Below are 144,179 nucleotides of genomic sequence, written 5' to 3' on the forward strand. Positions count from 1 at the left end.
TCCATACCTGCCTAGAAAATTTGTCTAAATACACCAACACCTTCTTATTCACCCTCTTTATTGACTGCATATGCCCATTAAATTCCTGGACAGTCATGCTCTAACACACTTCCAAAGAAAGATCTTCAAGTGTGTGTCCTTCCATTATTTCTGGAAGTTTTGTCACTAGTGCCATGAACAGAAGCGGTGATGTGCACTTAGCATAACCTCACACAATACTGGGATCAGACACTACAAGGTAACAAAATAGTCATTCAATATATGTTACATTCACTGATAACATCCTTAGCTCCTTCAACAAGACAGGTTGCTATTTCCAAAATCAAACACCTAAGCAAATAAAGAATTCTTGACTTTTACCAGTTATATAATAATAAATTGAAAAACAGAAGCCAATTTGAAGTGCTCTTAAATATTCCTAAATTCTACGATTGAAATAACAATAGTTCAATATTTCGTAATTAAACATTTTTAGAAAATGTAGCAACTCAATGACATTCTCATCAGAAAGCATATCAGGATCAGAACACAACTCCTGTTCATTTAATCCAGTTGATAGCATAAATCTTGCTACAAACTACAAAGGACAGATAACGAATGGAGTTCTGGGATCAGTATTCCCAATCCAACAAGTTTCTAATCAAGTTTCTATACTATACAAATCCAGCAAGGCTACTCACCAATATATATATATAGCAAGGCTAGTCTATAAGAACTAATCTAAGTTAACAAGGGACACCCCGAACTTAATATATCAAATGAAGTACTCCAGAACTTAATATATCAAGTGATAGTAAATATGAGTTCACCCGAAACATAGCAGACATTCAGGCAAATAGCCTTTTTAAACCTTCAAATCAGCAAAATGCTAATGATATTAATTTTGTAAGGGTGTGTTTTGAACAAAATATAGAATTGATTTGATTTTATTTGAAATAAATTGAATTTAAAATGAATTATTGTGTTTGGAATCAATTATGTAAAATAGGAATTCATTTGATTTACAAATAGATATAAAGATTTGATTTTACCTTTTTATCCTTTATTTACCACACAATCATCACAAGTAATTAAGAATAGTCCTTCAATTTTTGGTTATTAACATAAATTAATCTTTCAAATTGTGTTCATTAATTCAAAATGGTCCTTAAAATTATATATCATGCTTCTAATTGAACCATATAGGTTACCTTCTGCATGTTAGAGATGAAGCACCAATCATGCTCTGTCTGGTCTCCGATATCTTCATGCAAGAGCTCCAAAAACCACTTCCAGTCGTCTTTGTTCTCAACATGAACAATGGCCCATGCAATTGGGTACACATGATTATTCGCGTCCTGACCCATGGCACACAACAACCAACCTCCATAATAGGTCTTCAAAAATGTCCCATCTAATCCTACCAAGGCTCTACAGCATTCACAAAACCTTTCTTGCATCCATCCAAACAGACATAAAACTTTTCAAATACACTGTCTCCATTAAGCATCGAACTAACACCTAACTTGGTAGTTGAACTCGGATTAGATCTCAACAGCTCCTTTCAATAATTTTTGAGCTTAGCATATTTTACAGCTTCATCACCCCTCACTATCTTCCTTGCATCACCCAAAGCTCTTGTAATTGTAGTCCTAGACAATTGTATTCCAGTTTTTGCCTTAAAATAATTAAAAATCTCACAGTGTCTAAATGTAGGGAGCTTCCTAACCTTCTTAACAAGTATATCAGTTATCCAAGACCTAGTTGCACATCTATTCTCGAAAGTTCTCTCACATGTATGATCATCATTAAAGTCTTAATTTGTCAACATCCATTCCATTTGTTATAAGAACAAAACACCATCCAGGAACAATCTTCATTCTTGCATACCACCCTACATCTAGTAGTATCATTTTTCTTGTACATAACACCCCTACCCTCTTGCAACATATAATTTTTAACCCCTTTTTTAAAAGCATCTCTAGTGGTAAACTCCATACCTAGCTCTAACCTCACATGTCCAAACTTGGCAGCATCATTAAAGATGAGATTTATAGCTGAGTCTGCATTATCTTCATCATCTGGTGGAGTCTTTAGTTCATCAGATTTTCAACTATCATTAGAAAAAGATACTGCCATACAGATTCATGCATTACATCACCGGCAAAAAAAGAATAAAATCAGTAATTATACTTAAATAGAGTTAATTATAATAAAAAATATAATTTATATACATTGCAAGTTTTCTTCTTCCTCGTCATCATCTACCTCCTTCTCATAATCGGATGCATCCATTGAAGGGGGACGGAGAATATCTTCATTACCAGTAGTCTTTTTCTTGCCTTTACCATTGTCATTGCTAGCCTTCCTTTTTCTCCTATTGTTGGAAGGACCAATATCATCATCGTTGTCACTGCTTGAGTTCACACACTCAAGTGGCATATGTGGCTTGTATAAACTGTCCTCTGCAGACTCATATGAATCAGATGAGCTATCAACATTCAAGGGAACTGGCTCCTTGTTTACTTGTTTCTTCCAGCCTTGTGATCTTATGATATACCTTCTAGGCATTTTTGTAGATGTGTTGAATTTAAAGTTGATATGCTTGGCTTGTTTCTTTGATGCACTAGATCTTTTGGTTTGTGCATTGTTGGTTGAGGGGTTGGGTTGAGATAAGACATTGTGAGATATAAGTTTGAAAGTAGTGGGGTTTGGTTGGAATAGAGATTTAAGGGACTTGGCATGTGAGCAATGTTTGGGGATATTTATCTTGAGGGTAGTGGATTTTGGAGGAGTGGGCTTGGAGGCAGTAGGCTGGGGGACAATAGACTAGGTGGCAGTGGGCTTGGGAGCAGTGGGCTGGGGGCAGTGGGCTGGTGTAGTGGATTTCAGTTCAACTGGGATAAAGGTAATTGATTCTTCAAGTTGACTTAATATTGTGTTGGTTTTCTTCATAGCTTCAACACCTTCTACTCTAACTTCTTCCATGCCTTCCATTCCAACCTTCTGACCTATAGCATGATCATCATCATCTTCAGTCTCGGACAACTCTGTTACATCAATTATATCAGGAACCGAATGTCCATGCTCAAAATAGATGTAGATGACGTTGTTATTCTCATGGCAGTGCCTTGTCATATTAACAAGATCCTGGTCCATTTGCAATCTCCTAAGACCAAACTCCAACCCATCTTTAGGGTCCAAAAACCAACATGCTTCAACCTTGTTATACCCCAATTTCCTATAATAACTTGTTACAGCAAACACGTCAAGATAGTCTTCATCGACTCCAACCCATTCATCATACAAGTTAGATGTGTAGATAACACTTCCACCAGGATCTGTCTCAAACTTTTCACCATGGTGAAAAATAAGTTTCAATCGATCAGGCATCTGAAGTTTACAGCACAATACAAAATCAAAGAGCATTAGTCATTTTATAGCAAAACAACCATATTGCATAGAACAAGAAATCAACACTATATTTGTAATAAGAATGCATATATTTACTTCCTAATGACTATAACTTAAACCAAATTATGATCATAGTGGGTACAATGTTCATATCAGAAATCCTAAAGCATAACTTTTATGCCACTAACAATCACAGCATTCTAAACTGCTCATTTATGTATACAACGACTCATTCACACATAAGTACCAATAACGATCAACGGAATACAAAAAATAGAAGAAAAGAATCAACATGAACCATTACCTCTCACTGTTGACAGTGTGCGAAAGTGATGATTCGTCGATAAATCCTTCACTGACCGGAGAGAATAGATTCTAAGGATGATCGCCGGCAAGAAAATATGAGTTGGAAGTATGGGAGAACGAACGGACAGAGAAGAAGAGAATGTTTTTTTGAGGTCCTGGTAGGAAACATTGAAAATTGGGCGGGGGGGGGGGGGGCAGTGAGAATTGTATATTCCAAGGTCGAGAAGATGTTGAACGACGTCGTTTCACACACTTTTGGGAATTTACTCTTTCATTTCCCTTTTGGAAAGTTTGTGTCCTGTCCTAGTTCATCTCCCCCTGAACTATTTCGTCTCATCGATTTAAAGCTCTTCAGCTCCTTTAAGTGGAAGAAGTTTAATTCGGATTGTCAAAAGTAAAGAGGTGAGTATTTATAAAAGTTATTCTGACACTCAAATCAATAAATAAATTATCTACGATATTCTTTTTGGTAGTGAACCTGTACTTCTTTCCTTTCTCATAAATCCCTTTTACACATAGATGTATAAGGATTCACTCTTTATTCAAATATTTTGTTACCATTGTATTATTGATTACAATAATTAGGCAGATCATTGTTTGTTGAAATCGACTTATAACATTATATAAAATTAAGGGTAGAACACATGCATAAACCAAACACATACCAATATTACATGAAAGTTCCAAAATAAATAACATTACATACATGTCTTCATTCACAATTCTATACAAATCAAATTCATTGGGTTCAAATTAGCCATTATAGTCCTAAATCGAAGAAAAAAAATTAGAATTAATAGGCTTCAATGTAAATCGAATTTATTAGTGTCGATTTACATAGGCTTGAAATTCGAATTGAGCACCTATGATTTAGACCCCTGGTAAATCGATACAAGGTGTTTCGATTTAAGCCCATTGTTTTACACCCCTAGTAAATCGGAGGGAGTGAATTCGATTTAACAAATCCTAGTAAATCGAATTGATTAAATTCGATTTATGAGTAATGGCCAGTAGTGGTAAATCGAAGCCACCAAGTTTGATTTACCTTAGATATAGAATTCAAATTCACTTGTTTCAAATTACATTTCACCATACCCCAACCCCTAGAATGCCAAAACTAAAGAAAGTGAAGAAAGAAAACCACAAGATTCATACTACAAAAATGGAAGACGACGAGAACCGTATTTATCTGTTGGACGGAGTCGCCCATATTGCTAGTAGCATCCATGAAGATGTTAGTGAATGATTTTTTTTCAAGATAAATTAGTAACCTTAGTAGCATTAAGCTGCTTATAGTAGTTGTTATAAAGGTTGCTTAGAAATTAGAATTTTTAAACTAGAAATGATGGTTAGAGTAGTCATTTAGTAAGAATAATGATTAAAAATAATTGTTAGTTAAAGTAGTGACTAAAGACTCTATCAGAATTTGTAAGTTACAAATATTAGATTGAATAGTGATGATTTGTTTAGTTAGAATTTAATTTAACTCCATAGTATCAGTGATAATAGTGGTAGATGGATTGTGATATGTTTTACATTAAAGTTACTTTTTTATTAGAGTTTTCTGTGTTAGGTCCATTTAGATGAACTCAGATTTTATTGTTTGTTTGAACATGTAAGATTATTTGTTTGTATTTAGTGCATTTTTTGGATTAGGAAATCCATTATTTAATATTCCTTTAGTGAACTCTTTTGTTATGGTTCTTATAAATAATTTCTTATCTTTATACAGGCCACCAATGTATCACTAACATGAGAAGGCAGCATGGTATTTTCTTAGATGATATGATCGTACTGCACTTGTACATGGCCGGTTTATACCATCTTGCAAGGCTGAACGAGACATGGTTTAGGTTGGATGAGCCATTAGTGAGTGCATTTGTGGAACGATAGCGTTTGGAGATGCATACTTTCCATATGCCATTTGAGAAGTGCACGATTACGCTACAGGATGTAACCTACCAGTTAGGACTCCCGATCGATGGTCAGTACGTTAGCAAATACCTCACAGACTTTGAGAGATACATCGACAGTGGCATCCAGCATGGGCTTGGTTCAAGGAGTTATTAGATGTTTTTACCTCCTGCGAACTACATCAACAAATTCATTATGAAGTGCAATTGGATGCAGGAGATATTCAGTGAGCTTCCTCAGAGCGCAGACGATGCTACAGTTAGGAGGTGTGCCTGAGCGTATATCATGATGCTCTTAACGACTTAGCTTTTTGTTGATAAGTCTGGTACAAAACACATATCGACTCAGCTATTCACGTATGCAACATACCCGAAAACCAATTGATGAAATTAAATTAACTGTTAAGCGGAAAAACAAAACACAATAAACCTTACAACGGACACATCATTAAATTAAATCAACGAAGACACACCCAACAAAACTCAACACTAAATAAACACAAGCCTACATATTACTAGCGGAAGTAGAACCTATGTTGGAACCTCCTTGTGGAAACCTCCTATGTGTGTGGTCAGGCTGTTTGCAAATCCCACATGTTTTGGGTTTGTTTGGGTTAGTCTCGTCCATTGTAGTCTGGATCCTAGTGGTCCTGGAATGCTCTTCAAACACATGTCTCTTGGTGGAATCGGGTATGATTGTTGGACCATAATACGGTGGCCAAAACCCCTCAGGGATTGGAGGTGTGAATCTCATTCAATAGACATTGAACACCGAGCTAAGACGATACATCTCATGGATATAGGTGACCCAACTTAGACGTGAGTATGCACAGCATGCTAAGGCATGACGTCTTGGATAATGAAATGCCTGGAAATATCCACAATCACATATCTGGTCCCTAATGGACATTGTGTAAAAGCCAAGGGAGAAGCTACCAGTCAGAGTGGTCTCGACCATAGTAAACTCAAAATTATCCCTATCGTGCAAAGTCACCATGAAACATCTTGAAGCCTTCAGATTATCCTTTATTGCCTTCATAAGATACTGACTAAACTGCTGCCCGATTCCTAACTGTGTCTCTGTCTCTCTTCCTTTCCGAACAAATAGCTCGGCCAATCTCCCATAGGTGAACTTCACCAACGAACAAACTGGAAGGTTCCTTACACCCTTTAATATCGATTTTACACACTCAGAGATATTAGTAGCCATATGCCTGAATCCCCGACCTTCATCCCGATGCTGAGTCTACTGCACATACTCAATCCTGTTAGCCCAGTCACACATTGCAGGATCTTCGGATCAGAGAATGTCAAACTAGTATTCAAACTCGTCCTCAGTCTTGGCATAAGCAGCATTCACTAGAAATCTCTGCATATCTTTGCCCTTAAAAAGCAATGCGAATTTTCTGCCACGTGTCGGATACAAAATGCCTAGTATGTATTAGATGGAAGCCAACCACCATTAGGAGCCACCAATGCAACTTTGATCCCGTTGTGCCTATCTGATATGACTAAAATACCCGGTTAAGGCATTACATGCTGCTGAAGATGAGATAAAAAGAATGACCATGACTCTGCATTCTCACCCTCCACAAGTGCGAATGCAACAGGAATAATGCTGGAATTGTCGTCTTGAGCAATTGCAATAAGCAGTGTACTCCGTATTTGCTGTACAAGTGAGTTCCATCAACATTAACCAACTACTTACAATGTCGGAAGGCCTAGATACTCGGTGAAAATTTTCAGAAAAGCTGATGAAAATAGGATGATGGCTTATCGACTTGCCTACCAATTCGCACAAGACTCGTCCTCAACACTGCAACACTACCTGACATTGCGATCTGCACACCCAGTACCCAACGCGGCAACTCATTATATGATTCTTTTCAATCCCCGTAAATCTGGGCAACTGCCTTTTGCATAGCCAGTCAAAGTCATTCCAAAACTGAAATGTGCCTCTGTTGCATTCTGAAGTACCTTGATCGACTGGTGCACGAAATTGTGATCACTACTTTTCACAACTCAAATAATCCCTAGTAATGGCCCCAAAGACTTGGTGCTCAATACCATGGCATAAACACAACTTCGCACAACTAACCAGCAAGTGCACTGGGTCATCCAAGTAATAAACCTTACGCGAGTAAGGGTCGATCCCACGGAGATTGTTGGTATGAAGCAAGCTATGGTCATCTTGTAAATCTCAGTCAGGCAGACTCAAATGGTTATGGATGATATATGAATAAAACATAAAGATAAAGATAGAGATACTTATGCAATTCATTGGTGAGAACTTTAGATAAGCGTATGAAGATGCTTTGTCTCTTCCGTCTCTCTGCTTTCCTACTGTCTTCATCCAATCCTTCTTACTCCTTTCCATGGCAAGCTGTATGTTGGGCATCACCATTGTCAATGGCTACAGTCCCGTCCTCTCAGTGAAAATGTTCAACGCACCCTGTCACGGCACGGCTATTCAGCTGTCGGTTCTCGATCATGTCGGAATAGAATCCAGTGATTCTTTTGTGTCTGTCACTAACGCCCCACAATCGCGAGTTTGAAGCTCGTCACAGTCATTCAATCATTGAATCCTACTCAGAATACCACAGATAAGGTTTAGACCTTCCGGATTCTCTTGAATGCCGCCATCAATTCTAGCTTATACCACGAAGATTCCGGTTAAAGAACCCAAGAGATATCCACCCAATCTAAGGTAGAACGGAGGTGGTTGTCAGGCACACGTTCATAGGTGAGAATGATGATGAGTGTCACGGATTATCACATTCATCAAGTTGAAGAACAAGTGATATCTTGGAACAAGAACAAGGTGAATTGAATAGAAGAACAATAGTAATTGCATTAATACTCGAGGTACAGCAGAGCTCCACACCTTAATCTATGGTGTGTAGAAACTCCACCGTTGAAAATACATAAGAACAAGGTCTAGGCATGGCCGAATGGCCAGCCTCCCAATGATCTAAGAACTAGACGTCCAAAGATGATCTAGAGATCTAAAGTGATCAAAAGATTTAAAATGATCAAAAATACAATAGTAAAAGGTCCTACTTATAGGGAACTAGTAGCTTAAGAATTACAAAGATGAGTAAATGACATAAAAAATCCACTTCCGGGCCCACTTGGTGTGTGCTTGGGCTGAGCATTGAAGCATTTTCGTGTAGAGACTCTTCTTGGAGTTAAACGCCAGCTTTTGTGCCAGTTTGGGTGTTTAACTCCCATTCTTGTGCCAGTTCCGGCGTTTAACGCCGGGCATTCTTGAGCTGATTTGGAACGCCGGTTTGGGCCATCAAATCTTGGGCAAAGTATAGACTATTATACATTGCTGGAAAGCCCAGGATGTCTACTTTCCAACGCCGTTGAGAGCACGCCAATTGAGCTTCTGTAGCTCCAGAAAATCCACTTCGAGTGCAGGGAGGTCAGAATCCAACAGCATCTGCAGTCCTTTTCAGTCTCTGAATCAGATTTTTGCTCAGGTCCCTCAATTTCAGCCAGAAAATACCTGAAATCATAGAAAAACACACAAAGTCATAGTAAAGTCCAGAAAAGTGATTTTTAACTAAAAACTAATAAAAAATATACTAAAAACTAACTAAATCTACTAAAAACATACTAAAAACAATGCCAAAAAGCGTACAAATTATCCGCTCATCATCGACACGATAGTATCAGCTTTAATCATAGGCAATATGAAAGCCGATATAACATGATAATCAAGCATCCTGTGATCACTAGATATTGAGGTGGTCAGACAAGTATGAAGTCGTACCGTTTTACCTCCCAAATACCCGTGCGCTGGCGAAGACCAATCCGAATTAACTATGTGCACCCATTGTGAAAATACTTACACTTCCTATGGTACTTGTGATGATTGGATTCTAATACTTTATACTCAACCTCACGACGGATGCTATAAATAATCAATCTTCACGCTTAAGACGGCCTCCTCTTTATCCTGAAACTACTGACCAACTTGGAACTCAGCTAGAGCTCTTGTATCCTATGTATCTCTGGCCCCAAATCTAAAAGGTACTCCCGGTAACCCCTGCTGTGTCATTGCATTCAAGTCCAAAATTGAAAAGTACAAAGGTACTGTTGAGTTTTTGAACTAGATGGTCCACCATCCCCAGCTGGAATACTCCTCGATATGTCATCATCACTATCATCAGCAATCGTGGCGGGCTCCATATCATCATCATCATCATCCCGAAGTACATCCTGGTTGCCATCCGGTGGTTTACCCTCCCCGAAAATCAGGACCATAACAGAAGTACCGGCCATCGCAATAGCAAGCTCACCAAAGGGTCGATTATCACCTATTTCTCCGTCACAATTGCAGTTTAGATCAGCTGCGAATGATAGAGATGCAACCAAAGCTACCTCAGTTGTAATCACAGGCACAAATGATGAGGCACCAAGAGGCATTGAACTAGATGCAGCTGATTGCTGAAGATTGAGGATTCCAGTTCGAACCTCCTGAACTACAGTCTATAGGCCATATTTACAAGCTTGGCCAATAGCTCAAGGGTCCTCACCTTGAAAAACTGCCAACAACAATAGAACAAAACTTGCAAATCTTTGTCATTGCCTATGACGAAAGAATCGTACTTCACACCGTTAGGCAACACGAAAATTGGAATTTTATAGAATCACTTCTCTACCGTTTCATGTCAGGCAGCCCCAGTTTTTCAATTATAGTATTCTAAAACTCGATGAAACTCGTAGAAGATTTGAGGAAAACACTCAGCGGATTTTTATCAGTAAATTTTATTTCAGATCACTTTTTTTCTTAATCAACTCTTTATAGTGCACCAAAACTAAAAAACTATCATCACTAGCCATTGTGAGTCCTATTATGATGAGCCATTCACGTTTAATTCCTATTTATATATGTTAGTAAAAGAGTAAATCAAATTAATTCAGCTTGATTTATATATATAGGTAACTACGTACTAAATCGAACCTAGTAGATTCGATTTACTACTAGCGACCATTGTTTATAAATCAAATTTATTACATTCGATTTATTAGGTGTTGTAAATCGAATTGATTTTATTCGATTTCGTACCATGTAAATCGATACATATTGATTCGATTTAATATTAATGGCTAATTCGAATTTAAGAAATTTGATTTATATAGAATTATGAATAAAGACATGAAAGTAACATTATTTATTTTGGAACTTTTATGTTAATACTGATATGTTTTTTATTTATGCATTTGTTTTACCCTAAAATTAATTTAGAATCCAATATTATCGTCGGTTACCGCCAAGTTATAAGTTTATAACGTACGTATCAGTTTGTGTTCTAAATTTTTGCACTTGCTAGTTTCAATCTAATATTTTAGAAACAAATTGAAGATTGGAGCATATTGAAAACATTGAAACCCACATTATCCTTCATACACAAATTTGACTTTTTTACACCCTACCGAATAGGAGTCGCTTAACACATATCTCTGAAAATTTAAGCATATACATTTTAATTAATAAATCAAGTGAATGTATGACACTATGACTTCTAAACTGGAACATATCTAATATTAAATAATAAATAGAAATGTGTTTTTGACAATTTTGACTTTTGTGTAGTGCAAATCTCTTAAAAAAATGAAATTCCAATATTTGGTTGATCCATTGAGTAGTTTTTTTTCCTTTTTTTTGAATAAGGGAGCTCAACACAATACAGTTGAGAGACAAAAAACCAGCAAAACAAAAAGAACATGAAAAGAAAAATAAACAGAAAACTATCCCTCGTGTCATCTCCGTTATTGCCATCAACAACAAAAGAGATCCAACCAACTCCACTCTCTATAACTGGTTAAAGATTTCTAGAACACCTCCTTTGCACCCCATTCCTTGTTATTGAAAGTCCGCCCATTCCTCTCTAGCCAAACATTCCAAATAACCCAAAAAAAAAGTATTTGAGCCATTTGTTGCGCTTTCTCTTCCTGTTAGAAACACATGTCTAGCTCTCAAAGTGCTCTTTTAGTGAACGCGGAACAGACCACAATCTTGCAAAGTCAGATAGTCATTAACACTACACCTGCCAAGCAAACTCATAGCCTAGAAACAAGTGGTGAATATGTTCAACGTTTTTTTACACAATACGCATATGTTATCACCATGACTAATAATTCCTAGTCTATGCAGTCTTTCTTTAGTATTCACTCTTTCTATCAATGTAAACCAAATAAATAACTTCACTCGTGGTGGAACCAAACCTTTCCAAATGGTTATGGTGAAATTGTAGCTGGTTATTTCCTCTGGGAGGGTTTCTGACTGCATCACCTACACAAAAGAGTTAGTTGAAGATATACCTTCCTTGTCAAACTTCTAAACAACTCTGTCTTGCTTATTATATGCTAGCTTAACAGGCCTTAAAGTCTCATGCAAATGATCCACTAATTCCAATTCCCATTGGTATAACTCTCGCCTCCACTTGAAGTTCCAGATCCACTCTAACCTGTCCCAAAACCCATAATCCCCTATGACAGATCCTATTTGATTTGAAACAAAGAAAAGCCTCGAAAAACTCATCTCTAACAAACCACTTTGTAGCCAGACATCTTCCTAGAATCGAGTCCTAATTCCGTCACCCACCACCATAGATAACCCCGCAATCATCTTATCTCTCACATTACTATCCTTGACCTGCAGCTGACAGATATCCTTCTATAGACCCCCTCTAGTAGGTAATGTCTGAGCCGATAGCATCACATTGGGGTCCAAGTCATAGCAAGAGCACACAACCTTTTTCCATAATGGACACTCCTTTTTAAAAAAATGCCACCACCACTTGAAAAGTAGTGCAGTATTTCTAACCACGGCATCACCTACCCCCAATCCACCTACCTTTTTAGGGGCTTAAACCACCTCCCACTTAACTAGCGCCAAACCATTTCTACCTTCCTCCTTACTCTACAGGAATCTCCTCTGCAATGATATCAACTTTTCTGCCACTTCCTTCGGCATCTTATACAGGCTCAAGTAGTACACCAGCAAGCTATTTAACACAGATTTAATAAGGACTAGCTTACCCGCTTTATTAAGTACTTTTGCCTTTCACAAGTTGAGCTTCTCCTTAACCTTGTCAATTATGGGTTTCCAATTTCTGACCAGTCTTGGGTTCGTTCCTCAAGAAATGCCAAGATATTTGACTGGAAGGCTGACCTCTTTACATCCCAATAAGTTGCATATGTTGTAAGTCCACTGATGTTCGCAATTGATTGGGATTAAACTTGATTTATCAAAGTTAATAGTTAACCCCGACATCATCTCAAAGCACCTTAGCAACCTGACATAGTTTCTGATGGTCTCCTTCTCTGGTGGACAGAACAATATAGTGTCATCTGCAAACTGGAGATGTGACAACACTATATTGTCCATACCAACCAGCAGCGGCAAAATACGTTTGTTCCTGACTGCCTCTCCTACCATCCTATGCAGAACATCAACAACCAGAACAAACAAAAATGGAGATAGTGGATCACCTTGTCTCAAGCCCCTATCTATCTTAAAAGGTTTAAATGGTGAGCCATTTATCAAGATTGACATAGACGTTGTACCAACACACTCCTTCACCCATTCCCTCCATCTCCAACCAAAGCCCATCTTCTGTAGCACAATATCCACAAAACTCCATTTTACCCGATCATAAGCCTTCTGAAAGTCTAATTTAGTGATTGCTGCTTTCTTCTTTCTCGTTTTCAACCTGTGCACTGTTTCACATGCAATAAGTGCCCCCATCATGTATTTTCCGACCCTTCACAAATGCAATCTGAGTCTCTCCTACTAGACTTGGCATGACTGATCTCATCCTCCTAACCATCACTTTGGAAATTATTTTGTATACGCAACCTACCATGCTGATCGGCCTAAGGTCCTTGATCTCCTTGGCTCCGGTGAACTTAGGTGCAAGGGTCACCCAAGTAATATTGGAATCAGAAGGCAACATTAACGATCAAAAGAAATCCAGTATAATTGTCATGAACTCTGCACCAATCTCATCCCAGAACTTCTTAATGAAATTCATGTTATACCCATCACTTCCTAGAGCCTTAGATGATTCGCAATCCCAAACTGCCTCTCTAATCTCCTCCATTGTCGGTATTCTCTCTAGAGCTACCGAATCTTCTTCATCAATCTGATTAACATGTTCGTCCCTAAAACCCACAACCGGTGATCTCTCTTGGTGATGCAAATATTTATAAAACTCTCCGTTAGCAATCTTGATTCGAGCTTGATTTCTTATTAACCTTCCGTTAATTACCAGAGCATCAATTCTATTGTTCCTTTGTCTTGCCGATGCCAAGTTATGGAAGTACCTAGTGTTCTTATCCATATCCTTCACATGCCTGGAGTGCAACATCTAGTTCCAGTGTAGTTCTTTTCTAACATACCACTGCTTGTAGCAGCTTACTAAAGCCTTCCTTCTAGCCTCCACTGTACCATCATAAACTCCATTTCTTGCCAACTTATCTATCTTCCTGATCTCCTCCTTAAAGCGCTGAATTTTCTTATCCATGTCACCAAATTTGTTCTTATGCCATCTTCCCAAAAGCACCGTTAAAGCCTTCCGATCCTACATATTTCCACCCCACAGCATCGCTCTCCCAAATACGCACTACATCAATCTTGGTCACAACTTGCATTTTAGACTCAATCAAACCTAACATATTCAGTTTCTGTTTCTTTTTGAGTTTTTTTAGCATACTCGACTTTCCAACCCCCCTAACCCCCTAACATTCCAAGAGCTAAAAATCATTTTAAAACTTTGTTACACACCTTTTTTAGCTTTTTCAGTCTGCATCTTCGTGCCTCTTCTTTCTGCTTTGCCAACCTCCTCTTTTGGGCTATCGCTTCATTCTGTTCTTGTAGAATCGCCATTATGCCGTCATCTTCATTGTAATGCACTGCTTCGGATTCTACTGCCAGATCCCATGCCCTTTTATTTTTTATCATCTTCTCTTCTCTTTCTAGAGCCTTTCCACCACTGATCCCCTATTGTCCAGTGCCAATATCCACGTCCGCCCCACTATCGCCAATGCCCTCATCAAGCCTTGCAACAACCAGAGTCATACCGTCCTCTAGTGCATCTTCACCGTCTTCAAGGATCCCATCCCGGCCGCCTACAACATCCTTTCCTGGCACTGAACCAGTTTCCTTAGTATCTCCTGCGAGCCCATCTTCCCTGGAGGGACCGAATGCTGTCATTGCCGACAATGAGTTTACTAAAGGCATAGGGAGGCGGCCCATTGGTTCCATTTTAGCCGCGTGCTTCCTGCCACAAAACCCGCAGCGCCGCGCTCAACCCAACAGCGTTTCTGCTCGCCGTCTTGGAGGTCGCCCTTGCTTTGTGGACCGCGCTACCAATATCCATATTCTCCTCTTCGATATGGACATCAGCAACGGCGCAACACCCAGGATTTGGAGTGCACCCATTCGAATGGTGCCCAACCCGACCCGAACAGAAGATCAAGCCTTCCGTTTCCTCATCAGCGTGATATGGGCCTGAGGTTGATGAGGAGCATCCCATTCTCCCTCCTTCAGCACTTGTGCCCACCGCTTGCTTATTGGGCCAACATTTAAGCCTTTTTTGGTCATGTTTTTTCCTCCAACAGCAACCTTTATTCATACCATCAGTACCATAATCCCAGCTAACCATTTTTTCTGATTCAGTATCAATGACCAAATCATAATCTCCCTTGCAATTAGCAATTCCTTCTATAACAACATCATCTGTTACCCTTGGAGTTTTAATGTCAATTAATTTACAATAACTCCATTCATTCAAAATATTTTCAGGAATTACCAATCTATCTTTATCATCTTCTTCCTCCCTTGGCACCGTCATCACCCTGTCAACCACCGGATCTTTGCTTATCACTGGCACTATCGAAATGAAACTGCTTGCACCTAAAATCTCGCATGCTTTTGGGGGGCCAAGTTTACCAACGTCCTCAAGCTTACATTGCGATCCATAACTCTCGTGTCCAACCTCTTTAACTAAGACGTCAAATCCACTAGTACCAATTGTGATGTGAATCTACTCGTTGATTATGTCCATAATACAGGTGTCAATTTGTACCCATCCCACACTGAAAGAGAGGCATGATTTCGTGGCTTCGTCACACCCAACAACTTCTCCCCATTGACTTTTTATCAGCTTGAACGTCTCCATTAACCATGTATACAAAGGAACACCAAAACACTCTAGCCATACCCTTCGAGTTTCACTACGCTCCTCCTCATCCCATCTCCATATGCTATGGAAAAACTTCAAGATATTGTTCATTCTGAACGTGTAGACTTCTTCAGCATTTAATTTACTATCAAAAGTCAGGAGTGCTTTGTACGCTCCTAATTCTCATACTTCCACGACTTGCGGTAAATTCTTGCCAATCATGGCCTTCAGAGACTTATAGTCAATAGCCTTAGTCGTATCGCCTATTAGACTTCTCTGTAACCAGACCAGGTTCTCTTTTGCTACAAGCACTTCCATCTTCTTCGTCCACCCATTGGCTATCCTCATGTTGAGGATGAACCTTAACAGTATTCTGGACATCATATGCCTCATGATGTCTCTTAATATTCGTCGCTTCATTCGTACGTCGATACCGAGTTTCTCCTATTGAAACAACCTTGCCTCATAACCTCATTCTATTCATTTCCACAATAGCCTTCATAGCTCCACCCTTTGTTGTATACCGGATGAACACAAAAATGTATATTTTTCCATATTTTTGTTTTCGTGATAAGAAAATATCATTTATGTGTCCAGTCCAGTTCAACAAATGATATAGCTCCTTCTTCGATATATCTTCAGGAAGATGTTCTACAAAGATAGAAAACGACTCGTTTTTCAAATGGTAGTACTCTTCTCGATTCCAAACCCTAGGATCTCTACTCAAATGCCTAGTTTTATCCCTATCGGTGTTTCTCACCCCCTATCTTTCTCTAGCTCTCATAGATCAACTTTTTTTTGGAGTTGAGTAAATGTTCCTAAGGCCTTTTTTGTTCATGAAAATTTTGACTAACGGTTAGTTATTTACCTATGGTATTTGCCTTTTCTTTATTTTCCTTTTTAGGAGGATGCTGATTTTTTTATTGTTGCTATATTTTTTTTTCTTTTATTGATAATTACGTTCATCACGGTGGTAGTTAAAAAGAGAGGATGTTGACTATGGTAATCAATATTCATTATGAAGTGGAAAAGAGATGGGAAAGACGACGACACTGTAGTGGTAGCAGCCTTATTATTGGTGAATGGTGATAGTAGATTGGTAATGTTTTTATTTATGTCAAAATTATCCTTGAATTTTAATTCTATCTTAATTCTTAAGGATAAAATTGAAAATGTTTAGAAATAGTTTTGATACAAATAAATAGCGTTAGAGACAAAATTAAATAAAATTAATCATTAGGGATATTTTAAAAAAAAATTAAGAACAAAAAATATACTTTACTCTCTAGTTATATTTTGTTATTATAAATTTTGATTAATTTTCAAATTATCTAACTAATAAATTAAAATATTAAAATAATAAGTTTTTATTGTCAATACAGATAATTTAATAGTAAAATAAGTTTGATAAGATAATTTTATTTAATTTGAGAATAATTTAACACAATAATTTTATATATTAATAAAATAAAATCTAATAAATAACTTTTATAATAATTTAATGCAGTGGGGTCAAATTTAATATTTTAGTGGAGATAAATAAATATTATCGTTATATGCTACTAAAAAAATTTTTAAATTATAGTGATGACACTTGTTTCCACATTCTTCTAAATAGATCCATCCCTACTTTCTTCTATAGCTAAACATAAATCACCTACAACACAAATCTTATATTAACTCTACACGGACATCAAAATCATGACAATCATAAAATATGTGTTGTTGAATTTAGAAAATATCTGATAACGTTGACGATGACAAATATTTGATTGAGATATAATTAATTGAGTGCTTAATTCTATATTTCAAGTGTTGCAAAAAAAGTCTTGATAGGATCTTATTTTCAACTAATAAACATCAAGAAAATAAATATTCATTGTGATATATTCTTACAAAAACAAGAAGGTAACAAAAAAAATATTTCATGAGATCAAATTTGACATTGAAAAAAGAAAGATTCACTCTTGAAAATTGGCTTTCATTATATAGTTGGCAATCATCCAATGATAAATTCAAAGAAATAGAAACAATCAAAGATCTCCATTAGCAATCCATGATTTAAGCATAACAGCACATGATTGACATGTATACTAGCAAGATCAGATCATATATTCATGAAAAGCTATTGCATATTGCAGTCAAGCCAAATAAGGAAGTTATTCATATTCAAAGTCAATGACTATTTCCTTGATGAGTGCAACGGCTAATACATCAAATAAGGAAATGATTCCTGTAAACACCCAACCACACAAAACTTTACGCTTAGGACATCAATTAGAGGTGGCGAGGTGTTACGACCTCTAAAAGAAAATACATATATAGATATATAGGAACGAAAAGAGAATTAACTAAGAGTCTTGAAGAAAAGTTATTAAACGAAAAACAAACAGAACAGCGCAACACTCACGATCAGATAAAAGTAGAAAGGGTAGATGAGATTGAGTGGAAAAGATAATATGTACATGAGATCAGAATTCTAAAATGCAATTAACAAACTCTAGGCTCAGCCTGCGAAGCAAATACTGACCAGAGTATGCATATACATATATATACAACTTCGAAGTAACCCAAAACAGAAAAGAACCGACAACCTGATTCTCCAAGTCAACCTCTAAGAGGAACAAACATAAAATACAACCCTGAGTCCCAAGAGTTCTTCGCTTCCTCAAAGTCTCCATAATACACAGTGCGGTACTTCTCAACTAGCATCTGAAAAACAACAACACGTATGGGATGAGAACCGGAGGTTCTCAGTATGGTAAAGGTGCTCACATACATAATATATAAGATCCCAGGAAAGCCAGAGGCAATCCTAGAACTCCAACACTCAGATTATAAAACTTAAAGATTTAAAACAGTAGCCATAAGTGGGGTAGTTCTCTAATGTTCTTAATCTTAACTAAACTCTAAATTGAACCCTCAACTATTCACTTTTTCTCCACAATCCTCTAAAACACCGATAAAACCATACAGACAAACAAAATAGACAAAGTAAACACAAGTATAATACAGATACCGCAGGTGGCAAATATAGCAGGTAAACATAATAATAACATTGGCAAATCCAAGTAATGCACAATCAAGTAATACAAACAATGCATATGATGCATGCCTTTCCTACTGGCCATGAGCTCACGTGTTGGTTATATCGCCAGAACCTGACACATCTGGCAGCTAACCTGGATATTGTCTCTCTAACATGTCTCCACACTCTTGGGATATAGTGCATGTTACACTCTCGAGATATAGTGTCTGCCACACTCATGGGATATAGTGTCCGTTGCATTTCCTAGGATAAAGTGTTTCCACACTATTGGGATATAGTGCTCGCCACGCTCTTGGGATATAGTACTAGCCACACTCATGGGATATAGTGCCCGACTCACTTCTTAGGGTAAAGCGCTCCCACACTCTTGGGATATAGCGCCCACCACACTCTTGGGATATAGCGTCCGACACACTCATGGGATATAGTGCCCGACACACTTTACAAACAGAAAGAAAACATACACATTCTCATCATCAATCATTCCTCAATCATGTCTCATAATCACATTCATTCATTCATATCTGTCTCAACATTCTGCACTTCCTCAATTAATCAATCATAGCCATAGTCACTGTTTATTAGGGATATAGTACCCGGCACACTCTTCAATCACACCCACTATATATCATTACCACCCTTATACCCTCTCTCATATACTCACATTTCATCAATTCACATCTCACTTCAAAACCTCTCTTCACTTCCAAGTCACCACCCTCTCTAGGCTCACCCCTCTGACTATGATAAAAATTAAGTTTTAGAGTCTTTGAGAGTAAAAATAGAGGTTTAGAGATTCAAAGTCATGTTAAAATCATAAAAATACAATTCTGCTGAAAACAATGTCCCGCGTACGCATGCCATATTGCGCGTACACGGGGGTGTAAATTTCCTCACTCACGTACGAAAGCTCCCTTGGCCCGAATTTATTGCTTGCATCACGTGCGTGCTCGCGTACGTGAGTTCTGCAGGTCAGGTAAAAATTTATTAAGTGTTGCAAAATTCATTTTACACACTAAACTTTCGACGTGCATAACTTCTTCGTTAAAAATTATTTTTAGCCCATTCTTTGAACGGCATAAACTTCACGAACCTAATTTTCGTATAAAATAAGTTTTAAAAGGTATGGGGGCTCAGAAGCTGAGTTATGGCTCGCTGAAGTTTGGTCAAAATCAAGTTTTCATCAAACCCTTTATTTTCACAAGTTTTCACTTCAAAAACCAAAGTCTCAAGTTCCAACTCAAACCAACCATATTTAAAATAAATTTAAACACTTCTCATTCATTCCATAACATTCATATCACAACATACTAACTTCCAAAACCCCTAACTTCCAAAACTCACCACTATATGCCACAATTTCTATATATGTTTTCTATAATACCTGAACCAAATCAACACCACTCATATTCACATACATCATATCCATGCCTCAACATACAACATCCAAATCATGCCAATCTTAATTTATTATACTTACCAGGACTTACCGGTCACGACCTTGGGCCCAAATCTCATCAATATTCATTATCACAATCGTCATACATCACACCCGTGCCACTAACAATCATCATTATACCCAATCATACAACACACATTCATATACAATCAACAAACAATCCAACCACTCAACTCAAAAATACAAACAACAAGTCAATAATCCTTAATCTTCCATATCATACAACTTATCCTATGGTCATCTAGCCTAAGTTTTCACAAGACATTATATATTACATACGAGAAACCAAAATCATACCTTGGTCGATTCCTCGTAAAAACTGGAACATCACAATTTGTCACCCTTCTACAAAACCTAAGCTTTCAAAATGCACACCAAACAGAGGACTCATCTACCACAGCCCGAATTTTAGCATTTCGACACCTCTAATTCCATCAACAAGCCTCAAATAACCCACAACTCAATCTAATTCCAATAAACATCACTAACTCAATATAGATTTTATCATATCACAGATTTTACGAGGGTTCGGGGGATCCTTACCTTTCTCAAGCATCAATGGAGAAAAACCCAATAATTTTCTCAAGTTAGTTCAAGCCTATAGCATTAAAGAATAAAAAATCTCAACACCCACACATTAAATTTTTGAAATTTGGGGAGGAAAATTCGAAACTGAAAATGTAACTTCCTTATGGAATTGATTACTGGGTTTTGTAAAAAATTTTGAGACGAAAGCGTGGCCGCTAACGGCTAGTCAATCAGAGCTCCGAATCAAAAGTTATTGAGGAATTGAAATTGGAGCCAAGGGTTTGTAATTTGGAATTATTCTTCCCCTTTTTTCTTCCAAGTTCAACGTGTTTCTTTGGCTTGGAGAGGAAAAAGAGCTGAAGCTCTTTTGTTTCATCAAGTTGGGTTGGGCCTTGGGCCCGTTTTGAACCTGATTCAATTGATTGGGTCCATTTGGCCCAATTGTTAGCCAAAACTTATAAAATTAGTGTCAAAATTAGTATTTTAATTAGTTCTTCTATTCTAAACTATAAAATTTAATTTTTTATTTTTAAATAATAATTAATTTATTGACTAATTATTTACTACTTGCCCAAGATTTACAATTCCTACATTGAAGAAGAGAATAAACTGCCTATATATGAAGGAATCATCCAAAGAAAAAGACAACCAATTGAAACACACTAAGAGATACATTCTTTGTTGATTTTGTTCTTCCTTGTTATTGAGTGTATTCCAATTTTTTTATTGTCTAGAATTAAGTTCATATTATGAGATACAAAAGCCAGAGAGAGTTAGTTCACACAAAAACCACTTTATACTTTTGTTTAAGTGATTGATTTCGAAAGTGTACTGAATTAGAATGCACTTGGTTCTCTTAATCTAAGTTGGGTTAGCACTTAGAAGTTACTAAACTTGGGTTAGTTTAGGTATGTTTTCTTGGAATTGGTGATTGTAATCATTTTTTGTTATAGTAACAATTCGGATAATTCACATTAATAAACCAACCTTCATGTAATATTATGTAAATTACCCAAAATGAAAAATGTAACGTGAATCACCCTAATCACATCTATATATAAATCAAAACGGATAGTCCAGATTTACATCTCTGCATAAATCGAAACAAGTAGGTTCGAATAATGCATTTTTGCATGCTCCCCTAGTAAATCTTAACAACCTATTTCGATTTATAGCTGCATGAATGGAATACTAGTAAATCTAAAGATGTTGTTTTGATTTAGCATGCACGTGAAATCCTATTAATTTGAAACACACTGTTTCGATTTACAGCCATGATATTATCCTCATATAATTCGAATGGGACTGATTAGATTTACTATGAGGGCAACCTATATAAATATGATATGAACGTCAATTCTATATGAGAGTATAACACAATGGCTAGTGAGGATAGCTTTCTAGTATTAGTGCACTATAGAAGGTCGATTAAGAAAAAAACACGTTCTGGAATTAAGTTTACTGATAAGGATCCCCTTAGTATTTTTTTGAAATCTTCAATGAGTTTCACTGAGTTTGTGAATTCTATAATCCAAAAATTGGGGTTGCAAGGCGTGAAACAGGTTGAGAAATTATTCTATAGAATTTCTATTTCAGTTTTACGGGATGACGTGAAGTACGATTCATTTGTAATAAGGAGTGACAAAGATTTGGAAGTTCTATTCTATTGTCGCCGGCAAATTCCCGAGCTGAAGACCCCTAACCTATTAGCCAAGCTTGTAGATGTGGTCTCCAGCTTAGGTGGTTCAACCGGAATCCCCAAGCTCCTGCAACGGCAGCCTGTTCTAGTTTGAGGCCAAGTGGTGCCTCCTCATTAGTACCTGTGATTGTGCCAGAGGCAATGTTGGTTGCCTCCCCATCCTTCGCAGCTGATCTAAATCGCAGTGGTAACAGAGAAGTAGGCATTACTGATGCGGCACCGATTTAATTATAGGGTAGAGCACCGGATGGTATGGACGATGTACTACGGGATGATGATGATGAGGATGACGATGTGAGGCCAGACATAATTGCCGATGACATTGGTGATGACATAGCAGGGAGTAATCCAGTTGGGATGGTGGAGGGTCTAATTCAAGGACTCAGCAGTACCCCTGCACTTTTTAAATTTGGACTTGGATGCCATGAGACAGCAGAGAGTTTTTGGAGAACCTGTTGGATTTGGTGCTAGAGGCACATAGGATGCTGGAGGACTAATGGAATTTCAGGTTGGGCAGCAGTTTCAGGACAAAGAGAAAGCCGTGTTAAGCGTGAAGACCTATAGCATCCGACGCGGGGTTCAGTACAAAGTGGTGGAGTCTGATTATCGCAAGTACTATGGGAAGTGTAAGGAATTTGGCAAGGGGTGCGCATGGTTGATTCGGATCAGTCTCTGCCAGCGCAAAGGTATTTAGGAGGTAAAATGGTACAATAGACTCATACTTGCCTAGCCACGTCGATATCGAGTGATCACAGGAGTCTTGATTATCATGTGATCTCGGAATTCATACTGTCGATGGTTAGAGTTGATACAGTGATGCACTATTCCAAATAAAATATTAAACACCGAAGCAACAATTCAGTGATGCAGTTTCAAAGCAACAACGACCTACAACTCATAACTTAAACAGAAATAAAATACAAGACACAGACAATACTTAGTAATGCAAAGTCAAATCTACTCCGGATCAAGATCTCATACACAACACACAAATACCCATGACTCGTCCGATCTACCTGGTGCCACTCTATGACAGCAAAATATATCAACGCTGTCACACTTCTCCACAACACCGTATGGTGAGGCTCAATTATCTCTGGGTGCACCACCTGCACTACGTCGTGTATACGCCATCCAAGTGAGCTGTGCAAAGAAATAGTTTTGAAACGTCATTATTAGATATACAGTGTTTCCAAGCTGACATTAGATATTAACTTTTTAAATTTGACAAAATACTCACATCCCAGCCTGAAGGAGATCTATCCTGAGCCTCCAATGAGCAACTTGAGGTCCCTTCTCGTTCTTAGTCGGGTTGTGACCTGACCACCTGCAACCCCAAATACACGTTATCACTAAATGAAAATAACTCTAAAAAAAAGAGAAAAATAGCACTTAAATATAACATCACCTCAAGGCCAAAGGCCAGCGAAAGGTATTATATCTAGCGGGCCTGAAACCAGGAAACCGCCAGAAGATCCATGATTGAAGCAGCTGCAATGGACCGGCTAACTTAACAGCGTTCCTGTTCGCCATGCAGCACATGCACCGGTATAACCATGACAGAGTAGCTGATCCCCAACTATACCCACCCATGTTCTCAAGCCTGGCTACGTATGGCAGCCATCGAATGTGCAGGTGGGTACCGGACTTGTCGTCAAATAGCTGAGTCCCTAAAAGTATCGTGATATAGGCCCGGGCATACCTCCTAACAGTGGCGTCGTCGGCGCCATCAAGAATATTCCAGAATCTATCCTACATACAACTTTCACCATAAACTTGTCGATGCAGCTCGCAGGAGGTAATACACCCAACAGCTCCTGGAACCACACCTAAGCTGGGCGACTGCCCTCGATGTATCACTCAAACTCTGTCAGGCATCCGTTGACGTACTGTCCATCGATCAGCAGCCTTAACTAGTATGCTACGTCCTGCAGTGTAATTGTGCAACTCCCCGAATAGCATATGAAACGTGTGCATTTCCAGACGCCATCTCTCCACGAATGTACTCATCAATGGCTCATCCAACCTAAATCAAGTCTCGTTCAGCCTCGCAAGATGGTATAAACCAGCCATCTATAAGTATGGAACAATTGTCTCATCCAGGCGCATACCCTACTGTTGTCTTATGCTACCGATACATCAGTGAGGCTACATAAGCAACATAACAAATTGTCTCTTAGGTGCACATTCCAACATATTTACAAAACAATATCAACTAATGCATCTCTTAATCCAAATAATGCCATTAAATGCAACCAAATAATGTAACGGGTTCAAACACAAAATAAATTTTGTATTCATCAAACTGGACCTAATAAAAATAAGTTTAATACTAATAACACATTTTTACTAACAACCCAAACTCACAACATTGATTCCATTTACTAGTCTTACTCTAACCAAGTTTCACTATATATTATCTTCACCATTCCCCATCCTTCTACTTATTTGTAACCACTATCTAAATTAGAACTTGCTCGGTCAAACCTCTATAGACTATTAAACTACTAATCTAACCACTCTATCTAGTTCAACAGTTGTAATAACGACCATCATTAAAAGAGATAAAAAAAATATTACCGTAAAATATTTAATACTATTTTTTATGACACTAACCTCTTCATTGATGACACCAGCAATATGGGCAACTCTATCCAAGCGATAAAGACAGTCCGGGTTATCCCCCATCACGTTATTTCTCAAAATTGGCGTGTTTGTGCTATAGATTTTGGTAGGGCAGCGTTTGGCTTAGTGGTTCAAATGAGTCCAATTCAAACTCTATTTATAGAGGGATTCCTAGTAAATCTAATTAGACTCATTAGAATTACCATGGGCACGAAACCATGGGTAAATCGAAATAAGGAGAGCTGAATTATTATAGGCTTTCCATGGCTGTAAATCAAAACAGTATGATTCAAATTAATAGGGTTTCACGTGCATGCTAAATCGAAACAGCATGTTAGATCTACTAGGATTCCATTCATGCAGCTATAAATCGAAACAGGTTATTAAGATTTATTAGGGGAGCATGCAAAAAATGCATAATTCAAACTTACCTGTTTCGATTTATACAGAGATGTAAATCTGAACTATTCATTTCGATTTATATATAGATGTGATTGGGGTGATTCACGTTACGTTTTTCATTTTGGGTGATTTACGTAATATTAGATAAAAGTTAGTTTATTAATGTGAATTACCCTAAAAATTTCACCATAAATAATGTAGGTCTCATTGCACTTGAAGACTCAACCACAATATATTATTGTGTCATCTATTTTTCTTATCTTTGTTATTGCATATTTAAAAGGAGACAAAAACCAAAGTCATCTTGTAATTTATCAATTTTGCTGCATAAATTAAAAAAAGTGATTATTACTTGTAATTTTTTTATTCAATTCCCTTCTAAAATTACTAAAAAACTTTCATGTATTAACTTCAATGTTATCTCTAACATTTCTATCCATAATAAATTATTTTGCCATTTTTTTCATAACTTGTAAGGATTTGCTAATGACATCGCTTGTTTCTGATAATAAATTATGAAAAAAAAATCTCATTCCCACTTAATTAGATGTGCCAAATGTTTAATCATTTCAACATTATTACTACTATAAAGAACATCTAACCTATTCGGCTGGTCTTTAATGTTAACCCGATAAAGTAAGCAAACTGTGCATATAATTCAATCCTTGAAAACACTAACTCCTTCCATATGCTTTTAGCTTGCAACATTTGCACAAAAAATACAGCCAAAAATAAAGATTTTCTTTTTTTTTTTATCAAACTTCAAGACCACTTTATCCTTGTTATTTTTTACCAATCTAAAGAATTGTAACACCTTACAAAATTGATTTGATAGCAACAATATTATAAAAATCGAATCGATGAAGTAAAAGTTTAAAGAATTAAATGCTCAATCAAAATTAACTGAAATTGAATCAGATATAATAAAATAATATATTTATATAAATATATATCTTTTAAAAAAATATTTTTCTATTTTATTCTTTTAAATCAATTAACTGTTTAAAAATTAACTGACTCGAACGATTTATAAATTTTTAGAATGATTTTTTAATTTCTGACTAGTTCATTCACAACTAATTTTTACTTTAAACTGAACTGATCTAATAACAAATTTCTGATTGAATCCAATTCTCAAAACCATGTTTAGTAGATTCATGCTCCATTGGCAAAACTTTCTCAGCCATTAAAAATTCTAAATCCAGTGATGCCCCATCCCAACATAGAATTTTATATTAAAGTAGTGATCCATAAAAGAACAAGAGAGGGTGATGGATTGTACTAAAATTTGAAGGTGATGAGATGAATTCAATCATGATCGGAGCTTGGGTCCTCTGTGCCACAACTTAACAGTCCTATGTCCTCCAATTTTCGTTATCTTGTCTCGAGTCTGTCACATGTGGTTAGATACTCTTGGTGTGATCAATAAATGGTACATACAAGCACACATTGAAATGACATAAACATTTTTTATTTTTATTTTTTTTTATAAGAGAGAAAACTCTTCTCAGCAGTCAGTAAAAAGGTTTCATATTTATGTTGATGTACATGTAATTGTAATTAAGATTAGGAATAAATCACTATTTTAACCTCTAAAAATTGAAATTTCATTATTGTCCTTTAGGTAGTTTTTGGTAGAGAGACAAAGACGGAAATACTGAGACTGAAAGACAGAGATTGAAATAAATTTCAGTATTCTATTTGGTGCAAAGTGGGAGACAGAAACTAAAACAAGAATAAAACTCTAATTTAATTTGTACAAAGAGTAAAATTATAATTAATTAATTGAAATGAGGGTATTTTAGGTATAAAATGTTATTAAAGTTTCAGTTTCCATCTCTAAAAATTTTAGTCTCATGTGTCCCTACTTTTTGGAGATATTGAAATTTTAGAGATAGAGACAGAAATGTTAATACCAGTCTCTAAATCAACAAACATAATACTGAGTCACAGTCTCCCAGTTTCTGTCTCACTACCTCAAAACAAACACTACCTTAAAGATTTCATTTCAATTATTTGAAGTTATTTTGTTAAAAAGATTAATCTTTTTACATACTAAAATAATAATTTACTTGTAGAATATACAAGGAGATTATTAATTATCATAATCGTACATTTTTATTGTATATATTTTGTGAGTAAAAAATCAAAATAATAATATATTTTAGTAAGACAACAATTTTGTGACTTGTAAGAGAAATGAAAAATAAAATGTCCAAAAAATAGTTAGCAAAATACAGAAGTTTTGAAAATCAAAATGGTAAAATTAGTGGTTAGTGATTTAAAGATTTAACAGAAGTTCAATCAAATATAATAAAATATATAATTTTTAAAAAAAAATTGTTTTTATAAATTATTATTTTAAATCAGTTAACAATTAAAAAATGTATCCATTCAATCGATTAATTAATTTGTTATTAATTTTTAATTAATTCATTGCCAAATAATTTTTATCTTAAATTGAACCGGTCTAATAACAAATTTTCGATTAACCGGCCGGTTCATTTCAATTTCCGGAATCATGCAAAATACAAACACTCTGATCTTCTTTATATACATGTATAGATGTCATGAAACAGTAATTAAGTGCTAACTGGAACACTACCATTTGCATAATTGGATCCTTAATTAGCTACATGATAGTTGCATTAACTATTTGATGGCAATGCTTCATCTACCTCAATCAATTGTTCTCAAATGTAGTAAACAATTAGACACACAAGTTTTATTCTAACAATTAGTTTGGACAATTATCATTAGCTACTATTTTCTAAAGATAAAAACTCAGGTGAAGTGAAGTCGACTTCACGTGAAGTTGATATCTAAGTTTTTAACTTCACATAAAGTCGATTACACCTGAGTTTTCACCAGTATTTTACATAAAGGAGAGTCAAAATAATGTAATAGACGACAATTTGTAGCCATTGGACTTGATCCGCTCTGTCCTATCCTATTTCAAAACCTAATTGATTTATAATTTTTCTCTTTAAAAAATCTATAGCATAGAGATAAACGAATTGAATTGAATTAATAAAATACACGTGGGTAATAACACAGAAAATATGGCAATCCGCGAGTATTCAGAATAGATATCAATCACACAATTAGAACTATTTTTGGCATAAGCATCCATTAAATTAAATTTTTTTGTCTAATTTTTCTTTTTTAGATAATGTCAACATAGTATTTTTTTAGATGGTTGAAAAGAAACTCCATCATAGTATAACAATACTCCCTTCGACATTGTCATCAAGAATAGTCCAAGAGTATTTAATACAATTCAACATCAAACACAAACTAAAAAAATCATACAAAGCATGATGTTTATACTTATACTCTTAGCACAATCATGTTCTATGGTTGGCCAATACTGCCTCGTTTCCTTTGCCAAGCTTTCCCAAACCTTGATTTCTTTGAATGTGTTGCTACTTGCTACCCATAAATTTTATTCCCACTTTGTTCCATTTGCTTAGCCACATAAGTCTTATTTTTCAAGTTTGAATGTAAACAATAGTAGTTGAAACTAGTTAAAAGAATAACATTTATTTTTTAGATATAGAACAAGGACATGATGATGATGATGATGATGATGATGATGAAGCAGGGACAATAATTCATTCATTCATATAATAGTGCATGCTCTGCAATGATCGTTTCTACTATTTCTTTTTCTTTCCTCAATTATAAGGGGGATAGGTATGGTCATGGTAGTACAATTTTGAATGCTTACTACTCTGCACTCTGTCATGTGCAAACACAACCCTTTGACCATCAAATGTGGTTCTCATTTTTGTACAAATTCAACTACTCCTTATTCTAGTTAGAGCACAACCTAGTTACTTCAAACTATAATTTTAGGGAGTTTTCTTTTTATTTTTTATCTATCAAGAGACGAGTAAGCTGACCAATTAACTAAGGATGTGGTTGGCAGTTACGTTGGAGAGGATAAAAGTGTGTTCGTTCTTTAATGGTTGGTAACTTTTCTTCTCTAAACACAGAAGTGATTTTACATCCCAAAAGTCCGTTCACTTGAAGCAAAAAATTATAGCTTCTGCGTTCACTCAACTTACGTTTAGGTTTGTTGCTGGTCATTGTTGGTTTTTTTCATAATTTTTTTTATTACTTTTAATTTTTTTTATTTTTTTATTGAATTTTTTATTGTAATTTTATTATAATATAAATTATTGATTTTATTAAAAAAGATAAAATAAATAAAACATTAATCATATATAACAATAGAGTCATAAATAATCAAATTTTATCATTTAAAATAATACTAAATAAAAGAATACTGAAAGTATTAAAATAATTATTCTAATTTTTGTACACTATTTATTATTCTAATTTTTTATAATATATATTATTGTTCATATTAAAAATGATAAATTAAATAAAAAATTAATAATAAATAATAATAAAAATATAACTAATAAAAAATTAAAACCTAAAATAATAATAAAAATAAAATTATTAAGAGTACTTAAAAAAATACTAAAATGTGTTATTTTATATGTTATTTTTAATTTAATAAAAAAATATTAATTTTTATTATAAAAAAATACTTAAAAAGTTGACAATTTTTTGTACACTATTTATTATTCTAATTTTTTATAATATGTATTATTGTTCATATTAGAAATGATAAATTAAATAAAAAATTAATAAAAAATAAATAATAAAAATATAACTAAAAAAAATAGAACCTAAAATAATAATAAAAATAAGATTATTAAGAGTACTTAAAAAAATACTAAAATATGTTATTTTATATGTTATTTTTAATTTAATAAATAAATATTAATTTTTATTATAAAAAAATACTTAAAAAGTTGTCAATTTTTATATGTTATTTTTAATTTTATAAATAAATATTAATTTTTATTATAATAGTAAAAAATTATAATATACTAAAATAGAGTACTATAAAAAATACTATATAAAAAAATATTAAAAGAAGTATAAAAAAATTAAATATACTTAAAAAGATAACATTATAATTTAATATTGTATTTTTTTAGTAATTAATTAATTATTTATCTAGAAGTGATTTTAACTAATATTATCCAAACAATATTTATTTTATCAAAATCAATTTTAGTATAAAATTATCAAAAATAAATCATATTAACATAAACTCACTTTTACCCAAAATCAATTTTACAAAATTACTTTTATTCAAATTCCAAGTTTACCAACGTCAATTCAAACACACACCAAGTCAAGTTAGTTGGCTTTCTTTCTATTTACTTAAATGACTATTTCACCAAATTTGCAAAATATTGGAGGAGGGAATCAAATTTTGGCCCACTTATTTTCCATCTACCACATGTGAAATTAAGAGAGAGATTTTTTGGGCCAATGTTGAATTCCCAGATTTGAGTGTTGTTTTGTTGTTTGTACTAAGTTGGACAATGGTAGTAGAGTTGTTAATGACTTAATGGAGAGGGAGACAAAGTTTAAGGTACGTGATTTAGAAGACGACTTGTTTCTGCTTAGTGTTGTATTTGGTTTCATTTTAATTTGGAATTGAGTCTCTTTGCTGCCCGTTTAATAGTACTATCCCAGCATGTGCATATCTTATCCTTAATTATGTACGTTGTATTATTGGCCCTATTACTATCTTATTAAGTTTTGAAAAAATAAGTTAGCTTTTTTATATAATTTAAATAAGTTTTTTATCTTTATAAAATATTTTTTTTGTTTTGGTTTGATAAAATTAAAAAATGATGTTAATTAAATATTGAAGCAACAAGTTAAATAACGACATGTCACATTTTATGACATTAGTATTTTTTTACCATATTACTTCTTAATGAAACAAACTAAGGAGAGAACTAAAATTTTGTACCAAAGAACTAAGGAGAGAACTTTTAAATTGTATTGAAAAAAAAATAATAGAAAAAATTATAGAAAGTAATTAAAACATAAAATGAATATTTTGTACCAAAGAAACTTATTTAAGCTTACTTGTTTTAACTTCATTTTGATATTGGTGTTAAATTTTTTTTTCCACATTTAATTATATATTATCAGAAAAACATGCTATAACAATACACCATAAGGACACTTATAATAAAATAATAATTTCTTTTTTAAAAAAAATTAACACTAAATCAATACTAATCCTATATATGGTATGCGGGCCTTTACCTTACCGTTTTTATTCATTAATCATTATTTTTCTTTTATCTATACTTAGTAATCTTTGGCCCATATATTTCTCCACTAATCTCTCCCCCCAACTCTCCTTAGTCATATCCGAATCGTAGACCCAAAATCGGAAAAAAGTCATGGCCAAATCCAAGCTAAGGATTAAGGTTCTATCTCTTTACATCCATTCATTCTTATATAAAGGTTTACCTTTGTTGTCCCGAATAATAATAATTTTCACCTTTTATTCATTCAATTGATGTCCCAAATATATGTAAAAAATTAATTATTAAATTAAATATTTATATAAAATATATATTAAAAATAAATAAAATAACATAATACACAAATATATAATAGTTGATTTAATAATTATTTTTTTATGTGTATATAATATTTTTAAAAAAAAATAATATTGATAAAATAATATTTAAACAGTAAAAGGAAATAATTTTAAATATTTTTATTAACAATTATACTATGTGTATATTAAAATCAGTCACTAAAATATATATTAAAATATCAATATACATTAAAAATAAATTAAATTAAATTATATATATATATATATATATATATATATATATATATATTGTTGATTAATTTTAATCGTGTACGGATAGCATTTTTGTTTTATGAATTATATATATTTTAGAAGTGAATTGAAAGAAACCATACTTATAAAGAAGGTAAAGATGTGAGTTCTGTTGTTACCCAAAAAAGGGGCACAAAACTTTGGACGAAGCATGTGTGAAAGGATAGTGAAGTGGCAGATTCCAGAAGCAACACATGAGAGTGCTCCAATGAATGAAGAAACACAATTTAAAAACGTTGGAAGTGGCCTTTCCTTGTTTGTCCTCGTTGGTTGTCATGGCCATTACCTACTACTGTTGTCTCTTCAGACTCTGTCTCCCCTGCTTTTGTGGGGGTCCTTCTGCCATATCTCATAAACTAATTAATAACTTTATCAAATTGAAAGGAGTTAGTGTTGTCTAACAAAAATAAATGTTAAAAATTATTTTATATATTTTTAAATTTAGGAATCTAAAAGGTCCAATAATAAAAATTTCAACAACTGATTAGAAATTACTAATTTTTTATTAAACAATTTAGTAATAAGACACCACACCACACTCGCGAATTTTTGGTATTGACAATTTATTATAAAGGGTTTCTTTTCAAAGAAATTTAAAATCACCAAACTAGAGTATTTTGTTATTTTCAAATTTTTTTTTATAAAATTCAAAAAAACTAAAAATAAAAAAAATAAAAATACAAACTAAATGCATTTTAAATTTTTTATTTATGATTTTTTTTAAAAATGAATGATATGGTTTTTATTTATATCTGTAGTGTCAATTGTGTAAATTTTGCCCTTTTATTTATGAAGAAGAGCCTTAAACTCTAGACCTCTATACGAAGAGGGAAGACAAATATTGTTTGAGTTATGATTTATTGGCGATTTTTCTTTTTTTTATATTTGGCTATATTAGAAGAGATTTGAACCTAAAACCTCTATAAAATAGGGATAAATGTCATATGAGAATTTCTCAACTTAATAGGTTAAAATGAATCTATTGTAACTAATTAATAGATTGTTTCATGCATAAGATAATATTCAAACTCCCAATACTTATTTAAACGGACTAATGAGTTTACTACTAGACTAATGCAAGTTAGTTTATTTCTTTGTTTTTTTTTTTTAGAAATTTCTTTGTTCTTTAAGTATTAAAAAGTTTAGGTAGTGTTACAGCAATGGCCCAAAGTCATCAACCAATAATTGCATTCGGCCAACACAGTCTTTACATAGAGAAATTTGACGTTGGTCCAATTAAAGGAGCCCAATTTATCGGGCTTTTAGTTGACTAAATGGGTCAAGTAGTGACTCATAATTCAAACCCATTTGGGACACAAATATGCAATTAGTTCACTTTGCACGAGACTCCCTGCTTAGTGCTTACGATAAACTGTTTTTTTAGTTTCTAACTAGTTTTATTTTCCGTACAAATAAATTATCATTTGTATCCACAAAGGATATAAACACTAACAAATATAGGCTCATTTTTAAAAAAATGGAAAAGTTTATGGTGTAACATCATGAAACAAAGGCATAGCAAAATATTGTACTGCTATGAATCAAAGACAAAACGTAACTTACGTTTTATATTTGTTTATTTTTTTTAAATTTTAAAATACATCAAACGTAGCTTACGTTTTGGGTTTTTTTTTTCGGTTTAATACTAAACGCAAGTTGCGTTTTACTAAGTTAGAAAAAAAATTTTTGAAGCCCACAAAACGCAGGTTGCGTTTTGTTAGTGTTAGAAATTTTTTCTTGAAAGCCCCAAAACGCAGGTTGCGTTTTGTACACAAAATAATATATTTAAATCCACAAGCCACAAGTTTGCCTATAAATATGAAGTCCGGTGATGTTTATCTTCATCTTCACTTCTCCTCTTGTTCTTTCTTGCATAAAGTCCTTAGTGGGGTATTTTTTTGGCAGATAACTGTGTCAAAAAAATAGAGTTAGTTAAGGCTGAAGTTATGGAAGGTGTTGCAAACTTGCGAGTATATTATAACGGTAAGGTTATAACAAACACATATAAAGGAGTGACTTTTATTTGTGAATGTCCGTTATCATTTGTCATTCCATGTACCATGGGTTTTGTTGAGTTGCAAAATGATCTTTGTAATAACATTCAAAGCCACATTTTGAAAAGGGTGAGCAATCTTTTATACAGAAGTCCTGTGCAAGTATTTGGTGGGTTAATACAGTTTCAAATAATGCCCATCACTGACGATGCCAGTATGCAACAGATGTTGTATATTTATCAACAAACCCGATCTCACGTGCCGATGATAGAGCTGTACGTTGAGTTTGAACAGCAGTCAGGGATGAGTATGGTCGGCGACGATATCAATGTTGATGAGCTCAAAGATATAGATTGGGAAGAAGATAATAATGACAGTGAAGACGAATTCGAAGCTAACTATGAAGTCGATGACGAAAACGATGACGGAGACTTGGTAGGTAATCCGACGGTGCAAGATGAAGCAAATGCGATTGTAAGCCAGCACCCGTTTGGTGCTCCGTCCTTTATGCGGACTCTAGATCTCGAAGCCATGCATGCTCCAGAATTTTCTGAGTATGCGAATACAGGTATGTCATAATTATTAACTGAAGTTTTCTATAATGCTTATTTTATTTGCCTTGTCTGACTGATGGCGGTGCGCATGTCGTAGGTGAAGGCAACATTGCGGCGGAAGATGGCGAGTTTAGTGTCGAAATGAAATTTGGTTCGAGAGAGTCAGTGATATCTGCAATCAAAAGCTACACCATCTCTAGAGGAGTTGATTACACTGTGTATGAGTCTGAGCCGCAGACATTCTATGCGAAATGCAAGGGGTATGGTGCAGGGTGCGACTGCCTTATCCGAGCTAGCTTGATTCGAAAAAAGCTTGTTGGGAGATCAGGAGATACAATGGCAAGCACACGTGCACTATGGGCACGATTTCACCAGATCATGCCAAGTTGGACTCAGACACAATTGCAGATGCCATCAGGCCGTTGGTCGAAGCAGACCCCTCGATAAAGGTGAAATCTGTTATTGTAGAAGTTCAAGGCAAGTTCAACTATACTGTGAGTTACCGCAAGGCTTGGTTGGCAAAGTAGAAAGCTGTCGCAAAAATTTTTGGTGATTGGAAAGTTTCTTACCAGACTCTGCCAGTATGGTTGAAAGCAATGACAGTGAAGATGTCAAGGTCTCGTGTTCAAATTAAAACGCTCCCCATTTACCGTGAGAGTGAGGAGGTTCAAGGTGTAAGAGTTCTGCACCGCGTTTTTTGGAGCTTCTATCCGTGTATTGTAGCATTCAAACATTGCAAGCCACTGGTGCAGGTTGATGGTACGCATCTGTACGGAAAATATAAAGGAGCACTTCTGGTAGCGGTTGCACAAGATGGGAAACAAAACATTGTGCATATTGCATTTGCGATTGTCGAGGGCGAGACAACAGACGCGTGGGAGTTTTTCCTAACTAATTTGTGGAGATATGTTGTTACTATTAATGGTGTGGGTATTATTTCTGACCGCCATACCTCCATCGACGCTGCAATAGCTCGCAGTAACAGTGCATGGTCACCACCAAGGACGTGGCACATGTATTGCATCAGGCACATCGGGTCCAACTTCTTAAGGAAGTTCAAGACTCCATATTTGCATAAACTTGTGGTGAATACAGGTATTTCAAATTGCTGTTATGGTTCTATTCATAGTAAGTTTGTGGCATCTGCTTATGATTAAATGGTTTGTTCAATAGGATATTATAGGGCGGAGCAGGAGTACAACAAAAACTACCAACGGCTTAAAGAGCGGGGTGAGGCATATACTCAATGGTGCGATGAGATCGGTGTTGAGAGATGGGTGTTGGCATTCGATGGTGGTCATCGTTGGGGACATATAACGACAAACTTGGTAGAGTGCATAAATTCTGTCTTGAAAGGTGCACGCAACCTTCCTGTAACTGCCCTTGTCCGGTCAACTTTTTATCGACTGAATGAGTTGTTCACTCGAAAGAGTACCGAGGCTCATGAGCGTCGCCGCAACGGATTCACGTATTCAGAATTTGCAACGAAAAGAGTTGAGGAAAGCTTCCGATGTGCAAGAAACATTGTGGTCAACCGGTTCGACAGACGCAACGAGATGTTTGAGGTTCGCGAAATGCAAGATGGTACCATTTACACTGTTAACCTTACGCAACGACACTGCGACTGTGGCCATTTCCAGGTCGAGCGACTTCCATGTCGCCACGTGCTTGCATGTTGCGCCAACCAACGTCTTGATTGGCAAGTGTACGTGCACGATGTGTATAAGATGTCTGAAATTTGCAAGGTGTATAGAGGCAAGTTCGTTCCGATGGGTGACCCCTCCACGTGGGATAGATACGAAGGAGCGAAAGTGATCGCCAACTGGACATTGAGGCATGCGACGAAAGGAAGACCGAAGTCAACCCGCTACTTGAATGAGATGGATTCGTGTGATATGCGTGGTCCTCGTCGGTGCACTACATGTGGACGCGAGGGACATAGCCGCAGTCGATATCCTCAGCGCGCAGGTCCAAGCTCCGCTAGAGGTCATTAGTGGTTAAGCTTTTCAATGTAATTTTGTTTTGACCTATTTTACAATATCGATGTGATAAAACACAACTACTATTCATATAATACGCATAATAATAATAATAATAATAATAATAATAATAATAATAATAATAATAATAATAATAATAATAATAATAATAATATTATTATTATTATTATTATTATTATTATTATTATTATTATCTTAAAAAATAATCATAAATTATTAATAAATAATAAACAATTATTAAACATTATTTACTTTCCATTAAAAAACAATTACAATTTATTACTATTATTACACAGTATTATTTATTTATTATTAGAAAATATTAATAATATATTTACACAACCGTATCATAATAATTAATAATAAATTATTTAAAAATAATAACAAACTTTAATTTATTTTTTTAATTTATTAGACAATACGACTAGTTGTATGATAAAAAAATATAAATAATTAATTAAAAAATAATAACAAATTTATTAAAGATAATAAAAAATTTATTACACAGTATTTTTTATTACTAAAAAATAATTATATTAATAATAATAATAACAATAACAATAACAACATTAATAATAATAGCAACAACAGTTACAGTAATCACAATAATAATAATAACAATAATAATAATATTAAAATTAACAATAACACTATCAAAATAAAAAAAAAATATTTACCCATTGAGGATGATCAAGATATTCAATAATGTGTTTCTCCAGTTTGGTAAAATTACGAACCATTATTTAATCCTTTACCGTAAACTTATTCTTCTCCCCCACTTCTCCCACACTTCTTCACTTTCACTTCTTCACTTTTACTTCTTCAACTTTTTCCTTTTACTCTCGTTTCACTCCCGTTACCCCTATTTGCGTTTAGTTTTTGTTTTTATAAATAAATTTACCATCCTCCATGACGCGTGTCACACATGCAGCTAAGGTGGCTGCCAAATGTAACTTCCGATTTGTTTTGGTAGGCTGACAAACGTAACTTGCGTTTTGCCTTCTCCAAAATTGGTCAAAAATGAAGCTGTTTTCATGCAGGGGACACAGAGCCATGTTTCGTTCTTTGATTACCTGGGCCTGCCAAACGTAGGCTGCGTTTTGCAGCGTGCTTTTCTTCCTTGTTTTTCGTCCCTGCCAAAACGTTACATGGGTTTTGTGCTCTCTCACAAATGCAAGCTCCACATTCATGCATAACACACTATACATCCATTTTTTACCAATTCACCATTTTCTAATCCATTTACAAATTATTTTCTGACAAATATATTCATATAAAAATAAAACAACAATTGTACTTACAGAAGATAACTTTCGTATGCCAAAAATACCTTAACAGACCAATTGTGTAACCAATATTCGGGTACTCTTGGCACACGGAAGCCATCTTCCGTGGTTATAATTGTCGTTTTATTCTTATATGGGTACATTTGTCATATCTTTTATGGGTACAAATGATAATTTATTCTTTCCATGTCAAGCACGAAAATTTAAATTATAATTTTAAATAAATATTATTCAATAAGAATATAAATTAATTATTTTAAAATAGTTGATAATATATATATATATATATATATATATATATATATATAATTTATTAATAGTTAATTTATTTTTTATTTTTTTTAAATATAGTATAAAAAATAATTTTATTTTTTTAGTTAAAGAATTATTTGTATTTTTTTATTATGTAATTAATTTAATTAATAAATTTTTATTATTACTTTCCTACTCAAAAAAAAATATCAGCTTATATTGTTCTTATATTTAAATTGAGGTCAATTATTTTAATTTTAATTTTTATTTTAAACTTTAGGTGAACTCTAAATTTGATATGATTAAGGTAATCACAGTAAATATTAATCATATAATAATTTTTTATTTTTTTATGAGATTCATCACTTATATTTTATAAATATTATAAATATTGGTGCACTCTAAAAAGATGCTAATTTAAATATTGAGGTCAATTAACCTATTAGTTATGTTCATTTTATATGAGTAAACAATCAATCAGATAACCACTCTTTTATTTTTTTTTATATGCGATTTATAATATATATTCTATATATATCATGAATATTGGTACACTCTAAAAAAATGCTAATTTAAAGATTGAGATCAATTAACCTAACATTTATATTCATTATAAACTCTATGTCTCAATTGGTGAACCCTAAAATCTATATGAGTAAGTTAACTATCATAAATACTAATTATATAGTAATTTTTTTTTATTTTTTATACGTAATTCATCACCTAAATTTTATAGATACTATGAATATTGGTGAAGTATAAAGAAATACAAATTTAAATGTTAAGTTCAAATATGATAGTGGCTTAATGTTATTTGAATTATTAAATCTACATATATCCTAATTGATTAAATTATTTTTCTTAATTAATTATCAAATGTGAACATTTTACTGAATCAAAAATTTAAAATATTAAATATTAGAGATAAATGCTAAATTATCCAAAAATAACTTTAAAAGATAAATTTACAATAAAGATAATAAAACTTGTGAATACCATGTGGAGCTTAAGGGAAAAAAATACTTAAAAATAAAACTACCATGCGTCTCAATTGATAAATTTTAAAATTTACAATCACCATAAATACTAATCACATGACGACTCTTTTATTTCTTTATATTATAATTCATCACATGTCTTCTATATATATAATAAATATTACTACACTCTAAAAAAATGTTGATTTAAACATTGAGATCAATTAACACAATATTTATGTTCATTATAAACTCTACGTCTCAATTGGCAAACTCTAAAATTTACATGAGTAAGTTAACCACTACAAATATTTTTCATATGGTGACTCTTTTATTTCTTTATATGCAATTCATCACCTATAATTTATAGATTCTATGAATATTATTAAATTATAGAAGATACTAATTTAAACATTGGGTCAAATGGAGTGACTTAATATTGTTTAAATTATTAAATTTACATATATCATAATTAATTAAATTTTTTTAACCAATTATCTAATGTGAATATTAAATCCTTCAGTTGAATACTAAATTATTCAAAGATAATTTTAAAAGATAAATTTATAATACAAATAATAAAACTTATAAATGTCATGTTAAGAAAAAAAATTGCTTAAAAACAAAACTGAAGAACACAAGAAAAAAATTAATACTGATAATGTCTAACAAAATAAAGCTTTAAAATAAAAAATAAAAAATTATTAACAAATATTTTTGTATTATTTAAAATATATTAAATTATAATATAGAATTAAATACTTTGTAACTTAAATTAATAGATACAACTCTAAAAATAAGAGTAAAAATTTAAAATTTCTTAGTTTGAATTTAGATCAATTCGAATAATTTTAAAAAAAATTAAGATCATATTTAAAATTATAAATTAAAAAAATATTTTATTTAAATTTGTCAAAATTTAATAATCAAAATGATTAATGTAACAACATTTAAAATGCAAGATATAATAATATTTTATTTTAAATACTAAATCTTAATTTAAAAATTTAATACAATTTTAATTCTCTTTTTTTTTTGGACTTGGTGCCAACAAAGCTAACCCGAAACGAAAAAATCAGAACACGCATCAAAATCCAATCCACTCGAAATTTAAGCTACCTTGAAATCCGCTCCACCCGTGATTCTGCATCTTAAGTTCTTAACTAAACTTCATTGCTGGGACCTGTGAGAGATGCAACAAACCTAGATCCAGGCGACTCAGCAGTCTTGATCGTCGAGTCTCTCCATTTCGAGCATCGCTACCTTCTTCTAGACAGTGTTGTCGCCGACCCGCCATCCTATTCTCAGAGTCACCCTTATGAATGACTATGTTATGTTCTATGTCATTAGATTTATGTTTTTATTGAGACTTATGTTATTGTTGATGGATGGAATTGTTATGTATGCTGGAATGCTAGATTGTTGATAGGATTGTTATAAATTTATGTTTTCCTTCTTGAACTGCAGTATTGAAACACTTTGTTTGCATGTGCTTTTAAATTTATGTTTTCAATCTAATGGTTCTTACTTCAACAGATTCAATAACGTTATTTTACATATTACATTCCTCTTTGCTCTCCCATGTTGTGTTATGTTGAGCTCATTGCTTAAAAAAACATATTACATTCTCTTCTACTGCGTTGTGATGTACTTACTGTCATTTAGAGAGTGCTTATTCTTTATTTTTTTGTTTCTTTTTCTTTCTTTTTATTTTCAGATACCAAAGAGTATATTACAAATTACATATTTAGATTAATTTAGGTTCCATACTTTGGATATTGTAGTTAAATTTTTGGTAAATTATTTTTGTTAAAATTTCTGACATAATTCTTGAAGATAGGTAGTTTCTTATCATTCATGATTTTTGAAAAAAAAACAAATAAATAATAGAACAAAGAAATGTGCTGCATTATTATTTTGGACTATTGCAGTGACTTTGTTCTATTTTAATCATGCTTGTTTGGCCCAAGTAAAAAAATAAATAAATATCAAGGGACATGTGATATTTTGTTTTTTGTTTAAATCACACATATTTACTAATAATTTGGGGAGAGAGAATTCGATAATGAGAACGAATGAAACTTTAGTCAGAGGAGGAGGGAGAAGGAGAGAGGAATGACAACTCCATGATTCATTCATGTAGAACTTTTGATGACACACTAATTTCGAAAGACGGCAATCATATGTTCAAAATCAGAAATAATCTTTTATGTATAATCAATATATATTGTGACGGTCTAAATGATAATGAAGTAATTGTGTGTGATAATGGTAATGTTTGGACAAATGAAAAATTTGTGATGCATAAAAAATAGGTAATAAGAAAGGAGGGATAAGATGAATTGGGTTCTTTTACTCAAAAAGATTTTGTCCTTCTGATGAATGAATCATTTTTTTTTATAGGTAAAATTGACCTCAATGATGCATGTGATAAAGTATATATTTTCAAAACAGATTGGCCAAATTTCAAACGAACACACTTGTTTGATGCTTTGAATTTACATTTATTAATTTTTTGAATTAATAGGTACTTTAATTAGGTGTTGAAACTTCCATCCATGACTGGCACGTGGTAAGACTTTAAGAACTTTTATCTTTCATAGTTTCATTACATTTGATGACTTTTCAACACCAATAGAAGAAAGCAAACAAAATCTTCATGAAGAAGGATATTGTGACACGTGGAACTACAAAATTGGATTTTAAGATATTAACTAAGGACTAGTGTATGCTTTTCTATTCTGTACGGAATAATACATAAAATTATATAAAAAATTTTATTAAAAAATTAAATAAAATATATGCAATAATTATTATTATAAATATTTTACAAAGTTATAATTAAAATTAAATTCTTATCATTTTTAATATTAAAATATTAAAAATAATTAGTATTTGTCTTAATTAATTTGAGTTTGTTGAGTGACTCATTCGTCCACTTAAACAACTATTAGGAGTTAGAATCTCGCTTTCTGTGTGTAGCAATCAATTGGCTAGCAGTAAATCCTTAATAAATTGAGCATCAATATGTGATTAGACTTGGTAGGAATACTCGAATATGCGGGTACTCGACTCGTCCATACCTGGTTGGGAAGGGTAATAACTTGACTCGAGTCGGGACAGATTTTACTTATGATAGGGTATTGTCGGGTTTAAGATGTACTCGCCCCGGATATATACATAAAAAAATACTTTTTAGAAATTAGGATTTGCCTCACATCACAGATTCAGTGATTCATAGCTTCAGTCCATACTTTATAGCCATGTAAGAGAAACTCATTCATCCTCACCCAGAGTTTTCTTCTTCTCGACTTCTTCATGAAAAACCTCATAACTCCCGTCATCATCATTACTGAGCCCATCACCGCTTACCCCTTCACAGCTCTCATCTTCCTTCATAGCACATGTCGCCATCGTTGCTTATCCCGTTACCGTCGTTGTTGAGCCCGTCGCCACCTTTTTCCTTGAGTCTGTTAAATTCTTCTCTTCTTCTCCCATAGACTCATCACTTAGTCGTCGTCGCTATGATCCCGAGCATTGCCGTTGCAGTTTCATCTGAGTCTGTCACAGAATAAAATAGAATTTTTATTCAAGTTAGACCAATTGGAAATAGACATGCATGAGATAATTTTCGCATGTAATTTCTAAATTTTCTCATCCAAACTTGATCTATGTGGTTGAGTATTTTAATATGGCGATCATCGTGATTTTGTTGCGACACTAAAGGGATAAAAGCTGCGGTAATTTCATAACTAATATATGAGACAGACCAGATTATTAAAGTAATCAGGAAAATAACATTCAGATGTGCACATAAAATTTATAAGATGTGATTATCTTAAGAAAATATATATGTATAGCCCAAGTAAAAAATTGTTAGAAAATTATTATTTCTTAATATATTTATAGGCAATACATATATTAGTTATAATCGCAAATTAAGTAGTTTCACATTAAATGACTTATATAATGGTGATCTCATTTATTGTCATAAATGTTGAATTAAATAAGTCATTATTACTTTTGATTTGGATAAATGAGATTAAAATCATAGATATTATTTTATTTAAATTTTAGGGTTTAATGAATATCACACTTAAATATAAATAATGATTTCAGGATTTTGATCTCCAACACATCAAACTCGCCTCCGTAGTTCTTTTTCCACAGTAAAATTGTGATTTAGCCCTATCAGAGATACAGAAGATTTTGGTTGACCAAGATTAAAGAACCACAAGAGCCAAGCTCTCTGATCTCAATCATACTCTCAAATGAAGGGACGCTTCTGCGCTCTCAGTTATATTTCTTAATAATTTAATATGGATGATCTTGAGGTTGAGAAATTCTAAAATTTTATGATAAAATAGAATTTTTATTCAATCAAATGATGATAAATGATTTTATGGAATTAAATTATATTAATGTGATCAGTGAATGATAAAGAATACTAAAAAAATAAATAAATAATATTTTAAAATTATAGAAATATTAAATTGTCATTTCAATTTACCTTTTTAATCAACGACAATAAATATCTTCAATTAATTAAATTTTTACAAAAAATTATATACCTAAAATTATGTCATTTCTTTAAAAATCTTTTGAACATACAATGGTTCAATGAGAGGTTAACTATTGAAAATTGAATATAATATTTTAAAATTCGTTAAATAAAAAGTTGTACTTAGTTCTATCCATCCTAAATAGTTCTATATTCACTATTACTTATCCATCTAAATAATTCTAACATTGATAAAATATTATTTTTAGATGCAAAAAATTTAAAATATATTTATTCTATTTCAAAAATTAATATTCATATTTAACTTAGGATTTCAATAAATATGGCAAAAAAATTACATTTTTTAGTTTAAAAAGTAAAATATCTATAAATATATTTTTGTGCTTTAGCTTTAGATTTTTCAAAAAAAAATGAGCAAGTTAATGAAATCAAATCATATTTCTATTACATATATAAGAATATATATTACACATAAATAAAAAATGTATGTTAGGTGTAATATAGAACAAATACATAAATTAAAGTAAAATTTAAAAAAAATAAAAACTAATAAAATATTAAAAAAAGAAATATAAATAGAAGAAAAATAAAATTATTAGACAGAAGAGAAATAATTTAATAAATTTTATGTGTATATAAAAGAGGAATAAAAAAAAACATACAGTATCTTGTTTAATTTAGTAAGATGTATGGAAATAAATACATAGAATAAGAGAATAAAAAAGAATAAAAAAACTAAATATTTGAATTAATATAAAAAATAAAAAATAATAAAATAATGATAATCCATCATAATCTTAATATTTTAATATAATTAAGTAATAACAATATAATTAGTCTATCATAATCTTAATCTAATCTTTTAATATAATTAATTCTAATTAAATAATTAAATAATTAAATAAATTGAATATAAATATTTTTAATCTAACCGTACAAAGAAATAATAAATTTTCTATCATTAGACATATATATATATATATATATATATATATATATATATTGGGAATAAAATATCATTATAAAATGAGATTAGTATTATTAATGACATATAAATATTAAAATTATATTAATACATTAATTATAATATATTATTAGAATAAAAAGTTACAAGAATTAAAATAACTGAAATTTATTAATTTTAATTAGTTAAATTAGCATAAAATAAAAAAGAAATTATTAATCAGATTAAATAAATTAAAAAATATTACCGAGTAAAGCAAATGTCACAATAATTATATTACTAATTGAAAAAAAATCAATTCAATCAATTTAAATTTTTATTTAAAATAGACAATTAAAGATCACCAATAAATAAAAATAAATAGGATATAATAAAAAAAATAATTTTACTAGTATAAATAATTAAATTAAATTATTATATACAATTTTTATTTTTTACTTTATTATAACTTAAGTTACCATTAATGGTAAAAAAACTATTTTTAAATAGCACCAATTTGTATTTTACAACATAATTAAAGCACGATTTATAATTTTTTATTTTGTGATTAATCAATATTTTTTAATTTTTTTGTTAAGTCTTCTGCATTTTATGATTGATAAATTTTTTCTACAAAATACAAATTTGTGATGAATTATTACAACCATAATTAATAAAGAAAATTAAGAAAAAATTATAAAAAAATCAAATAAAAGATAAAAAATAGAGTAAAAATTAATTTTGAAACTAAAAATATGTCAATTGCGCTAGAAATTCTAAAATTTGCATTTTATTATATAATCAATTTTGTTACTCACTTCAACTTCATTATCCATTTGTATCCAAAAAAGTATATAATGTCACACTTATTTAAAAAAAAGATGAAACTCTTCAAATACACAGTATAATGTATAATTTAAGAATAATATGATAAAAAATATCTAAAATTTTATAATAGTATTTAAAATTTTTAATGACGATAATACAAAGAGTTTAAATGTACTAAATGAATTCTAGATCTCAATTCAATAGTTACCCCTTGCACATCTTATTTAAATTTGAATTTTAAATTTAATTTGTATCTTCTTTTTTTCTCCTAATATAAATTATTTTTGATAAAAAATAAGAAAAAAATCTATTAGACCAAAAAAAATATTCTATCAAAGAATTATTATAAAAAAATTTATAATTAGAGAAGAAAATAATAAAAGTATTAATAATAATAAAGAAAAAGAAATAAAGCTCATATTAAAGAATATTAAAAAAGAAATAATAAAGTCCATATTAATAATAATAATGCTGAGAAATTATATTACCGCTTTAGGCTTCTAGGATTTGTCTTTGGCCATCATTTTTTCTTTTCTTTACTTTTTTATTTAAATTAACAAGTCATAAAAAAATAAAAAACAATTGAAGAAAATGAAAACAGTAAGATCAATAGTAACTATACAAATCAAAACACATAGGAGAAAAACAAACTATTATATGATAGAATTAACATGAGTATATTTCATCATTAAATAAACAAAGTTAACGCAAAACAAAAATTACACGTAAAGAGAAAAAAAGAGTTAAAATATCCAAAGTGATAAAAAAATTATTTTTACAATTTTATTCTGTCATGTTTATATATATATATATATATATATATATATATATATATATATATATATAAAAGAATAAACTTTTAACTAAATTAAATTGTATTTATTATTATTATTAGAAAGGGTAAGAGAGAGCAATAGAGACAATGTTTGTGTATATTCAAGTTGTGTATAATGATATAATATAGAAGGGTATTTATAGGTGCTAAGAGAATCAAAAAAATAAAGACGTAATATCCTATAATAAATATTCAGATATGTTAAATACTAATTGATCTAATTGATCCTAATTATACTCTAACATCTCTCCATCAAACTCAAGTGACAACTTGGGTTTAAAACTTATTTGAAACAAGTAAATAAAAAAAATGCATAAACTGATAGAACAGGTGCAAACGGAACTACCTGAAGAAAGCGCAACAGAACTGTCGGAATGAAACGCAGACGGAACTGCCGGAAAGAAGCGCATATGAAACTGTCGAAAAGGAACGCAGACGGAACAGGCGGAAGAGAACGCAAACGGAACTATGATGCGTGAGCATCTTTTCTATCTTTTTCTGGTGAATTTGCATCTAATTTGTTGAGTTTAATAAAGAATTAATTATCTTTTAGCCAATATGGATACTACTTTGAGTATTTTATAATTTTGTTTATTTTAGGTAACATTCAGCTGGATTTGATGGAGTTTCTGCAGCACAAGAATCAAATGAGATGGTAGCGAGGAGTCACGCGTACGCGTGATTTGGAGCTTTCCACGGCGACGTGTACGCGTGACTGACGCATACCCGTGATTTGAAGAATTACATAGCGACACATGCGCATGACCGACGCGTCCGCGTGACTCGAAAAAAAGACCATCGACGCGTACGCGTGACTGACGCGTACGCGTGACATGCGTCACGTGCAGAAAATGCAGAAAATGCTGGGGGGTGATTTCTGGCCCCATTTTAGCATCCAAGTTAGGCGCGGATCCAGTGAAGTCAAGTGGTCCCCACGTTACAAGACGCAAAATAGTTAGTTAATTCTGATTTAAATTCAAATTTGATTTTAAAATAGGAAAAGATATTATCTTAATTTTAGATATTAGATTTTAAATTAATTAGGATTAGTTATAAAAAGGAGAGACTTCTCTTCGATTGATTGAGGTTCCATTGAAGGGGATTTCATTAGGGAATTCTATACAAATTTACATTTCGCATTCCATGAGCACTTAAACCTCCATTGTTAAGGTTAGGAGCTCTGTCTATTTGTATGGATTGATTTTATTGCTTTTTCTATTTTAATTTATGTATGAATTTATAATTTAAGAATGATTTTCGCTCTTTATTTTATGAATTTGGGTGGAACGGAAGTATGACCTTCTTTCTATTTGAGTTCTTGTAAAACTTGAAAAAGCTCTTTACTTGAACAACAGCTTGAAAATAATTTCTCCTAAATTTTAATTATTTGGATTTAATAGGATACGTGACATATAATCATCTTATTTTTGGGTAATTAGAATTTTTGTGGCATATAAACTGGAATTTGAACTTCACCATCTAATTGGAATTAATTGACCAAAGAATTGGCCGTTAATGAATTTTAGAGGAGATTAGAAAGGTCTAAGGAATTAGGATCTAGTCACATATAGTTTGTCATAAATTAAATCCTACATAATTAAAATAGTTAGTAAGAAAAGTTAATCCGGAAAAATAGATAACTCTGAAGCCTTAACTGTTTTCTCCATATTTTATCCCAACTTATTTATTTGTCCATTTTTTTGATATTCTGAGTTCGAACTTAAACCTTTTGAACATCCAAACACTCTTTTCTACTTGCCTAACTAAGCTAATCAATCAATCATTGTTGCTTGATCCATCAATTCTCGTGGGATCGACCCTTACTCACGTAAGGTATTACTTAGTATGACCCGGTGCACTTGCCGGTTAGTTTGTGGGTTGTAACACCGCACCAAACTACTGCAAGAGTGGCTAACTGTTGAAAAGATGGCAAACTGCCGAAAAACTGTTGAAAAGTCACAAAGTGCGAAGAGATGACAAACTTTCGGAAGGTGATAAAAAAACATATAGTTTCTTCATGAGAATAAGTAAGTAGTAGATGAGCTAATCAGTAAGGTAAGAAAAGCATCAAAGTATTGACAAAAGAGAAGAAAAAAATGGCATGGAAGAAAAGTATGAAAAGTACGGTGATTTTACCAGAAGAAAATCAACTTATCCTATTCAAGGAAGATACAATGGCTCTGATACCATGTTAGAAAGGGGAGAGGGAGCAATAGGAAAAAGATTTGTAATTATTCAAGTTGTGTAGAATGATACAATATCGAAACGTATTTATAGGTGATAAGAGAATCGAAATAATAAAGACGTAATATCCTATAATAAATATTAAGATATGTTGAATAATGCTAATTGATCTAATTGATCCTAATTATACTCTAACAATTATATTCAATTAATTGATATACATAATATTAAATTGTGTGATACTTAAATATCTAATCAAATCAATTAATTGATATAATTAATCCATTGTAATGAATTGTATTTAATGAATTAAAAGAAATAAATCAGAAAACACTCTCAGAAGCATGTCACGCCAACTTTATCATTAAGTGAAAAAATCCGAAATTTTTATAATAGAATAGATATTTGGCCAATTTTTTTTATTTTATTTTTATTTCAAATGTTTTATTACATTTTATTTTAGTTATTTAGTTAAAATTAATTTTTTTAAAAAAAATATTTTTATTCCATTATATCTTTATCTAAATAATAGCATAATTATAGTGGTTGTAATCAAAGTAGATAAATCGCGCTTTTACTCGTAGAAACAGACGATTTTATGCTTTTGTTCTATTTTTCCGTTGCATTTTTACTATCTGTGTTGGTGGAGTGGCAATCGCATAGAAATGCCGGAAAAAAGCATAGACTCACTGGAAGCGCAAATTTTCCAATGACCCATGTTTCATGAAGAAAGCTGGTCCATAACTTTAGTTTTGTGCAGCCCAGTAAAACCCAACTCGAACCCGAACCCAAGCCCAAGTCCAAATCTGTGTTTAAGAAAGATTGAAACCCTAGGTTCTCCCTCTTCCTCTCTTCCCTTCTGCATTTGAAGCCTTTCTCTTAATCTGAATTCAAAATTGAAGTATGGATGCTAGTTGTGGTGGGTGGTGTGGCAACTATTTACGTCTCTCATTCTATTCCTTCGACCTTCTCTTCTCCTCTTGTCATTACTAGAGTAGCATAGGTGTAGTTTGGTCACACTGCTGTCCTCTCATTATCACTCAAGCACCATGGGTGGTTTGGTCATGCTGTTGTAGCTTTCTTCTTCTCTCCTGAATTGCTAGATGTCGCTGACTACTTCATCGTAATTCCTTTTGTTTTATTTGTGTTGATTTTATTGTGTTTGTGTTGGCTTTGTTGTGTTTAAATGAGTTTTATTAATTTTTTTTATTTTCTTTTCTAGTTATTAAACTGGTTTGCTAGCCTATGGCCATTAGCATATAATATACATGATTATGCCCTGTAATTTTTTTAATTTGTTCTATTATGTTCTGTTTTATTTTGTTCTAAAATGCTCGAATAATTAATTCTTTTTTTGGTTGTGATTTTTTGGATATGTCATCTAATATGTTGGTAGGGTATAAATTTTCATTGGAATCACACAACAAAAAAAATATTGAATACCATCGAATTTACCATTATTCTGGAGTTGACGGTATAAACGTCGTCAAAAAACTGCTTATCAGCGAATTTTTTCGTCCGAGGTTAATTACCAGCAATTTTCCATTAGCATTTTCAATGGATTTGTTGAGACTAAGTTGATAATTACCGTACGTAACTTTGGCGCCATTTCATGTGTTTAGGCGCCAAGTTACCGTAGAATAAATTCTATGATAATGTTTTTTTTATTTTTTTATTTTTTTGGCACAGTTAAACTCTTCTTAACAAAATTGTTAGCAAAAATAAAAAATTATTAGAAATTAACAAATTATTTTATTAAAAATAAATTGTCTAAATACAATAAAATGTCACAGAAATAGAATACAATGAAGTAAACAAACAAAAAAATAATACCCTAACTCCTACTAGGGGTGGCAATGGGTAGGGTAGGGTTTAAAGCCAATCCTAATCCTATTCGCGAGTTAAGATTTTTATATAAACTCAATCTTACCCGCGGGTTGAGAATATCCCAACCTTAACCCTACCCGTTCTTAACCAGTAGGTACCCGACCCTACACGCGGGTTACAAAAAAGATGCAACATCAATATATTTATTGATGATAATTTAAAATAGAACTGAGTTTTATGTAAAAAAAATTATTAAATTATCAATTAATTATCTTTTTTTAGTGGTTAGGGATCCTTTGCATTTAGTGAGAGGTCTTTACTTCAACATCCACTTGAAACATATTTTTATGTAAGTATATAACATATACATATATAGGATGCAGGTTGGTCGGGCAGGTCGAGGCTTAACCCGTACCCGACCCGAATGAGAACCCTACCCAACCCGCTGCGGATCGGGTTGGCAACCCTACCCGACCGGGTAGGGTCGGGTTGGGTACCTGCGAGTAGGGTGCATGTTGCCACCCCTAAACCCTACAGATCCTGATAATCGTCGTTGTTATTGTTATTGTGGTCCCTCGGCTGAGGTGGGAAAGTAGGTGCTGATGTTGGTGCCCCACTAGCAGTGTTGCTGTTGGAACCAGCAGTGCCGCTGCCTCCAACGCCCCTAGCTCCAGCGTGCATCTGCTGGTTGTACACCTCCATATGCTCTTGCAACCGATCTAACTGCTCCAGCTTCTTCGTCAGGTTTGAGCTGAAGGCAACGGCTCCTCCCACGTGTGCAAGAAGGTCGTTGTACCTCTACTCAGACTGTTCCGCTTGCTGGTGAAACTCTTGTGTCAGCTTCTGCACCTCCTCTCTCAAGTCAACAACTTTCTGGGGATCGGCAAGGCTAGTGACAGAGACAGAGGTAGAGGAAGCCGCCAACGCGGAGGAGCAGAGCCACTGGCGAAGAACAACCCCAACCCGAAGTGGCAATTCTTTTAGGGTTTAGAGGCGGTCTCACGCCAAACCCGATCAAGATCTACCACTGAGGTCTCGAAGCTGGCTTCATTGTTCTTACTAGGCGGCTGAAATTGCTGGGTCGCGGCCTCCAACCTCTGTGTGTAATCCTCTTGTGTCACACACGTCGTGATTAGGATAACAGTTAATTGACTTTAAACAAAAAAAAATTAAAAATTATAATTGATTTAAACTTACATAATGGGCCGCAAACTGCTTGTCATCAAATCTCTCCTTGTTGCCCTTCAAAGTATGGGTATACTTGTAGGTCTTTGCTAGTGTCGCCTCACGATCCAACGACTTAGACTACAAATTAATATATCAACCAATAAAATAAATGAACAAATTAACCAACTGATTCAGGTAACTACTAAAAAAATCAAACAATGACAAAATTCTTACCAGTATGTTCTTCGTCTTCATCAAGGTCGCCGACCCACCCGTATACTTCGACGACTTGGGCGAAGCCCTGTTAGTGACATTCATTAGACGGTAATGCTTGAACCCCTCATCATTGTTAAAATAGGCCTCCAGTTCCTTCTTGATGGATGGACGGATCCACGATATTATGTGGTTGCGCCCCTTATAAACGTCACTCATCATTTGCTGAAGTTGTTTATCGGCCCGGTGGTCATAGATCTTCCTGATAATGAGATTATGCTATGCATCCCATATTAATTTCAACTGCACAAAGTGATTTAACAACATTAGTTAGTCGAAATAAAATACAGTTCAAATACAGTTAATTAATTCAACATTATTGGGTTCTTACCGCCCACTTCTAAAACCATTGATCTCTAGTCTCAGCTGGGATCTACGTGTAGGTTGGCCATGGGTGGTCGTACATCGACTTAATGACCTCAGAGATCTCTTGTGTGCAAGCATTACTATCAGAGAAAAAACCGAACATTAACAAACACATGGAAATGCATAAACTTAAGATTAACAAACTTAAGATTAAAAAATTGTATGTACTCACGCCTGCATGCCATCAGGCCAAATTCTCACCCGGGTGACGGGCGGTAGGGGATGGGCATCTTGCTGGGGTACTAGAGGAATCACCCACCTCGGGCTTTGTCGTTGGATCTGTAGGGGGCATAGCAGAAGGAGACACGTAGTTCGGGTTTAGGATCATGATGAACTTTTGGTTTGCTAGACCCGCCTGTGACATCACAGGGGTCGACAGGGCAGCCGAGGTAAAAGGCGAGGACTGAACAGTCGCAGGAGATTCAGTGGAAACTCTCTCTCTATCACGACCACGAGACCCACTCGATTTACCTCTACTACCTATCGTCATGTCTGAAAAATGAATGTATTATTAACACTAATCAGTACATGTTAACTATATGAATTATTCAATAAAACTCTCCAAAAAAAAAATTGGACATAACTTCTCCTAAAATTGGACATATAATCATCTTTACGGTTTCCACAAATTCAACCAATCTCAACCCACAACATCAGCCAAAATACAATTAAATTCACCACATTTCCAACAGAACATATTAACTTGTTTTCGTACTAGAATTCATACTATATATAATGTTGTAGATATAATATTACAATGTCAAATACAACAATTTATTTAATTCAATTAAAGTTAATAACTAATGACATGATGCCACCAAATATGCACCCATTAAGTAATGTTCACCATTACAAGAATCTAGACTTAATTCTGTCTATGAATATTAAGCACTGAGTACATATATATTATGCCTATTATTATTAAAGTTATTTAATAAACTTTGATACATAAACATTGAATTTAGTTTGGACGGTGAATCTGATTTTTTTGTTTAATTTTTCTGTTTTTTGGATTATGAATTTTTTATTACTGAATATTTGATTAGAAAACTTTGTTAAAAATTTCAACGTTCTAAAAATCGGTTTGAATCGGCCTGTCGAACCGTAAACCATTGAAAAAAGCGATTTCGGCAAAAAGGATAACTACTTGTTTCAAAAATCATTATTGGACTGCTGAACTGGCCAGAAACTGCCCGGTTGAATCAAACTTGGACCTGATTAGTTTTCAAATTTTAGACAAACGTTACAAAATAACACCGTTTCGTTCATTAATTAAGAAAAAAAGGAAAATGGTATCGAACGCAAGCAGCAGAATCTTAATCTCGAATCTTAATCCCCTTCCTTAGTTCCTTGAGCACTATCAGGCAGCAGAATCTCAATCTTAATCTTGAACGTAGGCTCGCAGTAGAGAAGGAGTCTCCATCTCATTGAAGAACGTCCAACCACCACCGCCATCACGATCTCCACTGCCACTGTCCGCATTGCGCTATCGTCGTCGCAACGCGTCTGCTTGCCACGTTTTCTCGTCTGTTTTGAGCTTCCGCCGCCTCTGTATCGTCGTGCTTTCGCCGCTGTGCTTCCTCTCCGTCGCTTGTTCGAGCTTTAGACCTCCAGCCTATTGTTATCACCACGCTTTGGCCTCTGTTTTGGCCGAGCTTCTAACCCTCATCTGAGCTCCCTCTCCGTCGCGTGTTCGAGGCTTCGAGCTCCAGCATCATCTGTTCGAGTTTCAAAATGTGTGAACTTTGAAGCAATGTTCTAAAAATCGGATGGACTGACTGGTTCGACCGGGTTAATTGAGAACCGATTCTTTAGACGACCCGGTTAATATCTAAAACCGTCTTGCAAAAAATTGGTAGAAAACCAACCAAGCCGATAGTTAACCAGTGAACCAACTGAACCGGTTCGGTTTTTTAGGTTCCCGGTTTTGTGTTTTAAAAAAGTAAAAAACAAATAAGAAAGACACCCAAAACCCCCCCCATCCCTCTCTCTCTCTCTCTCAAACCCAACCCTAAACCTTCTTGGAACGCAGCCACCATCCCTCTTCAAAGTCATCGCCGAACTCTTCTCCTCCGGTAGAGGGTGCTGTCGCCGCCGGCGGGGACAGACCGTCTTCGAGCGCTCTCTCTCTCTCTCTCTCGCTCAACGTCCCTCTTCGAGCTCTCTCTCGCCGTCGCTGCTTCTTCGCTCCTCGCCGTGGGTCGTCGACGGTAAGTTCCTCGTCCTCGCCTCTGGTCTCTGTTCGTCCTTGTCCTCGTCCCTAACCCTCTGGCCTCGTCCTCGCCTTTGGCCTCTGGCCTTTGTTTGTCCCCAACTCCAACCTCTCTGAGTCCCTGTTCTTTTAATTTGGTTCAATTTCAATCACATTAATAACTTGTTTTTTTGAAAAAAATAAGTTAATTAGTATCTGTAAGAGTATTATCATTGTTTTGATCATTGTTATAAATGTTTGGAAAAACTGGAAAAAGCATTGTTTTGATCAACAATATAGTTAAGAACTTAAGATCATGGTTAAGCATTATTTGGGAAAACTGGAAAAGCCAAAAAGCATTGTTTTGATTTGTATACATAGGATTACTTACTGTTTGCGTGTTAATTACAACATAGCAGCTGATGAGAAAAGAAAAATCTGTTTAAGTTTGTCATTTTGGAAAATAGCTACACTCTTGGTTCTACTGTAGCAGGTTATGCTCGTAAATAATAACTTTTCATTCTTCAATAAAACTATGTACAATAATAACTTTTCATTCTTCACCAATTTGATATGATCTTTTAAGTATACAATTTATCTAGTTCCCTCTAAAAATTGGTATAAGCATGATAAATTGTATTGAAGCCGAATGCAAATAATGATCAACAATCACAATTCAGTGTTGGCCAACAATCACAATTTTTATGTTGAATTGTGAAATTTTGAATTTTATAGAAAATTTATATTGTATTTTTAATAATTTTATTTTATATTTAATTAAACTGGTTCGACCACGGTTAGATCTTTGAACCATTGAACCAGTCACTCGACCAGTTCACTGACAGGTTCGGTTCTCGCAACTTTGGTGTGAAGTGATTTCTTTTCCTTGTTCTTGTTCTTTCTTGTATTTGGGTTGCTGCCAGTTCTTTGTTGCTGTTGTTTCTTGGTTTTGTGGTGCTGATCTCATATCTGAGTTCATGTTATTATTATTGTTAACTTGGTAATTTGTAAAATTGTTGTTAAGGTGCTGTTCTTTGACTCTATCTTTGTTAGGTTTTTGTAACTTTGCCCAATTGTTAATTTGAATAATTATTTTGATCTTAGTTTATGTTTTTGATCTTGTTAATTTGATAATTTGTTAAATTGTTATTGAGGTGCTATTCTTTGACCCTATGATTGTTAGGTTGTTGTATTTTTGCTAATTATTAATTTGAATAATTATTCTGATCTGAGTTTATGTTTTTGATTTTGTTAATTTGATAATTGTTGTTGTGGTGCTGTTTTTGATTTTGTAATTGTTAATTTGTATAATTGTTGTGATTTGCTTTTCATTATTCTTGTCATTGGACTACTGTTTTTGCGGATTTTTATAATTGATGACAAACTTTGATGTTGGTATTTTATATTTAGTTTTTTTTTTTGTTATTTGACTTTTGAATTTATATTTGGATAAGATTATAACATTGTGATTGATATAGTATTTTTAATTTGAATGACATTTTAAGGTTTATATTAGACTATAATTATGTTTTAGTGTGTTTATTTATATTTTATTATAAAATGGTTATTTTGGTTGAACCACGAACAATCGGTTGAACCAATAAACCAGTGAACCAGTAGTTAGAACGGTTCAATGACCGGTTCGGTTTTCAGAACCTTGGAAATTTTTTGTGATTCTGAATCCTTTGTCACTGATGGCATGTTAGGATATAAAAGACGACGATAGACGGTGTCAGTGGTGCCGCCGCCGCTGCCATGGGTGCTCTTGCCACTCTCTCATCTTGGACTTCCGAGGACAACCTTCTCCTCAAGAACGCCGTTGAGGTTCTCTCTCTCTCTCTCCAATTCACTCTTAGCTTTTGATTTCAACCTCTATTCCTAATCTTTTGTTGCCTTTGCATCTGCGTATTTGTTTAATTTACTGTCTATCTAATGTGCTTTAGCGCCTTTTCTGATGAATAGTAGTTGTACTGCTAGGTAAAGTTGGTGCCTACGGTAAAATCCACGAACGTGTGCCTTAGAGGGTTCTTAGGTTGGGATCAATGAGTTATATTCATTGCATATTCATACTATTTATCATATTAAATGTGTATTATTTGAGGTCTTGGGGATAGTAGACACTCATATCATGGGGAAAATGTTTTAGTCCTTACATATTGAAGAGTGGATCTGTTTGTGGATGATTCTGAATGTCGTGGTTTATGTATGTCAAGGGGCAATTGCTCTGAATTGGATAGATGTTTGTTCTTGCCGTCTGGTTTGAGTTTTGAAGGGGGACTCCATGTTTAGTCTTTGACTTGTATATTTGCAGGCTGGTGCTTCTTTAGAGTCACTAGCAAAAGGTGTGGTGCAGTTTTCTCGAAGATATAGTTTCAAAGAAATACGCGATAGATGGTATTCTATCCTCTATGATCCTATTATTTCTGCGGAAGCATCTGCAAGCATGACAGACTTCGAGATTTCTACTTCACCTCTCCCGTCAAAGTTCATCAAGTTTGGAAATTCAAGAGAACGCAAAATTGATTCTGCAAAGAGAAAAGCTGAAAGTGTACGGACTTCCTATTATGCTATGCGGAAAAGAATCCGCAGTGACATGTTTAATTCCATGGACTTAGGTTTCCTTGTTGATCCTGAAAATGACAATTATGGTGCAAATGGAAATGAGAGTTTACCTGAAAACTGTGTGGCCGAAGGTGAAATGTCCAATCATTTTGGTTTCCATGGTTTACATACTGATCCTGCTCAGTATTCTTTTCCTGAAAATATGATGAATGGTGGTGCTACATCGAATGGAGTTATTGCCCATGCATATTACACCGGAGCTAAGGATCCAGTTCAAGACGATATCCCTGCTGAGCAACAAGATGTACTTAGAGAAGAACCTCAATTTCTTCGAGATGATGTTTCCAATGGAGCTGCAGAACCTCAATTTCTTCGAGATGATGTTTCCAATGGAGTTGCAGAGGAGATGGGTGTTCCAGAAGAACTAGCCATTGATAGCTTCATTGGTGACGATAATTTAGAGACCCCATTTGATCAGATCAACAGTGATCCTGGAAACCTGTGTTCTGAGTTTGATGGAAATGATGTATTTGATTCATCTGAAATAGAATGTGGTACATCATTTAATAGCTTACATTTGTCTCCACTCCCGGAAATGCCAGTGTGGAAAACACATGCGAGCATTCAAGAGCCTGAAATGCCATGTGATGATTTTAAGGATTCTATTCCTTGTGGGGAGGCTTACCTGACAGAACTGTCCAATTCTCTCTTGAACTTCACTAATGAGGAAGAACTCTATCTGATGGATGTTGATGGAAAAGATGGGATTGATAAGTCTTATTATGAGGGTCTGAGTTCACTTCTACTGAGTTCTCCTAATGATGTTAGCCAAGATCAGATGCCTGAAAAGGCTGAGGCAGAGTCTTCAGTGGCATCACAACCAAAAGTTTCAAATCTGTCAGTTTCATGTCAAGCAAAAGTAGATGATAACAATAGATCACAGTCTAGCAATGCTCAAACAGTTCAGAAATCAGATAACCAAGTATCATCTTCTGTCTCTGTTAAAGATCCTCGTTTTCCTGAACTAACTAATGGAGTTGTATTCTGTGCACTAAACACTGAAGAACCAGAAGTTCCATGCAATGTTGATGTTTTCCTACTACCCTTGGATGTGCCTCCTTCAACATCTCCCTATTCATCTGAATGGATGTATACAGAATCCAATAAGCCAATGTCATCATGTGTTCAGGATTATGGATTTAGTAACCATAAAGCTCTTGAAACAAGTAGAATGACAAAGGTAGAACAGAAAAAACCTGCAGAGTTTCGTGGATCTTCTCAGGTGATGGGATCTCCTCCCCTTCCAGGACCTGTTGGTAACTCTAAGGTAAAGTGTGAATTTCCGAATGCTCATGCATCACATACAGCATCCAGGAGTGCTATGTCTGTTTCTGGTGGGTTAGGTGGAAATAAAGCTAGCACAACCAATGCTATCATGCATGCAAATCCAAAGGACACACCTATCAATGTAGGCTTGACACATTGTCTAAATAGTCGTGCGACAAACTCTTTTAGTGAGAAACCAACCCTTGGGTCTAATGGCTTCAGAAATCATCCTTATTCTGATGGCTCAGGCATGAAACAGGGAAAAAACTTAGCCTTGCCAAAAGATCGTCATTTGCAACATGCTGAAGCGGGGTCTTCAGATGTTCCCAAGTCTCAGCTGGTGGCAATTCCTCCAACTTTAGATGAAGAGCAATATATGGAGAGTGATGATGACGTTCCTTGTTATTCTGATATAGAGGCAATGGTAAGGCGTGTAGTGCAGACCTTTCAATCAACAGTAACCTTAACCTTGTTTCATAATTGTAGCTATTTTCTGAGTTATTCCTTCATTTCCTTCTACAGATACTTGATATGGATCTGGATCCAGATGATCAGGATTTGTTTTATAATGAGGAAGGTATTACAAAGAAATTACTTTTGTCATTGCTTCTTGCATGATGCTATTTGACATCTTTTATATTTTGTTTATTTGGAGTACAGATAATTAACCAATGTCCCAACTAAATAACATTTTATGTTTTGTGGTGCTTGCCTTATTCTGCCTCGTGCCGCAGAAGCATGGCTCAGTTATTTGGGATAGTCTCATAAACACTCATTTTGCATCCTTATGGTTGCCTATTTTTTATTTAACTAATGTCTAGTACAGTGATAAATGTGATGGACCCTTGGACAGGTGATACTTTTTAGTAGTATTTTTTCCTTTTGAAGAAGCTGTAAAATTTGATGCTTCCCCCTAATGAGTTCCAGTTCACTAGTGACATTTTAGAAACATGCTAGTAGTTATGCGTCATATGGGTGAGCTCTTGTGCATTATGGACCAGACTTCATGTGATGATGTTTGATGCATGACCACGAGTTCTGCGCTTCTGCTACTAGTTTACATAATTTATGGAACTTGTGCCAATATGTGTGCCTTTGTATGAATATGTTTTCGTTGATCAGCAGATATTCAGTAAATATTCTGTTTTTAAACTCTCCAAGTAGTAGTTTGTTTACATTATTTATCCTATACATCTAAGATAAATAGTTGGATATTATTCCGTTTTTGTTGATTTCATTGTCTATTTTCTTTTATGATAGCTTAACAATATTATATTCTGATTGCAATATAGTATCAACATATCAACATGAGGAAACTAAGCGGACTATCATAAGGTTGGAACAGGGTGCTCATTCCTCTATGCAGAGAGCCATTGCTTTACATGAAGCAATTGCCATTTTATATGGTCGCTATTCAAAGCATTATATTAAGAAAGCTGAGGTATTTTATTGCCTAGACTCTTCACTTGACTTGCCGTCTGAGTGTGTTTTTTAGTTTTGGGTATATCCATGTGTTGAATTTATTTCCAGTATAAGAACTGAGACACACAACATATATGTCTATGAACAGATATTTACTTGCTTTATTCTGATTTTGTTTCTGGTTTGATACAGTGATTTGATTGTAAATTATGGAGTGAACTGTGGTGAAGGTATAATAATTAAAGAATAGTTGGACAGATCTGTTCTGTGCCCTTCAGTGAAATCTATTTCTATGTTTGTGTGCGTTTTAATCTTTGAGCCTTTAAATGTCTAAGCTGTGATGGTTTTTTTTGGAAGTAACACCCACCAAATGATGCGAGGAAAGTAACTAAATTGCTATTCTCTAGGATTTATCTTTCCATAGAACAACAATCAAATTAAAGTGCCAACAGATAATGCTTTTAGTGATATCTCAATTTCTCCTGCAGGTTTTACTTGGACGGGCAACAGAAGGTGTTCCTGTAGATATTGACTTGGGCAAAGGAGGTTATGCAAATAAAATATCTCGACGCCAGGTTAGTCATATTTACCAAATTTGACTTGGTTCATGATGCAACAATGATTTCGGTGCTTTCATATATTTTGTTACTCCCCCCCAAACAAAACAAAGTTTGACCCATCGACATATAAATGATGTTTCTTCCTTTGCTAACTTTCAGGCAGTTATAAAGCTGCACAATGATGGATCTTTCTACATTAAAAACTTTGGCAAGACTTCAATATTGGTGAATAACAAAGAAGTGCAGACTGGTCAGTCTCAAAGACTACACTCCAATTGTTTGATTGAGGTATGATTATATAGCCCGTATTTCAGAACCTCATATCCTCTTTGAAAAAGTTTTCCTGCATGCATGTACACATGCTCTTAGTATTTGTGCATATGGATAAAAGTTTTTAACTAGTTCTCAACCATGTGTTGTTGACAATCAAAATGAGTCTCAGAATTTGATTGCGGAGTTCATAGGTGCTGGATGGTCTGCAAATTCCCCTTTTTTTTTTGTTTCTAGTTGTTGGTGGAATTAAGTGTCAGAGAATCTTTGTGCTACCAATATCCCTTAGTAGGAATATAAGAACACAGTTTTTGTTATGAGAATGAGCATGTTACTGTTTGCTCATTTCAATTCCATCCCTGCTTTCTTCGAGTTTACAAAATAATCAAATATACGTAACTCACTACCACTATTTTCTAAGTTGAGGGAGGTGGAGGCGGTTGGAATTATAAGATGCCCTTTGGGTTAGTTATGTAAATAGGAATCAAGTCTTAGTTAAATTGCTACAGTTGTCTCGAAATGTGTGAAATAAAATACAATTGGTTTTATTTTGCAGTTGAGGGGGATGCCATTCATATTTGAGACAAATCCTAGTCGTGTGAAGCAGTATCTGGATCAGCATATTACAGACAATTCACAAACCTTGTAGTGTCAAATGTAAATGTTAGTAAGAGATCCACGAGAACAGAAAGTGCTTATTTTTATTGCACTTTCTGAATTTTGGTAAGGAAACGTTGATGCTGTATGTCAATGGTTTTGATGCTATAATGGTGTTTCCATGGGAATGGGAATGGGCTTCTGTAGTTCAGTGCTCTCCTTCCCCCATGTTTCTCTGCTGACGTAAGTAGATAGTTATTTTAGGAACATTTTTGTATTATGTCAAATTTAACCCCCCTAACCTGAGAATGCTTGCTCACTCGCTAATGCTGAATCTGAAGCTCATTACTCCCTTGCGTATTGCTTGAAACAGCATTCTTAATCTATTTTTTAAATTAGAGATAATTAGGAGGATGAGTTAAAATTTTAATTATTTGTCTTTTATTTTTATTATCTATTTTTCTTACGGATTGCTTCCACTCAATTTATTATTGTGGGTTAAAATCTTCTCAAAATACATGAGTCCATGTTATAAAACTAGGCTTTTGAATTATGTGTTCACAAAAATTCGTATGAGTGATATTTAAATAAAAAAAGCCAATTTGTCAAAGTATCAGACAGTTTGTGGCCTGGTCAAAGGACGCTGTGCTGTATTCTTCCGTCCACCTCGCTGGGCTGTAAGTCAATTGCCATTTTATATGGTCGCCATTCAAAGCATTATATTAAGAAAGCTGAGGTATTTTATTGCCTAAACTCTTCACTTGACTTGCCGTCTGAGTGTGTTTTTTAGTTTTGGGTATTGAATTTATTCCAGTATAAGAACTGAGACACACAACATATATTTAGTTGCTTTATTCTGATTTTGTTTCTGGTTTGAGACTGATTTGATTGTAAATTATGGAGTGAACTGTCGTGAAGGTATAATAATTAAAGAATAGTTGGACAGATCTGCTCTGTGCCCTTCAGTGAAATCCATTTCTATGTTTGTGTGCGTTTTAATCTCTTATCAAAAGACGCGCACCGTACTCTTTTTTTAGGGCAGAAAGATGCTAACTCAGTTTCGGGCTAATGGAAGGACAATTACCATAAGCCTCCAGAAAGAAGTCTGGGAGGGGATCGCTTATGAATTTCATTCTTTCAAACTACGCGCTACGCTAAGAATCCCTCTGTTTTGTCTCTTTTATTAGCAAGGTAAATTATTAAATTAATCCTCTACGTTTAATCCTGTTTTGGTTTTTATGGTTTAAAATATCTTATTTAAATTCAAAAAAGTTTCATTTAACTTCAATGTAATTTTACCGTAAGGTCAAAGTTAAATAATTAATAGAATGTCTTATATAACAACAGTACAAGAATAAAATTGATAATCTGAAGAACAAGTACAAGTTTTAAAAATGTAAAATCAATTGTGGATGCATTAATACACAATTTTTCTTCTTTTTCCAAAAGTGTTAATAGTTGAATACAATGGATAACCATTTTACCCAATTCATAAGGGTTTTTAAAAATTTTAAAAACACTAAATTTGTAATTTTTTATTTATGTTTTTTTAAATGCTCTAGTTTTTTGTCGGACTTCTGAAAATGGTTTAGTGGAGATCGGATTTTTAATAAATTAATTGATCTTAATTCAACAAAACTGTGAACTGGTTACAATTAAAAGGACATGGCATACTATCAAAGTGGGTTGGTTAAATGATCAGCTCACTTTTCTGTTTAAATAAGTGTTGAAGATTTGAATCCTACTTTGTATAAGTGGACGATCCTCTCAAGTAAGTAAGCTCCATTCTCATCTTTCAGTGAGTATTGAACCCGGAAGAGATGGTTAAGGGACACAGACCCTCATCCATCTGTATCAACTTGGGTTGGTTACATATTTCTCTATTCTTTAAGCATTAAAAACAGTTTAGGAAGTATTGCAGCAATGGCCAAAGTTTCCAGCCCAACACGGTTAGAGACATTTGATGTTTGTCCATTTAAAGGAGCCCAATTCATCAGGCTTTCACGTGACAAAATGGGTAAGTGACTCAAAATTCAAACCGATTTGGGGCACAAGTATGCCAACTAGTTCAACATGCACATGACTCTACTAGGGTAAAGGCTTTTTAAATTTTTAATAGTTTTTTTTTGTGACTAAAAAAAAAAAAAAAAAAAAGAAAAGACACTAAAGGGAAGTATGAATATCCTATGACATAATCTCCATTAATTCCCGGTTAGGAAGCAACCACTCCGTATAGGTTTGGTCTTTCGCACTGCAAGCTTAGTTATGTAGTCAGCGGCAACATTTGCAGTCCTTTGGATAAGCGCCAGGCTCACTGTCCATTTTCTGTTTCGAAGTTCTTGAATTCTTTTAATGAAATCTGTATTATTACTAGCAGCATCATGAATAATAGCACAATAAACATTAGGGTAGTCCACTTCACAAATGATTTCATTGAAACTGCAGTCCCAAGCTAAATACAGCCCACTCAAAATATCCAGGAGCTCACATCGCACTATGGTGTCCGTTGGAGTAGCATCTGAACACCACTTGATTCAAGTCCTCGTGTTATCTTGAAGAATGCAGTCGAAGCCAGCTCGGTGCTAAGCAAGCAAAATACAAACATCACAATTCAATTTGATCACAAAGACCGAAGGGGGATTTCAAGAAAAAAAAAATGTAGAGATCGGATTTAAAGTTCTTCCAAATAAAAAAATGACACTTAGCTACTTGTTTAATTAAAAACGTTACTTTTATAGTGTTTCACGAGTCATTTCCATTGAAAATATCGTTATTACGATCTCGCCAAATCCACCACAACCCTGCCGAGAAGAGACATTCATGAGAAGAAGAATAGCATCTAATCCACTTAAAAAAGTCTATGTCCAGATCACTTGACGTTCTACCAATCCCCAACAAGTACTACACCGCGCTTTAATGCAATTCCTAAAGCAATGAGGATATCTTCCTCTCCCATATTACAACGATGACACATTGCGGATCTTGCTAAGCTCCTACGATGCCAAAATCGGTTAGATGACAAAGCATTATGAATTCCCAACCACATAAGAATCTTAATCTTCTCTGGGATACGAAGATGCCAAAGCCAAAGAAAGTTTGCTTGTGGATCCTAAGAAATCTTCCTCTGAAGGAGCCACTCATATCCGTGTCTGGCCGAGTAAACTTTAGTGGCCGAGTGCCTCCAAAACCAACCAACATTAATATTGTCATGCCTAGAGGGATGAATATACTCCAAACTAACTTTAAAGTTATCATCAATAAGAGTAGTCAAAACACTCCAATCCTAGTGATCTTGCTTCCATATGTCCTCTACCCGCAACGCTGTATCTGTGATATGGGTATAAGGGACATGTGCCGCTAATGTCCCCTCTGGATTCCACGAGTCAAATCAAAAGAATTGAGAGGGAGGGCCAATGTTCCAAATAAACTCTTGCAGCTTGGCCTTAACTTTCATAATATTGCGCCAAACACGCGAGTCGTTGCCATTATCCTCGGCATCCACAATCAAATCACCAGTCACATATTTAGCCTTCAAGATACAAACCCAAATCTTGTGAGGACAATGAAGAAGCTGTCAAAGAAGCTTTCCAATTAAAAATAGATTCACACCGTGCATATCTCTAACCCCCAAGCCACCATACTTATGAGTAGTAATCACCATATCCCACTTGACCAAATTAAGACACCGATCATCGACTCTGCCTTTCTAAAAGTAAGATCTCATAGCAGCATCCATCTTCTTGCAAACAGAGATGGTGAAGAGCGAAACATGTATCAGATAAATGGGTAAAGCAGAAGCAACTGATTTAATTAAGCAAAGTCTACCAACCCTGTTTAAGAGTCTCTCCTTTCAATTTGTCAATCTAGATTTGATTTGAGTCAGGGTGTTAGCAAAGGAAGTTCTAGACGCTTGGAGATGCCCAATGTTCACACCAAGGTATTTTTCCAAATCATTAGCAAGACAAATCTGGGAGACCCCTGTCAGAACATCTCTTCGGTCATTTGAAACGTTCTTAGAGCATAACCCCCTAGATTTTTCAAGATTCACCTTTAAACCTAGGTTTGCAAAAGAGCTCTAAAGTTTTCATAACATTCTGGACTTGAGTTTTGCTTGCTTTGCAAAATAATAGGAGATCATCAGCAAATATGAGATGAGATAAACGCAAATCACCCCGAGAGATAGCTATCGCATCCCAACTACCAGATCTAACTTGTGAATCAATAAAAGTAGCTAACCGCTCCACACAAATAACAAAAAGATAGGGCGACATGGATCTCTTAGTCTAAAACCCCGACGGGGCTGAAAACTATCCAATTTAGACCCATTCCACATGGTTGACAAATTTGAAGCACAAAAATAATTTATAATTAGCTTTATTGTAGCTTGGGGGAAGCCAAAAGCAACCAGAGAGTCTGATAGAAAAGCCCAATCAACCCTATCATATGCCTTTTCCAAGTCAATTTTAAAGGCAATGACTCCTTTCTTCGATTTCGTCTTTTTAAGAAAATGCAACATTTCTTGGGCCACAATAATGTTATCATGAGTCCCCCTAAATAAAATCCCATTGGGTTGGACTAATAATCTCATCTAGGTATGAACGCAATCTGTTTATGAGAACCTTAGTGATTATCTTGTTAATGACATTACGGAGACTAATCGGCCAAAAATCCTTAAAGGCACAAGGAGAGTCGCATTTGCGAATAAGCACAATAAGGGTTTTCACCAAAGAAAAGCTGAGAGAATTCCAAAAAAGGCACCTTGAATAGTCTTCCAAACCTCATGGTCCACCACATCCCAATAATTTTTATAGAAGAACACTTAAAAACCGTTTGGACCTGGAGCTTTCAAGGGCCCATGTTGTCAATGACTTGTTCGACTTCCAAGAAAGACACTAGCTGAGTGAGGCAATCACAGGCTTTTTGACTGAGATTAGGAGTGGGAACCACACCCATACACTTAATGTCAACTTGCTTCGTGGAACAAAAAGGGCTTTATAAAATTTTAAAGCTTCGCTCTACAAAATTTCAGGATTCGTAACCCAAGTTCCATCGCTAACCAAGAGACCATGAATCTTGTTAGTCTTCCTCTGAATGATAGTTTGCAAATTAAAAATTTTTTTATTGCGATCACCAAACTTCATCCACTGCTCTCTAGATTTTTGAAACCAAAATAACTCTTTTTGTGCTAATATAGTGTTAAGAGCTGATCTAATATCCTCTTCTTTCCTCCTTAGCTCATCATCATCGCAACTTTCTAACCTTTTCTGAACCACTTCCAATTGACCCTTCAGTTTACGCTTATTGATAAAGATGTTACCAAAAATTTTGGAATTGAACTCTAACAAAACCTGCTGAATCCGAAGAGGATACAACCCTCCTCTCAAAAAGGCTCTCACGCTCTCCTAACAAGTGGGTTATGCCCAAGTTACTTGAAATCTGAAGGGCTTGATACCCTTTTTTGCTGGGGCTTCCAAACACCTGACCAAGATAGAACAATGGTTCGAATGAAGGCGGCCTAAGACCTCAGCATATGCTTCTGAAAAAAGCATTTTCCAACCCCCATTACTACACACTTTGTCCAGCCTTTTCGCTATGTCTTTAAAGTTTTGAATTCTTCAAAACCATGTAGATTTTCTTCCGGTCACAACTAAATCAAACAGGTTGTAGAAATCCAGGGTATCATACAAAGAAGAATTACGAGCAGGATAAAAATTGTCCCCTATAATTTCATCAAAGCAAACAATCTCATTAAAATTCTCTAGTGCCAACCAGGGCTCTAAACAAGTGAGAGATATGTCCCTCAGATGGTGCCAAAGAAAATTTTTTGTAGAAAATTAAGGACTATCATAAATAACACTACAAACCCAAAAAATTTTTTCTTTGTCAATTTTAACAGTGACACATTGATCATTAATAAAGAGGACAGAAAAAGAATAACTAACATCAGATGCAAAACCAAATACCCCTTTATAACCAATAACTTCGAAGATACCCATAGGAAAGAAACCCAAATTATGCCAAAAATTCTTCATACTAGCAAAAGGAATATGCGTTTCAATAAGAATAAAAAGGATTGGCTTGAATTTTCAGTGAACTCGAGATATCCTATTGGAAGCTTCCCTAATATTCCAACTTATAATATTTAGCTGATCCATAAAACACTGGTAGATAAGTTGGAACACCACAAAAAGACTTTACACCTCGGAACCTCGATCATCAAGCTTGCAAACATCCCCCACCATCGCGGCAGTGTTTACTTGTTCACCCACTTCATTTTTGCAACGGAGAGCTTCAACGGGTGATCCTTGTAACAACGCTGGGCGTTGGCACTTGTGGGTATTAGTTTTGGCACGAATACGATGAGAAGAAGAAGACTCACTCGATATGCCCTTTGATTCACCCGAGTTAGACCCTAAAGCGGTCTTCATAAGAGTAGAAGAGAGTTTATTGCCAAGCCCAAATTGTCTAGGCCCTAATTTTTTTTCACTCTTTTTTCAGGGATGGGTTTCACCAAAGATGGGTTAGCTTTAGAAGAATGAATAAGCTTATCCTTTACTTTCCTAGTGACTAGACCCACCCTTCCTCCTTTGCATTAGTTTTACTAACGTTGCTAGAATCATGCAACGTATCATGCATGAGATCTGGGGTCTCATTAATCAACGAATCCTTTTCCAAAATAAAACTAAATTCAAAATTTAGACTCTTGGCCATAACCAAATTGAGATTGTGAACATATGGTGGCTCTTCTGATCGAACATGTGGGTTGGTGCTAGCTCCATCGGCTTTTCTGCTAGAACTTGCTCCCACCTTCCGCTGACCGCAGTCGTGTGTGGCATGTCTATAGCAATTACATGAAGAGCATATTAAATGGAGGTTTTCATACTCTACCTTATACACTTCATCATCACCGCCAATTCTTTTAATCATTGGTTGTCTCAGATTGATCTGAATACACGCTCGAGCATGAGCATATTTGCCTCTTTTCGCATATTTGGCAGCCAAATCCACCCAAATAGGAGTCCCTATAGAGGAGGTGATACAACGCATCACCTTTTCATCATAATACCATATATTAAGCCGTGAGATCCTGACCTACACCAGTGTTGACCCAAACGATGATTCAGAAGGTCTAAAAAAAGTGTCCCATATCTTGACCGCGACATAGTTGTCTGCAATCATCCAAGGTCCTCCTAAAAGAACCTGATCTCTATCATCCATAAGATCGAACTTCACTAAAAAATAGCCAAAACTCACGTCCAAAACCTCATAACCGCCTTTGATTTTTTACACATCTCTAAACTTGTGAATAATGGCCGTGTAACTAAATCGTTTTCCTAAAACCTTGATGATGATAGCGTCCTTGTATGGTTCCGCTAGGGCTGCTCATGCTTTAGGCATAAAACGAATCCAAGGAATGTCCGACTCTCCTTGATCCAGTGTAATAATAGCCATCTTGTCTTCGACCAAGGCTCCGACGGTCTTCATGGCTCTTGAGACCATGGAACCAACTATCTTATCCCTGAAAGTATTTAGAGAAATACCTTTGGATATCCATGCTCCTCCCTTTTCATCCCCTTTGCCCCCTTTATATCATCGGCTGTAGCCCCCTCCTACACTCTCCCCCTAATCACTTCCTCCGGTGAAATTTCACTGTATTTTTCACTCTCAAGAACGCCTCTACCCCCCACTCTCTCCGATCTCTCCGTTCTCCCCCATTTTTTGACTTCTCTTTTTAATAGGTTTAATTACTTTGTCGATCCATATAATTTTATCAAATTTGTAATTAGGTCTCTATTTTTTCAATTAGGTCATTACACTATTTTTAATTTTGTAATTAAATTCTGTTCATGTCAAAAATATTAAAATTAATATAGTATTTTTTTCAAAAAATATGTGGTCAAAGATCTAATATTAGATTCTTAATTATAGATATCTTCAATTTGCAGAAAAATATTCAGTTAACTCTAATATCTTTTACACTAGGAGGAATCTCATTACAAAATTAAAAGCAGTAAAATTCAATTAAAAAAAAAAATATAAAGATCTAATTAAAAATTTAGTGAAATTATAAGAATCAAGACCCATAAAGTAATTAAATCTTTTTAATATTTAGATTAAATTTTAATTTTATTTTTAGTATTTAAAATATTTTATTTTCTTTATGTTTTATTTTAGTTATTTGTTAAAATTATTTTTTTTTAAATATTTATATTCTCATTATCATCTTCTTTTAGATAGTGACCGTGATAGTTATAGTGATTTGAGACCGAAAACGATAGGATCGTCAAAATGGGTTAAATCTATCAGGTCAGACCGTTTACCTGTTTAATTAGACGAATTTTGCCTCTAAAATTAAGTCTATTTAAAATTTGGGTTAGACGGACTTAATCCAATTAACCCGAAAAAATGACGGATTAATCGGATTAGCACGCGGACTAAACGGGTGATCCATTTATTTTTTTCATGTTTTTTCTTAAAAAATAGCGCTTTTAGCCAATATTTATTTCGATCCGATCTGGAAAATTCGACCCGCCAACTAAAAAAAAAAATACTATTTATTTAAGATTTTTTACTTAAAAGTAATATTTTTTGTCAAAATATTTTTTTTTAAATAAAAGGATAAACGAATTAGCCCTTTTAACTTATCGGATTTATCATAAACGATTCGAACTGAAAAATTATAGTTCATAAATAAAGCGAATTTAAATAGACTAATTCTATTTAACTCACAAATTTAAATGAAACGGATCTAAATTGAGTGGACTGACCCATATGAAAACGATAAAAAAAAATAAGAAAAAAAAATAAAAACTCTCTCATTTTTACCAGCTAAACTAATCACAAAGACTAAGAAAAAATCTTCTGATAAAAAAATCATTCAAAAATATAATAAGTGGACTTCATAGTCCATAGTAATTGTTCATTTATTTGTCCGTGGCATATGGTTACTTGTGGTATTTTTTTATTTTTCAGAATTATTATTTCCATATACCTGCTGCATTAACTGAGGCAATTCATTCCATGGTTTTGCTTTGTCTTGCCTGCATGATATATGAACAAATATTAGATGCTCTCTCTTTTTTGAAATCATTGTTATTTTAGCTTTTCTTATACATTAAAAAATTAATGTACTTAGATGTGAAATAGGTTTAGATAAATGAATTTTCTTAATATATAAAATAATCAAAACAATAATTATTTTAAAATGGAAGAAATATAATTTTTCCCCTTCTTGATCATGTTATGAAATTATGCGTTATGTATTTTGTGTACATTAATCTGCAACATTTCTTTTTGTTCACAATTAAATCACTATAATCACAATCTTATTACTAGATTTTTAATTAATCTAACCCAATGCAATAAAGAAACTAAATTACCTACTATCTTATCAGTTACACATTTTTTATTGTCAGAAATGTTCATGAGTAAAAGGTAATTAAGTCTATTTTTAACTCAATTTAAAAGTAACTCGAAAATAAATTAAGTTAACCCGACATAAAATTAATATATATAAATTTATAAATTTTATATACTAAAGTAATAAAATTATTTTTAAAAATTAAATTTAATAAATATTATATCATATTCATATTAAAATAAATTATTTTAAAACAAAAATAATACTATATGATATAAAAAATATTAATTAAAGTATAAAAGTATAATATGACATTACTAGTTTTATTATAAAATATATATTTTTATTATAAAAAATAATTCCAGACCAACTGAATGACTTGAAATATAATTCGAACTCAATCTTAAAAAAACAATGAATAAAAATAATCAACCCAAATCTAACAAAATATATCTTAAAATCGGGCCAAATCTTAAATACTAACCTTATCACAATAAATTATATCAGATGTTGATATGCAATATTATATCTATAATGAGTCAAATAATATGTAGGATGAAATTTGATTTGTCAAATTTTTTTCTGTTTTAAAATAAGAATTTTGTTTATATCTTAGAATATATATTAAAGTTATTAGCTGAGAATATTTTTATAAAAATTACAAAAAATTTAAAATTTTAATATATTTTTTATGTATTTATTAAAAAATTAAAAAATTTTATTAATAGTAATTTTAACATATGTTCTAACTTAGAACACATGTTTTAGTTTTTTTTTTAGTACATTAAAAAAAATTAATATACTTAGACATTAAATAGATTTAGATACATCAAATTTTTAATGTATAAAAAAGTAAAAAAGAAAATTATTTTAAAACAATATATATGAGATGTAAATGAAATGAATGCATTCATGTAAAGAATCTTATAATAAAATAATTACATAGTCTATAACAAGGTTGCTTGAATGCTGGGTCATCAGTTGATGGTGGGGGTTCTTGGCCAAATATCATCTCACAACTCATGTCATCAAAATCTGCAAATCATCAAAAGAAAATATATAATCAAACTATCCATATTCTTGGCCAAATACTTTCTGCACATTTGATTTAGGTAATTAGTTAACTTAATGAGAAATTAAATCACCTATTACATAATTTAGGGTAGGAGACTTTTCGGTCTGATCCATTTGTTAATTAACGTATTTTTATTCTTTCATCAATCCAACTTTTCTTTAATTATTCTGCTAGTCCTTAAAATTTTATTAAATTTTTAATTAGATTTTTATAATTTTTTTAATCAAATTTTTACATTATTTTTAAATTTGTAATTAAGTCCTTCCTAATATAAAAATATTAAAAAATTAAATATTTTTTTCGTAAATTGAAGATATCAATAATTAAGAACTTAATTAAATATTTAATCACATATTTTTTAAAAAAATATTCTATTAATTTTAATATAAAAAGATTTAATTATAAAATTAAAAATAATATAAAAATTTAATTAAAAAATATAAAAATTTAATTAAAAATTTAATAAAATTATAAAATTAATAAAATAATTGAAACTCTTTTTTTTTGTTCTGTTAATCATAATTATTTTTGGTGCGTGTATGTATGACCAACTAAAAAAAAAATTGAACCATTTAAAGTTGGGTTGTGTTAAGTTAAACCCGTTGTGCAATGTAGTTTGAAAATAAACCTTTTTAATTAAAGTTGTTTAAAAAAGCTTCTTAATAAATACAATAATGATTTTATAGTTCTTAAAATATATAAATCTAAAAGTACATATGGTTTTATTTTTTAGCGTATTTACCGTTAAATGCAATTACTGGTTTCCTTGTATATCATAGGATGGTTCATTACAGGGGTAAAGTAACACCGGATATAAATAAATATAAAAGAGCATACTAGAACTAATGAGATGAACAGAATGAATTATATGGGTTAAAAAATCCCAAACCTTCTTCCACACATTCTATCTTGTTGCCTGTTGGTTAATAAAATCTTTAACACAACTTAAACGATATCTAGAATTTATACACCCAAAATTATAGTATTTATTTAATAATTAACCTTATTATGATTACTTTAGTCATAAACTTACTTATTTTTTTCTGGATTTGAATCCTCTAAATTTTGAATTTGTACTTTAGAAGGTAAAGTGTCATCTTTTATCTTTGAATGGTTTTTCTCTCATATTTATTTTTAATCCCACTTATAAAATAAATTGTAAAAAATTACATTTTATTCTCTAAAATAAAATTCAAAATTTAGAAGATTCAAATTCTTTTCTAAACAAATTAGATCCTAACAAAAAGTATAGGTACTTAAGATTGGGTATGGCCCAACCCAATCTAGATCCTAAATATATTTTGTCGAATTTAAATTTAGAGTAAAGTATTAAATTGGTCCTCTTTGAACGTAATTCTATTTTAGTCCTTAAGGTTTAAAGTATTTTATTTGAGTTTAAAAAGGTTTCATTTAGTTTCAATATAGTTCCACCGTGAAGTCAAAGTTAAATAATTAACGGAATGTCCTAGTAATACAACAACAAGATTGATAATCTGAAAAATAAATACAAACTCGAAAGGCACAAAATCAAACGTGTGACTATATTGAAGTTAAATGAAACTTTTTTAAATTCAAATAGAATATTTTAAACTTTAAAAACTAAAACAGAATTACATCCAAATATAAAGGACTAATTTAATACTTTATCTTTAAATTTATTATTTTGATCCAATGTTATTTTTAGATTGGATTCAGATCATAAGATATTTTCGACTTAACCCAAATTATTTTATATATATATAGAGAGAGAGGGGATGAAATTAATAATAAAATATTATATTATTATACCTCAATTATTATTTTTATATTACATATTATTATTTTTGTTTTAAAATAAATTTTTTGGTATAAATATGATATAATATTTATTAAATTTATTTTTAAAAAATTTATTAAATAAAACTTACAAACGCTAATTTTTTATCGGACCCAGTTAGTTTTCGGATCAATTTAGAGTCGGGTTAAATTCTTTAAAATAAACCCGTAAAAATATTATGATTGGAGCTAGTTCTGATTAAATTTTGCTTGGTCCAATCGATATGCATCCCTAACAAAAAAGCCTGATATACTGGTTCTTTTTTTTAAAAAAAAATTAGATAACTACGTTCTTAATAAAATAAAATTGGTCCCTTATCTTTCAAGATTTTAGACAACTTAATTAATCCCTTAAATATATTAACTTTTAAGAAAAATTAGGAGTATTTGTAATTTTTAAAAATCAATTTTGTTATGTGTATACAAAAAATTAATACTTTATATAAAATATATGTTGAAATATAAAATATATATTAAAAATAAATTAAATAATATATATATTTATACACAAATAAATAATAGCTGATTTAATTGCTGAATTTTTATTTACACATAGTATTTTTGTTTAAAAATATGAAGAGCTATTTTTTTTAACTTTATTATGTCAAAATTTAATTTGTCAACTTTTTTTATTAGATACTAATTGTTTCTAAACAAAAATAATTAAGACACCAATCTAAAATTTACTCTAAGAAAATATATAAAATAAAAATAAAATTAAATGTACAAATGACATTAGTCTATATTTTTCACAAATTAACTCGATTCAAAATCTATCCATATCTTTGTAAGTTAGAGCCACCCAATTGACACCCTAGTCATCAATATGTATAATTTCAATGCCTTTGGGTCCAACCAAAAAAGAAAAAGAGAAATTAAAAACCTTCCTTTGTGAAATTCCTAGTCAATTTTGTGGGGGATGCACAGGACATTAATATTTAATAAGGTGTCATTTCTGGTGAAGTTTAACTGTTTAAGTGTTTAACGTGCGGCTATTATTCAGGTGTCAAATTCCATATGAAATTGAAATGCAATGTGTAAAGCATTGATCTTATTTTAAGCCTCAACGGGTGGAATTGCATTTTGGTACCCTAAGTGGTATCTACATGGGACCCTCCACTAATTAGTATTTTGATAATGTAAGTAAGGACTAAGGAGCATCGATTTCTAGTTTTGACACACATTTTGTCCCTTGCTAATTTGAGAAATGTAGACATAATTGTTAAGATGATGATGTTCTTTTGAAACTACACAAAATATGCATGTAAATAGTTACATATGCACAATAAAAATATTATGCTAACAACTCAAACAAAAAAAATCATTTAAATCAATTCCTAATATTTCAACAAAGTTTTATTTTGCCTCTAATGTTTAAAATGTTTTATTTTTATTACAACATATTTTTATTTGACTCAATATTATTTGTATGTTAAATTTGAAAAAAAAAATATTTTATTGGTGTTCATAGATTCGGATTAAATTCATAGACCAATAATATTTATTTGTATTTGATCTGTATAATCATCAAATCATATCAGATTCAATTTACAGTCAAATAACATCAGATTACAAATTTTCACATTTATATTTTCGAATCCACAAAATAAACAAAAAAAAATATATATTATGTTATGTTTAAGTGGTTTTTTTATTTGGTTTAGTTTTTACTTTGCGTTGTACTTTTAAAATATTAGGATATTAAAATTTTATTATTACGTATTTGTTGTTGTTAGAATGTTAAATAATTAGATTTAGTCGTTTTATTTGATATTTTTAGAATTCTTTATATATATATTTAGTTGTATTTTGTATGTTATTTAAGAAAATATTGATTAATAGTGGTTTAGAAGTAAATAGATATTAAAAAAAGGGGAAAATATATTTTTTTATTTTAGAGATATTTTTTATTTTTTAATTGGATATATCCGATATTTTTTTATTTAATCTGCAAAGTTGAGCATTGGATCAGATCCTAATTAAAAAAAAATGTTAATGTTAGATCCGATTCAATTATTTTAGCGCGAATCGAGTTGAAATTTTGGTCATATCCAACCTACTACATCTAATATCATAAAACCACTATTCTCACAAGTTTAAGCTAATAGGAGAGATAATATGAATAGTAATATCTCTAACATTATTCCTCAAATAAAAATCTCTTTTGAGTTTATTTGAATTTTTACGTAAGCTTTCTTTTTTCTCATTTTATTTGTCTTATGCTTTTCTTTTTCTTTTGGGGTTCACCAAAAATCAAATTTTAGACTGTTCAGACATAGAGTTCTGATACAATGTCATGATATCACTTCTCTCAAAATTTTAAACTGATAAGAGGAAATAACATAAATAGTTATATCTCTATATTTTTTTCAAGCAAGAGCTTCGTTTGAATTTGTTTGAATTTTGTGTAGTTTTTTTATTTGTTTTATACTTTTTTTTAGAGTAAAGTATTAAATTAGTCCCCTACGTTTACGTGTAATTTTATTTTGGTTTTTAAGGTTTAAAGTGTCCTATTTAAATCCAAAAAAGTTTTATTTTGCTTTAATATAGTCCCACCGTGAGGTCAAAGTTAAATAATGAATGGAATGTCCTACATGACGGCAATACAAGAACAAAATCGATAATATGGAGAACAAGTACATGCTCCAGAGGCACAAAATCAACCGTGGATGTATCAATACATTTATTTATCATTCTCCTTAGTTCTATAGAAAATATTTCATTTAAATTGTAAAAAAATGATAAATAAATGTATTGATGCATCCACGGTTGATTTTGTGTCTCTGGAGCTAGTACTTTTCTCCAAATTATCGATTTTGTTCTTGTACTGATGTCATGTAGGACATTTTGTTAATTATTTAATTTTGACCTCACGGTGGAACTACATTGAAACTAAATGAAACTTTTTTCGATTCAAATAGGACATTTTAAATCTTAAAAATCAAAATATGATTACTATCAGACTTAAGATGCTAATTTAATACTTTATCCCTTTTTTTTTTTACTTTTAGATTCACTATAAATCGAATTCTAGATTTTTTTTATATAAAATTTTAATATCATATTATAAAATTATTTTTTTTAAATCTTAAACTGATAGAAAAAATAACATATAGATAATTATATTTTTAACACCTAATATATAAAGTGACAATTAAACAAGAATATAGTCCATATATTTATTATTAACCCATTTATTATCACTAGTAGTTGGCTCTATTGTCAAACATCTTATTAAGTAATTCCCAAATCCTAATATCTTCTCACTAAACATAATTAATTTTTTTTAGTTAGCTCTAAATCACAATATTAAAATATACACATATTAAGGGAGAAAATTAATAATATATATTATAGAGAGGGTAAATAAAGCTTCTTGAGATAGGAGTCATAATAATATATGATACAGAGATTTTTGTATTACCAAATTAATTATTCAAATTAAATTGGTTTGTTGAAAAATGAGTAAATCGAGTAAATTTTTATAGTAGTTTTTGAGATTTGTGTGATTATCTAATGTAGTCCTTAAGATCTCGATTTTTCCATTGTAATCTTTTAGATAGAGCTCCGAATATTCATAGTGGTCCCTATATATATTTCTGGTGATAAATCATCACCGGAGTGTTTACGTGGCATCGTTTTGCCACGCTGGTCCCTCGCAGTTGGTGTTATTGTACAAAACCCTACTCTTGCACGCTTCGCTCTCCCTCTTCCTCGTGTTCTTCATCGCATTTTTCAGGCTCCCAATTCTCTTTCTTTATGCTCTCCAAACCTACATCACCCCGATGCCCAACCCTCCACGTCCCACGGCTTTTGTGTTGCCATTCGCCGCCCTAGCGCCCCCGAAGGCCCTGCTCCCGACCTCAGAAAGCAGCCCAAGAATAAGGACACGCTCAATTTTGACGAGAAGAATGTCCAGATTTTCAGGTTCAGGCTCAACCATGCTCACCTTCAATCCCGCCTCTACATCGATCAATACTGCGTTACGTTCACCGTCTCCTTCGTTATCCTCTCTTCCCTCTTCCTTCACTCTTAATTAGGTTCCAATACCAATTCTGACTTCTTCGTGAGTGGTACTTTCGTTCCAATTCTGTTGTCAAGTTTGAGCCTTTACATGTGATTCATGATGCTTCCGAGGCTCACTTTTCAAGAGATCTACGTCCAGGAGATCCGAGAAGCAGCTCAATGTTCTTTTTGGTGTTTTCGGGATTTTTATGGGAATTTTGGGTTTGAATCACACCTCTTCGTCGCTTTTAGACCTCCATTTTGCTGGTCTTGATGGGTTCTGAAAAGTTCTCCTTGCTACATTCATGGGATTCCTTTCATTGGTGTTATTCATTCCTGCTGCTAGAATTACACGTTCCTTTTAGCTTGGAACTAATCATATTCATTGTAATTTGTCCATGATCACTTGTGGATAGTTTGGTCGCACCATCCTTTATGCAAATCAACTGTTTGTTATATTTACTGTTTTGATTTGGATTAAGCCTTTAGCTGAGATTTTCGTGAATAGTTTGGGGAATCCTTTCTTTAACCATAGCATATTGTTGGCAACTGTACACTTTATGGCTTTTGGTTCAGCTGCATGAAGCCGTTCCTAGGAAAAGGTACAACATATATATGGAGCTTGCTCAAGCAGCATTTGGTGAATTTATTTGATATAGTTTATTTATTATATCACATTGTTATGTAAAGTTTCATAATTAACAATATCACAGACCTAAAACTATCATTGCATGATTTGAAAAGGTTTTAACCTTGTTTTTTCATGAAAAAGATTAGGGGTGTGACTTGCTCTCTTTCCAACTATTTATTTATCAGCAGGAACTGCAACTGCATTGATCTTATAGAAAGGAAAACAATGAAATTCTTCTTCCAAATAGTTTGTGGTCCAACGTGTACCTCAAATCCTTTAACCACAGTGGAGTGCTACTTGGTTTTCATTTCTCTATCCATTGTCCTGTCTCAACTTCCAAACCTCAATTCAATTGCAGGGCTCTCACTCATAGGTGCTGTGACAGCAATCACTTACTCTACTATGGTTTAGATTTTATCTGTGAAACAACAAAAGCCACCTTCCATCTCTTATGAAACTTTGTCATCGCCATCATCTTCTGCATCTTTGTTTCTTGCCTTGAATGCTCCTGGAATCATAGCATTTTCTTTTTGAGGCCACAATTTGGCACTAGAGATTTAGGTACTAATAATGCCTTGCCATAAACTTTGTCTAATTAAACTTCTGATTTTTCTCTCTTTAGTTAATGAAAATATGAGCTTTTCTTCTTTTTCAGGCTACAATGCCGTCGATTTTTAAGCACCCGGCTCGGGTGTCAATGTGAAAAGGTGCCAAGGTTGCTTATTTCTTCATTGCATTGTGCCTCTTTCCTTTAGTTTAGTTAATGGATTATGATTGATTCTTTAGGTAACTGCAGAATTTCAAATATAACTGAGTTGTTTGTAGCTGTTTATCAAAATTTAGGGATTTAAGGTTAAATATAGTAGGAGGGACCAATGTGGGTATAAATTGGAAATGAGCTAGCTCAGCTAGCCGTTGGAGTCATCCAGCGTGGCCAAAAGACACCACGTAAGCGCTTCGTTGATGACTCATCACCAGAAATATGCCCAGGAACCACTATGAGTGCTCAGAGTTCTATCTGGAGGACTACAATAGAAAAATCGAAATCTTGAGAACTACATTGGATAATCACGCGAATCTACTATGGGGATTTACTCTGAGTAAATTCTCATTTTGATTTTTGAAATTCGTGCAATTATTTATTTTGGTCTTTAAAATTCAAAATTTCTGATAATGATTTTTCAGATTCTGGTCCGAACAGCGATTTGGTCCCTTGACCTTTTTCCTCGATGAGTCAGCAAATGAAGTGCTAATATGACAAACCTTTGCCAACGTTAGACATTTTAACGATTAGATGACATGACAAGATTTGATTTTGGACCTCATTTGGTCCATAGAACCTTAACTTTTTCTTTTTCTTCTTTCTCTTTCTCCACGCCGTCCTTCTCCTCTCGTTTTCTTTTTTCTACTTCCTTGTCTCTCACCTGACCCATTCCTTTCTCTTTGACTTTCCCTCCATCTTTTCCTTCTTCGTCGTGCTCCTTCCCTTTTTCTGACACGATCTCTCCTTTTCACCCTTGATCCGTCGCATCCCTCACTCACCAATCACTATCAATTCGTTGGCTTTGATCCAAATTCTAAACTAAAGCCAAAGTTTGTTATTCTGGTATCCACGAATATAGTGGCACGCCCCAACAGCAACAACAACAACAACAAGAGTAGAGCAAATGGCAGCGACAATAACACTATAAACCTTCACTGATATCACTGCTATGGTTCGTTTCTTCACACCCCACTTCTTTTTTTTTTTCTCAAAATTTAAGTTTTTAGAGTATGTTATACATGCTTGTATTTTGTAGAACATGGCACTAAACATTCTGTAATTAACACAACACAAGTATAATCTAGCGAAATAGAAGGGAGTCATAATGAATTTCACCAAACTACAGAGAACGTTAATGTAATCTATTCTTGAAATATGCGATGATCCCACTGTGCTAACATAACCACCTCTTCTGGTGGCAGATCAACCTCATCTTAAAAAGCAATAAAAATTTTAAAAAATGCCCCACCCTAAACATTATTTCATTTCATCTTTGTTGTTATCCTTTTGACTTGCATTATTATTGCTGCATTTTAGTTTCTCTCAATAATTTTTTTTAGAATTTTATTAATTTTACTACAATTTAAATTGAAGAAGAAATCATGTCACCTAATTGTTAGAGAGTCTAATGCGACAAAATTTTGTCACCTCAGCACCTCATTTATAAACTTGTCTTCAGAAGAAAGGATCGAGAGATTAAATTAGCGTTCAAATATAAATTTGGGAGACTATTATTAAAAATTTTAAATTTCGAAAATTAAAATGAATAATTACATAAATTTTAAGAAATAAAATAAAAATTTACTCGTTAAAAAATACAACTGTAATAATTATGTGTGAATATATATATATATATATATATATATATATATTTGATCATGCAAATAATCGCGGAAAATAATAATAAATATATATACTTACTAGGAACCATGTTTACTGGCATACCAAAAGCATCTTTTATAAAAGATTGAGATGGCATCTTGCAGAGATTAATGCACATTCCTACGCAATTTGTCTTCTCCAAAAATCTGCATATATATATATATATATATATATATATATATATATATATATAATAAGTGAAATTCTTGTTCAACTGAAATTTTATTAGACAAATATATACTGAAAACTAATGTTATGATTCAAAATAAATATGACAAAAAAATACTATTATTATTTGAATAATAATATATTTTATGTATAGACATATTTGGTTAAATTAGTAAATTGAACACAAGTGGCCAATTCGTTCATTGGTTTTTTTATCTGAACCGGCTGGTTCAACATCAAAATAAATCGAATTTTAATTTAATAAAAGTCTTGATGATATCTTAGCAATAATGGCAATAACATTGAATCATTGATGGTGATGATCATGATGACCATGATGCAAATAGAGAATTGAGTGTGGAGCTAGCATAATCATTGGAGCGTAATGTTGAGGCCATAAAAGTATGGTATAAGATAATTTTCTGTATGTTAAATAATAGAAATGTATGTGAAGATAATATAATATATATAGAAAATGGGTAAAGTACTAAATTCGTGATTTATGTTTGGACGTAATTTTATTTTGGTCTTTAAAATTTAAAGTGTCTTATTCAAATTCAAAAAAAGTTTATTTAACTTCAATCTAATTTTACTGTGAGGTCAAAATTAAATAATTAACGGAATGTCTTACATGACAGTAGTACAAAAACAAGGTCGATGATAATCTGGAAAATAAGTGCAAGCTCCAGAGATACAAAATTAATCGTAAATGCATCAATACATTTATTTATTATTTTTCTTACAATTTGAATGAAATATTTTCTATAAAACTAAGAAGAATGATAAACAAATGTATTGATGCATGAATGATTGATTTTGTGCCTTTGAAATTTGTATTTATTCTCTAGATTATCGATTTTGTTCTTGTACTACTGTCATGTAGGACATTCCATTAATTATTTAACTTTGACTTCACAGTGGTGAGACTATAGTCTATATTAAAGTTAAATGAAACTTTTTTAATTTAAATAAGATATTTTAAATCTTAAATACTAAAATAGTATTACGTCTAAATATAAAAGACCAATTTAATATTTTACTAGTAGAAAATTAAGTAGAAGTTAAAGTTACCTGCATTTCTTTATGTGGACTACATTTTTTTCTCTTCTTCCATTCATCTCTGATTCTCTCACCTTTACACACATTGTGAAAGAAACTTTTTAATGAGGTTATTACATGGTTAATTAAATTCCTTTTACATTCAAGAAAACTACCAACATCTTAGAAAGTAAAGGGTATAATTTGATTATTATATGCACTAATCTATATACTAGCTTATATTGGGCAATTGTTTATTTCAAGATATAAAAAATACAAAGGTGCATATATATATTTCTTTTCTTGGACAAATTAAAGAAAATGTCGTAAAAGAAATAATTGTGCATATATTCATAATTAACCATATTATTTTCTAAATAAACTTGTCACTTTCAATATATATATATATATATGGCCTTGGAATTTGGATCATAGAGCATGATGATTGGTTGATTACATAGTGCAATGCCCAAAACAATGTTATACTATATTGAAGCTTTTCAATGTCAAAATTTATTTAATTAGGTATGTATGTTGCACCATAGGGCCCAAGGGTGTTGTGTTTCAAGCTTAACGAAATGAACTGATCCTATTAAATTATTACTCAATATAGTTAATTAATGATATCCGTTTGAATGATGATTTATATCAACAATTCACCATATCTACTCATGAAACTCAGAAACTAGATTATTGGGGCATGATGCTTGAATAATTGTACATGCTAATTATGGAGAATAATTAGTGGGTGACGTCAGATATATGGCAGTGCTCCACACAGTAAAAGAGATTTCCCGAACTTAATTAAGAAAAAAAGTTGGTAAGTTGAAATTTATTCTCAAATCATATATTTTAAGTCCATTATTGCTCTATTTACAAACTAGTTTAATTTGATGACATGCAATGAACTTTGAAAAAAAAAACTTTAATCTCTTGACAATTTACTAAGGAATTATATACCATGAATTTCATCAATTATTATAGTAGGACTGTCAAACGGGTTAATTCGATCCATTTAGACTCAGTCTGTTAAGTTTGTGAGTTAAATGGATTGATCCGTTTGATTGTTTATGGTCAGTTTGATGGGTTAAACGAGTCAGCTTGTTTATTTTTTATTTTATTTTTTTGAAAAATATTTTGACAAAAAAAATACTACTTTTAGGTTAAAAATCTTTAAAAAATATTTTTTTAGTTGATTTTTTTAGTTGATGGGTCGAATTTTCGGATCGAATCGGAAAAAATATCAACTAAAAGTGCTATTTTTTTTGAAAAAAATATAAAAAAAAATAAACAGACCACCCGTTTAGGCCACAGACTAGTCCGTATAACACAAAATTTAAACGAACTTAATTTTAGAGACAAAATCCGCCTATTTAAATAGATAAATAGACTGGCCCGATAAATTTAGCCCATTTTTAACGGCCTATTATAGTCATTCATTTTTGGCTGCTCTTTAAAAAAAATGTTTATTATGCAAAATTACATAACTAATCAAGAATATAAAATACAAATAAAATAGTGTCTTAGTTACCTCGGAGGGTCCGACCAACCAAGCAAAGAACAAAGTGGTGAAAGCAGCAAAATATTCCCTTGCAAATTTAGATGGTGGTAGCATTGTCCTTATCTGCCATTTTTCATGAATAATAATAATAATACATAGTTATTATAAAAACAAGAAAGGAATTTAACTAGTTCACTACAACAAAAATTATTTTTAATGATAATTTATTTGTCTTTAGCAACAACAATAAAAATAGCCGTCAATATATTATTGACAATTAAAAATTAAGCATCTTATATTTTGGCGTTAAAAAAATTAAATGACAATTATAATTGATAATAAAGACTTTTTTATCGGTCACAAATTTTTTATAACTTATCATAACAATGCATGATAATAAAAATAAATATATAATTATCAAAAAATAAATTAACTAAAAAAAATAGTGATCCTAATGTTATTGCTACTAAAACTAGTGGTTTTTTTTTTTTTCTATAATTATAGAGGAATTACTAACTTGGAAAAGTGGTGGTAAATTACTTTTAAATTCTAAGATAAAATGAATTAAAACACCTTGAAATTATTCGTATACTTTTATTTAATAAAATTGATTGGTTTCTATTCTTTATGGAATTTAAAGAAGAAATAAAAATAATAAAATTTTATTTTCTATTTCAATAATAATAATAATAATAATAATAATAATAATAATAATAATATAAAAAAACAAACATACCCTTAGAAATAGTTGGTTACGAGAGTTAAACCTAGTGATCAAGCCCTCAAATGGAAGAAAGAAAAGTTAAATGCGGACTGAAGAATTTGGACTATGTTTTCATTCTTTTTCTCTAATTCTATAATACTAAACACAAATTAAATGGAAGTGAAAGCAATAGAAGATAGAAAATCAATCATATCAAACCAATGAACTCACCAACATAAGTATTGGCCTTGGAAATGCTCTATCAAGTGCTTGAATGATAACTTCTTTCTGTTCATTAGAATTAAATTCCTTATAAGCCACCATCGCTGCTTCTACAAGGCTCTCATATCCACTCTTTCTATTACTGTGTCCTGAATAAGATTCAAAGTTAAGGTGAATTAATAATATACACACAATTAGTAGTACAGAGTATTTACGTAATTATAGAGATATACTGTATATTTTAGGATTCGGATCTTCAAAAATAAAAAATTGCTAGAGCAATAAAATAAGAGACTAATTACTATTAATTTATAACTTTTATGAGTCTTATTATCTTAATTTAATGGTGATTAAATATTTATTTTTCGTTAACCAAAAAAACTTATTTTTCTCTTTATAAATCTTTTCATTTTAAAAGATCTTAATCTCAGTTTTAAAAACAACTCAAAGAACAAACCTAGTTATACTAAAAAAATTAAGAATTTAGCTAAAAAGTGTCATAGAATTAAAACAATGATTGAAATAATTTAAATAAATAGTTTTAACTTTTTTTTAATATATTGTTAATATATTAAAATTTATGATATATTTGGTTTGTATTTAAAATTTCTGTTTTTCTTTTTTATTGTAAAATTTTTTATAAATAAAAAATACTGAAAATAAAAATCTTAAAACAAAAAATCCTAAAATTTCATATTTTCTATTAAATTTTCTTAATTATAGAAGAAGAGGAAGAAGGAAAAGAGAGGAAGGAATTAATTAACCTGTTGATGCTTGAACACTTTTTGATAAATGGTTTATAGCTAAGTGATCAAACCAATTATCTTTGTAGACATTAGTTTCTTGAGCAATATTCTCAGCTGGCCTTGCAAGAACTCCAACTACAAAGGGAGATTTTGATTTATGCTTCAACTTCATCATCCATTGATAAGGTGAAGTTAGTGTTAGAATATTATTGCCATGTTGTGCTATCATCATTTTCGCATCCACTATTATTATTTTTGAGAGGGAGAGATAAAGATAGAGAAACAACTATGGAGAATAGAGGGATATGAATGAAGATGAGAGAAGGGGTTTAAATAAGAACAAAGAGTGCATGAAAAGCATCTTAACAAATTGGTAGAACACAAGATTCTAGTTCCTCTTTGTTTATTGGAGGCTTTCTTTTGTTGACTTATTACATGACACAAGATGCTGCGGTGCATAATGAAAATAGATTGACAAAATTTTTATCTCGATTAATTTTATAAAGTGTGATCTTATATTATATCCTTTTTGTTTTATTTAAATCTTATATAATGTAAAATTGTACTATGTAAAATCAATTAAAAAATTGAAACAAATTCATTGTCGTGTAATACTAATATATTAAGTAATACTAATATATACTTGAGTATCCTAAGTTAGAGAGGGGGGTATTATTTTTTTATAATTTATCCGTTTTATAATTTTTAAAGATAAAATAAGAATAAAATATAAGACATGTCAATTTTATGGAATTTTTTATTTAAATTAATTAAATATATTATTTATTGAAATACTTGAATTACAATGTATTTATTGAGATACACATGTTATTTTTGAATATGATGATCTAAATTGTATTAAATCCATATCGATACACTCAGAATGTGACTCGTCATTGAATTTCAAAGACATCACATTTCGAGTATATCCAGAATATACTTAACTTTAGTTATACTAAATGGCAAGTATTCAATCATCAAAACAAGAGTTTAATAGAATTTGAATCTCATCACCCAAAATGTGACATGTGTATATCAATAAATACACTATATTTTACATATTTTGATAAATAATATATTTAACTAATTTAAATAAAAAAATTCCCATTTCATGAGACATACAAGATAATTATAACAAATATATAGACAGACATATATCAACATATAAACAAATTGATAAAACCAAATTGACACTTTAAAAAATATTTAGGTTTTCTTTTTTATTTTCTTTAGCATACATGGCATGATATACTCTAGTTTTATCTCTATACATATAATAGTTACGAACTTGCATTCTATAATAAACCAACATACATATATATATATTAGAAAGGACACCCATTAAAGTCAACAAATCAGTGTAACAAGGAAACGGTTGTTTAGGAAACCCCAAATTAAGCAGTTAAGATCGCATAAAAGCAACATCAATAACTAATTTACATCATAACATCACAGTTCTAAAACAAACTACTTGCAAAAGAGAATCAAGCTAAATCCTACTTCGATCAAAGTCATCATAATTAAAACAACCTACAAGTTTTGGTTTCAGTCAACCATATATATAAATCAGAAGCTTAACAACAATGAATGAATCACTCATTCAATCATTCCTTGGAGGTTTTGTTGATCAAAGACTTATGAATGTGAGGGATGACACCACCACCAGCAATGGTTCCCTTGATGAGAGTGTCAAGCTCCTCATCTCCTCTGATAGCAAGCTGCAAGTGTCTTGGTGTTATCCTCTTCACCTTGAGATCCTTGCTTGCATTCCCCGCCAGTTCAAGAACCTCGGCTGTCAGATATTCAAGGATGGAGGCCAGGTAAACTGCAGCAGTTGCGCCAACACGTCCATGAGCTTGGACCCTTTGCTTCAGCTGTCTATGGATACGACCCACAGGAAACTAGAACCAAACCATATGAATATCAAAAACAAAGGGAGCAATGATATAGCAATAATAGACCTCTTTCAGAAAATGACGGAAACTCCCAGCACCCAAAATTCAAAACCACTCATACTGTATAATAATGCATACACTTTTAATAATGATAAATACATGTCAAGAACCAAGAGGTTATGCATCAACAGAAAACAATAAGCAAATGCAGTATTCTAGATATAGATGTGAAATAACCCAAATGGAAACAGTAAATACGTCCTATAAAATATACAAACTAAGATTAAGGTTCCACTTTCCAGCAATTTTAAAATGTAAAAATATCACACCTCTTCACACAAAGGGAATAAGTGCCTAAGACTAGTAGGTAAAGAAAAGTCAACCATTTAAATTTTAATCCAAGGAAATCAATGTGGAAATTAAAAAATTGTTGTAACATAATAGCCATTACAACAGAACTATTTGTTTCAATCACACTATCTCATGATTGTAACATAACTTTGGAACCATACATTAAAGATAATTCATTTTTAACTGATAATATAAAATGTGGTTATGAGTGCAGATCCACCAAAACTAAGAAGAAAAACAGAAAAGTGAACAACTTTAAAATCTAAAATCCATTCCACTTCACACAAAGGGTATCATTTACCTACATCAATAGATTATCTAAAGTCAACAAATCAATCTCAGCAAAATCACAATGGAGAGTTGCTTTATAGCTATGCGAATCTATCTAGCTAGAACTAACTAAAATACAAAACCATTCGGAAATCTTACTTTATATTTTATATACACATTACGTTTAAAATATATCATAAAACTTACACCACAATCTCCAATCCCTACCAAACCATTCTTTTTCAAATAATAATAATAATATTTTTTAAATGGTGCACAATTTAACATGAAGATTTAAAATCAGTAAACACATTTGACTACGAAAATAAATAAAAAGAAAATTAAAATCAGAAGAAACGAAGAGGTGAATCTTTACCTGGATTCCAGCACGAGAAGAGCGAGAAATAGGTTTCTTCTTATCCTTGTCTTTGTCTTTGTCTTTGTTAGCTGCGGTGGTTTTCGCTGCCAGAAGACCTTTTCCCCCTTTTCCCGCCATACCTAAACCCTAAACCTGAGGCTGAGAGAGCGAGAGAAGTGTGAAGAAATTGAGAGAGAGAGAGAGAGAGAGAGAGAGAGAGAGATTATGGAGTAAGAAGCATTCATACGACTATACGAGTCATTAATACGAGTTAAATGAGCGTTTTACTTTTCTTCCGTTTTTATTTAATTTTGAATTTTTATGAAAATAAAAACGAAATCTAAAAAGTGGCGCTCAAAGCTTTGTGTGCGTGGGAAAATAAAAATTTTACAAAATTTGACGTAGAATTCAAAATTTTCACACCCTTCTCTTCTCACCGCTTTCCCAAATATTTTTAATTCTCAGGGCCCAATAACCGGATTCTTTTATTGGAGTTAATTGTTAGGTCCATTTTGGCCCACTATATTATACAACGAGTCTCAAATTTGTTCGCTGTAATCTATATGCTTCTTAATATGCTGTATTCATATTTGAATTTTGACAAAATATAGTATAAATATGTTATGATATTTAAAATTGGAGGTTGTCCAATCTATTTAACTCAACAAAACAAAAAACTTGGGACGTGTCAGCATGTTTCTAACATGTTTCTAGTTAGAAACAGTAATACTATCCAACTCATGGATCCTCACCTTTCGATGTGAGACGAAATCGAATTTAGATAATATCCACTCAGGATATATGCTTCGTTGCTTCTTGCTTCTGATGATAATAACAGCTTCATCTTGCTCTATTTATAGTGTTGGTGCATGCTAATATACCACAACTACACATTATTAAAAAATAATAGTGGCTTGATTTAATGAAAGAGAAATACATCCTTATCAAGCTAATAAATTAACCATTAGACCAATTTAATTTGATTAATATAGTGGGGTATTTTAATTTTAAATGGTCTAAATGTCTAATATTTCATCCTTTGGCCTTTAGAGTTTAGACCCCTTTGGTATCAAAAGAAAAAAAAATATAAGCTAAACAGAAATGTTCTTTCAACAAAAAAAAAAAAAACAAAACACAAGTTGAACACGATATAAAATTTAAAAAATAATTTAATTAATTAAAGGTTAATCCAGATAAATAACTTAAATAACATTTTTATATTTTAAAAATAAAAATTTTGAAAATTCCAAAAAAAAAAAGAAATTAAGCACATACAAATTAAACACAAAAAAAATTAATTATTACTGGGATAACATGATCCACATAACAAATTAAGCACCATATCTATATGTTTTATTATTAAATATTTTTTATACACCTAGTAGGATAATCGGGTCAATATCCGTTTTCTTTCAATTAATGCTACTTTTATCTCTCACAAATTAATTAATAAATTGAAAAGGGTTATATAATATGCATAGTATATATTTGGATTGAGGTTTGTCAAATTATAATTTGAATAAAATTGATTTTGTAGAATTAATTTTGGATAAAAATAAATTTATTCTAATATGATTTATGTTTGATAATTTTATACTAAAATTGATTTTGATAAAATGAATATTGTTTGGATAATATTAGTTAAAATCACTTTTAAAAAAATAATTAGTTCATTACTAAAAAAATATGATATTAAATTATAATGTTATTTTTTTTAAATATATTTAATCTTTTTTTATATTTCTTTTAGTATTTTTTTATAGTATTTTATTTTAGTATGTTATAATTTTTTATTATTATAATAAAAATTAATATTTATTTATAAAATAAAAAATATTATATAAAAATTGACAACTTTTTAAGTATTTTATTTATAATAAAAATTAATATTTATTTATTGAATTAAAAATAACATATAAAATAACATATTTTAGTACTCTTTTTAAATACTTTCAATAATCTTGTTTTTATTATTGTTTTAGATTTTAACATTTTACTAGTTATATTTTTTTATTTATAATTAAATTTTTATTTAATTTATCATTGTTAATAGAAACAATAATACATATTATAAAAATTTAGAATGATAGAGTGCACAAGAATTACAATAATAAATTTTACAATATCAAACAAAAAAAAATTTTATAATTATTTTAATACTTTCTATATTCTTTTATTTATTATTTTGGATTATAAAATTTTATTACTTATGACTCTATTGTTATATATGATCATTTTTTATTTATTGTCCTTTTTAATAAAATTAATAATTCATATTATAACAAAATTACGATAAAAAAATAAAAAATCAAACTATAATAGAAAATATTAAAAATAATGAAAAAATTATTAAAACCAATAATCACCAAAAAAATTGTGAAAAAAATTATTAAAACCAATTATCCTATTCAACTTGTTTGCCAAACAAACATCCATAGGCAGGAGACAAGATGTGTTTTTGCAACCTGTGGTTCTAGAAAATCGGGTCTACTTATTTGTTATCACATTTAAAATAAATATTACATAGTAATAATCAGACTATCCAATTTACAGTTTCTAACAATTTCTAACTTAAGAATTTTTAATAATCATGCTTTATAAAATAAAAACAAGAATAATTTCCAACATATAAAATAACATAATTCACTTACATGTGATTTGTGTAATTCCAAATTTAAAACAAAAAGCCCCATATTAAAGAAAAAGACCAAAGTCCAAAACAGACATTATTGGCTTACACACTATAATAATCCATAAATAATTTTAAAAAAGAGAGCCTTTATCTATATTAAAGCCATCATTTCTGCTAGAATTCAATAAATAACCCGTTGTATCATAGACAGAAATAAATAAACAATAAAGACTACAAATCATATATTATAACAAAAAAAAAGGATAATTTCGATCGGTCAAAGCTACAACTATAAGAACAAATCCAGCAGTTAAAAAGATCACATGAAAGCACCATCCCTGACCAATTTACATCCTAAAAGCATCATAGTTCTAAACAAATTACTTGCAAAAGAGAATCAAGCTAAATCCTAGTTTAATCAAAGTCATCATAATTAACACCTAGTTTGAGATTCAGTCAACAGCCATATTATATAAATCAGAAGCTTAACACAAGACGAATCATTCATTCCTTGGAGGTTTTGTTGATCAAGGATTTGTGAATGTGGGGAATAACACCACCACCGGCAATGGTTCCTTTGATGAGAGTGTCAAGCTCCTCATCTCCTCTGATAGCAAGCTGTAAGTGTCTTGGTGTTATCCTCTTCACTTTGAGATCCTTGCTTGCATTCCCCGCAAGTTCAAGAACCTCTGCTGTCAGATATTCAAGAATGGAGGCCAAGTAAACTGCAGCAGTTGCGCCAACACGTCCATGAGCTTGGACCCTTTGCTTCAGCTGTCTGTGGATACGACCCACAGGAAACTATGACCAAAACATGTGAATATAAAAAACAAAATAAGCAATGACATAGAATCACAAAAGAATATAGCTAATAATATATAATCATTTCACAACAATATTAGATCTCTTTTGAAAAATAAGGTAAGCTCTCAACACTCAATTTCAAAACCACTTAATACAAGATAATGATGCATATACTTGCCTTTTTTTTTTTAAAATGATTTGTACATGTCAAGAACCAAGCGGTTAAAAATCATCAGCAAAGAATAAGTAAATGCAAGATTGTAGATTCAGGCATGCCATAACCCAAATTGAAAACAGTAACATACGTCCTACAAAGTACAAAAACTAAGATTGAGGTTCCACTTTCAAACAATTTTAAAATGTAAAAACATCACTCCACTTCACACAAAGGAAATACACGTCTAAAAGTAGTACGTAAACAAAAAGTCAACAATTGAAATTCAATCCTAAGAAATCAATGTGGAAATTAAAAATTGGTTGCAAAGGGGAGCAAATAAAGCAGCTAAAAGCACACCTAATAATGAATTGCCATAACGGAACTATGTGTGTCAAAAACACTATCATAATAATAGTTGTAACATAGCTTCGGTGTTGGACAACCATGGAAAGCTCTTGACCAATAGGGAGATTTTGGAGAGAAACAAAATGAAAAGACACCACATCTAACTTAATACCTTAAGGTATCAAATTAATTTAGTCTCTCATCTTATAAAATCCTCACTCTTCCTTGTTTTTTCCAATATGAGATTAATTTTATGCACTCTTCGGATTTGCAACATTAAAATTCGAGACTATACACCAAAAGTAATCTCATTTTTAACTGATAAAATAAAATGAGGTTCTGAGTGCAGATGCATCAAAACTAATAAGACAAACAGAAAAGAGAACAACTTTAAAATCTAAAAGTCCAATCCACTTCAGGTAAATGGTATGGTTACCTACATCATAAATCATCTAAATTCAACAATTTGACCTCAGCAAAATCAAAATGGAAACTTGCTTTATAGCTATGCCAATCTATCTAGCTAGAACTAACTAAAAATACAAAAACATCAGAAATCTCACTTCACATTTTATATACACATTGCTTAAACTAAATCATAAAACTAACACCACAATTCCCACTCCCTACCAAACCATTCTTTTTCAAACAGTAACAATAATAATATCTTTTAAAATGGTGCCAAACAGCATTTAAAAATGGGAAGCAATTTAACATACAGATTTAAAATCAGTAACAACATATTCGCCTGCGAAAAAGAAAAGAAAAAGAATTAAAATCAGAAGAAATGGAGAGGTTAATTTTTACTTGGATTCCAGCACGAGAAGAGCGAGAAATAGGTTTCTTCTTATCCTTGTCTTTGTCTTTGTCTTTGTTAGCTGCGGTGGTTTTCGCTGCCAGAAGCCCTTTTCCCCCTTTTCCCGCCATAGCGAAACCCTAAACCTTATTCAATTTCACAGAAAAATCAACCTCAATTTCAAAATCAGAGAAACCACAAACTAAAACATAGAATATCCAAGAAAGAAAAATAGAAGATTACCTCCGAGAGAGGGAGAGAGGTGTGAAGAAAACGAGAGAAATCGAGAGCGAGAGCGAGAGAGAGAGAGAGAGAGATTGATTCAGATTATGGAGTAAAAAGCATTCATGCGAGTCATTAATATGAGCGTTTTAACTATTACTTTTCTTTTGTTTTTATTTATTTTTGAATTTGGAAAATTTGTGAATGAAAATGAAATCGAAAAGGAGGCGCTCAAAGCTTCGTGTGCGCGGGAAAATAAAAATTTTATAAAACTCGACGCAAAATTCAAAATTTTCCCACTCTTCTCCTCTCACCGCTTTCCAAATCTTTTTACTTATGACGGCCCAATAACCATCATTTTTTTATTCAGGTTTACTGTTAGGTCGATTAGGCCCACAATATTAGACAATATGAGACTCAACTTTTGGATACGCTGGAAACTAAAAAACTATTAGAAATGTTTCACAATACGGTCATTAAGGTAGTGTTTGTTTTCAGGTACTGAGACAGAGACTGAAAGACTGAGACTCAGTATCGTGTTTGTTAGTTCAGAGACTGGTACTAAAATTTCTGTCTCTGTCTCCAAAATTTCAGTATTTCAGTACCTCCAAAAAGTAGGGACACAAGGGACTGAAATTTTTAGAGATGGAAACTGAAACTTTAATAACATTTTATACCTAAAATACTTTCATTTCAATTAATTAATTCTAATTTTACCTTTTATGCAAATTAAATTAGAGTTTAATTCTTGTTTCAATTCCTGTCTCCCATTTTGCACCAAACAGAATACTGAAATTTGTTTCAATCCCTGTCTCCTAGTCTCTGTCTCTCAGTCTCAGTCTTTCTGTCTCTGTCTCTCCACCAAACGCTACCTTAATAGATTAATATGTTTAAATAATTTTTTAAGTACTAGACCAAAAAAAATTTTATGTAGTAAATTTAAAAATGTTAATTTTTTAATGTAAAATGTATAATTGAATAACTGTATAAATAATTTTACATGTATATAAAAATTAAATTTAAAATAATAATAATAATGCTTCGGCCAACTAACTATAACTCAAATGGTATAGTCTCCCCATATTCATTTAAAAGTTGTGAATTTGAGTCTCACTCTTAACTTTAGAAAATAATAATAATAATAATAATGCTTTGAGGTGCGTACTAATGAGATCGATTGGGTCTAAAACGAAGATGATACAAGAATTTTGAGGGAGTGTTTGAACGATAGTTGGGGATAGCTAAGGTGGGTAAGTGTAAGTTGGATAAAGAAATGTTTTCATCGTGCACCAACTACCATCTTGGTAGCATTTGGTAATAAGTATTGAGACTGATACTGAAAGACTAAGATTTAATATTGTGTTTGGTGGTCAGAGATTGAAATTTTAATAATATTTTATTCCTAAAATATCCTCATTCAAAACTTCATATTCCAAGTCTACCCGTCATCCACAATCTCACTCCATCTCTCATTCCACCACCACACTTTTGCCATCACTAAAGGTTAACCACTACACGTCAACCATCACCAAATTCCACTACCAACAATAATTATACCAAAAACAATAATAACTTCATCAACATATATCAAAATAAGATAAGAAGAAGAAGAAGAAGAAGAAGAAGAAGAAGAACTGTACCTTCCAAACTAGGGATAATCCAAAATTGTTGGCGAGAAAAGGGGAAGCAAACTAGCAAAGAAAAGCAGGGGCGAAGCTAGGTTGAAGTTGAGGGAGGGGCCAAAAATTAATCTTGTAATAGAAAAAGAGTAAAATAAAATTTTTAAGGGGGGCTAAAATAAAATTTGTATACAATTTATAAAAAAAATTTAAAGTTTGGGAGGGGCCATTGCCCCCCTTTTCTTACATGTGGCTCCGCCCCTGAAGAAAAGCGAGGAGGGTGACGAGAGAGCCGGCTTTTATGTCGACAGAGGCATAGAAGAGAGCGTAGATGGCGATGAAGAGAAAGCCGTAGTTGAGGAGGAAAGGGGGGAGGGAGTGGGGCGGAGGAGAAGGAGAAGAGGGTTGGTGTGAAATAGAGGAGTATTTGTGCGGTGAATAGGATGGGCCACACGAACAACAAGTGTATCCAGAGAGAGAGAGGGGGAGGGAGGGAGAGAGAGAGAGAGAGATGCACTTTACACTAAATATGATACAAAGATTTAATTTAATCTCTGTCTCTCAGTCTCTTAGTTTATATTTCTCAGCTTTAGTCTCTCTTCCAAACGTTATCTTTGTGATAGGTTGTTCGTATAGTAAGGGAGAACTTTCAATGTGCTTTCCACGTTGAATCGAGTAGCGGGTTGGAGGCTCTGAGATTATACTCGAAAAGAGTAATTTGGTACTGTTTTACTTTCAGGACTAGCTAGGTCAAGTATACTATGACTTTTGCCCTATGTTATTGGGCCTTACCTATTCATGAGTTTCCAAGAGATTTAGATAAACGAATTTCTAAAATTTGTAGAGCATCTCCAATACTACATCTAATTTTAATTTTATTTTGGATCCTACAAGATGACACATAAATATTTGTAAGACCGTATGTTAAAAATAGTGATTTAAAATTTAAAGTGAAATTTATTCCTCCAATGCTTAATCTTAGTTTAGTTAGAATGTTATATTATTTTTAATTATTTTATCAACATAATTATATGAATGAAAAAGTTTTGTTGATTTTTCATTAAAGTAGTACCGTATTTTTAAGGTGATACGAATTTCGTTTCATCAATCAATTCTAATGTATATTTTAATTCTAAATTAATTTATTTTTTAAAGATATTAAAAATAATACTCTAAAAATATTTTATTAAAATGCTCTTAGACATTTAATCCACGAATTCAGATAAAAACAAATACTAATAACAAATAAATAAATAAAATAATACTAACAATAAAGCTTGTTAGTTTTACGGATCCTAAAACATTTCTAATACAAATTTTCCTTGCATCATATGGGTGTTAGTGTAATATTTTAAATGCTACATACCCAATATAATTTAAGGATCTAAAATGATAATTTGAAAATGTTAAAAACTAAAATTAGACCATACTTATGACTAGAGTAAAAAAGGTAATTTTACACCTTAAAATTCACTTGAATTAAAGGTATGTTTATATACATAGGCTTTTTTATATTCTTTGATACGATTCAAAAGCACTAGCAAGTAGACGGTAAGATTCGTCGGCAGTCTCTCTTCTCAAGTAAGGAATTATACAACCCAAGTTTCTAATGCTATATTATCATATAGTAAGTGCTTTATTGAATTATAGCCAACAGATTTTGAAAAACAAAGGCTTATGAATTGATGTGCACTCAGAAAGAAACATTTCATTGCATGTTAAAATGGCCAAATCCAATGTCTTTTCCATAGACAAAAGGACTAGTTACGAATGTGCCGTTGCCTCCTTTGTGTGCGAAGATTGTAATGTTTAATTTTATGATTTGAAAGAGAACACGCATTCGGTCTTTGTCTAACTCTATTTTTTGCTTTTCTTTTTTCTCAAAATTCCAAAACTAATTATGATCAATGATCCAATACATTTGTTTGAGAGTTACCTAAAATGTTAATTTTGGACCTGAACATGAGATCCAGAATCCCTTTGAGGCAGCATCCGACTTATTCTTACGCTGAGGTGCCACCATCCGAGTTCCTCGTGAGGAGGTGGGGGATGGTACCTGCAAGAGACTCCAATACTTAAGTTAGCAAGGGTTTTAGGCAGGTTTTTAGTATATTAAAACGTGAGTAAACCTGAGAAGTGTCAGTATATTTATAGTAGAGCTGTTAACCACCTTTGCAAGAGTAGTTTCACCTTTATTGGTGGATATACATTCCCTTTATCTTGAAAGTTTGTTAGGATCTACCTTTTACGAAGACAGAGACAGTATGAAAGATTCGGGGAGGCAGTTACTTGTAAGCACTTGTCCGATCTCTTTCGCCGTGTCCGACCTCTTAAAAGAGGTCGGATATGTGGTGAATGCCATCCTTTTTGGGTGGGCCTCTCTTCCTTATTGGGCCTGTCTTTATGTTTTGGGTCAATGTATGAATAGTGCCCCTACTTAAGTCTGAGCTTTCAAGAGGTCGGGTTCAAGCAATTTGAGACCTTAGCTTCGTCGTCGGATACTCCTGCTTTCACGAGGTTGGGTACTCGACGTGTTTCGAATGTTACTACATTAAATGGGGGCGAGCTTTGCGCGGCAGTTTCCTTGGAATCCAGGCATAGCTTTAAAGAGAGGTGTGAAATGACTGTTTTATCCCTTCTTCTTTATAAAGTGTTTGCACGCTCCTTTTCATCTCCTTTCTTCACTTTCTAAAGTGCTTCATTTGCTTCCTTTCATCGTGAAAAAAAATTTCTCCTTTTATTCTTGCTTCCCAACTGCTCTCAGTTCCAAGATTTCTCTATCTCGAATCCTTTGAAGGTCTTGTTTTACTGGGTGGAGAGGAACGTTCGTGCTTATTGTTGTTTGACGTGCCCATTTTCCTCTTCGAGTCTTCATCAAGGTTAGTGCTCCTGATTCTTGACTTCTTTTTGCGTAACTGTACTTTTTGAATTTGTTTCTTATGTTGAGGTGGTGTTCAAGTAGTAGTGGATATTTATTGCATTGTTGGTTTTGTTTATTCCTTGCAACTTCTTTGATTGTTGTTTGTGTTGTCTACTAAAAGACCCTTTTGAACTGTTTTTGTTGATTGAAATCACTGTTGAATATTTGGCAGTGTTTGTGGAATTTTTGTGGGACTATAGCCATTTTGTTATTTGTTGATTGCCTTCGTATTGCCTCTAATGGTGTCGCTACTGTCGGCACAGGAGAGATGCCATTTATGTTTATTCTTGTTTTGAAAAGATATTTTTCAAATCGCGTTTTGCATTTTGTTTCTTTTGCTCGACTTCTTTTGAATGATGCCCGAGTTATGTAGTGATGATTTCTTTGTTGTATTTGTAGGTGTAGATTTTATGTCTCGGTCAATCATAAAAGATATGTCGACAAAAATCCCCCCTCTCTTTTGACTTGGGTAGATACTCCTGTCCTTATCGTTGTCTCCGTAGTTGATAAAGAGTATTGTGAGGTATTCTGTAGACATCATAGATTATGTGAGAATAGAGAGGATGAGAGGAATTATGAGATAATGGTACTAGATCTCGAGGAGAAGGTGTGTTTTCCTCCCTTAGACAACTCGAGACGCCCTTTTTTCTATGGCTATGATTGCTTTTTCTCGAAACTAGATGTCAAGCTTCCTTTTTCTGATTTTGAAACAAATGTCCTTTGGGCTTGTAACATAGCCCCTCCTAGCTTTATCCGAACTCTTGGGCTTCTTTGAAGATTTACCAGCTCCTATGTCGGGAGCTCGATGTCCGACATTCGGTTAAGGTCTTTTTCCAGCTTTTTGTTTTAACCAAACCGGGTCTTCGAAATGAAAAATTTCTTGGGTTTCTTTTCATTCCGCTCAAGGTAAAAAGGTTATTTCCATTTTCAATGAGTCCTTCCATGATTTTAAGAACTATTTTTTCAAAATTCAAGCTGTAGAGGAGGTTCGTCCCTTTTTTTTGGACGAAAATGACAAACCCTGCTTCCTTTTATACTGGCAAGAAAAACCCATGATAACCAAGTATAGTGTAGATACCTTAGATGAACTTGAGAAGGGTATGGTAGAAGTATTGGAAGAATGATGGGGTCGGGCTCCTCACTTGGACACGAAGAGATTCTTACAGAATCCTGGTCTACTTTGGGTCGAGCTAAGTAACCTTCTTTTCTTAGCTTTATGGCTTTTGGCTGTATCATCTATGATTAATGTGCTTTTTTGTTTACTTTGTAAAAAAAAAGGCTCACAAATCCGCAAGGATGAAACAACTGCATCAAACTCGGAAGACTGTTGTGGCGCGTGGTATTCAGGAGAAAGAAGCTGGGGTTCTTCTACCCGATCTTTCCCATGGAAATTGGACTCTAGTTCTTTAGCCCAAAAAGAAGATCATTCCCACTCCATCAAGTCGGTTGGTCTCTTTTGACCCGCCTCCAGAGAGCTCAGTTGCTCCTCCTTCTCCTTCGTCTTTGAAACCTCCCCTTAAAAAACAAAAGACTGCTGAAGAGGCAGCATTTACGATAAAGGGTTTAACAGAATCACCTGGAGTGAGAGAAATATTCTCCCTCATAGTCACATCAGTATGGATGATGTGGCTATTCAAAACCATCTCAATCTTATGGCCCACAACGACATTCGGATAGTGGGAGTGTGTGCGTCTCTAGCCAAGGAGTTCAAAAAGAATTCCCTCAGTGCCACTCAAAGCTCTCTTGAGGCTACCCGAGCTGAAGTGGAGAGGCTTAAGGAGATTAAGAGGGAGTTGGAGGGGGAGAAGGCTGCACTGTCGTCCAATTTGGAGGAGGCCCGATGTCGGGTAAAAAAGGCGGAGGCGACCGCGACTATGGCGGAGGGGGTGAAGAAGAGAGCGGAAGAGAGTTACACCCGGCTATATGGGGGAGAAACTTGACCTTCAAGAAGAGTTGGAGAAGGCCAAAGAGAGATACGCCACTCTTGAAGAGTCTATTGTTGAGGGGATGGACAAGATGTTTAACAACCTGAAGGCTCAAGTCTAAGTCCTTACACTGGGGGTCGATTTATCTTTGTTCAGCCAGGACAACATAGTGGTTGATGGAGAGATCATTCCGACCCCTGAGAATGATGAAGAACCTTTGCCTGACCCAAAGTCTTCAAATACTAAGGTCAGACAGGTTTCACAGGCTCCTGAATCTCTCCCCGAGGTGGTCAATGTCGAGCTCCCTCCTTCCCCTCCTGATGCTATCCTGGCCATGCTGGTCTCTGTTCATCCTCCGACCCCTCCTGCCCGAGGTCAGGAAGTAGTGACTGGGGAGGAACTTATCCTTTACTTGGCCCCCAGTAGTTTTTCTTTTAACTCTTTAGACGACCCGACTTGTGGATCTTTTTTATGGACACTTTTATTTTGTAATAGCTTAGTAGTTTTTGAACACTTTTACTTTATAATAGTTGTGGTTTTAACAAATTTTTTGTAGTCATATTCAAACAACTTTGAAATTTAAAGAGCTTTTCTGCTCCTTACATAATAAAGCTAGGCCTTTTTGGAATTTAGCCTTTATAAAGTTGCTTAGTTTGGTGTTTATACCTTAGCAACTTTTTTGATGCTGTTCCTTTGCTAAATTTTAAAAAATGAGTTCATTTATATGGATTTCCTTTTCAAGTTCTGACTTCGTGTAGTCAGAGTTTATTAAGTTACTTTTACACTTAGTTTTTATTCCGCATTATAATTGAGGTCGATTTTCACGAGTTGTTTATATAACTTCTTACATTAATTTGTGTATCGTCGCTTCATCTTGCCGACCCTTTTAGGTTGGGCAATGATTTTGGCGGTTTGTCGAGCTTAAATTAATGTATTTTTATAGGAAACTTTCTTAAGAGAAAATGAAATTTTTATTAATGAATGAGAAATTCCTTTACATAAAACCTACTACTAAGGGTTTTGACTGCCTTCAGCCCTTGCTGTGATGCCTCGTTAAAATCTCCTTTTGAAAAAACCTTTTTTAGGGAAAAAAATCTTAAGGTTGCGAAAAAGAGTACATTAGGGAACAAGGTTTACTTCTTAACTATAGTACTTCTTTAGGTTACATGCGTGTCAAGTCCTTGGGAGCTCCCATTCTTGTAGGTCGGACACTTTATAGTAACCCTTTCTTAAGACTTCGATAATCTTGTAAGGTCCTTTCCAATTTGCAGCTAACTTCCCTTTGCCCGACTTCTAAACTCCGATGTCATTTCGGATCAGTATAATGTCATTCGTGGCAAAGTTTCTTTTGATCACCTTCTGATTGTACCTTAAGGCCATCCTCTACTTTAGTGCTTCTTCTCCGATCCGAGCTTTCTCTCGGACTTCTGGGAGGAGGTCGAGATCTGCCTTTTGTGTTTGGGCATTGGCCCCTTCATTATAGAATAACACCTTGGGCGACTCTTTAGTGATTTCTACGGGGATCATAGCCTCTATTCCGTAAGCAAGTCGAAAAAGTGTTTCTTGAGTTGTGGAATGAGGGGTTGTCCGATATGCCCATAAGACTTGAGGGAACTCGTCAGCCCATGCTCCCTTTGCATCTTGCAGTCCACGCTTTAATTCGGCCAATATGACTTTATTTGTAGGTTTAACTTGTCCATTGGCCTGAGGATATTCCACCGATGTAAATTGGTGTTTTATTTTAAGGTCGGCCACCAAGTTCCTAACGGTTGAGTCGGTAAACTGGATTTCATCTTCTGTGGTGAAGGAGTAGGAAACTCTAAACCTTGTGACAATATTCTTATAGAGAAAATTTTGACTTCTCTGGACAGTGATGGTTGCTAGTGGTTCTGCCTCGATCCACTTAGTGAAGTAGTCAATCCCCACTACAAGGTATTTGACTTATCTTGGAGCTTAGGGAAATGGTATGAGAAGATTGAGTCCCCATTTTGCAAGTGGCCAGGGGAGATGACGCTAATAAGCTCTTCAGGCGGTGCCACATGAAAATTGGCATGCTTTTGGCAACGTAGGAATTTTTTAACAAACTCGGTCGCTTCTCTTTGTAAGGTCGGCTAGAAGAAGCCGGTCTGGATTACCTTTTTGCTTAGTGATTGGGATCCTAGATGATTCTCACATATGCCATTGTGTACCTCCTCTAGGACCTCCTTTGTGTTGGAGGTTGGGACGCACTTTAAGAGAGGTGTTGATATTCCTCTTTTGTATAGGACGTTGTGAACCAACGTGTAATTTTGTGCCTCCCTTATGAATATTCAGGCCTCTTTTTTCATTTTCAAGGAGGATATTAAATTTGAGATAGTTGACTATAGAGGTCATCCATCCTAAATGATTAGATATAGTCATTATGCCCGTGTTGTCATCTCCCTTTAATATTGATGGTGCATATAGAGTTTCCTGGATAAGGCTACTGTTGTTGCCCCCTGGCTTAGTGCTGGCTAGTTTGGGTAGGGCATCAGCTCAAGCATTAGATTCTTGACTTATATGTCGGGTCTCTCCTTCCAAGAACTGTTCTATTTGTTCTCATGCTTCATCTGAGTATTTCTTTATGTTTGGATCTTTGGCTTGATAGGTATTGTCAATATGTAAAGTTAACACTTGAGAGTCATTGAATACTATCAGCCTTTTTTTCCCTACTTTTTTAGCCAGCTTCAGGCCAGTAAGTAAGGCTTCATACTCTGCTTGGTTATTAGAAGTAGGAAACTCGAACCTTAATGAGAGTTCTATATGAGTTCCTTGCTCACTTTCAAGAATGACGCCTGCTCCACTGTCGACTTTGTTGGATGATCCGTCTATATATAAGTTCCATGTAGTTGGACTTTCCTGACTTTCAATGTATTTAGCTACAAAGTCGGTAAGATATTGGGATTTGATTGCCTTTTGGACAATTCCACAGCTCATTGCAGCATCCGTCCTGCTAGGTCCGTCTTTTGTAAAATGTGTTTCATTGGTTGATTGGTACGGACCTTTATGTGTGAACCTGAAAATAAGGTCGAAGCCTTCAAAAGGTGAGTATAAGGGCATATACAAACGTTTCTTTGATAGTTCAGTTCTGCTCCTTGTGTAGCTTTGCTGACAAAGTAGACGGGTTGCTGTCCACCTTTATCTTCTCTGATTAGAGCTAAAGCTATAGCTCGGCTTGCCGCTGCTAGGTAGAGATTTCAGTATTGATCCTGCTAGAAATCTGGATAGTGCTGCCAACCTTCCGTTTAGTTGTTGAACTTCTTAAAGACAGGTCGGGCTCTTCATGTCCAATATATCTTTACATTTGTCCGAGTTTGCTTATATACCTCTTTGAGTTAATATAAAGCGTAAAAATTTTCCCGCCTTTATTGTGAAGGTGAATTTTGAGGGGTTTAACCTCATCTCATGCTTCCTTATGGTAGAGAATGCCTCTAAAAGATCGGACAAAAGTGTTGAGTCGACCTTGGTTTTAACATGCATGTCGTCCACATATACCTCCATAAGTTTTCCTAAGTTGGAGGAAAACACATTGTTCATCAGTCTCTGGTTTGTGACTCTGGCATTCTTTAATCCAAAAGGCATTACTACGTAGCAATAGTTACCTTTTGGAGTTATGAATAAGGTCTTCTCTTGGTCTAGTTTATGCATCGAGATTTGGTTGTATCTCGAGTAGGCATCCATGAAGGACAAGTATCTATAGCCGGAGGCTGAGTCAACTAGGGCATCGATGCTGGGAAGAAGGTATGGATCATTGGGGCAAGCCTTATTGAGGTCAGTGTATTTGACACACATCCTCCATTTTCTGTTTTGCTTCTTTACCAAAACTACGTTGACCAGCCACAATGGATAATTTACCTTTCTTATGAATCCTGCTTCTAATAGGGCTTGAACTTGTTCCTTCACAACCTGTGTCCTTTCGGGCCCGAGTTTTTTCCGCTTTTGCTGAATAGGTCTAGAACCCGGATAGACGGCGAGTTTGTAGGACATTAGATCGGGATCTATGCCAGGCATGTCGGAGGCTTTCCAAGCGAAGATGTCGGCATTCCTCCTTAGAAGGTCAATGAGTTACTTTTTCAAACCTTCTTCCAAGTTAGCCCCTATATTCGTTGTTTTTTCCCGGTGATCTCCAATTTGCACTTCTTCCACTTTTCCTCCAGGTTAGGGACGCAGTTTCTCCCGAGCTCGAACACCTCCGAGCTTAATGGTATTGACTTCTTTTTTCCCAGAACTGCCTTCTAAATTAAGACTTTCATTGTAGCACTTGCGCGCTAGTTTCTGATCTCCTTTTATGGTGGCATTCCCTTCTGATGTGGGAAACTTCATACATAGGTGGGGTGTAGAGACAACGGCTGTAAGTCGGTTCAAGACTGTCCGACCTATTAAGGCATTGTATGATGAGGTGACATCAACCACAATGTAGTTGATGCTCAATGTCTTTGACTTTGCACCCTTCCCAAAAGTGGTGTATAGAGATATATATCTGAAAGGTCAGATCGGTGTGTCCCCGAGTCCAAAGAGGTTATCTAGGTATACCCTGATCTATTAATGTTCTATGGAGGTTTGCATTGGTGAGAATCATAGTTATCACCATAGGATCATCATGGCCAGGCATTACACCTTGAGCATCTTCTTTAGTGAACGAAATTGTTGGCAAGTCGGGAGATCTGCTATCTTTTCTGACTTGGTACACCTCTTTAAGATGCCTTTTTCTTGATGATTTTGATATTCTTCCTCCAGTAAATCCCCCATTTATCATGTGTATGTGTCGCTCGGGAGTCTGAGGTGGACGTTCTTGTCGTCCCCCTTCTTTGTCTATCTTTCTCTTCCTTCGCTCGTCCGACCTATATGCCAAGTATCTATCTAGTCGACCTTCTCTGGCTAACTTTTCTATGACATTCCTTAAATCATAACAGTCGCTGGTAGAATGCCCATAGAGTTTATGGTACTCACAATATTCTGTCCAACTTCCTGCCTTTTTGTGTTTAATCAGACGAGGAGGTGAAATTTTCTTGGTGTGACATATCTCTCATTAAATATCTACAAGAGACACCTCGAGTGCAGTGTAGTTATGATATCTTCGAGGTTTTTCTGGGTTGTACTCTTCCTTCTTCTAAGATTTTTTTCTTTTTCCCAAGATGGATAAGGCAGCCTGGGTCTCAGAAGTGGTTCTCTCAGTCGTGAGTTCTCCTCCATATTGATATACTTCTCTGCCCGTTTTTTTACTTCGTACAAGGAAGTCGGGTGTTGCCTGGATATGGATTGAGAAAACGGCCCTTCTTTAAGGCTGTTAACTAATCCCATTATTTCTGTTTCAGTGGATAGGTTTTAAATCTCCAAACATATTTTGTTGAATCTTTCCATGTAATCTCGGAGTTTTCCCTGACCTCTTGCTTAACTCCTAGCAAGCTCGGGGCATATTTTACCTTATCTTTTTGAATTGAGAATCTTGTCAGAAACTTCCTTGCCAGGTCGTCAAAACAAGTCACCGATCTGGACGATAAGTTGTCAAACCACTTCATCAGAGCTTTGTTCAAAGTCGTCGGAAATGATTTGCAATGAGTAGCATCATAGGCATCGGCTAGATACATCTGACTTTTGAAGTTGCTGAGATGGTGCCTTGGGTCGGTTGTTCCATCGTAGAGATCCATGTCAGGAGTTTTGAAGTTCCTTGGAACTTTAGCTTGCATGATCTCTTCTGCGAACGAATCTTCACCCTCTAGAGGGCTTTCTTCCCGATCTACTTGATTGCTCCATTTTCGGAGATCAGCTTCCAATTTTAAAAATTTTTCTTCCAGCTCCCTTCGTCGTCGTACCTCTCTTTGCAGTTTCCTTTCTGATTCCCGTTGACGTTCAGCTTCTTGCTCGAGTTGTTCTAGTCGTCCACAATGACCATGAACTAGACCCAATATCTCCATTGTTTGTGAAGTTTCTTCTTCTTTCGGCGGATGGATCTCTGATTGAATCTATCCTGGCTCAGGATTTCCCGACGTCCCTGCTCCATGGGGAACATGCGTTCTTTCCCGTGGTGAACGTATTGCAAGCATAAGATCATTGCGGTAAGGCTCTGGTTTTGATTCAGATGCTGTGTGACCGTCTTTATAGTGATCGTTCACCATGGTGAAGGGTTGAATTCCAGGTCCCCAGCAACGACGTCAATATTCCGAAGGTTACCTGAAACGTTGATTTTGAGCCTGAACGTGATGTCCATACTCCCTTTGAGATAGTGTCCTACTTGTTCTTACACCGAGGTGCCGCCGTCTGTGTTTCTCGTGAGGAGGTGGGGGTGGTGCCTGCAAGAGACTCTGATGCTTAAGTTAGCAAGGGCTTTAGGCAAGTTTTTAGTATATTAGAATGTGAGTATACCTAAGGAGTGTTAGTGTATTTATAGTAAAGCTGTTAACCACCTTTGCAGGAGTAGTTTCACCTTTATTGGTGAATATCCATTCCCTTTATCTTGGAAGTTTGTTAGGATCTATCTTTTAGAAAGACAGAGATAGTAGGAGAGATTCGAAGAGGCAGTTACTAAAAAAAGATCGGGTATGTGGTAAAGGTCATCCTTTTTGGGTGGGCATCTCTTCCTTATTGGGTCTGACTTTATGTTTTAGGTTAGAGTATGAACAACATTCAACTCGATTAGAGAGTCAAGTACCAGCAAAGGCGTTGTATCTATTATATATATATATTTTTATTATAGAATAAAATATTATTTCTATTTAAAAAAATTCAGATTACTAACAAATTTATAGATGAATAAATAAAATTAGTTTTAAATTTATAAGTGATAAGTAAATTACCATTCTTATCCATTATTAGTGCAAAATAATTTCAACTCAAGCGAGGATTGCTAATAACTAATAAAGTTGAGAAATAAGGATAAATGTAAAGTCTTAAAAAAGAAAAAAAAAATAGTCTTTTTAGAAGGAATTGGAAATGGAAGCCAATTCCCGTGATCCTCTCATATAAGTCGAAAGAAGCATCTCCTTGTAAAATTAAATGGCATGTCTCCACTAAAGTAAAAAAATGTAACCTCGAAAAAGAAGAGAGGCCGAAAAATATAAAAATGAGGAGAAAATAAAGAAAAAGAAAACTTAGCCAAATTTCACAAAGATTATGATCTTAAATCTAGATCAAATATGAAGAATGAATAAGCATCATTATTAAAACATGCTGAATTCTTAAAATCTGGAATCAAAGTAATATAAAGATGAGTGAAGAGTTAACACTCCTAGAATCTAGGTTGAAAAAGGTTTGGCAATTAAGGGGATATTCACTTCTCAAAACGTAGGTAAAATTTGCTTAGCATCCAATAAGATTTAGAACATGAATGAAGTGCTTGATCACCAAAAAAAAATCTATTTTGAACCGAGGAGCTTATTTAGAGATAGAGAAGTTTAAACCTAAAAAAGAGATTTTTACTCGGAAATTTCACAAATTTCACATATATCATGTGAGAGTAAGAGTTAATACAGAAAATAGTCTCTGAAATTTGACTCCCGACTCAATTTAGTCCTCCAAATTCCAATTGACCCAAATTGTACCATGAAACTTTAAGGCGACTCAATTTGGCCCCCTGTCCATTTTCATCACCGGAAAGATGACATGGCATGATTAAACGATGTTGTTTTGCTGTTTGCACATAAACGACGTCATTTTGCTCCTTCCCTCTTCTTCTTCCTCCTCCTCAATGTGTGAACCTTCCACCGTTCCATTGCCACCACCTTCAATCATACCATTCCATTGTGATTAGTTTTCCTATGGGACGAAGCTGAATAGGCTCCTTAAATATAGCATTGTGCTGGTCTAGAACTTTCTGTAGTCAGTCAAAAATTGTTGGCTCTTCCAAATCCTCCCCATTATCTACTAGTTTCAAATGATATAGAGTGCTAACCACTTTTGCTGAAACCATTTTCTGCAACATGATATTGCTAATTGCCTCGGATTGTAACAAACGTTCCTTTTGCAATTCGATTGCTATTCCATTCACCACGAACTTCATTGTGAGGAGGCCATAATGGGTGAAAACATAGCCAAGACACATTAGCCATTGCACCCCTAAAATGATATAAGCTCCATGTGAATCCAGGACAAAAGAGTTGATTGTGAATTGATAGCCTTGCATCACTAAGGGAACCTCGTCACAATAAGCCTTGCACCCAATAACATCACCATTCCCAACTAGCACTTGAAGGCGGGAAGTTTGCTTTACCAAAAAACTCGAGCTTCTCAGCCACACTTGTCTTCACAAAATTATGTAAACTACCACCATCAATTAGAACCAGCATCGATGGTGCACAAATTTCCACACTTCGTACAACTGAACAAGCAAGTGCACTGGGTCGTCCAAGTAATACTTGAGCGAGTCAGGGTCGATCCTATGAGGATTATGGTTTGAAGCAAGTTATGGTTATCTTGTAGATCTTAGTCAGGCGAAAAGAAAGGTAGGTGGTTTGATTGTTTAAATGCATAAAAGAGAATAAAAAGAAAACGTTACTCAGAACTTAGAAGTCGTGTAAACTATGATAAGAAGATTATTAAGGCTTGGAGATGCTTTGTCCTTCTGGATTAACTCTGGTCTTACTGTCTTCTTTAACTGCGAATGATTTCTTCTATGGCAGGCTGTTTGTGATTGATGCTGGTTTGAGCAGCCACCAATACTCCTCTAGATTTGAACTTTAGGGTTAGTGTGGATCCATTTTGATTGAGAGTGAAGCTCCTACAGTCCATTCTCCTTCATGATCCTACTCAAAATGCCACAGACAAGGTCGGATCTTCCGGATCAGAGAATACTGTGCCTTTGGGTTCTAGCCTCTACCATAAAGCCCCTAATCTCCAAATACCCTGACTAAACTGGTGTCTCGAGAAGTCCCCAACGAGGTCGTGGATTAGCCGTCTAAGAGATGTATAATCAAGCTGGTGGTTCGATGCTTTCCAGTTACGTATTCACATGAACCCAAAAAGAACACGGGTGGTTGTCAGGCACGTGGTCTTAGTATGAAGAACGAAGATGATTGTCACGGGTCATCCCATTCATCAAGTTGAAGAACGAAGATACATCTTAGAATTGAATTAAATACGGATTGGAGAGAAACAGTAATACTTTTATTAATCCATAAAACTTAGCAGAGCTCCTCCCCTCAACCTAGGAGGTTTAGAAACTCATACTGATAGAGAATACAATAATAAAAATGTGTAAAGTGTGCGTCCTTTCCTTGATGAGAGGTGTAAAAGTCTTTAAATACTAACCAATGACTAAGAATTACATAAAAAGGATAAAATAGTCTTTTAGTGCAAAAATCCACTTTTGGGGCCCACATGGTGAGTGTTTGGGCTGAGCTTGATTGAGGTCCACGTGCTAGGAAGGCTCTAGGGCATTGAACGCTTACTAGAGGCACATCTTTGGGCATTTAAACGCTGGTTTCTCCTTGGTGGGCGCTGGACGCCTGGAATGGGGTAGGAGGGTGGCGTTGAACGCCAGTTTTGGGCCTTCTATTCTGATGAAGTAAAGTATAAATTATTATATATTTCTAGAAAACCCTGGATGTTAGCTTTCCATAGCCATTGATAATGATCCATTTGGACTTCTGTAGCTCCAAAAAAGCTCTTTCGAGTGCAAAGAGGTCAGATTCAGACATCATCTGTAGCACTTTCTTTGTCTTTGAAACAGACTTTTGCTCCAGCCCCTCAATTTCAGCAAGAAAATACCTGAAATTTCATAAAAATACACAAACTCAAAGTAGAATAAAAAATGTGAATTTAACACTAAAACCTATGAAAACTTAATAAAACTTAAATAAAACAAGCTAAAAACTATATGAAAACAATGCCAAAATTTCTCTTGATGGCCTTGCATTCCTCTTTTGGGTTCACCTCAATGTTACTAGGAAGAGTGTGAGGAGGAGTGTCAGGGATTCTCTTGCTCAGTTGACTAACTTGTACCTCCAAATTTCTGATGGATGACCTTGTTTCAGTTATGAAACTATGAGTGGTCTTAGAGAGGTTGGAGACTATAGTAACTAAGTCAGAAAGGTTCTGCTTAGGGGTTTCTATATTCCCTTGAGAAGATAGGAATGATGGTCTGTTGTTGAACCTATTCTGGGTTCTTCCACCTTGATTGGTATTGAAGCCTTGCTGAGGCTTCTGTTGATCCTTCCATGAAAAATTAGGATGGTTCCTCCATAAGGGGTTATAGGTGTTTCCATAGGGTTCTCCCATGTAATTTACCTCCTCCATGGTGGGTTGATCAAGATCATAAGCTCTTTTTTTAAAAAAATCTTCTTGAGTGCTGCCAGCTATAGCTTGCATTCCTGTTAAATGCTGAGAGATCATATTGACCTGCTGGGTCAAGATCTTATTCTGAGCCAGTATGGTATTTAGAGTATCAACTTTAAGAGCTCTTTCTTCTGAGGTACCCCATTACTTACAGGGTTTCTGTCAGAAGTGTAGATAAACTGGTTGTTTGCAACCATGTCAATAAGTTCTCTTGTCTCTTTAGGCATTTTCTTCAGTGGAGTGATCCACCAGCAGAGTTATCCAGTAACATCTTGGATATCTCAGAAAGGCCATCATAGAAGATATCTAATGTGGTCCAGTCTGAGATCATGTTAGGAGGACATCTTCTGATAAGTTGTTTGTATTTCTCCCAAGCTTCATAGAGGGATTCACCCTCTTTTTGTCTGAAGGTTTAAACTTTCACCCTAAGTCTGCTTAACTTTTAAGGTGGAAAGAATTTGGTCAAGAATGCATTGACCACCTTCTCCCATGTGTCAAGACTCTCTGTAGGTTGAGAATCTAACCACAATCTAGCTTTGTCTCTTACAGCAAAGGTAAAGAGCATAAGTTTATAGACCTCAGGACTCACTCCATTGGTCTTGACTGTGTCATATATCTGCAAGAAGTCGGATAAGAATTTATTTGGATCTTCCTGTGGAAGTCCATGGTACTGGTAGTTCTGTTGAACTAATGTCACCAGTTGAGGTTTCAGCTCAAAGTTATTAACTCCAATAGTAGATATATTGATACTTCTGCCATAGAAGTCAGAGGTAGGCTTGGTGTAAGCACTGAGAACCTTTCTTGCCTCTCCTTCATGATTAGGCTCGGCCGTGTTTTCAGCTTCTTGTTCAAAATTTTCTAAAAGGTTTCTTCCGGAGTGTTGTGCTTTGACTTGTTGTAAGTTCCTCCTTAAAGTCCTCTTAGGTTCAAGATCAAGATTAAAAAGAGGTTCTTTATCCTTGTTCCTGGTCATAAACAAGAAAAGAAAACAAGAGAGAAGAAGAATGAGAGCTCTTTATTCAAGAACAGAGAACTTCCTATGAGATGTGATGAAAGAAGAGAAAGAAGAATGAAGATAGAAGAAGGAGAAGAAGAATTCGAATAAAGAGAGGAGAGGAATTAGAAGTAGAAAAGATAAACAAGAATTAAAATATTTTTGTTTTTGTTTTATTTATTTATGAAATTTGAAAATAGAAATTAATTAATAAAAAAATTAAAAATTATATGATGAATTTTCGAAAATAGAAGAGAAAGATAGAAGAAAATTTTCGAAAATTAGAAGAGAGAAGGGTTAAGTTTTGAAAAAGAAGAAAGGGAAAACAACTAACTAATTAAGAAAGATTTAAATTTAAGATAAGATAGAAGATTAGAGAAGATTTGAATTTAAAAATATTTAAAAAAGTCAACAAGATAAGATAAGAATTGAAAAGATTTGGAAAAGATTTGATTTTAAAATTTGAAATTAAAAAAAATAAGATAAGAATTTGAAAAGATTTGAAAAAGATTTGAGAAAGATAAGATTTGAATTTTGATTTTTGAAAAAGATTTAATTTTAAAATTTGAATTTTGAATTTTGAAAATTGAATTTTGACTTTTGAATTTAATAAGATAAGATAAGATTTTGAAAAAGATATGATTTTTTTTAAAAGATTTGATTTTGAAAACATTTGAATTTTGAAATTTAAAACTAAGATAAGATAAGATATGCTTTTGAAATTAAAATTTGAAAATTTGGTTGTGATTTTCGAAAATTAATTAAAATAAAGATAGAAAAGATATTTTTTATTTTTGAATTTAATGAAGAGAGAGAAAAATAACAAAAAGACACGAAACTTAAAATTTTAGATCTAATGACCCCTAGTGTGCAAAAATTAGAAGGAAAAAACAACTAAGAGACACCAAATTTAAAAATTTTAAGATCAAAACAAAAAGAAAAACAAGAACGCTTTGAAGATCAAGAAGAACACCAAGAACAAAACTCAAAGAATTCAAAGAAAACAAGAACATGCAAAAGACACTAAACTTAAAGATTAACACAAGACTCAAACAAAAGACACTAATTTTGAAAATTTATAGAAAAAGACTCAAAGAATTTGAAAATTCACAAGAACAAAAATAAAAGACTCAAACCAAAAACAAAGATTAAATAAAGAAAAGAAAAGATTTTTGAAAAAGATTTTTTATTTTTTTATTTTGAAAAAAGAAGAAGGAAATAAAAGAAGCTAACAAAATTGAAGACAATACCTAATCTAAGCAACAAGATAATCCGTCAGTTGTCCAAAGTCAAACAATCCCCGGCAATGGCGCCAAAAACTTGGTGCACGAATTCTCACACTTCGTACAACTGAACCAGCAAGTGCACTGGGTCGTCCAAGTAATACTTGAGTGAGTCAGGGTCGATCCCACGAGGATTGTGGTTTGAAGCAAGCTATGATTATATTGTAGATCTTAGTCAGGCGGATAGAAAGGTAGGTGGTTTGATTGTTTAAATTCATAAAAGAGAATAAAAAGAGAATGTTACTCAGAACTCAGAAGTCGTGTAAACTATGATAAGAAGATGGTTAAGGCTTGGAGATGCTTTGTCCTTCTGGATTAACTCTGGTCTTACTATCTTCTTCAATTGTGAATGATTTTTTCTACGGCAGGCTGTATGTGATTGACGCTGGTTTGAGCAGCTGCTAATTCTCCTCAGATCTGAATTACAGGGTTAGTGTGGATCCATTCTGATTGAGGGTGAAACTCTTGTAGTCCATTCTCCTCCATGATCAGAGAATGCTGCGCATTTGGGTTCTAGCCTCTACCACAAAGTCCCTAATCTCTCCATACCTTGGCCGAACTGGTGTCTTGAGAAGTCCCCAACGAGGGCGTGGAATATCCATCTACGAGATGTATAATCAAGCTGGTGGTTTGATGCTTTCCAGTTACGTATTTACACGAATCCAAGAAGAACACGGGTGGTTATTAGGCACGCGGTCTTAGTATGAAGAATGAAGATGATTGTCACGGGTCATATCATTCATCAAGTTGAAGAACAAAGATACATCTTAGAATTGAATCAAACACGGATTGAAGAGAAATAATAATACTTTTATTAATCCATAAAACTCAGCAGGGTTCTCCCCTCAATCTAGGAGGTCTAGAAACTCATACTGATAGAGAATAAAATGATAAAAACATGTAAATTGTGAATCCTCCCCTTGATGAGAGGTGTAAAAGTCTTTAAATACTAACTAATGACTAAGGATTACATAAATAGGGTAAAACAGTCTTTTAGTGCTAAAATCCACTTCTGGAGCCCACTTGGTGAGTGTTTGGGCTGAACTTGATTGAGATCCACGTGCTAGGAGGGCTCTAGGGCTTTGAACGCTTGCTAGAGGCACCTCTTTGGGCGTTTGGACGCTGGTTTCTCCTTGGTGGGCGCTGGACGCCTAGAATGGGGCAGAAGGCTGGCATTGAATGCCAGTTTTGGGCCTTCTATTTTAAATCAAAGTATGAACTATTATATATTTCTGAAATGCCCTGGATGTTAGCTTTCCATAGCCATTAAGAACCCTCTATTTGGACTTTTGTATCTCCTGAAAAGCTCTTTCAAGTGCAAGGAAGTCAGATCCAGACAGCATCTGTAGGACTTTCTCTGTATCTGAATCAGACTTTTGCTCCAGCTCCTCAATTTTAGCCAGAAAATATTTGAAATTGCATAAAAACACACAAAATCAAAGTAGAATAAAAAATGTGAATTTAACACTAAAACCTATGAAAACTTAATAAAACTTAAATAAAGCATGTTAAAAACTATATGAAAACAATGCCAAAAAGCGTATAAAATAACCGCTCATCAATCGACTGCCCACTGTAGCTGCCCTTCAACCTAAACGTAGTTGGTTGGTATTGTCCCACCATAACATTAAAACTGATTTCAGGCTGAGCCAATTCCACAATCATAAGATTCTCAAGCCCCGTGGTCAAGACTACCTTGGGATCAGGATCCTTAAGTATTTCTTGTATTTCCTCTTCTCCAATCAGCAAGTAACAAGACGTTTTACATCTATGACCAAGAGACGACTTATTCTCACAGAATCATAGTAGTAACATATGCCTTTTTTTCTTTTTAACTTGATTTTGGAAGCAGAAAGTTCCTTAAAGGGTGGGTTTTGGTTTAGGTTTTAATGGTTGATAAGTGTTCAATTTTGGCTACTGATGTGTGAATTTAATAGGATTGGGTTTGATTGTGTACTAAAAATACAAACCTTTTTTGTACATAATTAATTTTTATAATGACCTACAAACATGTTCAAAAAAGAGTTAAGTTCCTCGTAAAGGTATTGGACTAAAAGGATGGAACCCAAAAGAACACCTTGAGGAGTTAAATTTCTCTTAAGTGGGAACTGTATTGGTAGAAGTGGATTGGTTGGATTTGGAGTGTAAAGGTGTCATTTAGTTAAAAGAAAATCAAACTAGATGTCCCTTCACTAATGTCACATGTCATGAGCTTTAGTTTCACGTGCGGGAATCAACTTCCTACCTTTTCAGTTGACAAGACTTGAGGTGACACGAATACCTAAAGATATTTTAGAAAAAGCAGTAAACCAAATATCAGATTAAAAACCATTGGACAATAGATTTCCTCGGGATCATGGTTTTACACTATAAAAGGATCTCAAGCCATCTCTTCAAAGGGGGGATCTTCTTCTCTACAGACCTTGACCAGACTTTTCACTTTCACTTTCACCTTCTTCTAGACCTTTCTTACTTCTGAAGCTGAGAAGCTAAAAAACCATCTTTTCCTCTCCCCAAATTTCCTCTCATTTTGTTCTTCATTACATTCATCGCCTTCACGAGTAAAAAACTGGCATTCAGGTTATTCTCCCAAAACACTTGACAACCATTAACCAACCCCTGTCCACTTTAAACAAAGCTCATTCATCCTCTTGTGACATTAGTGGAGGTCTCAACACTTGTTCTCCACCTCTATTTCTCATCATTAGTTCTTGTATTGCTTATCTGTCATTAATAGAAGTATTTTTTTTCACAAGTTTACTTACACCGAATCTCTCATCTTAACTATTATTTTTCACTTAATCTATTTTTTACGAAATCCACCCGAATCATCTGGCGACTCCACTGGGGAGGAACACATTGACGTGATAGCTAGAGATCAAACGAGGTATAGAACTCCCTCACCACCTCCATTCGCGAATCTGGAGAATTTGGAGGAAGACGAGAACACCCCAGTTACTCGTAGGGAGTTGGCGCGTATTCTAAAAGGCAAAGGATCATGAAGTTGAGTTGCAAGAATTGAAAGGAAAAAGAGAAGTTGTGGGAAGCAAGATGGAAGAATATCACCAGAAACTAGCATTAGCTATGACAAGCACATTCGGCCCAGGGTGTTCCTAGAGGGAGATCTGGTACTAAAATAAGTAGACGCAGTGATGAGGAAGATGTCTTTGCCAAAATAGGCTCCCAAATGGGAGGGTCCTTACATCGTTTCTGAAGTACACCCCAACGAACACTGCATCCTACTGGACCCGGATCATGGAACAACTACCGGCCCCATCAATTTCAAGTACGTTAAGAGGTACTATGCCTAATTTCAATTTTAGGAGTTAGAATTTCAATTCCAACAGGCTTCTTTATCAAGAGCCAATGTTTATGTTATATTATTCTGCAAGCATCCTGCAATGCATGAAAAAACTGCATTAGCAATCATACACTCAAAAGATGTGAATGATGCATCTTAAGAAATTTGCAATACAAAATAGTTCCAAAAAAGTGAAGTGTCCCACCCTCCAAACTCCTAAAAAGAGTAGAGCATAAATAGGGCAAGAAAGTTATGGGTACCTTCCTTTTTGGCCTAAAAAAGGGGGCAGAAGAAAAATAGCAGTAGATAATCCTGCTTTTCTTAAAATCACACCCTCCTCCTACAAAAAAAAATAATAAAATAAAAATTAAATTATCTATTTATGGTTACAAATGAACATTGCTCATAATTTTAATTCAATTTCTTTTTTTTAGGATTCGGATGTGGTGGTGATAGTGGTGATGATACCGCGCTGTGTAAAAAATGTCCTAGCAGAGATGATGAGGAACACCTCTCCTACCCTCTCTTCCAGGTGTTCTCCTTTGTTATGTGTCTCTCCAAATACAGGTATTCAAATTTAAAACGTGTCCAATTAAAAGGGTAAGAGTTTCTCCCCTTCTTATTTTTTTATATATTAAATTATTATATTAAATCAATCATCCCTCTTTTTTTCAAAAAATGTATATATATGTATAAATAATAATAATAATATTATGTACACCATACACTACTTTTAAGAATAAATACATATGTATATACAAATAATTATGAATATATATTACTAATCTTATTTATCTATTTATTTATTTTATTAATATTTAAAATATTTGTACAAAAACATTATTTTATTCCTTTTTTATAAGTACATAATTATATTCATATTATACAGAAATATTTATATTTGAATATCTTAATATTTACAAATACATATCTCATTATGACAAAAAAATAAAAGAGGGGATATTTGATTCTTTAGAGTTATGATATATTAATAAAAAAAATAAATTATTCTTGTTCTGTTGAGTACAAAAAAGTTCAATACAGTTTGAGTGAATACCCTCAAAGACTGCATTGGGGCTTATGATTGTGTACTAAAAATATAAACCTTTTTTGTATATAATTAATTTTTATAATGACCTACAAACATGGTCAAAAGAGAGTTAAGTTCCTCATAAAGGTATTGGGCTAAAAGGATAGAACCCAAAAGAACACCTTGAGGAGTTGAATTTCTCTTAAGTGGGAACTATATTGGTGGAAGTGGATTGGTGGGATTTGGAGTGTAAATATGTCATCTAGTTAAAAGAAAATCAAACTAAATGTCCCTTCACTAATGTCACATGTCAGGAGCTTTAGTTTAACGTGCAGGAATCAACTTTCTACCTTTTCAGTTGACAATACTTGAGGTGACACGAATACCTACAGATATTTTGAAAAAAGCAGTAAACCAAATATCAGATTAAAAACCATTGGACAATAGATTTTCTTGGGATCATGGTTTTACACTATAAAATGATCTCAAGCCATCTCTTCAAAGGAGGGGGGGATCTTCTTCTTCACAGACCTTGAACCAGACTTTTCACTTTCACTTTCACCTTCTTCTAGACCTTTCTTACTTCTGAAGGTGAGAAGCTAAAAAACCCATCTTTTTCTCTCCCCAAATTTCCTCTCATTTTGTTCTTCATTACATTCATCGCCTTCACGAGTAAAAAATTGGCATTCAGGTGTTCTCCCAAAATACTTGACAACCATTAAACAACTCATGTCCACTTTAAACAAAGCTCATTCATCCTCTTGTGATATTAGTGGAGGTCTCAACACTTGTTCTCAACCTCTATTTCTCATCATTAGTTATTGTATTGCTTATCTGCCATTAATAGAAGTATTTTTCCTCACAAGTTTACTTACCCCAAATTTCTCATCTTAACTATTATTTTTTACTTAATATATTTTTCATGAAACCCACCCGAATCAGGGTTGAACCTGGTTTTGGGTGTGGTATTTTGGTGGTGAGAGAGACTCAGTTTTGGGAGCTTGTAGTTTGTGAAGTTGGACTTTATGTCATTGGATGGGTTTTCTTGTGAAACAGGTTAGTCGAGGTGTGCTTTCGCTCATGAAGTTGAGCTAAGGCAACTGTAGTAATATAAGATGCTAGTTTAGCTAGTAACGATTCACACTTTAGACGGTCTTGTAATCCATCCACAAATAAGGAAATCATCCACTCTTCACTTAACATAGTGACTTGATTGGATAATTCCTCAAATTGGCTTTGGTATTCTGCTACTATGGATGTCTGTTTTAACTTCTTAAGAGCTGCTTTAAGGTCATAAAACTGATTCTGGCCAAATCTGACTAGCAAGGTTCCAAGAATGATTCTTAAGTGTGAGTGATATTATTGTTAATTACTTAATGGTACCAAGAATAAACAGGTCCAAACAAATAAAATGAAAGCATACGTACCCTCGTGTCACGGGGAACGAAGTACCATTCAAAGTACTGTTTGACTTTGAAGACCCACTCCTCTGCTCGATCTCCATCAAATATCAGTAGTTCTGCCTTGAAGCTCTGAATCCGCCGTTGGAGAAAACTAGACCTGTGTGTTCGTAGGTCTTGTAGTGAGTCTTCTTCATTGGAGTCGTCAACCATTTTCTTCATCTTAAAGGCTTTCTTGAGAAAGCTTCGAATCTCCCGTAATGAGTGCTCTATACCATCTATACGGTCATTATTCTAGGAGAATTGGCTTGCTACTTCAAAGTGGTTATGTTGAAGTGCAGCGATCTCAGCATGATGGTTGAGTTCTCCAGGAATGGTCATTTCTCTCTCAATGAAAGCACCAAATGATAGCTAAGAAAATAAATTAGATGCAGCAACACAAATTATGTAGCACGCAATTATGGAACAAGGAAGAAAGTGATGATGGAATTGATGAATGAGGAATTACAAATGATATTCCCTATTCGAGTCAGGGAAGAACTCTAAGTAACAATTCTCTACATTTTTCTCTAATTGAATTATGAATGCTCCCCACTCACTATAAACTCTCACGTAACAAACTTGCTAAGCTGTCAGAGAGGAGATCTGCTGTGATGCGCTCTTCATCCCACAGTCTAGTCACTCGTCTATTTGGACTGCTTCTTAATCTTTGGTGACTTGGACTGTACTGCTAGAAGTCCAACATCAATTTCATGTTCTGGTTCTCTTTTTGCACTCCTCATCTCTTCAATTGGGTCTTTATTTGGGCTGACATTGATAGAACTAACAGTTGTTGTTTGAGAATAAATTTTGTTGTTCATTCTTTGTTGTATCTCGTTATTCACTTATTATGTTTATATATGTAGCCAGCAAGCAAATGGAATCATCTAGAGATGTCTTAGCAATGTCGATCTGGATTATTATTCTAGAAGACAGTTGGGTTATTGATTTGTCCATAAAATTGATTTTATATTTTTTTAATGACAATTTATTTTGAGGAGCTTATTGAAAATTTTAAAAATTATTAATATGAATTAAAATTGTATTAAATTTAGATGTGATATACTTTTGTTATTTTAGTTTATTAACAATTTTAAATTTTATTTTACTGTGATTAATATTCTGTTAATTAGAATAAAAAAATTAACTGAACCAAATTGCTTTTAGTTTTGTTCAATTCGATTCTATTGTTACAAAAGTAACAAATCGATTAATTAATGCAGTGTGAAAATCGAACAGGTCGGCCCGTTGGTTTTCAATCCGAACCGAACCAAACCCATGACGCCCCTAAATTATTTTCCATGTAGAATAATTAGGCATGAAGCAAACTAGGGAGTAGGGAAGTACTATTATATTCGTGGGCCTCACAGAAAAAGATAGGAGGTAGCAGATGGGTTACTTCCCGACATGACATCCATCATCATTCGTCAGTGTAGAGTGAGTGCCCACCGCACAAACGTTAACGTTAAAAAACGTTGCCATGGACCATCATCATGTCATCGTCTCTCTTTATGCACTTGACCCCACATTCAATTTTCTTCTTCCAGGTTCCCCATTTAATACGTCCTACCATCACTTCCAAATTTCCATCCTCTAATAGATAAGGTGATAATTAAAGCCTACTTCTTTAATTGAAATTGCCGTATAATATAATATAATGTATTCAATCTTCACGAGTGGGGAAAAGGAGCCTATTTTCGTCAATAAGATCATGTCCACTCATTATTCAGAAATTGGAAACTAAGATGTGTTTGAAAAAAAATAATAGGTAGAAAAAAAAGTAACCGATTTACTATTTCCCTAAACAGAAAACATAAGAGAGAGGATATATTTCTCTTCTATATACAAAGAAGGTTAGGAGAAATTTGATCCACAACACCTCTTTTCCTCCTTATCATGTTCTTTTTCATAAGAATTGAACTAGCTACGAATCCACAAATTTTAAGTAATGCGACTAAATATATAGTATATTATAATAAAATTTTTTTAAACATATCAAAATATATAAAAATATTAAATTTAAATAATCTTTTATTTATTTATTATTATAATGGGTACTATAAGAGTTATTAATTTATATTTTTATAAATTAAATATATACAATAATAGTAAATTTGATATTAATCAAGATGATAAGTAGATTACTTTTTACTAAAAGACTTTTTTGAGTCTTCGAAATAATAAAACACATTTTTTTTATGAATTATATATGATAAAATATATTTTAGAAAAAAACTAATAATAAAAAAAGATAGAAATACCAAACCTTTTATATCCCTATTATATATTTTACGGATTATCTAATAATTATTTAATCATTTAGCAAAAAAAAAAACTGATTCAAATATAATAATAATAATAATAAATAATAATAATAATAATAATAATAATAATAAAGTTAGTTGGTTAAATAGATAGATCGAAAGAAATATAAAATACTTTTTGAGTATTAATTATTAAAATACATATGTCATACATTTTTCAGTTTGTTAGTAAAAATTAAAATTAAGTAGAGAAAAAATTTAAAAATATAAAGTTCAAATAAATAATTTTATTAATTAAACAGGACCATAATATTATCTTTTTTATTAATTTAATTAAAATATTATTTTTGTCCTCAATGTTTAGAATAAGTCCCAAAGTTTCAATGGTTCTATTTAAGTCCCTAACGTTTTAAAATTGACTCAATGTTGTCCTGCCGTTAGGGATTCATTAATAAAATTGACGGCAGGACAAGATTGAGACGATTTTGAAACGTTGGGGATTTAAATAGGACGAAAATATTAGAGATTAAACAAAAACGATACATAAAAATAAATTTTAGTTTTATCTTTCAATAATATCAATTTTTTACTGTATATAGTATTCAATTATTTTTTTAATCACACCTAAGTAAATTACACTTAATCGCATTACTTTCATTCTAAATAAATTTATTTTTTTATAATTTTACACTTAAAGTTATAAGTTAATATAAAAATATAAAAAAATTTATTTAGAAGGAAAGTATTGTGATTAAGTGTAATTTACTTAGATGTGATTAAAAAATAATTGAATATTATATACAGCAAAAAATTGATATTATTGAAGGATAAAATTAAAATTTATTTCTATGTATCGTTTTTGTCCCCAACGTTTTCGTTCTATTTAAGTCCCTAACGTTTCAAAATCATCTCAATTTTATTTTGCCGTCAATTCTGTTAACAGATCCCTAATGACAGGATAACATTGAGTCAATTTTAAAAAGTTAAAGACTTAAATAGAACGATTGAAACGTTAGGGACAACTTAAAAACTTACCCCAAACGTTGAGAACAAAAATAATACTTTACTCTATATATTTATTATACTTTTTAGATAAAAATTAATAGGAAGACCTTTATTATTATGAGGTCAATTTAATAAAAATAATTTTGTTGACACAACATTCAATAAGGTAACTTTTATTTAATATGGAAGCAAATGTAATTTTATAATGGGACATTATGCATAAAAATATATACTTTTTCACATTTTTTTAAAAATGTTAGTGGGGTGCTTGCCCCCACGTCTCAAAGCATAAATCTATCCTTATTGAACCCAATATTATATTTAGAAAATAAAGTATTAATTAAGTTTTATTAATTCCACCATGTATTACTCTTATTAGATAAACCTTCAAATAAATAAATAAATATATCATATATATGATATAATGGATATATTGATGCCTATTATTCTACTACTATAAATAAAAACAGAGATAAATTTTGAAGACAAGTAAAAATAAATTATATTATTTTTTTGAATAAATTATTATTTGTATTCACAAAAATTTTAAACATTGACAAATGTATCAACAAAAAAAATAAAATTGAAGTTATACTCACAAAAGATTAGTTTCATACAAAAAAATTATCCAATCCTAAAAAACTTTCAAAAACTCTAAATTACTCTTCTTTGCAACTCTAAATTACTCTCTCTCTCTCTCTCTCTCTAGCCATCACCCTCATCTTTGTCGGCGTCGCCAATCCTAACCACCCATACTTCTACCAATTGCAACCACCCACACCACCGCCTCCCGCAATCTTAACCACTATAGTCCAGCCCTCACCTTCTCCATCTTCATCTCCAACTGCAGTCGCACAACTCCACCATCACCAGCAAGTGCTGCACAGACTTTAACACCCTCCTTATTCTTGTAGCAATCGCTTCCCCTTCCACCATCGGACTCTGTAGTTGCAACTGTTGTTGATATGGTTGTGGCTCCACCAGATGTTCTTGCTGCTTCTTTTTCTTTAACACCTAATATTTTATTTTGGAATATCCTCTCATTCCTTTTCAACTGAATACTCCAAATGACAAAAAAGTCTATCAACCACTTCTTTTAAATCTCTTTTCTCATTGAACAAATATTTAACTTTTAAAGTATTTTTCATAGTGCCTGAGTGTGTCCAAATTTGTCCAGTAACGTAAATCCACACACATTAAACCTGCCGTGAAAATTCACAAGTAACAAATAAGTGGTACACACTCTTAACATCCTTACTACAAATCACACAAGTAGTATTACTTTGATCGATAATAGCCAATATATTTAATCTATCTTTAGTATTGTGTTACAATGGGCTTACTAATTAAGCCCAATATCTTTAGTAAATATGAACAATCATTTTTTGCTTTGCCATCCACACCTCTCAATATGATGACTTAAAATGATAACTTTGTTATACTGCACTTTGCAATATTGGGATGAAAATAGAAAGACCAACATGTATAATTGGCAAGATTATAGTGCAAATCAGACTTTTAGCTAACTGAGGATGATTTTGGGACATAGCTGGTGCTAAACAGCTGTGTTGCTCCCTGTTTTGGGGGTTACCTAAAACTGTAGGTCGATCTCAGACGAGATCTTCTGTACTGGTTGGAATGGTTTGTGTCCGACTTGTTGGACTTGGTGGTGATGCTGATTCCTTCGTTCCCGGAGGGTGGGGGGTACCTGCAAGGGACTCTGATACTTAAGTTAGCAAGGGTATTAAGCAAGTATTGAGTAGAATCAGAGTATGAGTTATACCTGGGTACTCCAGTGTATTTATAATGGTGTAGAGTGACCTCTTTGGACGAGATAAGTTAGTTATCTTATCTTATCTTTATCTTATCTTTGACTGGGGTCCTTTTATCGTTCAAGGGAACCGCCTTTATCTCTACGGGCTTGGACCGCCCTTGGATTTGGGACGTGTTCCTCTATTTGGGCCCTTTGTTTGGTCCTTCCTGTGACTTGGCCGAGCTCTTTGAGAAGAGATCGGGTTGTCCTGACCTGAAGAGGTTGGTCGCTTTGTCTGTAGAACATCCCGGGTCGGACAGCTCGACCCAGGATATGAACAGTGCCTCTGTTCAAGCTTGGTCTTTTATCTGGAGGCCGAGTCTTGGTTTTAGGACTTCGAGCCTTCTCGGGTAAAGCCGAACTCGAGCACTTTGTCGCTTTATCTTCCGTAGAGCTCTTTCTTGAATGCGGAACGTTTCTGTTCCGTTTCTTCTGAAAGCGCGCGCTTTTGCCTTTAGCGTTTTTTTTTCCTTGGGAATGCGCGAGGGTTTTTAATGCCCTTGATTTCCCACAACGAAAGACCAAGAATGGCTTCCGTTTCTCTTGGTTTTCTTTATTCAAATTTTGTATCCAAGAGATGGTTTTTCTTTCCCTGTAACTTCCCTTCTTTTTCGCCGTTTCCTGTCTTGCTCCTCTCGTTTCTTTGTGACGCTTTGGCCTTCGCTTGGTGCTTTCCGCTTTGTGGTCGATTCTCTGCTACTCTTTTTTCAAAATTTTCTTCCTTTTTCCAGGTTGATTTTGCTTTCCTCTTCACCTTTTTATTTCTGCTACTTTTGTTTTTGATCCTTTTGATGACGCCTTGATTTTGTATGCTTGGAAAGCTTGAACCTTTTCCTTTGTTTCTGTTTTTACTTTTAGAATGTGATTCTTCAATAAAGTTTTGATTTTTCCTAAGTTGTTGTTGGAAAGCTTGAATCTTTTCATACTACCATGCTTGACTGTCACTACGATGTATGTTTTCTGATTTTCTTTTCGTCTTTCTGTGTGCTTTCGACTGGATTTCCTGGTAGTTTAGTGCCTTTAGGGTTTTACATGTTGCTGCGTTTCGAAAAAAGGTTGCTCCTTTGGTGGCTTTGTTCTGTCGGTATTTTTTCTACGGAATGGAGACGATGGTTTCTTGGTGATTTCTGGTTTAAGAGAAAAAAAAGGGTCGTTGCTGGGGTGTGAACTTGTAGGTCCCTTTGGGTTCTTGTTCTGTGGTTGCCTCCAAAGGATGCCCTTGGATCTTTTGTGTAGGTCCTGGGGTCTCTCTTTGTTCCTCATACTGTGCTGGGTTGTGTGGTCAAGTTGTTTTGCTGTTTGTCCGAGATGTTTTTTAGTAATCCAATATTCTTTTCTTATTGTTGGACTAGTTGGCCTCATGGCTTCTCGTAAAAATATTGTTGAGGCGTCTTCCTAAGTCCATGAGGGCATGGCTGATTGGGTGGATTCTATGGTTCTTCTGTGTATTTCTGTGGTGGACTCTGAGTTTTGTATAGAGCTGCGAAAACATCATAGGGTTTGTTGTAGCGGTGCCCAGGAGAGGGATTATGAGCTTATAGCGCCTGGTTCTGACGAAAGAGTTTGTTTTCCCACCTCAGTCGAGGGGGAGCGTCCCTTCTTCTATGCTTATGAATATTTCTTTAGTCAGTTGAACATTACTTTTCCTTTTTCTGCCTTTGAAATCGACTTGTTGTGGTCGTGTAACATTGCTCCATCCTAGCTTCATCCCAATTCATGGGGTTTTATAAAAAAATTTCAATTACTGTGTCAAGAGTTAGGAATCAAGCCTTCTCTAACTCTTTTTCTTTACTTGTTTGTTTCGGCCAAGCCTGGGGCTTCTTCAAAAAAGAAAGCTTCTTGGGTTTCCTTTAGATATGCTCAAGGGCACAAGGTCTTTGCCATATACGACGAGTCCTTTAAGGACTTCAAAAACTATTTCTTTAAAGTTCGAGCTGTTGAGGGGGTTCGCCCCTTTTTTCTTGATGAAAATGATGAACCTGCTTTTCCTCTTGAGTGATAAAAGAATGTCATGGTGCCTCGGTATACTTGGGAGATGTTAGATGAGGTCGAGCAGGCCTTTGTGAGTGTATTGGAGGATATTTGGGGGGGAGCCTCTGCATCTGGATACTAAGAAATTTCTGGGTGACCCATCTTTGGTCCGAAAAGTGTTGGGTACTGACTGACGTGTTTTCATTTTATTCTATTTTACCCATGTGATCCTTGACTTTTGTTTGTTGATTCTGTCTTTTCTGGATTTCAAAAATGTCGAAGAACAACGACTCCATGAAGGCTTTCAAAAAGGCCAGGAAGGCAGCCGCTGCACAAAACATCTCGGTCAAGGCGGCTGGGGAGGGGTCCTCCCAAACCATCATGAAGCCGCCCGTGCTGAGTTCCCCTGGCCCGAGGAGGGTGATCCCTACTCCCCGGGTTCGTCTGGCAGATCCCGCACAATCTTTCGTTGCTGCTTCTGGTGCTCCTCCTTTGAAAAAGCAGAAAATATCTAAGCCCTTTAACCTGGATGCCCCGGATTTTGATGCTATTGAGTTTGTCGACCAACAGATTGCCCCTTATGGTGGGCTTTCTATGGATGATGTGTCCCTTCTTCAACACCTAGATTTCATTACCAAAAATAGTGTGAAGATGGCACATATGGGTGCGGACATTTTTCGGACTGTTCAGGGTATCCCGATTCATGCTACTAAATCTTTCATCGAGGAGGCTAAATCGGAGTTTGATCGGATCAAGGGTCTGAAGGAGGAATTGGAGGTGAAGTTGGCAAAGGTAGAAAAGGAACTGGAGGGTGAGAAGGCTAGCTCTATCGCCTTGGCGGCTTCTTTGAAGTTGGCTGAGGACATGGCATTGAAGCACAAGGATAGCTATGTCTCGGCTTATAGGGAGTTGGTGCATCTCCGAGATGACTTGGAAACTGCTCGGGTTGATTATGCCGAGCTTCAGTGTCATCTTGTGGGTAGCGTGACTGCCGCCTATGAGAACCAGATAGAGCAGTTTTGGATTGTTGCCCCTGGTGCCGATTTGACTCTCGTTAGTCCTGATAACGTAGTAAAGGATGGCAAGATTGTCTCGGATGATCCCGATGATGATATTGAACCTCTTCCTGCGCCTCCTGTTAAAGCCTCTGCCCTGCCGGTTCCATCAGCCCCCTCGACCATAGTTGAGCCAGATCCTAATTGTCAGATCTTGAATCGAGGCGACGGGACAGTGGATGCGGGGCCTCTCCAGACTCGTCCTCCTTCACCTCATGTTGATGCTGCTACTGGGAAGCCTTTGGACTCTCTTTGATTATCCTTGATAGATTTGTGTATAGCCCGGCCTGTGGGTTTTGAACTCTTTTTTGTAAATGGTATTTTGTTGACTGTTGATAATTGCTACCTTTAGCAACTTTATTTTGAAAAACAAAATAGTTTCTCTTGCTCTTGGGGTTGGCTTCAAGCGGCCTCTTGAGTCTTTGTTTTATGGTAACTGTTCCGAGGGTTGCCTAAAACTGTAGGTCGATCTCGGTCGAGATCTTCTGTGTTGGTCGGAGCCGACGTGTCCGGCAGGTGTATAGCGGCCAGAGCTGGTGTGTCTGACTTGTGGGACTGAAAGTGCTGCTGATCCTTCGTCCCCGGAGGGTGGGGGGTACCTGCAAGGGACTCCGATGCTTAAGTTAGCAAGGGTATTAAGCAGGTATTGAGTAGAATCAGAGTATGAGTTATACCTGGGTGCTCCAGTGTATTTATAATGGTGTGGAGTAACCTTTTTGGATAAGATAAGTTAGTTATCTTATCTTATCTTTATCTTTTGAGAGAGGTCATCTTATCTTTAAGGGAACCGCCCTTCTCTTGTAGGCTTGGGCTGCCTTAGGATCTGGGGCGTGTTCCTCTATTTGGGCCCTTTGTTTGGGCTTTCTCGTGACTTGTCCGAGCTCTTTGAGAAGAGGTCGGATTGTCCTGACCTGAAGAGGTCAGTCGCTTTGTCTGTAGAACATCCCGGGTCGGACAACTCGACCCAGGATATGAACAGTAACTGCCTTGTTTTTCACGATATGCTTGTTTGCAGCTTTCTTTAGCATTTATCTGGAATCTTTCAGAGTTGTTTTTATTCATCCTCTTTTGATTGCTTTTGGCGAGGTCGAGGTCTATCGGGTCGAGCAATCTCCCCTCTGTTGACTGATTTTCTGAGTTGATCTTTGATTTATTTCTAGCAACCCCTTGGGATTACTTTTTATAACTTTTTGGAGCTTTAGTCCGACTTTTTCACGTCGGTCCCTGTTCCGTTACTAGGTAATCGTTTTTTCTTGGAACTTGTTCAGATCTCTTTTGTAACTTTATCTTTTCCGGGCCGACTTCATCATGTTGGGCTTTGTCGAGTTACTTGATAATCCTCTTTCTTGGACCTTGTTCAGGTCTCTTTCAGGGATTTATCTTTTGTAGGTTTATCTTTCCGGGCTGACTTCGTCATGTCGGGCCCTGTCGAGTTACTTGATAATCCTCTTTCTTGGACCTTGTTTAGGTCTCTTTCAAGGATTTATCTTTTGTAACTTTTTTGTAAGAGTCCGACTTCGTCCTGTCGGGCTCTTTGAAGTTATAGTAATCCTCTTTCATAGGGTTGGCCAGACCTCCTTCCAGGGCTTTACTTATAACTTGGGTTTCTGTGGCTGGTCCAACTTTTGTGCTGTCCAGCCTTTAAGTTATTTTATAGCAATCCATTTTATTAGGACCTCGTCAGGTCCTTTCTATGGATCACTTTCTATAACTTCTTGCATTATTCTGTCTTCATCTTTGCCGATTTCATAGAATTTGGGTTTTTAGTCCTCGTTTTTATCGTGATTGCGCAGTGAATTCGGTTTTCACTTTCTGTCGATCTGTAGCTTTACAATCGGGCGATGAATATTTTTAGAATAATACGACTTAAGCGTTTGTAGAGAATCTGAGCAAATTTTATTAAAAGAAAATAAAAATATACATGAGGAGTTAATTTCCTAAGTCGGGTGATTTGTAGGTCTTGGCAGGGCGCCTCGTTAAAAAACCTTTTCAGGAAAAAGAGTGTGCCCTGTCCAAAATCTTTTGTCATCCCTAGCTATAGTACCTTCTTAGGTTGCAGGCGTGCCATGATCTAGGAAGCTCTCGCCCGTCGAGTTCAGAAAGCTTGTAGTAGCCCTTTCTCAGTACTTCTATGACTCGGAAGAGTCCCTTCCAGTTTGCTGCCGGTTTTCCTTCTCCAGGTCGAATTGTTCCTATATCATTTCGGATTAGGATAAGGTTATCTTCAGCGAAGGCCCGCTGTATTACTTTTTAGTTGTATCTGGAGTCCATTCGTCGTTTCGACGCTTCTTCCCTTATCCGAGCTCTTTCTCGGATTTCCGGAAGTAGGTCAAGCTCTTCCCTTTGGAGTTGGGAATTGGCTTTTTCGCTGAAATGGATTACCCTGGGTGATCCTTCTTCCACTTCTACTGGGATCATTGCCTCCATCCCGTAAGCTAATCGGAAAGGTGACTCCTTTGTCGGGGAATGTGGAGTCGTTCGATATGCCCATAGGACTTGTGGGAGTTCTTCGGCCCAGGCTCCCTTTGCATGCTGTAGCCTCCGTTTTAACCCTGCTAATATAACTTTGTTAGCAGCTTCAGCTTGTCCATTGGCTTGGGGGTGCTCAACAGAAGTGAATTGTTGTTTTATATTCAGATCGGCCGCTAGTTTTCTAAAGCCTGCGTCTGTGAAATGGGTAGCATTGTCTGTAGTGATGGAGTGTGGAACTCCAAACCTTGTAATGATGTTTCTATATAGGAATTTCCGACTTCTTTGAGCTGTGGCGTTAGCTAGGGGCTCTGCCTCGATCCATTTTGTGAAGTAGTCTATTCCTACTATGAGGAATTTGACTTACCCTGATCCTTGAGGAAAAGGTCCGAGGAGATCGAGGCCCCATTTTGCAAATGGCCAGGGTGAGGTTACGCTGATGAGTTCCTCTGGTGGAGCGGCGTGAAAGTTGGCATGCTTTTGACATGGCGAACATGTCCTTACAAATTCTGTGGCTTCTTTTTGTAGCGTCGGCCAATAGAATCCTACCCGAAGTACTTTTTTGGCGAGTGCTTGCGCTCCGAGGTGATTACCACAAATGCCACTATGCACTTCTTCTAGGATATATTTAGCATTGGAAGTCGGCACACATTTCAGCAATGGTGTTGAAATCCATCTTTTGTATAAAGTGTTATTTATGATGGTATAGTATTGTGCTTCCCATTTTAACTTCTTTGCCTCTTTCTCATTTGAAGGGAGGGCCTCCGTTGTGAGGTAATTGATTATGGGGGGTCATCCATCCCTGATCGCGACTTGTTATGGCTAGGACTTTTTCTTCTTCTGAGATTGATGGTTTCTGTAGAATTTCTTGGATAAGGCTTCTATTGTTGCCTCCTGGTTTGGTGTTGGCTAGCTTTGAGAGCGCATCGGCCCGGGCATTCTGTTCTCGGGGTATGTGTCAAATCTCGTACTCTCCGAGTTGTCTGAGCTGTTCCCTGGTTTTGTCCAAGTACTTTTTCATAGTGGGATCTTTGGCTTGGTAGCTGCCTGTTATTTGTGACGTGACTACCTGTGAGTCGCTGAAGATGATAAGTTTTTGAGCTCCAACTTCCCTAGCCAGCTTCAAACCAGCTAGAAGTGCCTCATATTCTGCTTGATTGTTTGAGGCAGGGAACCCAAATTTGACGGAGAGTTCGATCTGGGTCCCCTGGTTGCTTTCAATTATTACGCCTGCGCCACTTCCCATTTTATTTGAGGAGCCGTCCACGTATAGATGCCATTCTGTGGGGATTTCTGGTGTGTTTGTAAATTCCGCAATGAAATCGGCCAGATATTGGGATTTGATGGCCGTCCGTGCTTCGTATTGATGATCGAACTCGGATAACTCGACTGCCCATTGCAAGATTCTGCCCGCCAAGTCTGTTTTTTGTAGGATTCCTTTTATGGGCTGGTTGGCCCAATTTTTAATGGTGTGAGACTGGAAATATGGGTGAAGTTGTCGAGATGTTATTATTAGAGCGTAAGCGACCTTTACTATTTTCTGGTAGTTCAGCTCGGCTCCTTGTAATGCTTTGTTGATAAAGTATATGGGTTGTTGCCCGCTGTTGTCTTCTCGGACCAGTGCTGAGGCTATTGCCTGATTTCCCACTGCAAGGTACAAGATGAGTGGTTCCCCTTTTTGTGGTCGACTTAATATAGGTGGCTGTCCCAGAAATTTTTTGAAGTCTTGGAAGGCTTGCTCGCATTCAACTGTCCATTCAAATTCCTTTCCCTTCCTTAGAGTAGCGTAGAAGGGGAGAGATCTTATTGCGGATCCCGCCAGGAACCTGGACAAGGCTGCCAGCCGTCCGTTGAGTTGTTGTACTTCTTTGATACAAGTCGATTCCTCTCTGTGTGATCATAAAACCCAAGAATTTATCCGCTTCTACTGCGAAGGTACATTTTATGGGATTGATTCGCATGCCGTGTTGTCTTATGCTGCTGAATACTTTTGTCAGGTCGGATAATAACATCTCTTCGTTTTGCGTCTTCACTAGCATGTCGTCTACGTAGACCTCCATGACCTTTCCGATGTGATCTGAAAAAACTTTATTCATTAATCTTTGGTAAGTGGCTCTCGCATTTTTGAGACCGAAAGGCATAACAATGTAGCAGTAGTTTGCCTTTGGGGTTAAGAAAGAGGTTTTTTCTTGGTCGGGTGGGTACATTGGGATATGGTTATATCCTGAGTATGCGTCCATAAAGGAGAGATATTTGTATCCGGAGGAGGCATCTACCAGTGCGTCAATGTTTGGGAGTGGATAAAGATCTTTCAGGCAAGCTTTGTTGAGATCGGTATAGTCGGTGCACATTCTCCACTTCCCATTTGACTTTTTTACCAAAACGACATTAGCAAGCCATAACGGGTATTTGACTTCTCTTATGAAGCCTGTCTCCAGTAGAGTTCGTACCTATTCTTCCACCGCTTGAGAGCGTTCGGGTCCTAGCTTTCTGCGCCTTTGTTGTACCGGCCGAGATCCTGGGTAGACTGCTAGCTTATGGCACATTAGTTTGGGATCTATACCTGGCATGTCTCCGGCCTTCCACGCAAAGAGGTCGGCGTTGTTGCGTAGGAACTGTATGAGCGATTCTTTTATGTTCCCTTTTAGGAGTGTGCCGACGTTGGTTATTTGGTCCGGAGTGTTCCCAATCTGGATTTGCTCTATTTCTCCTTCAGGTTGTGGGCGAAGCTCCTCCCGCCTCCGAACTCCACCAAGCTCGATTGTGTGGAATTCTTCACCTCCGCCTCTGAGGTTTAGACTTTCGTTGTAACAGCGGCGCGCTATTTTCTGGTCTGCCTTTACTGTGGCTATTCCTTCTGCTGTTGGGAACTTCATGCATAGATGCAGAGTTGAGACTATTGCGTCGAGTTGATTTAACGTTGTCCGACCTATTAGGGCATTGTAGGCTGAGCTTATGTCAATAACGATGTAATCTATTTTTAGTGTTCTTGACTAACTTTTCTTTCCAAAAGTTGTGTGGAGCGGAATGTATCCCATTGGTTGAACCGGGGTATCTCTTAACCCGAACAGGCTGTCCAGATATGCTCTGAGTTCTTTTTCTTCCAAGCCGAGTTTGTTGAAGGCGGTTTTGAATAAGATATCGGCAGAGCTCCCCTAGTCTATTAGTGTGCGATGGAGATTTGCGTTTACCAGTATAATAGTGATGACCATGGGATCGTCATGTCCTGTTGTTATGCCGGATGCGTCTTCCTTGGTAAAAGTGATCGCCGAGATTTCGGGTGCTTCCTTCCTTTCTGCAACGTGATATATGTCTTTGAGATGTCTTTTGCGGGATGACTTGGGGATTCCTCCCCCGGCGAATCCGCCGTGTATCATGTGGATGTGTCTCTCTGGTGTCTGGGATGATCGCATAGTTGGTCCGACATCTTCTGCTTTTCTTCTTTTCCTTTGTTCATCTTCGTGGGTGGCCAGGTATCAATCTAACCTCCCTTCTCGCACAAGCTTTTCTATGACGTTTTTTAAGTCAAAACACTCATTGGTGGAGTGCTCGCGGATCCGATGGTATTCACAGTATTCAGCCCGATTTCTTCCTCTTTTTTTTGCCTTTGAGTGGTCGAGCTGGTGGTATTTTTTATGTGTTACAAACTTCTATGTAGACATCCACAAGAGACACCCGAAGAGGGGTGTAATTGTGGTACTTTTTTATTTTCTCTCCATGTCGATCTTCCTTTTTTCTGGAATCTTTGTTTTTATCCCGAGGGGTGAACCCTGCTTTTGAGGTCTCTCCTAATCGGGAGTTCTCCTCCATGTTTATGTACTTTTCCGCTCGCTCCTGCACCTCGTTCAGAGATGTGGGATACCTCTTTGATATGGATTGACTAAAAGGCCCTTCTCGCAGACCATTAATGAGACCCATGATGGCCGCTTTTGTTGGAAGGTTTTGTATATCCATGCATGTTTTGTTGAATCTCTCCATGTAGTTTCGCAGGGTTTCCCGCTCCCCTTGTCTGATTCCTAGTAAGCTCGGAGCATGTTTAGCTTTGTCCTTTTGGATGGAGAATCTGGCCAGAAATTTTTTAGCCAAGTCGTCAAAACTTGAGATGGACCTAGGAGAGAGATTATTGAACCATCTAATTGCTGTTTTTGTTAAAGTAGTTGGAAAGGCTTTGCAACGAACTGCATCTGAGGCATCGGTGAGGTACATTATGCTTCTGAAGTTGCTGAGATGATGGCTGGGATCTGTAGTGCCGTCGTATAAGGTCATATCTGGGAGTTTAAAGCCTTTGGGATTTTTGTCTTCATGATTTCTTTGGTGAATGGGTCTTGCTCCTTTCGTGCATTATCTTTGGGACCAAATCGGCTAGCTTTTGTCTTGACATCGACTTCATGTTTCAAGAGTTTTGTTTCCAGTTCCCGGCGTCGCCTTATTTCTCTTTGCAGATCCTTTTCGGCCTCTCGTTGTCGTAAGGCGTCTTCCTCATGTTGTTTTAGCCGATTTTGGAATGCCTCCACGGCTCCCTCGTCTGGGGAGTTTTTATTATTGTCTTGGGGAGTATCCTTTGGTGTTGTGCTCGCGTTTTTGTGCGGCGTTCTTTCTTCTAGATCTGAAGTGTGGTCGTTGTCATGGTCGTCCGCCATGGTAATGGGATGACTTTCAGAATCCCCGGCAACAGCGCCAATGTTTCGGGGGTTACCTGAAACTGTAGGTCGATCTCGGACGAGATCTTCTGTACTGGTTGGAATGGTTTGTGTCCGACTTATTGGACTTGGTGGTGATGCTGATTCCTTCGTTCCCGGAGGGTGGGGGTACCTGCAAGGGACTCCGATACTTAAGTTAGCAAGGGTATTAAGCAGGTATTGAGTAGAATCAGAGTATGAGTTATACCTGGGTGCTCCAGTGTATTTATAATGGTGTAGAGTGACCTCTTTAGATGAGATAAGTTAGTTATCTTATCTTATCTTTATCTTATCTTTGACTAGGGTCCTCTTATCTTTCAAGGGAACCACCTTTATCTCTACGGGCTTGGGCCGCCCTTGGATTTGGGACGTGTTCCTCTATTTGGGCCCTTTGTTTGGTCCTTCCTATGACTTGGCCGAGCTCTTTGAAAAGAGATCGGGTTGTCCTGACCTGAAGAGGTCGGTCACTTTGTCTGTAGAACATCCCGGTTTGGACAGCTCGACCCAGGGTATGAACACTCCCCAAAACCTACGCACCTCCCTACAAAATTATTCATAAATCTCATTATCTAATATATAACATAAACAACATTTACTTATTAATTTTGTAAACTGTAAAGAATGACATTTACTAGTAGCTCAGATTTTGCTAAAGTGCTACACGAAGACTCCATATACGCCAGTAGAGAATTACTTACATCGACAATGATATTTTATCCAATCAGACTCTAAAACTCTATATTCAACGTTTCTTCGAATGCTGTAGTTCTTCATTGCCATGAGAACATCATATCCATCACATATTCATCAAAAGAATCACTCTCGTTAGACGACCCAGTTTCAGCAATGTAATCTGAATTTGACTCACTTTCATCTTCTTCGACACGATCACAAGGTTTGGTATAGTGAATCAGTGTTGCTGCTACCAAGACTACCTATGGGATCGAAGAGGACGACTGTAAACCCCGTAAAATTAGCGAATAATTAATCAATAAATTAAATTTTAATAAAAGAAATTAAAAATATAAATTTTATAGTTTAATAAGATAGAGCTAATTAAAACAAGAATTTGACACTAATTTCAAAGAATTTAGCCTGGGCCAAACGGGTCGAACCGGGCCCAAACTAGGCCCGTGGGCCCAACCAACCCCTTCCACTTAATGAGCTCAGCTCTCCTCTTCCTTATTTTTGCATGCAAACATGCTGGAATCACAGCCAAGGGGAGAAGAACATCCCTCCACACCCAAACCCCCACTTACATAATTAAACCCATGTAACTTTTCACTCTGAGCTCCGATCGCCGCATCGTTTGTAGTCACGTGTCTGTAGTGACGAGCTCTACAAAGCTCAGTATATTGCAAGGTGAGAAAATCACATTCCCAGTTTCTATTCTCTCTTCTTCAGTTTGAAAATGTCATGGTTTGTGGGTGTTGAGATTTTGGTCCTTTTATGTTATAGGGTCCGATTAGCTTGAGGAAAACATTCACTCTTGCTTATTTGGCGCTTGGATAAAGTGAGAATTCTAGAACCCTAGCTAATTCCTTAATTGAGTATGTTGGATATTGAATTTTGGGTATATATATGTTATGAAATGTGTTAGGTGTGTATGTATATGTGATATAAAGTAATTGAAAATGATGGGAGCTTAATTGGAAGCTTGGAGTTGGTACTAGTTGCTGAATTGTGGTGTTGAAGGCTTGAAAACTTGCCTGAGTGGGTTGTCTTGGGATATACGAGGAAATCTGCTAAGGTATGATTTTGGTTTCTCATATTTAATATATAATGTCTTGTGAAAATGTAGGCTAGATAACCATAGGATATGTTGGAACGTATGAGTATGTTTAATGCTTAGCGCCCTTGATGATGATTGTGACATGAATTGAGTATTTGTTAGATGATTGTTATTTATGATGATAATAGGATGTTAAGTGATGAGTTGATGATGATATGAATATATATATTGAGTAGGTGGATGATAATCTTGTTGGTATATTTGAGAAATTGATGCATGAGATTGTTAAAATTGAGGAATGGTAAGATGTGGAGGTTGTTGTGGTGCTAAAAGGATATGTTGTGTTGATGATTTTGTGTATATTAGGTTGAGTTTGAGTTGATTTTGGTGAAAATAAAGGTTTAAGAATTTTTGTGAAAACCTGATTTTTGGCCGAACTTCGGCGAGCCATAACATGACTTCCGGACTCCCATATTGTTTCAAAATTATTTCATATGAACATTGGGTCCATGAAGTTTACGCCATTCAAAGAACAGATGAAAAAATATGTTAACATGAAAAAGTTATGCGCGTCAGAAATTTAGTATGTAAAGCTAAAATTCTACAAACTTAGCCATTTTTGACTGATCTGCACTGTATGCATACGCGAACCCCTCCATACGTGAAGGGTCGCCTCTGTCTGGCATGTATGCATATGCGGGCATGTGTATGCGTACGCATGATGGGTCAAACGCACTCCCACGCGTACGCGTGGCTCCTGTTTCAGTAAATATAGATTTTTGTGTTTTAAAGCTTAATTTCAAACCTCTAAACCTCTATTTTCATTCCTTTGGTCCCAGATCTTGTTAGTAAGCCTAATAATCAGATGAAGCTAGGAATAGGTGGTAACTTAGAGATGAAAAAAGTTTGAGAAGTGATGATTTAGGTGTGAGGAGGTAGGGTGCATATATATATATATATATATATATATATATATATATATATATACTACTTCAATTATGAAACTGGCTAATAAATATTACATCTAAGTACTCTTTCTTGAAAGTGGTGACCCCAAAAGATGGTGGAAGGTGAGGATCCCCTTCCTTATTCCTCCTGGTATTGTAAAATCGCCCCCAGCGCGATGGTGGGAGGTTAGGATCCCCTCCTATGTTCCTCCTAGACATATGAGAACGTACCTCCTAGGTAGATGCAAGGGTTGTGGTTTCGCCCACTTGCTCCAGATTGGTTAGTATAGAGACTCCCCGGGTAGACACAAGGGTTGTGGTTTTGTCCCACTTGCTCCAAGTTATGATCAGTTATGTATAAAAAGTGCAATTATATGATGTATAAGTGATGATATGGCCATAATGAATGATTATGAAATGTTTATGAATGAATATGAAATGATTATCTGAGTACGAGTTTCCTTGGGTAAAGTACCGTGGCTTGCCACCACGTGTTCCAGGTTGAGACTTGATACTCTGTTGACCCTACGACGTAAGAGGTGACTGGGCACTTATAAATTCCCGAGAAGGTTAACCCCCATTGAGCAATTTTATATATATGAGAAAAATCTATGCATAGACTCTTGGGATGTGCATCGGGAGAGAGTCCAGGGTTTAGTAGTTGGATTTATCGGGTTAGCTTGATAACTGACAGATGAGGCTCATCAGCCATAGGGCAGGCAAGCATCATATGCATAATGTTTGAATTGCTTGTTTGTGCATTATTTAGGAATGCCTAAGTGAACTTATCATGTTAATTATTTTATTTGCTACCTGTAGTACCTGTATTCTATCTGTGTTTGTCTTTGTCTGCTTGGTTGTATGTGCGGTTCTTTGGTGTTGGAGGATTGGAGGAAAGGAGAAGGATTGAGGGTTAGGTTTAAGTTTTAGTTGAGGTAGAACCCTTTGAAAACCACCTTGATTTATGGTTTCGGTTTTAGTTGCTTAAGTTTTATAATCTGGGTGTCGGTGTTCTAGGATTGCCTCTGGCATTTCTAAGGCCTTATATCTTATGTACGTGGCACATTTACCATGTTGAGAATCCCCAGTTCTCATTCTAAATGATATTTGTGTTTTTCAGATGCAGGTCAAGAGGCACCTCGCTAGGCGTCTGGAGTTCTGCAGCGAAGTGGTCATTTTGGGACTTTACTTTTGATCTTTTGTTATATATGTCTAGACTCTCCTTATGTATATATTTGTTTTATTTTGCACCTCTTAGCGGTTTATGGAGAACCAGGATTTACTATATATGTATTTCAGGTTTTGAGGTTAAGTATATATGTATGTAAATATCCTCTGGCCAGCCTTAGCTTCGCAGGCTGAGTTAGGAGCTTATTATTTTGTTCTCTTGACCCTTTGTTCTTATCTTCTATATGTTTATGAACTCTAGCTTTCTTCGTACGCAAGTTACGTTGTTTCTGAGCGTTGCGCTTTTAATTTTGCGATTTTTTTACCCATTCTTCAAGGCTCATAGTATACTACGCTTTTTCAATTATTATACGTATATATATATATATATATATATATATATATATATATATATATATATATATTATTTTAGATGTCGCAATACCACACCACCTCTATTTTATAACTTAAGCGTAAAGCTCTGTGTGGTAAGGCGTTACAACGACCCACAACTACCTCTAATGTCATGAACCGCAACATACCGCTCCATCACATATTGTGCCATTAGCCTAACATGCATGTCAAACATTACCCTCACATGCAAAGTTGTCAAAGTTGCGAGTCTAAGTAAACTCGTGGTGTTGACCTAGACTCAACTCATAGATTCACACAAGTTTACCTGTTATGAATTAGGCATTCAAAATTAACAATTTTAACCTCAAAACACATAATAAAATTAGTAAGGTTGTCCCTAAATAAACATTTTGACCCTAAATCAAATAATTAACTATGATCATTGAATCATCTGCTATATTATATACTAACAAAGTTATACAGTAACACTGTAATTTACTAAATTTGTAACTGCAATAGCTTTCAAATTTAATGACATAAATCAACATCATTCTCCAAACAAAACTAAAATAAATCCAACTTTTCACCTTTACAAATTACAATTATGAAAAATGACTTAAAAATTATCAGAATTCAGATATTAAGAGTTCAGATTCTCGTAGAAAAACTAAAAAATGAAGTGAATAACAACTAAAAAATGCAGTAACAAACTAACAAGTAACAACTTTGAATTAAAAAAACCTAAATGGAGCACAGAAGCAGCACAGTCTTGCAGGCAGAGAAGCGGCGCAATCGTGCAGAAGAGAAGTGATGAGCAACGACAACTAAGTAGAGTAGATAAGTAGAGAACGAGAATAACCCAGCCACCCAAGGATGTATGCGGCTATGTGCGAACCAAATCAAACTCTAGAGGACATGATGAGCAGTGGTAGCATGACGAATACCGGCAAGGTAGCAGACGACAGAGGCTCAACGTGTAGCAAAGTACAAGAGAGAGCGAGACTGCGAAAGTAAGATGTAGCAAAGCAAATAGTAGAGAGTGGAGTGTAGCTGTACACAAAACCGAGCAAACAAAGGAGATGCAGGCGATTGACAGAAAATGGTGGCGAACGGCAGACGACAAAGGCGCAGAAGTTAGAACAGTGAAAGAGTGAGAGTTGTAACACCCTACCACATAAATTCTTATGCTATAGTCGTAAATTAGAGGTGGTGAGGTATTACGATATCTAAAAACAAAATATACGTACATAGTATTTGAAGAATAATAATATAACTAGGAGTATCTGAAGAGAGGTTAAACAAAACGACGACCGTTATCACATACATGAAGTGTTAAAGATAAGAAACATTGATACAGAAACAAAAGGTATATAAACATATATATATATATATATATATATATATATATATATATATATATATATATATATAAGATTCAACACAAGATACATAATAAGAACCAGTATTGACCTGTGAAGAAGAGGCTGGCTAGAATATTACAAAAACAAAAGTGTACAAAATATATCCTGTTTCAGCCCTTATCAATCCTCTCCAACCTCAATTTCTTTCCAACAAAATCATATTTATTCCCAATATCACAATTATTCATATCAGTATCTTATCCAATAAAGTTAGACATAATTAAGAATCAATGTAAATTATACACAATCAAAGAGCAAATACAGCAAATAATACATTTAGCAGTTAAATGAATTATTCACATAGGCAAACTAAATACAATAAGCACACCCAAACAATAGTAAATAGATGTACAGGATTCATGCCTTTCCTATTGGCCATGAGATCACGTGTCGGTTATTCTACCAAACTTAACACAAAATTCGGCTAGCATCACCTGCATCGGTTTCTCGGTGTGTATACCTAGGAGGAATTTAAACAAGTCATGGTAGCATTATCTCAACGAATAGTTCCATTTCACCTCCTGGAGGTACAAATCATGCCAAGACAACAGAGAATGCCGTCTCATTTCAATTGAGTGTGCCGTCCATCTTGCAACCAAGAGAAGGTGGAGTATGGGCGAGATAAAATCACCATCCCCACATCACACCTCAACCATGAGCAAGCGGGATAAAACCACTGACCTTGTCCGAAAATCACGAACAAGTAGGATAAAAACCACCGACCTCGCTCGGAACAAATGTCAAGTCAATACGCAATCGGGACGACACTTACGACCTTGCCACGCAAGCGAGACAAATCTCTATCCTTGCTAATTCAGTCATTCAGACCACAATCAGTCAACATCAATGTCTTTAATCAATTTCATAATTATTAGATTCATTAATAAAAAATCTCTTTGCCAATTAAACAATTCGTTACCTTGTGAGGGGGATAACGCCACCATCCTCACCGCGAGTAGGATGAACCTCCATCCCCACAATAATTCCCTCCAGTTAACTAAGTGTTTATCTGGAAATTAATCAATCCAATTCATTGGATTTAACCATACTTTTTTTAGAGCTTAAATACTAGTTATCAGACATCGTATGGGGTTACAAGGCTTTAAAAGCTTATCAGAAAAGTTAAACAGTCAAAAACAGAGTTGTTCAAGAAAACAGGACTTGTGCACACGCAAACCTCTATGCGCACGCACAGATCAGAGAGCATTTCCCGTCGTGTGTGTACGTACCACCCTGTGCACGCATGGTCGGGCGAAATTGTGAACTATACTTTTTCACAACTCTCATAATCCCTGGTAATGGCTCCAAAAACTTGGTGCGCTCAATACCATGGCATTACACAACTTCGCACAACTAACCAGCAAGTGCACTGGGTCGTCCAAGTAATAAACCTTACGTGAGTAAGGGTCGATCCCACGGAGATTGTTAGTATTGAAGCAAGCTATGGTCATCTTGTAAATCTTAGTCAGGCAAACTCAGATATATGATGATGAACGAAAATAACATAGAAGATAAAGATAGTGATACTTATGTAATTCATTGGTAGGAACTTCAGATAAGCGCATGAAGATGCCTTCCCTTCCGTCTCTCTGCTTTCCTACTGTCTTCATCCAACCCTTCTTACTCCTTTCCATGGCAAGCTCGTATAGGGTCTCACTGTTGTCAGCAGCTACCTCCCATCCGCGCAGTGAAAGCTAATGCACACACTCTGTCACAGTGCTGCCAATCACCGGTTTGGTTCCCTCCCCTACCGGAATAGAATAACTCTTTTGCGTCTGTCACTAACGCCCAGTAGGTTACAGGTTTGAAGCACGTCACAGTCATTCAGTCATTGAATCCTACTCAGAACACCACAGACAAGGTTAGACCTTCCGGATTCTCTTGAATGCTGCCATCAGTTCTTGCCTATACCACGAAGACTCTGATCTCACGGAATGGTTGGCTCGTTTGTCAGGCGAGCACTCGGTTGTCAGGCGATCAACCATGCATCATGCAATCAGGAATCCAAGAGATATTCACTAAGCCTCAGATGCTTGTAGAACAAGAATGGTTGTCAGTCACCTTGTTCATGGGTGAGAATGGTGATGGGCGTCAATCATCACCTTCATCATGTTGAAGAACAAGTGATATCTTGGTAAAAGAACAAGCGGAATTCGAATGGAAGAACAATAGTAATTGCATTAATACTCGAGGTACAGCAGAGCTCCACACCTTAATCTATGGTGTGTAGAAACTCCACCGTTGAAAATACATAAGCATAAGGTCTAGGCATGGCCGAATGGCCAGCCTCCCAATGATCTAAGAACTAAAATGTTCAAAGATGATCTAGAGATCTAAAAGTGATCAAAAGATCTCTATACAATAGTAAAAGGTCCTACTTATAAGAAACTAGTAGCCTAGGGTGTACAGAAATGAGTAAATGACATAAAAATCCTCTTCCGGGCCCACTTGGTGTGTGCTTGGGCTGAGCAATGAAGCAATTTCGTGTAGAGACTCTTCTTGGAGTTAAACGCCAGCTTTAGTGCCAGTTTGGGCGTTTAACTCCCATTTGGGTGCCAGTTCCAGCGTTTAACGCTGGGATTTCTTGAGGTGACTTTGAACGCCAGTTTGGGCCATCAAATCTTGGGCAAAGTATGGACTATTATATATTGCTGGAAAGCCCAGGATGTCTACTTTCCAACGCCGTTGAGAGCGCGTCAATTGGGCTTCTGTAGCTCCATAAAATCCACTTCGAGTGCAGGGAGGTCAGAATCCAACAGCATCTGCAGTCCTTTTGAGTCTCTGGATCAGATTTTTGCTCAGGTCCCTCAATTTCAGCCAGAAAATACCTGAAATCACAGAAAAACACACAAACTCATAGTAAAGTCCAGAAAAGTGAATTTTAATTAAAAACTAATAAAAATATACTAAAAACTAACTATATCATATCAAAAACATACTAAAAACAATGCCAAAAAGTATACAAATTATCCGCTCATCAACGCACAGCTTGCAAAATTCTTTTGATGTGCGTACGCTGATAAACGAATTTTAGCATGCCGATTTAGAATTCAAAGATGAATATGATCGTGAGTATAGTATAATCGACACTTAAATTTCGTACCAAACAATCCTACAATCTATATCCGAGAGTACTAGTCTCCCGAGTCGTCCTCCCTTGGAATTGCCAAAGTGCACATCTTATTGATTAGAAAGTCTTGTTAGGATTCTTTGAAGGTTTTAGCAAAGTAATAGGAAACACACAATCAATCATTAAAAGACTTGGCTTAGGGTTGGCATTAGAATTTTTATCCTTATAGTTCATTCAATGATGACAACAATTAGGCCTTGCCTCATTTAGTTATCCCCTAGGTATAGAGGAAAGTCAAATGAAAATAATCAACTTGAGTCACAAGTCCTAGCTTCACCTCATGGGAATCTAGCTTTAGTGCACTCCAAGTCAATTAGCAATCCCTAATTCCAAATCAACAATTGACACAACTATTCAACTTCTTCTAATGGCCCAGCCCTATGCCAAGTGAGAAATTTCTACTCCATAACTAGTGTTGACATTTTATCAAACAATTGATGAGCAAGCAAGGAAGTCATAGTAAAATGAGAAGAAAAGTAGAATTAAAAATATTGCAACACAAGGAACTAACAACAAGTGTCAAAGAGCAACAATGAAAATCAAATTCTCAAAGTATTGATAAAATCCAAAACTACAAAGTTGAATTCTAGATCTAAGAGAATTGAGCAATTACAACTACTACTTGAAATTGGAGAAGAAAATCTATGACATGAACAAAGTAAAGTGAGAATTGCAATGGATCTCACCAAAGAGTGATTGAAATTTCAGAAATTGGATGAAGATGAACCCTAGTGAAAGCTTGGAGTCTCTCTCTCCTTCTCCAAGAGTGTAACTAACTATCCCTCAAAAATATCTAAAATCTAGAAAATGAACTAAAAGTCCTTAACCCTTGCTCCTTTGGTCTTCTTAAGCTTTTCCCGCCAAGGCATTCCCCAAAAATGGGATTCCCAACTAACTCCACGCCTAAGTCACGTGGCTTCTTAAAAAATCACATTCGAATATCGGCGCGCACGCGCAAGGTACGCGCGCGCGCCACCGACGCATCTTGTAATGTGCGCAGAGGCGTGACGTACGCGTGCGCGCCCATGAAGATCATGGCTTAGCCGCTACGCAAGCCGACTCGTGGCTTGACTCTTGGCTTCGGCTTCTAGTTGCTCTATCCACGCGGACACGTCAAGTGCGCGCACGCGCCCATGCTGGGATTTCCAAGGCTCAATTCTCATGCTCCCTTCCTTTGCTCCCATCCTCCTTCTCTCTTCCAGTCCATCCCTGCCCTATATTCTGAAACCACTTAACACACGGGTCACGGCATCGAATGGCATCAAGAGAAGATTAGAAATGTATCTATTTTAGTGCAAAATAAGAATGTTTTCATCCATGGGGCAAAACTAGGAAAGGAATACAAAATCTTGTATTTTCATATAGAAAGTGTGTGGAATCATTGATAAAACCCCTGAAATCAACACAAGATAAACCCTCAAAATGGGGTTTATCATACGCACACCATTGTGCATATGCACACCCCTCTATGTACGCACAGGCTTAAACACACACTATGTTAGTGTGCACCCACGCCTCTGTGCACAAGCACACCAGCCAGTTTTTCTGATTTTCTACAGAATCTGAAATTTCAGTTTTTAACAATAGTTTTTGAATGCACCCACGCCTCTGTGCACAAGCACACCAGCCAGTTTTTCTGATTTTCTACAGAATCTGAAATTTCAGTTTCTAACAATAGTTTTCGAACGTTAATAACTTTAGCTACAAAATTTTGTTTTCTTCCATTCTTCGACAGTTTTAAAGCTCTCATCATCATCTTTAATTCAAGATAAATTTCATGCAATTTCAAACTTCGAGCGCCAAATTATTTCCCGTTGAAATTGATCAAAAATATGTTTTTACCAATTTTCTGCATAAATGCCAATTTTACAATTCTCTAATTTTTACCTCTTTCAAGCTAACATAACCAAATCCCTAGGCATCCTTATCATTCAACATCAATTCTCAACCATATCCTAGCCATTCAAAATCCAAATCACCAATTCCAATTCAATTAACCCTCACATTATTCAACAACAACATCTACTAACAATTCACATATATCATCCAACACTTAAACATACCAATTCACATAATTTAATCAATTACGGCCTTTGGCCACACGTTCACTTAACAAATTTCAATCAACTTACCGAAATGCCTCCAATCACAGCCTCTGGCTCAATTAATATCAATCGCTATAATAGGATCAAACTACAATTTTGTATCCAAATTCATATATATATCATTATTCAAACTATTAAACACTAAACCTTAAATAACTATTTCTATTCAACACTATCCTAGGAGCATTTAACCTAAATTTTCCCATAATTTTACATAATGTCTATCCAAAACCAAAATCCGTACCTTATTGAGGCAGTTTTCCAACTCTTGAACTTTTTTCTCTGAATGGACCTAAGCCTCAATTAACTAACCAAGCCTCCACCAAGCTCTCCGAAATCAACCCAAGCCTCCAACTCGCACCAAATCAATCAATCAATCTAAGCTATTTCATATAATCTAATTACATCAATTATTCAAACATTTATACTAGAGTTTTCACTAAAAAATTAGGGATAATGGAAGGATTGTGTTTTCTTACCTTGTATAACTTAATC

At 34.5% G+C, this 144,179-nt stretch overlaps 8 protein-coding genes and 1 non-coding gene across 10 annotated transcripts; 4 read left to right on the forward strand and 5 right to left on the reverse strand.

Annotated features, from left to right (window-relative positions):
* Positions 1–13,588: 13,588 nt before the first annotated feature.
* Positions 13,589–14,514, reverse strand: LOC130962581 (uncharacterized). Its single transcript, XM_057888776.1, has 3 exons — positions 14,413–14,514; positions 14,028–14,209; positions 13,589–13,982 (listed from the first exon to the last, which is right to left on the reverse strand). Exons 1-3 carry the CDS (start codon positions 14,512–14,514, stop codon positions 13,589–13,591), a joined length of 678 nt encoding a protein of 225 aa, XP_057744759.1.
* A 19,750-nt stretch (positions 14,515–34,264) lies between these two features.
* On the forward strand, positions 34,265–35,313 carry LOC130962582 (uncharacterized). The gene is made up of 2 exons (XM_057888777.1): positions 34,265–34,880; positions 34,964–35,313. The coding sequence occupies exons 1-2, from the start codon at positions 34,265–34,267 to the stop codon at positions 35,311–35,313; spliced, it is 966 nt and encodes a 321-aa protein (XP_057744760.1).
* Positions 35,314–35,462: 149 nt separating this feature from the next.
* On the forward strand, positions 35,463–36,860 carry LOC130962583 (uncharacterized). Its single transcript, XM_057888778.1, has 2 exons — positions 35,463–35,961; positions 36,040–36,860. The coding sequence occupies exons 1-2, from the start codon at positions 35,463–35,465 to the stop codon at positions 36,858–36,860; spliced, it is 1,320 nt and encodes a 439-aa protein (XP_057744761.1).
* Positions 36,861–54,330: 17,470 nt separating this feature from the next.
* On the forward strand, positions 54,331–62,480 carry LOC130961386 (uncharacterized). Its single transcript, XM_057887243.1, has 8 exons — positions 54,331–54,536; positions 56,224–56,341; positions 56,829–58,829; positions 58,928–58,982; positions 59,698–59,846; positions 60,316–60,402; positions 60,547–60,675; positions 61,214–62,480. The coding sequence occupies exons 2-8, from the start codon at positions 56,273–56,275 to the stop codon at positions 61,304–61,306; spliced, it is 2,583 nt and encodes an 860-aa protein (XP_057743226.1). The 5' UTR covers positions 54,331–54,536; positions 56,224–56,272; the 3' UTR covers positions 61,307–62,480.
* Positions 62,481–63,598: 1,118 nt separating this feature from the next.
* Positions 63,599–85,246, reverse strand: LOC130961766 (beta-carotene isomerase D27, chloroplastic-like). Its single transcript, XM_057887766.1, has 8 exons — positions 84,963–85,246; positions 84,208–84,347; positions 83,304–83,396; positions 81,806–81,867; positions 80,606–80,712; positions 71,558–71,650; positions 70,247–70,295; positions 63,599–63,836 (listed from the first exon to the last, which is right to left on the reverse strand). The coding sequence occupies exons 1-7, from the start codon at positions 85,174–85,176 to the stop codon at positions 70,255–70,257; spliced, it is 750 nt and encodes a 249-aa protein (XP_057743749.1). The 5' UTR covers positions 85,177–85,246; the 3' UTR covers positions 63,599–63,836; positions 70,247–70,254.
* A 1,039-nt stretch (positions 85,247–86,285) lies between these two features.
* On the reverse strand, positions 86,286–88,098 carry LOC130958682 (histone H2A variant 1). The gene is made up of 2 exons (XM_057885233.1): positions 87,837–88,098; positions 86,286–86,845 (listed from the first exon to the last, which is right to left on the reverse strand). Exons 1-2 carry the CDS (start codon positions 87,954–87,956, stop codon positions 86,549–86,551), a joined length of 417 nt encoding a protein of 138 aa, XP_057741216.1. The 5' UTR covers positions 87,957–88,098; the 3' UTR covers positions 86,286–86,548.
* Positions 88,099–90,625: 2,527 nt separating this feature from the next.
* Positions 90,626–92,912, reverse strand: LOC130961560 (histone H2A variant 1). Of its 2 annotated transcripts, none has more exons than XM_057887506.1 (3): positions 92,796–92,912; positions 92,564–92,698; positions 90,626–91,251 (listed from the first exon to the last, which is right to left on the reverse strand). In XM_057887506.1, exons 2-3 carry the CDS (start codon positions 92,681–92,683, stop codon positions 90,955–90,957), a joined length of 417 nt encoding a protein of 138 aa, XP_057743489.1. In that variant the 5' UTR covers positions 92,684–92,698; positions 92,796–92,912; the 3' UTR covers positions 90,626–90,954. The 2 variants fall into 2 exon arrangements, with proteins under 2 accessions (XP_057743489.1, XP_057743488.1); XM_057887505.1 differs by having other exon boundaries at positions 92,564–92,692; positions 92,796–92,881.
* Positions 92,913–101,815: 8,903 nt separating this feature from the next.
* LOC130962584 (uncharacterized) lies at positions 101,816–103,267 on the reverse strand. Its single transcript, XM_057888779.1, has 2 exons — positions 102,654–103,267; positions 101,816–102,272 (listed from the first exon to the last, which is right to left on the reverse strand). Exons 1-2 carry the CDS (start codon positions 103,265–103,267, stop codon positions 101,816–101,818), a joined length of 1,071 nt encoding a protein of 356 aa, XP_057744762.1.
* Positions 103,268–109,849: 6,582 nt separating this feature from the next.
* On the forward strand, positions 109,850–109,958 carry LOC130965110 (small nucleolar RNA R71). Its single transcript, XR_009081164.1, has one exon. It is a non-coding gene; the product is annotated as a small nucleolar RNA R71 (small nucleolar RNA).
* Positions 109,959–144,179: the final 34,221 nt, after the last annotated feature.

Source organism: Arachis stenosperma, chromosome 2 (assembly GCF_014773155.1).
Source record: "Arachis stenosperma cultivar V10309 chromosome 2, arast.V10309.gnm1.PFL2, whole genome shotgun sequence".
NCBI lineage: Eukaryota > Viridiplantae > Streptophyta > Magnoliopsida > Fabales > Fabaceae > Arachis > Arachis stenosperma.

Coding starts and splice junctions, on each gene's coding strand:
- LOC130962583 (XM_057888778.1), top strand. CDS start 35,463: ATGACAGTGAAGATGTCAAGGTCTCGTGTTCAAATTAAAACGCTCCCC. Junction 35,962..36,039: donor TAAACTTGTGGTGAATACAG/GTATTTCAAATT, acceptor TTTGTTCAATAG/GATATTATAGGGCGGAGCAG.
- LOC130962581 (XM_057888776.1), bottom strand. CDS start 14,514: ATGGCGATTCTACAAGAACAGAATGAAGCGATAGCCCAAAAGAGGAGG. Junction 14,210..14,412: donor GACTGAAAAAGCTAAAAAAG/GTGTGTAACAAA, acceptor GGAAATATGTAG/GATCGGAAGGCTTTAACGGT. Junction 13,983..14,027: donor GTAAGCTGCTACAAGCAGTG/GTATGTTAGAAA, acceptor GTTGCACTCCAG/GCATGTGAAGGATATGGATA.
- LOC130962582 (XM_057888777.1), top strand. CDS start 34,265: ATGGAAGGTGTTGCAAACTTGCGAGTATATTATAACGGTAAGGTTATA. Junction 34,881..34,963: donor TTCTGAGTATGCGAATACAG/GTATGTCATAAT, acceptor CGCATGTCGTAG/GTGAAGGCAACATTGCGGCG.
- LOC130958682 (XM_057885233.1), bottom strand. CDS start 87,956: ATGGCGGGAAAAGGGGGAAAAGGTCTTCTGGCAGCGAAAACCACCGCA. Junction 86,846..87,836: donor CTTCTCGTGCTGGAATCCAG/GTAAAGATTCAC, acceptor GTTTGGTTCTAG/TTTCCTGTGGGTCGTATCCA.
- LOC130961766 (XM_057887766.1), bottom strand. CDS start 85,176: ATGATGATAGCACAACATGGCAATAATATTCTAACACTAACTTCACCT. Junction 84,348..84,962: donor AAGTGTTCAAGCATCAACAG/GTTAATTAATTC, acceptor AATCTTATTCAG/GACACAGTAATAGAAAGAGT. Junction 81,868..83,303: donor GGTTGGTCGGACCCTCCGAG/GTAACTAAGACA, acceptor ATGTGTGTAAAG/GTGAGAGAATCAGAGATGAA.
- LOC130961560 (XM_057887506.1), bottom strand. CDS start 92,683: ATGGCGGGAAAAGGGGGAAAAGGGCTTCTGGCAGCGAAAACCACCGCA. Junction 91,252..92,563: donor CTTCTCGTGCTGGAATCCAA/GTAAAAATTAAC, acceptor TTTTGGTCATAG/TTTCCTGTGGGTCGTATCCA.
- LOC130961386 (XM_057887243.1), top strand. CDS start 56,273: ATGGGTGCTCTTGCCACTCTCTCATCTTGGACTTCCGAGGACAACCTT. Junction 58,983..59,697: donor TTTGTTTTATAATGAGGAAG/GTATTACAAAGA, acceptor ATTGCAATATAG/TATCAACATATCAACATGAG. Junction 59,847..60,315: donor ATTATATTAAGAAAGCTGAG/GTATTTTATTGC, acceptor TTTCTCCTGCAG/GTTTTACTTGGACGGGCAAC.
- LOC130962584 (XM_057888779.1), bottom strand. CDS start 103,267: ATGCCTGGCATAGATCCCGATCTAATGTCCTACAAACTCGCCGTCTAT. Junction 102,273..102,653: donor ATAAGGAAGCATGAGATGAG/GTTAAACCCCTC, acceptor CCTTATTTTCAG/GTTCACACATAAAGGTCCGT.